Below are 144,179 nucleotides of genomic sequence, written 5' to 3' on the forward strand. Positions count from 1 at the left end.
CCCAAAAAGGTATTACAAATGACTGAAGTGGAAGCTTGTCTGATGCGCTTTGGTAACTCATCAACGCACTGTTTCTACTATATTAAAAAAAAAAAAAATCAAATTATTAAGTGTATTCTAAATTAGTCAGTCACTTCAAGGTACACGAATATCACAATTATTGAAAAAGGCCTTGATCCTGAAAACATTTATGTCTGTGAATTTTTAGACAAGTGAATAGTCTTTGTAGGACTGACCTCTTACTTTACGTTATTCACACATATGAACTTGCATGCACGATCAGAGACTAAGGCAGGAATACACATTTACAAGCTATCAACATTTTACCTAAAATGTCTCTTAAAACAGATTCAAAGTCATTACCAGCTGTTTCTTATTTAAAGCTTAAGAAATAAATGCCTGTTAATACAGTCTAATATTATAGTTTACACAGAAGGAATGTAGCTGAAGTCTTCATCCATTCTGCCTTTAATTTTGGAAAAAAAAAAAAAAAAAATCCCCTAAAAAAGTCAGCTTAGGACCAACAAGATCATTCGTACATGTATCAGCCCCTTAGTGTTAGAAACACAGCAACCCGGAGGAATTGCAGTGGTAACATGAATAAAACATCACAGATTTTATTGTGTAACATATTTTATCAGGCCAAAAGTTATACCTTATCAGGAACGGCAGCTTTGGATCTTTATGCATCAATGATTATTCTACCTTTATAAGAAGGACAATATTACCTATGATTAAAATTTCTAGATACAGAGATATATATGCTTTTCAAAGAGATATATATGTTTCAGATACACATATCTGAACAAATAGAAGGCTCTCAAGTGATCGTGGTCTTGAAATAAGAGGTGTTTTTGTTTGTGCATTCCCAAATTAATATGCATTCTGATAAATCCATGAAATGTTATCAGTAAGCTGCGTGGCTCTCTAGACCTGCTACAAACATATTAGCTGAAAAAAACAGGGTACTGAATGCGAACAGTCTGCTGCCTTCTATCTACTTATCACTCCGCTATTTCATTTTTTTTTTCCTTTGACTTTGTCCCTGTATCTTAGCTAGTCACACATTCCCCACTGGAGACCACATTCATGACAAGTTTTAATACTTAAAACGAAACCTTGTGTACAGTTTGCACAGAAGCAGTACCTGGAAAGCATACTTCCATGCAAAATCCTTTTTTCTGCTTTTCCCAATACACATGCGTTCTATTTTTGTGTCTGAGTGATTTTAAAATTCTCCTATGTAATTTAAATAAGACTTCCAAAAACAGTAACCTTTCACAGGGATAAAACACAGCATTTCCAGTTGACAAAATAATTTATGAGGGACATACAAAGCACCTGAAAACGCAGACTGCAAATAAAACCATTTTAACTATAGCAACAGAACTCACTGCATAATGTTATAAGTAAAATTATGCAATTAGGTCTCTTATCAGACTTATTCAGATTTATGCCAGTTGGGGGGGGGGGGGGGGGGGGGGGGGGAATCATTGTTCACCACAGTTCCCTCGAGCACTACCTAGGGGAGGGGAGTGATGACCAGACAGCGAAAATTAAGAAGAACGTGTCCCACCTTACGCCTATTCTGCCAATCTGTCGCGGTTGTTCTTCTAGCTCCATAGGTTTACATGATTTTTTAATTTTTTTTTTTTTTTTTTGCTGACAAGTAATACAAGACAGATTCTTGCCTTCTTAGGATCTTGCAATCTAGTTTAGACATAGCACGTCAAGTGGTGATGAAAGAAGGTTAGGGTGGGTTTGAAGAGATAAGGATTCCAACAGTAAACGATGCAGAGACATCAGTTTAGTAATGTACACATGTTTTGCATGATTCATTGGACCAAAATGGCCAAAGGAACTTAAAAAGCTGTCAAAGGCATCTTTACCTCTGACCTACCTAGTCATCCATCTGCTTCCTCATACTGTCAATCAAAACCCTCCCATCCTTATCACTATTCTATTACACACATTTTCCGCAACCATTTCTCCTCCAGCTCTTAAAAAATATCTTAGCAAACATTTCAATCAGTCATTAAAAACCTTGTTAAAATATGCAATGTGTCATCAAATATGCATAGAGTACTCGTGCAAAATCTGCAGAGCGTAACTCACCATATTACATGGGATATAGCATTAATGGGAAATATCGTGGAAAGTATTACCGATAGGAACTTTGAATTACTTTCTAGGGATCGTCTTGCTCGGAGCTTGATTTTGTGTAATTTCAGTAAGGCAAAGAAAGGGCAGTTGAGTAGATTATTTTCCCGAATAATTAAATTAAAAACCCGCTCAGCACGGCTAGAATAATAACACAAATTATACTTCATGTAAAATTCATGCAATTAGTTGCTGGTCTCACAAATTCAAACTCGGGGTTTTGCTTTAACTAAACTGCAAGTATATTATCACTTACATACCCTGGGTCAAAAACTGCAGCTTTGATTCTAGGTTTATGCAGGTATTTTAACGCGTTAGCAAACGCGTGTATGGCAGATACACTCCTGCATCTCCAATGGTGGCGATAATAATAAAAATAAGTAATAATAAACGGACCTACCGACAGGAAATAGCCTTTTTTACTTCTGCAGCCTTTACCTCTTCCACTCTCCCGCAGAAAGAGTTAGGGATTTATAGCGTCCTGTCGAGATAGTTACGGAACAGCGTTAACCACTGGCTCTCAGGCGGGGGTTTTGCTCAGCCCTTCCAGGCGCTCGGTGCTCGCCCTGGCCCCCCGGGCCGCAACCCGCCGGGCAGGAGGCAGCGAGCCCCCGCCTCAGGGGCTGAGGGGACGCGGCGGGGGGCTCCTGCGGGCCCGGCGGCGGCGGGCTCACGGCGGAGGCGCCCCTTAGGGCTGCGTGACGGGACGGAGGGGGCAGCGGTCGACGGCGGGGAAAGAGGGACGAGTTTTGTTCGTGTGTTACACCTCGACGGCCCCTCGCCGCGACGCCGAGGGGGCACCGGGACCCGGGAGCAGTTGCGGGGGGGGGTAAGTGGGGAGCGCTTCACCGCGGGCCCTCTCCTCCCTCACGGCCCGGCCGCTTCCCGCCCTGCCCGACGAGGCCGCCGCCGCCATCACTTCAGCCGCAGCCCAGCGCGGGCGGCCGGGCCGTGAGGGTCGATACCGGCACCAAAGGCCCCGGCGGCGGCTTCCCAAACTCGCCGTGTCACCCCTTACACCTGCCCTAACGTCCCGGCCCCCACAGACGAGGCGCCTCACCCGGCCCGTCTCCCCGCCTCTCCCTGAGGGGGCAGCGGCGGTCCTCACCCAGCCGCCCCCCTCACCTCTGCTCCGGGGAGCGGTCGGGGCAAGCAGGGAGACCCGCACCCCCCGAGCCGTCCCTCCTCCTCCTCCTCCTCCTCCTCTTCCTCCTCCTTGTCCTCCTCCGGCCGGCAGCGCCGGGCCGGGAGGGGGCGAGCCCCGGCGCCCTCGCTGCCAAGCGGCGTCCCGAGACGAGGTGAGCGTTTTGCCAGGTTTATTTTACTTGTTATACACAGACGATACAAACGGGCAAAAACCGAAACATTTCTCAATGGAGCAGGTACTTGTATAAATTATTCAGTTCCACGGACATAACAGAACAAATATAAAAATCACAACATTCGATTTACAGAAGAGTCAAAAATATACACACGTTTATGACCCTGAATTTCTATTAGGAAACTTCCCCGTCGAGTGTAACCTAGACTGAATATTTAGCCCGATGCATATTTCAGTTTGCAGTTGTGTTTCATATAAAAATGCGTTAATCGTATAGATTTGCTACTCAAAATTCGAAGACTTACTATTCTGCTTCGCCGGGGGGGAGACCTGGAGGGATATTACTTCTCCGTCACTGCCAGAATCAGAGGTTTACAGGAAAGAGCGCTCTTACTTTCGATGTGCACTTTATTCCCCAGGAAGTCAGATCTCGGTTAGCTACTTTATGAAAAAGTCAATTCCAAAACTAAATGCAGTAAAATATACAACTCACAATTCATCTTCACTGGACTACACTATGGTTACCAACAATTCAGTCGTCTATATCTTTTTTTTTTTCTTTTTTTTTTTCTTTTTTAGATTATTCATTACAAAGATTTACAGCAATATAAAGAAAGAGGGGAAAAACTGCAAAGAAATTTGAAAAGAGTTTGTCAGCATATTTGGCACCTGCAGGGACCAGTAATGGATTTGGCACTTGGGGGCGATGGGGTGGGGGGAGGAATACCACAAAAATAATAATATTGCTGATGTCGAGCTATTCCTTTTAAAGAAAAAAATACAGAGGCAGTTAATTTTGCTTTTGGAAGGCGTCATGCTACTTTAATCGACTTTCCTACGAGACGTATTTCTGGTCTTTTGAAGGGAAAGCTCAGCTATTCCGTAGCTGTGTTAGCCCAGGGCAGTGCGTAATTATTTCATGCGAGGAATTGCGGGGAAAGTGAGAAACCCATTACTCGCTGTACGGCTACGGGGCGCTCAGCATTTCCAGAGGCGTTTAGAAAGAGTGTTCACCTGGGGAGGGGAGGCGGGGGGAGAGTGAGGGGATTTAAACAAGATCTAAATTTTGCGACTTAACAGTGAAAACAAAAGTAAAGAGAAAGAAAAAAAAAATCCGAACAAATAGGAAACAAACCCAAAGGAAAGTAATAAATTAGAACCCTATGTACAGGCATTTCACAGGCTCTTTTTCCCCACTATTACTACCATCCCCTAGTATCCATCCGTGGTAAAAGGAAGGAAGCGCTGTACGGCTGGAGAGAGTCTACACATCCTACTGACCGGCGGGGCTCGGAGGCGCGGGGGGGGCGCCCGCGGCGGGGCCGTCCGCGCCCCCGGGGCTCCGCCGGGCCTCGCGGGGCGGGCGGGGAGGGCGGCTCGGCCTCCTGCCTGCCTCCCTGCCCGCCTCCCCGCCGGGCCGGGCCGTGCCGAGCCGGGCCGGGCCGGGGGAACGGATGGGGCAGCTAGGGGCGGGGGTCAGTGCGCTAACCGCGGAGGAGTTATTGTGCAAAAGGACGGCGGGGCCGGCGGCGGGCCGCGCCTAGCTGTGCGAGTAGAAGCCGTAGTAGCCGATGTCCTTGGCGCAGGTCTTTTCGCAGTCCCGCTGGGTGAGCACCTCGCTCTTGAGGGGCGAGGAGCTCTCGGACACCGGGGTGTCCGACGGGGAGATCCGCCGCCTTTTGGCCTGCTCGTAAATCCCAGAATCGGTGGAGTCGATGGACTTAATGGACGACGGCGTCTCGATCCAGCTGGAGTCGGACAAATCTTTGGGCTTGGAGTCCTCGGCGCCCGGCAAGGGGGACCGCTCGGGGGCCAGGCTCTCCGCCTCCTCCCCCAGGTAGGGGTTGCCGGCGGCCATGCGCGCCGCCGCCGCGCTGTTGGGCCAGCAGGAGAGCACCGAGCCCGACTTGCTGCAGTACTGCGGGGGGCTGCGCGCCCCCCAGCCCGACGGGTCGGCGTAGTAGCCCAGCGGCCGCCCCGCGCAGCCGGCCGCCTGCAGCGGCAGCGCCTTGACGCCGGCCGCCGCGTAGGAAAGCAGCGTGGCCGCGTTGCCGGCGAAGTCGGTGGCCGTGTCGTAGGCGGAGGCGGCGAAGTCGAGGCGGTTGTTGGCGGGGGCGACGAACCAGCGCTGCGGCGACGGGGCCCCCGGGTCCTCGGCTTGCTGTGGGGAGAGCAGCCCGTTGGTGTGGGGCACGCTGCGGTCGGCGCCGGGCCCCGGGCCGGCTCCTGCCCCGGGGTGGAAGCGGGACTTGGCGTAGTTACTCACGAACTGGTCCTGGAGGAAGGAGCCGGCCATGGCGTAGCGGGCCCCGGGCACGATCTGCGAGCGGGGCGAGTCGTTGGGAGACGGCGTCAGCCGGTCCATATCGCAGCCCGTGTAGATCCTGCCGGAGAGAAGGGGACAGGGCTGGGTGGGCGCCGCCGTCGGGGGCACGGGCGGGCGCCGCCGCCCTCGGTGGGGCCGGGAGACAGGGCCCTAGCCGGGGAGGGCACGGCAAGCTGCTCTTTGGGACCAGGGGGTGCTTGCTGTTAGCCCAGAGGCTTCCTGCTCTCAGCCCAGGGCTTGAAATCCCCGCTCCGTCACACGCTGACCGGTCCCGCCGTGTGCGCCACAGGCAACCCGGGCGTGTGCAGCGAGCAGCGGGAGCGGCGGGCTGCGGCGTTATAGCGCCTGTTTAACACTTATTATTGAGAGTCGCAGACGAACCGTCAACATTTTACTGGGTTTAAATTAGGCTAATCTTTAAACACCTACTGGAGGAAATGCAGAACCAGACGCATCTAGTGTTCCCTGCGTGGCCTATATATAATTCTCCCATGCTGGGCTGCAATTTGCGATTATAAAAACTTTAATGGATGAATAACTACTATCTGTATTTAATTCAGGCTAAAACTGTGCTTTAATTAACCCTCCACGCCTCCTGGAATTTCTTATCCAAAATAAACTTGGCCCTTAAACAAATCCAACGTGCTAGACAACATTGAAGCTTCCCCCTCCCCCCGTCTCCTGTAAAGTGACGCCCTATAAAGTTTTTCCCCTCTGAAAAAGGGAAAAGCACTTGAGGCTGGGGGCGAAGGCCACGAACCCTCTCTGAAGGCCGCGGGTCTTGCAGAGGCCGCACAAGAAGCGACATCATGGGGCTGCCCTCACGGCGCTCGGCCCCTCGCGGCTCGCAGCGGCCGCCCGACGGGGCGGTCCCCTCGGGGAGAGCCGCTGCTCGGCCCCGGGAGCCTCTGGAGCTGCTTCAGGCCTCGGCGTCGCTTCCCCCCTGAGAGCGAAATGCCGCTGCCGAGGGGAGCTGGAGCCCTGCGAGAGGCCTTAGCAGGCGCGGGTGCTACACGCGGCCTGGGGCGCTGGGTGGGAGGCTGCTCCCGGCTGCAGCCTCCAGAGGGAGGAGGAGGTTTCATCCTTCCCTCAGGGGCTCGGCCCCGTCCTGCGGCCCCGGGGCTTGCAGAGGGACCGAGCAGCTCCAGGGCCGCCCGCCCCCTCGGGGCTCTGAGCCGTCCTGCGCCCGCCCTAAGCTGGCTGTGGGGGTGTGTGGGCAGGAGGTGCCCGCCGGCCATGCCCTGGGCCGGGGCGAGCCGCAGCCGTCAGCGCTGCTGCAGCCGGGCCCGGCTGTCCCCGTTCGGCTCCCGGGGACCGGGGCGGCCTCCCCACAGCAGCCAGGCCCTGGCAGCAGCCCCCGGGCGGTTCTGCGAGCGGGGGAGGCAGCGCGGGGACAAACCGCGATTAAAACTTCGCAGCCTTTAGCTCCACCCAGATGCAAGGAAGGAGAAAAAATATATATACGGAACAAAAAAAAAAAAAAAAAAAAAAAAAACGCTCCAACCCCAGAGGGGAACAAAACGAGACGGAAAAGAAAATTTGCTCTGGACACAGGGATTGCGGAGCCCGGGCTTATTCAAACTCGGCGGGCGCACAGCGCGCCTTGCGCGGGGCCCTTGCGCGCAACTCAACGCGAACTTGGAAAGGGGCGCAAAGAAAGGGGCCGGGTGCGGGGGGCCCCCCAGCATGTGCTGAGCCCCAAATGGGGCAGCCCCTGTGTGCCCGCAGCCCTGAGGAGAGCACAGAAGCAGTGGGCTCCGGCGGGGCCTCGCCCGGGGCGGCGTGGTGGGGAGGCTGCCCGCGCCCCCCAGCCTCTCCCCTTGACGGGTGCCCGCAGCCGGCAGAAGGGAAAGAAAAATGCGGTTTTACTTACGTGTCATAATTGTCTCGGAAGCCCTTGGCGAAAGGGTTGTGGTCTATTTTCAGCTGTGTGATCTAGGGAAACAGAGGAGCAGAGCGCACAGTGTGAAAAGCACGAAGAATGCACTCTGCTGCAGCCACCGCGCTTTTAAAAGCACCGAGCTTCGCTCTAGTCGGTCAAATTGCCTTTGAAACACGAAAAACGAAGCTGCGGCATGCTACTAGATACCAAAAATCGAATTTTACGATTCGCTTTATTCTAAAAATCACGCTAAAAATTCGCGTTTAACCCCATGTTTTCAGAAGTGTAATTACGCGTAGCGCATGGCCGTGAATGTATTTAAACCCAGAAACGAGGCGAAACGCCCCGCAGAGCGGTAGCTGAGAGTTGAGGCTCGCGTCGAGCCAAATAATTAACCCGGGACCGCGGCCCGAACATATGTCACCGGGGAGAGGGGCACCGCCACCCGGCCATGCCGAAACGCGGCCAAGGCGGTAACGAGGGTTTAATTCGAGGGAGCTGCTCCTTCGCCCCGGTGCGATCGATGGCCTCGCCAATTGATCTCCGCCGAGCGGGAGCTTCCCGGCGGGATCCCCGCCCGGCCCCGGGGCACAACGCGGAGGCAAAATGGGAAGGGAGCGGGGGGAGGCCCCGGTCTCCCGGTGCCGAAGCCCCGGGGGAGCGGGAGCAGCGGCCGGGCCGTGCAGGGAGCGCGAAGGGGCCGGAGCGGGGAGCTCTTTACATCGGTGTTCTGGTAGGCGGTGACCGCTATGAACTGGGTCTCGGGGAAGGTGAAGGTCTGCACTCTGCCCGGCTGGTTGGTGTCCTCCGTCCCGTCTTCGTTCACCTCCACCACATGCAGGCGGGGCTGGTACTTGTGGAGGGACTGCAGAACCACCATCTGTCAGGCAGAGGAAGAGGAGGGAGGGGGCCGCGGGGTTAGAGCAGCAGGACGGGGCAGTGATGCCCGCGGCAAAGGACGCGAGGGCTCTCCCTCCCCGCCGCCCCTTTATCCTCGTTTGGGGACACGGTCTTTAAAAATAAGGACTATTATATATATTGCATATACACATCCGACTGGAGAGTGCAGGATTCTGCCTGAAGCAGCAAAGCAAAAAAAAAAAAAAAAAAAGAAAAAAAGCCTAACGGAGCGTTTGCGGTTCCCCCACTGACCTGCCCGTTGTTGTTTGATGCTCCTTTATTGTTTGTAAGTTTTAGTTTCCCAAAGGAGATTTCCTGGCGCATCCAGTGGGCTCCCGTGTTGGGGGAGTCGGGGTGCATGTACACCCGGTTTCCTAAGCGAAACAACAAAAAACACCACCACATCACGGGTCTCGCATGTAGCCTGGTTCTGCCTCTGCAGCAGCACGCGGGGTCGAAGGACCCCATTAAAGTTAGCGCTATTTTTCTGCCGAAACCGCCTTCATTTAACCGAGCGGGATTAAAGCAGCGTTTTCCGATCACCTCTTACTTTCTCCACCACCCTCCTTTTCTTTTTTCTAAAAAGCATCGTTGGCCCTTTCTCGTTTAAGAAGTCGCTAGAGCCAGTCCACAAAGGCTTTAATTAATCATTCTCACCTACATATGTGTCGGGAAAAGTGTTAATTGGAGGAACTTGCCTTGTACATTGGTGTCCGCCTTGCCGCAAGGAACCCATTTGCCTCCCTGAAATCTCCAGTGGTTGGGATCCGCCAAAATTACATCCACAAAAATATTGTAGTGAGCCGTGGGATCGAGACCAGAAATATTAAAACTTAGGAAAGGGAACATGCGCCTATAAAAAGGAAAGGAAAAAAAAAAAAAAAGAAAAAAAAGAGAGGAAAGAAGGAAAGCAAGCCAGCGGCAGCGATACGCACACGCAGAGGAGCCAGCCCGCTGTGCATTATCCTCCCGGCTCCCGGTAGCGACCGGGAACCAAAAATCCAAAGCAACTCCCTCCCGAAACGTCGAGCTTTCCGCGGGGAAGGGGCGCGGGGAGCCGGGGGGGGGCTGCCCCGGAGGGGACCGGCCCCGGCGACCACCGGCCCCGGCGGCGGGCGGCTCCCCCGGGGCGGCGGCGGCGGCAGCGGGCGGCTCCCCCGGCCGAGCAGCCCCGGCGCCCGGAGAGGGTCCGCGCGGCGGCTTACCTCCCCTGCTTCGTGATGATCATCTCCGTCTGGTGCCGGTGGAATTTCAGCCAGAGCGGCCTGTTGCACAGGTAGACCTGAGCCTTGCCGGGGACGAGCCCCGGCTGGGTGGAGGAGAACTGGTAGAAAGGCGCCCCTTGGTAGGAATGGCCGTACTGCTGGGGGTAAGGGTAGCCCGCCGTGGGGTAGCCTTGCGGCGAAGAGTTGGACAGGAGGCTGTTATAAGCTCCGTTGGTGATCACAGGATGGTGAGCCATGTAGCGGCTGGGGCTGGCGATGGAGAAGGCTGGGTGAGCAGGTCCATGCTGGCCGGGGTAAGGGAACATGGTACTAGGAGCAGAGGCAGCAGACTGGGGCTGGCTGGACTGAGAGAGCAGATAGCGATCTGCAGCAGATCCATCGAAACTGTGACGAAGCTCAGAGACCCCGTCCAAGACGGGAGAGAGTTTATTTCTCTGGACGTCCCCTGGTGTGTCCTTGGAGTCAGGAAAATTGTCTGTATCTGACTGATTCGTCATCCCCCTGGTAATTTTTTTCAAAGGTGAACTTCTCTCCAGGTTGTCAGTGGTCGAGATAATGGGATGATCATGCAAGGCAAGCTCAGATCCGCCTGCATGTGGGTAACTGCTGCTCACATTGAGAAATTTCTTGGAGAGCATGATAGAGGGAGAAAGACAATGCTCCAGCTGCATAGCTCTAGCACCACAGTAATAACCCTTCAGTCCCTGGATCTGAAAGGGCTCCTCAGTATCAGAAGCTAGACATCCTGGGACCCTCACTAGACAGAAAGCACTTCATCCACCAAATGCTTCCCAAACGTTTGATTTACTTTTTTTTTTTTTTTTTTTTTTTTTTTTTTTTTTCCTTCCCTGGGAGAAGAGATTGGCCAATTGACACTATGCAGCAATCAGGAAAGACTCACTTTTGATCTTGCTGCTTGCGGAGAGGATGAAACGGCTTCTGCCATTGGTTAACCGCTGACAGTAATTTAATTAGATAGACATTAATTAGGATAATCACCTGGCTCCTGGTCGCGACGATCATGGCAAATTGAAGGAGATGATTTTATTGTGAGATAGAAGGAAGGCGAAGGGGGAAGGGAAGAGTGTGTTTGCTGTAAGAGCTCATTATTATGTGACCTTTCCAGCATTTTTTTTTATAATTTTTATTTTTCATTTATTTTATTTATTTATTTATTTTTGACTACGGCTGCAAAATAAACCAAAAGCCCCGCGTTTCTCTAAATACTTGCGCGCCTGTCCCCCGCCTCTGGGTGCCGGGGGAGGGCCGGGCTGGGGGGGTCCGGGGGCCGCCGGCGGGGCCGGGCGCCGCTGCCCTCAGCTCACCCGGGCGGCGCCGCGCTCGCCCCGCTGCCGGGGGCGACCGGGGACCGGGAGCCCCTCACCGAGAGCCCGGAGCCCCTCGCCGGGAGCCCCCCGTCAGTGCGAGCGCCCCCCGCCCCTCCCGAGCCCCCAGCGCGGCGGCCGCGGGTCTCCCCTTGGAAGTTGCGCAGTCAGCAGCGGCCGCGCTGCCCTGGCGTGGTGTCTGCGGGTCCCCAGTAAATAAATATTTTAGCAGGGCGCTGTAATGCCGCAGATCGTCAGCAAAACAGCGGAGAAGGCGTCCCTCCGGCTCCGGATCGCTTTCCACTCGGTGTCTGTTTTCCCTCAGTGACTCAGTCCCACAGACAGCGCTGGGAGGGGAGAGCGCTTTTGTAATACATTTGTCACCCGCTGCCTCGCCTCGCCTCGCCTCGCGGCAGCGGCGCCGCCACGGCCCTCCCTCAGCGAGCGGATCGAGGCCGGCGGCGGGAGCAGCCCCGGGGCCCGCGGGCAGCCCCGTAAGGGCCGAGCCGAGCTCCCCGGGGCTTAGGGGCGGGGGCAAGGCCCCCGATCTCCGGGGGACGGCGAGCGCCGTCCCTCAGCGGGGGGAGCCCCGGCGCGGCCCGCAGCGAGCTCCGCGCCGGACACTCGGCCGCCCGCCTCCCCGCTGCGCGCCGTGCCCCTTCCCAGGCGAGCTGATGAGTTTCCAGAATCACCCTTTTTTTTTCTCTCTCTCTTTTTTTTTTTTTTCCTCTCCGGGAGGAGCTCTCCTGTTTCATTTTTCATAGTGTTTTCCCCTTAGCGATGTGGACCTGAGGTATGTCACGGAGCACACCTCTTTCCACTTGACACCAGCAGCCGGCTTCCAATTCCGCTCACTGTTACCGCGGCCCCGACCACCTCATAATAAAATCAAGCCCGACACGTAATCAGCTGAAGCCAGGCCGAAACTTCGCAAAGTCAAATCCAGAGAAGGCAGAAAGCAGGATGGCTTGTCAGAATGCGTATTTCAATGCTCCCAAATCTCACGGCCGTTTTGTAATTTTTCTGTTGCTTAAAACTGTGCGCTTGTTCAATGATGTGGTGTTTCAGGAAGGCTGGCATACACAGCCTCTGCATGGAAATTATTCTAATAAAATCCTTTGTTAGGCAAAACGCGAGGAAGTAATCATACTCGCAGGCTCATGGTACAGCACGGGCAACTTCCCATACTCTACCTTCTCCTTTCAGCGCTAAGAAAATAGTTTTATCAATATCAGCCCTAACTACTGTTTCTGACACTTGTTTCACCAGCATGCCCACCCTTGCATTTCTCTGCTTGAAACCGATAAAAAGGTAATGGATTTAGATACATGGGCGGGAGATGGGTCGAAACACAGCTAAACCCTGGGAAACGCTGCCCTGAATTATGTTGCTACACCCATATACATGCAGAGCTGCAATGAATTCAGTGGTGTACTGCCAATCACATGGAAGTGTTAATATATGCCAAAAATCTTCAGTGCACAACTCCTAAACTGGTATAATAGGGGGATATGCAATGGCAGGTGGTGTTACAGAATCGTCATGGAAAGAAGGAGAGGTTTGCTAATACAATATGCCCATCCTTCGCGCTGACAGGTGATGAGGGGTCAAGCTGCTAATGAAGGTCTGCTCCGCTGCGGCTGGAGGCTCAGAAGGTGGCTGCTTGAAAACCTTTCTTCCTCCAGGATGGTATATGGGCTGCTGCTTTTCAGCTTACAGCATGTGTGCACGCTTCCAAATCCCTCTGTGCAGCTCCTAAAGGACTGAACAAAAATAAGATGCCCCAAAACCCAGCCTTTTGATTATTCATGAAACATCTTAGTAAATGGAAAATTGTGCCTCCAAGTCAAACCAAGGACTGGATAGAAAGCAGGCTATTACAGCACAAGCTCATACTAAGGAGATCCACATCTCCAGCAGCTTTCCTTCAGCTATCCTCCATAAGATGTACATTTGTTAAAATAAATTTAGAAAAATGTGCAAGACTTACTGTTTTGGCTCCCAGCTTGCACTGGCCTTTCTCGCATGCATACACTGCAGCACTGCGATAGCTCCTTGCCAGTTCTGCAGTGCCACGTTACCTATGACCCCCCCCCAAATATCCATGTCTCTCCTGGTGATACAGGAGCACAGGGATGCAGAGCTCCGCTGCAGGCTCCCATCAGCTCCTGCCCTGTCTTTCTGCAAGGTGCAGCAGAGAAGCATATACTGGACAAATGGCAGGGCCCAAATACAACCTTCCTCAGTGATACGCTGGTTTTCAGCGCAAACAGCCAGAAACATTTCCACTTATTTTAACTGCAGGCAGATCAAACATGGTTTGGTACGTCTCCATTTTCCCAGTCTGATACTCTGCTGCCTACTGTGGGGGCAGAGGGAAGGCCATAAGGAGGGCAGCTGCAAAAATCTGCATGTTCCCCTCTGAAGTAAATGCACACTAAATATACTTTGAGAGAGAGTTATTTTAAAATGGTAGAAGGCCTAAATAAGAAATTCCAAACAAAAGAAAAATGTTTGAATGTTAATGAACAAATGAATAGGAAAGTACTGGGCACAATCTGGACAATAAGACATAAATTTATGGTCCATTTGTTTATGATGCAAATAAGTCAAATAAATTAAAATCTTTAACACAAAGATGAGTTCTAAACTATTTATCTGTCACAACTGTTGCAGTTTAAAAAAAAAATCCAGCAACTAAGATATTGTGAATGAGTGATACAGAAAGAGCACTTCCACCCAGACAAAAGAACCAAATCTGCCTAAGCACCTCCAATACTTAAAATGCACCCCCCCAACCCCTGCCCAAAACCCAGTCACTCCCCAACCACAGTTACTTGGCTTTGTCTGCTTAAAACCAAGCAGCCAACCCACCTGCCCTTCCATAAGCATTTCTAGTCCATGGAAAAGGTTTAAAATGTCACATTGCAGTTGGGACTCCTTCCATATATCTGTATCTTATGTACCTCCTCTTTCACAGGAGGGAGGGTTCATATAACCCTACAGCAGCCCCCATCACTTTAATGTTTATTCTCAGAATAGTGCTATTTATGACACCGCTGGTGAGAGTTGTGTGATTCAGTTATCAGCATAACTGAATTCATTTTCTTAAGGTCAATTGTCTTCTGTGGATATTACAGCTTGAATAATATTGAAAGGGAGCTGTCATCATAATTTTCAGCACTTGCTTTTTGTATATCCTTGGAATTCAGCGCTTTTATATATGTGTGTATATATGTATATATAAAATCTTAAAAAGAGTATTTGGCAATCAATGGAAGCCAAATTTCATTAGAGATTTTTTGCTGTCCTAGCAACTAACATCTCAGTAGTTCTACAGTGGATACAAATACGTTTTACCAGCACTTTTCCTACACCATTGATTCCCCTCTTCCCCCCGCTTTCACAAAAAAGGCCTTCCAGAACTTGACAGGCTTGTAAATGTACTTTTATTATGTTGCAACGATCAAAATATATATGTACTACTGATTTTTCTCCCAAAATATTAAATGAAAATGTAATACATTTTTGCACATGTGTTCTTGAATTACTTTGGAGTCTGTAAAGACCCTGACATAAAAAAAATGAAGCAACTGCACAATTAGAGACTGAAAGGTGTTATTGAGCTGCACTTAGACTGCAAATGAAGTCAGATGTCTCTGTTTAATCAAATATAGCCTCAGCAGTCTCTGTTTTGTGAGTATTAGAAACGATAAACAAATATACACAGAAAGCATCACAAACAGTAAATTGATTATTTAAATACAACTGTATCCAACATAGCAGCTAAACACTGGACAATGTTTGAAGTCATCAGCACATCCACATGTTCTTCTAAGTGACGTTTGGGGTCCTGAAATAAAAAGGATAGCATGCGAGAAATGAATAAAACGTATCTCTGTGAAGGATTTCAGTTACTTCATTTATATCTAAGAAGGCTGTGACTTAAGGAAGAGAGGCCAGTGAAGCTCTCAGATCTTCCTTTCTAACAACACCTAGCAAATGACTAAATTGCCAAACAATTAGTCCATACTATCGCTCAGAGAAGCAGAGGATAGGTTTAGGAAGGAAATTTTTATCCAGCATCTGAAGAGTAACCATGACAGCTGTGAGTTTTAAGGACAAAACACAACACGTGGAATTCATTATATATCTCACTAGGTCCAATATTTTAATCTCAGTTCTGGTACACTGCAATTTGTTTTCAGATCTTTGTACAAATATGTATTCTAATCCTGTAAAGCCTCAAGCACGATCTAACACAGTCTTTGAATAGTTGTGTCGACTGAGAAAATTAACATATTTATACCTATCAAGAAAATGCACAATGAGATGTTCAAATGTTCTGACAAACAGAATGCTAAACCTGAACAGCATTCTGAAAATACACATTCCCACACACTATTACTCAATTGAGTGCGCACTTGTGGGCATTCACATAGAATAATTACATTATTTCTGGTTGAAAACTTAACTATATTCATAAACCGTTAAAATAACTTTCAGAATCAAGATTAAGTAATTAATCTGAAAATACTGCAAAATTATCAGGCATGTTTAAAAAACATCTCTAAATTTTACTGCTGCATTGTTGTAGCATTCTTGCTTGTAAAGAAAACATGGAAGGCTATCATATGGGAATTTTATCTACTACTTTAAAAGAATTATTGTCAAAATCTAATGAACTCATTTGAGTTTACGTAAAAGTGAACTGGAAAATCAAAGTGTGAGGAATGCCATAAAATGTAAGCTTTCTTAAATAATTCATTTTCAAAGATCATGTAGTTCTCCAATATTCTGTTCTTAGCAAATGCATCCTAATTACATAATATACCTATTGCGAGCAGCTGTCTGTTTACAAAATTTTCTATATAAGTTGCAGAGAAAAAAAAATTTAGTAATTTTATCAGGAAAAAATGGCTTTTCTTTATAAAGAACTGCATCAAAATAGGTATTTTCCCCTACATATGTGTAATTATTTAAAAGACGAATGAAACTCCAGTTATGTTTGAGATGACATCAAAACTCTTAAAATACAATCCTTGTTGCAATGTTTAATTATATATATTTATGTATGTGTAGGTGTGCATAAACTTTATTGTTCTGAATGCTACAGAAATACACGAGTGACTGAACAATAGTGCAGATGTGTTATGACATAGCTGCTAGTAGCTGACACATAAGAGCAATCCAGAAGCCTTTACATTCTTCTACTGCCACTAACAATACAATATATACTGGTTCTTCAATGACATGCTTAGTATTTTTAAAGCCTTTTTTTTTGTTGTTGTTGTTTTTTGTTTGTTTTGTTTTCATTGCCCCTCTTGAATTTTGAACACAACCTTTTACCAAGCTGTTTTGTTCTCTCCTCCACCAAAGCACGTTTCCTCAACCTTTAGGTTAAAATGATATGTAGAAATGGTTTTCTGTCAAGTCCTCTACATCCTTACTTTGCAAAGGGATAGAATGAATTGAGTAGTTTCAGCTATGGTCCTAAACTGTTTTGCTTCAACAGCAATACAAAGCAATGCAGCTTACTTGCATATGTGCATACTGGAGCTACGCACTGACAGTGTCTTCATGAACCAAGGACAGGGGTGAGCTGGCTCTTTAGCCATGATAATGTATGAAACTACACCCCCATCTGTTTTCAGTAGTACTGTTTTTTAAAAGTCGTCATGGTTTTGGTCTCTCTGACAGTACAACAGACTAGGATATCTTTATGTATCTCCTTGGAAAGGGAAAAAAATTGGAAGAAATCTCAACACTATTCCTCTGTATCTAATATAAACACATGTAGAACATGACTTGCAGATACACTGCAGATTACCTAAGGTCAAAAGCCTTGTTCCTTACACAACAATCTTCAGCAAAAATAAATTCATTCTTTAAAGAGTTGAGAATATATTGCATGTAGAACTAAAATCACCTACAGACATATAAGAAAATTAATATTTAGAATGAACGAAGCGTATCGTTCCACCTCACTCTAATTCATCGCACCTCACCTGCTTGCCAACATTTTTTATTGCCAGCTGTTCAGGTGTCATCTTATCTTCTTCTTCAACAGCCTGTGAACGAAACACAGAAAAGGTCAGTGTTTCAGATTTCATTTACTTTTTCCCCCCAACCACAAGATTCTCAAATATAATTCTCTTTCACAAAAAAAAAAAGAAAAAAAAAAGAGAGAAAAAGGAAAAATCAAACAGCAACACATTTCAGAAGTCAAAAGGAAAGCTACTTCAGGTTTTCAGCAGACATGGTTTTAATTACTAAGTGTTAGCACAAAAGATGAAGGTAAATACTCATGAATGGTTTTATTGTCAGATAAGCAAGATGTATTCATAAAACTTTTAAGCAAAGTGAGGAGTATTGACAGTAAAGATAATTGAAGATAATTAAACTAGTAGAGCAAAAAAAAAAAGTCACCTACATTGTTTCAACTACTGGAAGTTTGATCACTAGTACATTTTATACTGTTTAGAGTCAATATATTTTTATAATGTCCTGTTGTTTTCAAACACACAGTCTGTATTATGTAAATCCAGTAACTTCACCTAATGGATGTAATACTGAATTTTATTTTTAAGGACTTCTTGGAAATTAAAAAAAAAATACCATTTATCAAGAATGACTGACAAGCTTATTATTTATTGAAAAGTTGCAGATATCTACGATTTATAAACAATATTTCTAAGTGTAAATGCCAGTATTAAAACACCACAAATAACTGTGATCCTTCTTTCTTACAACATCAATAATAATTTCTTTATTTAAAAAGAACATGAAATTAGGCATCAGAATGAGTTCTAAATATTTACTACCCACCTATCTACTGGAATAATACTGATAAACAACCTTATTCTGTTATACTGAAGTCTGGTCAAATAGTCCTTGACAGAAGAATGAACAATACAATCAGTTTTGAGCTACGGGAATCTGAAATTCTCTTCACCAAGCACAACTACAAAATCAATGTGATTACTCCAATTACTAAACAAAACACATAATTAAACATTTTGCTAGTTTGTGGCAAAACCTTGGTGAAAACGCCTGAAGAGCTATCATAGTATTTTTAAAAAAGTTAATAGGCAACTTCACATAGTTGATTAATAAATGGGGGAAGCAATCTTCATAAGGCCATTAAAGCCCTGCTTGTGCCTCATTTAAACAAATCCCAAGAAACTCTTTGCAGAAAGCAGATTATACAAATCAGATTAACCCCCAAGGTTAAAAAGAGTTCTGCAGTGATAGTTTTCTTCTTACCATCTAGTCTTTACAAGTCATTTTGAGTAAAGCTTGTGATAATTATCTTTGCTTCTGAAATCAAGTAATAACTTTCTTCATTTCATAAACAGTTACAGTTAGATCATTATGGGATAGGAATACCTTGTTATAATTCTTAGCTAATTCTAACATCTCCTTCACTACTGTTTCATTGAGTTTGCAGTGTTCACTGTAGTCCTGCAGTGTCAAACCTTCCATCCAACTCTTCTTATGCAAATTTAGCAACATCTGCAAAATAAAAACTGTTTAGAGCATGCATCATAAAATACATTCAAAATACTACACAGATGTCTAATTTATAGTAGTAAGAGTATAATAAAAATTATTGATCGTGCAATGTTTAAGTAACAACAGTAATCAAATATTCTGCTAAAGCAGACAATAGGCTTTCTTTAAGGTTTTAAAGACCAAACTTCTTGAACTCTAAACATGAAAATGTGGCATATACACCAGGGTCACATTTATTCTGACAGTAATGCTTTTCTTTTGTAATTCAGTATTTTTGCTGGAGGCTGAGAATGCACAATTGTATTGTTGAAGAGGTAGCAGGAAGGTGAATATTTTAGCTACCACATAAGGAATGGTTAAAGGATCTGACCTCTGATGAACTTGAAAAATATTTTAATGCTTTGATTAAATGTATGAGGTATTTATTTAGGCTTCACTGATTATCCTGAACTGTATGCAAGCAGCTGCCACAGTTGTGAAGAAGTGAACTTCAAAAGCAACCAAAGAATGACTTGTGTTTGTCCTCCTACAAAGTAAAGAGCCCTAAAAACCACATGATAAAATGAAACAGATTTTTGATGGTAATAAGTGCAGGGACTATTAGAAATATCTGAAATGTACTTGGCTCTCTGATGACATTCTGACAGTCTTGAAAAAGCGAAGAAATAACTACAAAGGTAATTTCCTGATTTTTATGCATAAGGAAAGCCTATTTTGCCTATTTTCCGCACACTCAAGCACTGTAGGGAAGATTCTTTCAGCAAACAGTTTCAGCTTGCCTTCAATTTGCAAACATTTACTACAGAAGTCTTTGAAACCTATAAACCCTGCAATTCCTACTACCTGAATGAAAGCAGGTATTTCATCCTATGTGCTGCTTCCAAAGAAAACTCCTTTCAGCTCCCTGATTTGCAATATTATTCTTCCATTATTCAAAATTGGTTTTATTTTTATTATTCTTAGCCCTATAAAAGTAAAAATTAAGTAAGAAAACCATTCTGACCATTGCATTATAAATTCCAACTCTGAGATCAACGTATAACTGTAACAAAGCCATGAACATGCATAGTCATAACTGAGGACATAACTGAGTATTTTTTGTCAGTTACTGAACAGTATTTTTTCTGTGCAATGTGTAAAGTTTGTGTAAAGTAAGAAATGTGTCCTGTGAGTTAAGCAGGACATCACTACTTCCTGATGCTCAGTGTAGTCTTCGCGAGCTCTATCCATACCAACCAGAAACACTGTTGAAGTGATTATAGCCAATAAAAAACCTGAGACTCCTTGGTTATACAAATCCATTCCAGAAAACACATTCTTCAGTATTCTGGAATTCCAGCCTGTGAGAACCTAATGGAGGTGGTACTTTTTCAGCCTAAATCACTGAAAATTAAACTTTGCACAAACCTGTTAAGTGTGGAGAACAGCATGAGAACTTCCCATAAGACATCTGGAGAAAAATGTTGTCAAACTACTTACACGAATATTAGAATGTGTTTTTGAAAGGTTTCATCATCATTCTACACATCTAAGTGCTTTCTTATGGAAGAAAAGCCACGAACTGCAGTAGAGTTAAAACAACTACTTAAAGTATCAGCAATTAAATTAGAATATTACCACAATTCTTAAGTAGTTTGAGCAGCATTCTTTGTCCTCTGAATAGAAGCTAAAACAATTACCTTCTGTTCTAGTTCATTCTTCCTGTAGTTGATAGTGATGGAGTAGTAATGTCTGTTTAGTCCATGAATTAGTGCCTGTAAAATTCAGAGAAAGTTTGTATAAAATCTACTCACCATTGAAACAAAAGGAAGAGTTCATTTAAATACAGCCACCTTCAGATCACTTAGGGAAAGAAAAAAAAAAAGCACAACACAGACTATAGGTACATATCAGGTAAATATACCTGTTCCTATTTCTATCTTTCAATGTCTGTCAACTGGTGGTTATACTTTCTGTTTCTAAAGCACGGACTCGTTCCACAAGTAACAACCATCATAGAAGAAAGTGATTAACCGCCTTCAAACTTTTGATAGATACATATGTGCAGGTATTTCTCTCAAATCTTACCTCTCTCAGTAAATTTGGCCATCTCATCTACTAAAATATAAGTCTCTCTGTTACAAATAAAAGAATGCTGAGTACTTATATTTACAACCACTGCCAACCTTTCCACATTTAATATTCTGAGCTACAGTAAAAAGAGAGTAGCTTCAGCCAATTTCAGCTTTGCAAATTTGTCCTTACTTTCTCCAACTGTCCTGTCTCTTTCCTCCCCTCTTCCCAAATCACTTTTTAAAGAGTTGACAAATGTAAAAGGTAAACAATCATTCCACTTCAACCCTGAACAGAAGTTTGTAGTTTGGCAATTGCAACAGAATAAATTGAAGCCCATAAAATAAACACTTGCTCTACATTTTAAAGTAAACCTTGCTCTTCATGCATTTTGTTCAAATGGAAACCGTCATTCCACATGACTTACAATTGTATGCACAGACAAAAAGCAAGTAAAAGCTGTTGATAAAGAAAACAAGAAAAAAAGACAAAAAAGGGATGAAGGGATACGAAGGGGGTATTTATTTCTAAGATATTAAGAAATACCTTAAAACTACTGGCAGAGAAAGAAACAGAAATTGTCGCCTAGTTGAAATCTCTGTTAAGTTTGCTGCTGAGCTCAACTGTGTCAGAACTGCACTCATGACCTCGGAACAAAAGCAAAACTAAACTGAGTCCTTAGAGGGGAAAAAAAAAAAAAAAAAAAGTGTGTGTGTGTGCTTAAGGACAGTCTCATTTTAAGCCATGATTTTAGCCTAACACTGACATTGCAACAGCTCACTACCAACTTGGAAATTAAAAAACCAACCAACCAACAACAACAAAAAAAACACTAACAAGAAAAACCCAAAACTCCTGTGACCAAAATATGCCATGCTATAGTGACAGTGATCTTAAAATAATGAAGCTGAACAATACTACAGGGGTTTACAAAAGGAGTCATTACACATGGTCCAGAAAAGCCCAGTTAGGATATTCTCCTGAAATATGCAAGCACAGGCTTGCCTACATCCAATCAAGAGTATTAACCGGTTATTTCATACTCATTACTGTTCATACTTTTTTACCATTCAAAATCAAAAGTAAAACAACAATCTTCTGAAGCAGAAACTGTTTATCTATTGTATTTTATTATCATTATTTTAAAAAAGGATTTCAATGTGTAAGTAATAAAAGGGAACTGATCTTTGAAGCTAGGGGTATGGTGGAGTCTCCCAGAGGACGTTTCTCTTACAGTAGAAGTTTAGCCCTTATGTCTGTCCTACCATGAGTAACGTACTGTCTTTTGCCTAGAATGTTTATCTAGCAGATATTGCTTTGATTGTTTAAGTAATAGATCAGAAAGACAAAAAACGATTCTCTGATTCTATGAATTTTGACTCTTGTGTGCCAGAACACATGCCTTTTAGGAATGCATGGGAATAGCAAGGGAAAAAAGTTTCTGGGGAGAAAAAAAGGATAAGACACTGAGGCAGAAGAATGACACAGATAAAAGCATAAATCACTCTTGAGAATACTTTTCTTCAGATCAGAAGCTTTTTCTTGAAACAAAAGTTTGCTTCACTGAAGACCAACATTTTTGTCTCACTAGTCAAAACCATCAACTTTAGAAACCAAACTTTGAATGCTGAATTTCACAAATGCTTGCAGAGAAATACAAGACAATATTCTCAGAGGAAGCATTATAGTTGAAACAACCGAACAATCCACTGAATCTCCTACTCCACCATTTTTTCTCCAAATTACTATATCATCTCAAAATGATTTTTTAAGACATAATACGATGTTAAATCTAGATTACATATTAAGCAAGAAACTTTATATGCATTAACAGCAGAAAGGCAACATCATTAATATATAATAAACTTTTTCCATAATTTGCTTCAGAATAATTTATATTTAAGAAAGCTCAGACATGCTAATAAGGAATGTTTTAAATTACATTACTGAAAATGGATAACCTTTTACCTATCTTGCCTCACACAGTATGGCATCAATTGTTACTTTAAAAGTTTGCATTTTGGTAAATCAGTACTTTAACCTTTGCAGTATTTAATTATACAGGCATTCACGCTCAGTTAATTTAGGGCCCAACTTTAAACTCTTCATATATATAACTCTATTGATGAATCACATCAACTTCAAATGCTTGCAGAAAAATGCTAAAGAGAGAACAATAAATTTACAGCTTACTGTTTTTAGGCACTTTCCCCCAAAATTGCTGGAAAGATCCTGCAATTCACAGGACTATCAACACTGAGTTTACCTGGATAGATGGCTTGTTTAAGTGACCCAGATTTGAAGTTGTTTGTCTTGGTTCATGTCCCAAGACCATCATATTAGCATTGATCAATCTGAAGGCATCAATAACAACCTGTAAAAACAAGATGTCAAGTCAATTCTTTTTAGAAAATGCAGCTAATAGTGCCAAGCAACAGTGGACAAGGCACAATCAACTCTCATCTGTTTTTGGCCTTTATCCAGAAAATCATTTAATTATAATATTAATAAAAAAGAGCCTCCTGCTGGCTATGCTATCAGCACACTATACTACCTTGTATTGTAGGTGACACCAATTACTACCTTTTCCATGGAGCTGTAAGTTTTATATACATGATATAATCAGATAATATTGAATTTTTATGTATGCTTACTCTAAGCTTCAAAGGTATGCATATGTTTGTCACCTAAATCTTATCCAATCAAAATGAATGACAGAGAGAGACTAAAACTGAAAGTGAGCACAAGCTAAGGGACCGAGTCTAAAGCCCAGTCCTGTCACATCAATTATACTACCACAATACTTGAAATGACAACAAAATTATAGCCAGCAAGGAACTTGCCCCATGTATTCCCTTCTAGTCAGATGCTTTTTGCTTCTTGTGACTACGAAAGGGTCTATAAACTGTCTGATGGATTAAAAAGTCCTTGTCAGTGTCATGCTCAAGAATAAAAAATAGAGTAAAAGAAAACCAAGGTCATTTATGATTTAAAGGTACACAGTAGGTAGCATTCAGTGCTATTTCTTTGCAAATAAATGAAAGCCATCACTGATTTTTATTCTGTCCTGTGCTGAATTTGTCTATTAAAATAGTTGGAAATGCATGGCCCATAGAATAAAACCCAATCACCTATCCAATGTCTATGTCAGGTGGAGCTGAGAACATACCAGCAACACACGCGAAGCTACTCTTGCTGGGTACTCGCCATTACAGATTAACCTCAAGCTGACCTTTCTTGTTTGGGCCCTGTTTTTTTAAGCCAGACTTGTGGTCAAACACAGCCGTATGCCACCCACAAATAGCTCTCACCATACTCGCAGACATCTTTTCTGTCTAGCTTCGAGGAGTTATCCCAGTTCTTTTAGCTAAATGGTTTAAATCTCATTTTAGTGCTTTTACTGCACTCATTTTTATTCTCTTCCTCTCCATACTATGACCAACAACAAATACATTTATATGACTAGTTTGATATTCTGAGGAATTAGAGCTGAATCAAATCTTTTGTCTTGAACAAGCAAAAAATCAAACACTGTTTGCTACCAGAAGTCTGCAGAGAAAGTGACATCAGGTCTCCTACATTATTCTAGCATTTTCTTCTTGATTTACAGCAATGTTAACTAAATACATATGCAATTTGATTAAGACTATAATAGAATTATTGAGGTCACTGAGGTTATTCACGTGTAAATAAAATTAATGCAAGTTAATTGTTTAGGCAGGTATTTAAATAAAATTAATATTTATCCAACTGTAAACTCAAAAAGACTAGTAACCCATCACTGTTATTTTTTTAGACCAAACTATTTCATCTGTGTTGAGTAACTCAGTACCACTATGGCCTACAGGGCAGACTCTCAGCTACCTTGCCAGCTGTGTCTGCCCAATATATGTAATGATATATATATTCTGCATATATCACGTCTTAAAAAAGCCTGCGGAAAGTGTACAAAACATGTTTTTATTAAAATATTAGATAGCGACCCGATTAATGTCAGTTAACAGTGGCAATCCCTTTTTGAAAAATAATAAAAACTAATTACTTTTAATATGCAGTAAAGAAAAAATGCCATCTATTAATGCTGATGAAGGGAATTATTTAAAAAAAATAATTCTCAAAATGATCTTAAATAGTTTCTATATACCTATACTTTCCTTGTTGAAAGATATAAAGTAATTGTATTTTTCCTTTTTTATTATTAACAGATTTTTCTCTATCTCAAAACGCCTGTGACAAGCTATTGTATTTATCTCTCCATGTTCCATTTTAACCAGATGCTCCAATTTATGAACACCTGGAAATGCCCAACCATAACAAACAGGCAGTATAAATTAAAAAGTCAAGCAAAAAAAAAAAAAAAATCCACACTGCAGGTCTCCAGGGACAAGCTAGACAAGGGGAAAAAAATCTAGCAAATAAAAATTTACCCTGAGGAGCAAGAAACATCTGCAGGGCACTATCCCAAAATTGTGAGGAGCTGCTTTATAACTTGAGTTCTTAGTGGCCGTGCTCCTTGATTGAGTTTAAATGAGAAATTCACTAAATACTGTTGAGTTTATCCAAAAATGAATAGCTTCATAAACCATGGATTTGGTTTGGTTCTAGAGCCACGTGAAACAAGCAGGAAAATATAATAATAATGACAACAACAGATTAAACTTTTTTTGATAATAAATTCAACATTTTACTCAAGTGTTCTCAAGGCTACATTCGGATATATTTCACAGAAAAATATGAGAACTAGCTGCTGAAATATTTGAGAATGACAGTGACTATCAAGCTAGTGTCTTCTCTCTGACCACAAGTGGTTTCTGGTAGGCCTTGGGTTCTGCCTGGGCGTGAGGCCTGAAGTACCACATCTCCTCAGCTGGGCAGGCCGCACTAACAGGAAGCGGTAGGAACTACTGAGGTAAAACTGTAATTCCTACAACCTCAGAAGGGCACCACGAGTACGCAGGTGGATGGTATTTCTCATCTTAGTTGCACGATGACGACCAATGATAACTAAATATTTTAACTACACTAAGATTAAAGGAATTTGCTGCTATCACTATAGCAACCATCCTAAAGAAACTAACATGCTCAACAACCTGGAGGCTAAATTTAGACCTAATACGCAATAAAAGCATAAATACAACAACAATTCCTACATATTGGCTTCTACCAAATATAATTGCTTTTTTCATGGTGAGAACAAACCAGTTTCTCTTTTAGAGGATTATACCAAAATAAATAGACTCATTAATGTCCAGTTTACTAATGAGCAATGGGTGAACTAGGTGTTAATTATGCCACAGTAAGATTCAAGAAAAAAGCCCCAGTAAGCGCTTGTAGGTGCACACAAGATGAAATCTGCCCTGTATCTTTGCATATCTTGAAGTAAAGCATGATGCAATCAGATGACAGCAACATGGTCATTCTGTATGTTATGATGGAAACTCTGGATATGGTATTTTGAACAAAGAACCTCTAAGGATTAATTAAAAGAAGAAAAAAAAAAAAAAAAAAAAACACTTAGTTACATGGATTTTTGATAAGAAGTTGGTATTTCTCATCCAAAAATTTTAAGTTGTCATTACACTTACATTATCTGATGCATCTTGTGATCTGTTAGTAAAAAGTACAGTTTCTAAGCTTCATGCTAAATTCTCTTTCTATAGACATAAAAGTTAAACAAAAGTCTGTGGCACTGGGATATTTTCCAGAAATAGGAAGGTAGGATTTTTTTCAAATGCACTTCTGCAGTGCAACTCTTTCACCACTCTGACCATTTAATTTCTCCGAGTACAAGAGTCTTCAGACTTTTCAGAGGTCATTTCAACAGCAGACAGCTTATAACAAAACCATTAGCAGTTTGGCTAGCTTAAGGAAACCTCTTACTTTCCTTTTTTGTTTATTATCACTGCATGAATCTGCAGCATATGAGAGTTTATAATTTCTCAGGCTTGTTAAATTCATGTTAAAGGTCTGTTTTCTTGTTGAATAAATTTTGTTCATATAATGCTGCCTATTTCATATACTGAGTCTTTAATAGCACCTTTGGTCTATGCGCAACTCACAGATCAAAACAGAGGACTAAAATAGGGGTTGATGATGCTATTTACATGTGTGATTCCTGCTGTCTTCTTGTTAGTAGCTTTAATATAATAGAAGACCTTGTCTGTTTTGTAATTAACACATCTTTACTGGAGAGATATTTGGAAGTGATTGCTGTGAATATACTGGTTAGTAAAATAAACACAATCACACACCACTTTCTGTTATCAGACAAATTTGTGAATTGTACACATTATACTCCAGATCAACAAACTGTGATATAACAGCCAAGTAGAAGACACATTTATATAACCCTTTATTTTTCTGAAAATATGTATTCAATCTGACCTTGCAAATATAATTAGCTTGTGGGATGTGTGGATTTCAGTACCATGGATGCTTTACTAATTGCAGCTCTTGGAAATAGATACTAAATATTTGGAAGCTGCCAATACAAAATAAAAACTGCATCTTTTTGTACATCTGTCTTAGCTTCAAAAAAGCATAATAATCTAAAAAACAATAACTATACTGCATTTTTCAAGCATTTCCCAGGGGTCACCAACCCAGAGTAGAACTTGCATAATGGATTTTTAGAAACAAAATTTACAATTATCTTTAGTTTATTTTATAAATTTGAGGATAGCTATAATTAATATGATTCATGGTTATTCACAAGTGCTGGATTCCTCGATTGGTAACTAGATAAAAATCTGGCCTTTTATAGTGAACATGGTTATTAAAAATAATGGTGTGATTAAAATTTAGAATGTTTAATAACCAGACTTATTTTAGCTTCTTCTGACAGTGTGCCATGTAGATTACCACTTTTTCTAAAACACTCTCCATAACTTTGTTTGAAAAAAATCAAGACAATTTCAAGAGTACTTTACATGCTTGATTCTATTAAATTAGTCCAATTGCAAATCTACAAATAATATTAAAAGAAACACTCTTGTTTTGCAAGGTCTACTATGTTTTAATGATAAGGTTGAGTTAGAAGTAAGCCATCCTTTTTATTGAAATTAAAAAAAAAATCTAGCATCAGTATTTTTTCCAGTGAAGAATGTATCACATATGGTGACTATCTTTAAAAATGTATTGTTTCCTTGGAATTCAAATAGCAATGTATTGTTTATGCCATATGTTTATGAACAAACATACTAGTGCTTAAAGAAAACTATGCAAAAGATATAACATGGTTATGCAAGGTGTGGAAAAAGAAGTAATGTCCCATCTAAAATATCTTTTATCACCTGCAACTGACCTGTTATCAACTGCTTAGTTTGTTTCTAGATTCTTTAAAAATGAAACGGAACATGTGACTTGAGAAGTGCAGCTCAGGTTTATGACCATTTCGTTATTTATGCTGCCATGCACTGTTAGACAGCTACAAGTGAAGAACATCTTCTGTCCCCTGTAAGCCCACAACATAAAAAATTCAAAGAAATCTTACTTTTTATGCCATTTCCAATGAAAAGCACTAAGAACTGAAACTGACTCATGCCAAATGCATATCACTGAATTGCTGTGATTGTGAGTTTGAAGTTTGCAACATGGAAATTATTTATAAAATGTCAATTTTAGCTCTGGAAAATATATTCCTAGGAGTATGTGCATTTTCCTTCTCTATCCTTAGAGAATTGCTTATTTGTGGTCAAATCTGCTGTACAACTTGAACATCCATACTGGGAGGGGAGAGAACTACAGTATAATACATTTATCTTGACAAGTGAGGGCATGCATCCATAACTCACAAGTAGCAAAGCCACAAGTTTTAAAGCTATATGCCTTAATGAAGATAAATGGACTATTCTACATCCACCATGGCAAAAGGAAATTAAACATTTAATACTTTTCAACAAAAAGTCTTCTTGGAACTTTTTTTTGTTTTAGGGAAGGGCATGAACTGAAGTAACCTATGTAAATGGTTTAGTAGGTAAGCATACGTTGCTAATTTAAACACAGCAAGTCCAAAGGATGTTGCACAACAAACACCAGCGTTTAGAACACCAGCACTGATATTAACAGTTTTAGCATCCCACTAAAAAAAAATTAGGAATTAACATATGCAAAACATGTTATTCTGAGTTCATGCAATTACAATTAAAACGCTGGCTTTCAAATAAAACAGTAGAAAACGAGTGGTATAGCAGCAGTAATACGGCAGTTCAATGCTTAGTCATTTATGCCTAGGTTTAGAAAACTCATATCCTGAACTGAAATGCACAGATGAACACCAAGTGTCCTACACAGTTGTGCAGATGCAACGCATCTCTTACAAATGATTCTTCAGGAAAAAAAGCGTCAGTCTTTATTGAATGAGTAGTAAATTAAAACCAACACAAATGTTGTCTACTTCCTTATTCTCCAAATCTGTCTCAGTTCTTGCCTACATCCAAGTAGGAAGTTTCAGTCCCTGTTATGGAGGCTACTACACCAAATGCACCAGTCCATGTTATGAAGTGCCATGGATGAGTTCTACAGTTATTTGGTGGTTACTTAGCTTTTTGTTACATGGAAGACGTAATCCTGCTCTTGCCAAGGATGATTGCCATTCATATCACAGGATGCTATATCAGTTGACGCTTTTGTTGACTGGGTTTAGTGACAAATGTAAATGGAAAAGTACACAAAGATGAAAGGTGGAAAGAACGGAAAACTGCACAAAGATGCAACATTGCCATAAAAGGTTTTTCTAAGAATTAATTGCAGACTTCGTTTTCGAGTTTTGGCAACTAAAAGGCTACAATCACATTACAAATGCATGATATTGTGTTCCTGTAATTATTTATGACAATAATTGTGACATTTCCTTTCTTTCCTTTGCATTATTACAATGCAAATTGTGATAATGAAAAGTATCAAAGCTTTGTGCTCCAGTGCTATTTCTCAGCTATGGTATTTATTCACTTTAATCTCCAAATTCACAAATTACTAATATATCAATATTAATGACCAGTAATGATACAATACTCAAGGATGAAAGTTTTTTATGCATACTGTAAGAGTATCTCAATGTACTACATGTTGTACAAAATGTACAGGACAATATAATCCCTGATCTCAAACAGCTGTAATCAAAATTACACAACATAAAGCTCCCTTCCGTATTTTAGAATTTTTCATTTACAACAGAAAATAACGTTAGCAAGTGCAATTCTGAAAATGGTCTGTTTCAGGCATAAAATATTCTGACATAAAATTGTAGGTATTACATGCTTTAGAAGATACTTTATTGAAAAATATTATCTGCATAATAATACAAAGCAACCATGTCTCAAAGCAGCAGTGACAATATAGTCGCTTTCATTTATTTTTTAACCAATAATTTCAAGCTGCTAATGACTTGAATTTGCCTTGTTTCTCAGAAAGATTTATTAAGATAATGACTACTAAGACAAATGCATCAACTAGGGAGGGAAAATTGTCCTTGTAAAAAAACAAACCAACCAAACAAACAAACAAAAAAACTTGATAGGTGGCTCCTATGTGTTTACTCAAAGTTCTCACAAGTTTAATTCTTAATGGGCCACTTTCAATGTCAAATTTCAGGTGTTATACTAGTCTCTCCACATATCTCATTTTACCAATTGTTTTTTTCTGCCTCCTTAAAAGCAGTCACTATCTCCTCTAAATAATCAAGGGAAAAGGAAAGGTACAAAAGGAAAATAATAGTAGTGGAGAAGAGTGGAGGTCTGAAAGCATACAAACTATTAGAAACTAGTGTAAGACTTATGTTCAGCTGAAGAAAATTCTTGAGGACAGATGGCAATTCCAGCATTCAGAAGAATCATCGTTAGTTCTCTGCTTGCTTTTGGCTTCTTCTTTTAGACTACTTTTTATCAAATCATAAACAAAACCACTATTCTTATGTTCAACATCAGACAAAAAGTCCCTCTATTCCTCCAAAGAGTTAAAAACTAAAATCAGGTATTGACAAAACCGTATCACTGATACACAAGTTGACACCTAGATCTAGAATTAACACAAGTACCAAGTTGGGGGTCTTTATGGAAGACAGCACCCAAACAGGTCATTCAGCAAATAGAACAAGCCTCTGTTCAACTGTATGATACATCAGTTTTGTAGTGGCATTCTAGTCTTTCATACTATGCCTATTTAAGTTTTGTCCATTTCAAAAAATGGAAAATAAAATTCAAAATATACTGGAACACTACAAAATTCTACAGTAACTAATTTGAGCCACCATACTTATTTAAAAGGCATTATTTTTCTCCATGACCAGTTCAAAAGGATTTTAAAGCCTTGCCCTTGCTCACGATGACCTTGACTTTGGACAAACTCGATTTTGCTCTAGATCTCCAGCAGCAGTTCAGCTAAGCTCTCCAGAAATTTGCTATTTCAGGACAAATCATACATGTATACATACAGTAAAATGGTACCTCTTTGGGACTTCTGGGAGCACAAAAAGGATATTTTTATTTCACATTTTAAAAACAAATAAGAGAATAAATGATAACTGTTCATCACATTTGTTAGACTCATTTTAGAATTAAATTAAAAAGATTTCATAAATTGAACCAAGGTAAGCAATTCAGAGGTCCCACTGGAAAAAAAAAAAAAATCAAACAAAATGGTTTTAGTCTAACGCTCACATTCTGGCTTCTGTTTGAAGCATCAGACCTTGCAATTGCAGAAAAGGAGGCTACTGAGATCACAGAACCAGGATCTTCACTGATGTGGAAGGAGAAAGAGACAGCAGTTATCAACTGAAATAGGGAGCTGCTGACTATATTCAGAGACAAAAATAACCACCGGAAAACATACGCACATACACAAAAAAGCCACTTGCAGACTAATAAAGCATTGGGACAGATATCCCCATAAGACTGTGGCATCACAAGACTCAAGTAGACAAAACCCTAAGTGATTTGGGTCTGAACTCAACGGAGCCTTTGTTGCACACAAAGCTGGACTAGATGATATTCTGAGTTTACTTCTGACCTGAATGATTTCTGTTACCTGGCTACCCAAATGTTATTTTTTTTTTCTTCTTGCATTCTCTGAATGAGATTAAGATACACCACAGCAAAAACCTCTTTTACGGAGGTGGCAGGATACAGTCCACACATAGGATTAAGATGCACAGCATGTTTGTTTTCATCTGTCAGGAGGTGACAAACATGCAAAGTACAATTTATAAAAATTTATCAAAGACAAGTCTCCCTCAGAAAACAAATATTTTTGAAAATAGATTTTTGCCATGAAACAACAGATCTTCCTACCAATATTTCTGACAGAGCTTTGCTGGGAAAAGTAACAGCGCAACAGACATGAAATTTGCTGTATGAACAAGAGATTTTGTTACACACCATACTAAACACCAACATGTGCCAACAAACTTCTCAGATGTAGAAAACAGACTCCTGACCATTTTAGATATTTCACAAAACTTCCTGTCAGCAATTATTAATCAAGGGAAACCAATGAACTACCTATCAGAAAAGCAAACCATTTTAAGTGGTGACTTTTTCTAAATAAAGGTTTCTAATATAGTTAAACAAGTAAACTAAAGACTAAATTTAAAATAGTTAAAAAAAGAAAACACCTCTATATTTAACATGAGTGTTAACATATAGATAATGTTTGTAGAGTGAAAGAAATTACATTACAGTGGATTTATAGAGTGAAAGAAATTACATTACAGTGGATTTAATGTACTTATATTTTCCTTAAGAGGTGAGGAACAGCTGCTAAGTTAAGGTCCAAAAAAATTTATTTTTAACATTTGGCAAAGGTATATAGTTCTCTGTACAGAGATTTCAAAATGTATGTTGGAAAGAAATATAAAATATCAATATTTAGCTTTAATCCAGATCTTTAATGAAATTACTTCTGTGGAATATTCTAAATATGTATTATAACTCCCATTTCACAGACTGGAAAACTGAAGATTTATTTATATATATATATATATATATTTTTTACTTTTTTTTTTACAAAAAGGGTTTTGTAAAAAGTACAAGATAAAGTGACAGCTAGACAGGTTGCTCCACTCTCCACATTTTACCATGCTTACTTTGAATTTATTCACAAAAATCAATTACAAAAAAAAAAAAAAAAAAAAAAAGATAAAACAATGCTTTTTCTCTCTGGGTTCTGCTAACACTGACCTGAGTTAAAATTTTATACAACATATGAGTTTTTACAAGCAACTGGAAATCTATTAGCCTAAATATTGAATATATGGTATGTAGTCATGGAAAAGAATACTGCTTGTGTAAAAATATATATGTGTAAAGTTACAAGACCAGTACTAGAGTTGCCTGTCTTTCTTGTGTCCTACAATATTTGGGAATTTAATTTTTATATGTGGATTTTATATTCTGTGCAAGGGCTTTAAGACGACAAAAAATGTCTTTTTTAAACAATGAGAATTATGTCTTCTTATCTTCGAATTGCAGTCCCAAACCACAGTCCTAGTAGATACTTGGAATCAGAAGATGTGTGCCCAGATCAGGAGAGCTAACAAAGAAGTTAACAAGTTTTAGCTTTCTACCAGTGACAGGGGCAAACCGCTTTCTAATGCTTTGGTTAGACGAGGTGAACCTGAGGCTCCTCACCAGAATTCATTTCAACTTCCTGACACATGAAAATAACCTGTGCCCTGCTTTATCCCTAACTAGCACCACTACTACTGCTTCACTGACTACAAGCCATAGCAATTTACCTGGGCATGGGCCTGCCCTCAGGCAGGTTTAAAATTAGCTAATGTGTTATTTTGGACTTTGTTTTTAAATACTTCTAATCTCAGTCAAAATACACCACATTAAAATCTTCTATGCCACATGTTCACTATAGTTTTTGCCAGACAGTTATGCTGGTAAAAGGTATAATGAGTAATGATCTTGGACTCATGCAGCTACATGCACTAGCAAAAGCCCACCAGTACAGTGGCTACTGCAGCAACAAAATTATCTCTACAAGCATTTCTTCTTTTGCTGGTGCTGAGAAAACACAGGTACTTCCCTGAAATAGGCTTTACTCAAATTGTCTGTGATACTAAGGGGCACTAGACAGCACGTTAAGGAAGCCACACAAATAAAACAATCAAAACTGACCTAAAAAATCTCCACAGCTCTTATAAATCTGTTCGTACAGTTCATCTAAAATCAAAATACATTTGAATGCAAGTGAACTTGCCAACCAAGCATATAAAGATTATATACATCCCGCAGCCCAATCTCAACCCCTAAAATCAAGAAATTAATCTGAAGTACTATTCATAATTTGGGGGATTCTTTCTATTTCTAAACTTTGGGGATGCACTTGCCAGAAACAATTTTATTATTATTTTTTTTTAAAGATGTGAAACCTGAGAAAGTAATTTAATCTTACTGTAGCATCTAGACACATTAGAAACAAACATCACAAGACTTCCAGTGATCTCAAGTACTGGCAGCAATGCCATAAGAAAAGTTGTAACTGAGAATAGCTTAGATGGACAAAAATTCAAAATAAAAATGCCAAGTATTATTTACATGAGGAGAACAAAGACCCTTATTTAAGATGACATCTGTATCAAACAACAGTGGGAAAAAAAAACCCACACCACTTAGTGAGGAAGCGTGGTATAACAGTACTGTGACTTACTGGGAGGCTTTTCCCCTTAATGGATTTAATAGGTAGAGGTCTAAATTTTTGGTATAGTACCCCCAATTATATTTTGACAAAATAATTTTGTTTCAACATTCATACTTGAGTGAGAAAATAAAAGCAAACATAAATCAAAACTTACAGAAAAAAGTCATCACTAATTAAATATTCTACTGCATTATTTTTTCCACAAGAACTACCAATATATTGTTCCACTCTTTATGCAATTTAAAAGACAGTAAGATTGATTCTGACATCTAATAGTTTCCAAACAATTTTTTTTCAATTTCCTGTATTTACATAAACAAATACGATAAAAGAATCAGAACTAAAAAACAAACAAACAACAACAACAAAAAAACTTTAAGTGAAACCACAGATTCACAATATTCTATTATGAAATTAAAGGAAACCTTAGTGGAATTGTTTGGTGGCTTCTGTATAATTTCTCACAGGAAACATACTACAGCTTTAGAGAAAATGAATACTTAGTTTTTAAATATTTATAAATTTACATTAATATCATCCATATATACCATGATGCATTTCAATAATTATTCTACAATACAATGGGAGTGCATGCTCAAACAAAACACCTCAGCAGTATTTTAAAGCAGTAAACCACCTAACCAATTTCTGTATGTTCTGTAGTTTTTCTAATCCACTCTCCCTGTGGTTGAGCAAAATCGAATTGCCTCTCACATTTGCAGACAGCTCTGTGAAGGTGATAATAGAGCTGCTCCCTGCTGTCATGAGGCAGGAAATAGGAAAATGGCATATGGGGCTAGAAAGAAATAAAAAGAGAACTAAACAAGAACAAAAGAGATTTCAACAAAGGACAACTATAACCCAATATGCTTTGCAAGTTAATCTCTTTTCATAATCATTTAACATACTTAATCGTTTATCTGCACACTTTCTGAAAATCTTGAACGCTTGATACGGAGTCTTCTGTAAAGTTTTATTGCCAAAAGCATTTTGAATATGAAGGCTATTAAGAGCCATCATATGTAATGCCTATAAATAAATGCCTTATTGGTACCTACATTAAGGGGCTAAATCTATTCTGATCTGCTAATAATTGATCTTAGATTTTGTAGCTAAAATGAAATCTCTGAAACAATGTACGCTTAGATTATTAGTTGCAAAAATGTTGAGTCACACCTGAAAAGCAAAATATGAAGTGAGGATTGTGACCAGTTATGTGCACTTACAATATCAGAGAGTTCCAGCTTGTTTAGGTCTACTAATGTAAGGTGCAAAATAAGTGGATAAGGATGTTTTTTCATTTACAGTGAGATTATTTATTTATTTTTAAGGGAGAACGGGCCTTCAAAAATCAATAACTTACATATATATACTGTGCCTCCATGCTAATTCTGACTGAAGTACCTTAAAAAAATAAAAAATAAAAAGGCTACTATACCTTTCCTTTTACACTTTGAATGGGATCCACCACCACAGCAACAGCTCTTTCCGATAAGGCTTCAAAGCTTTGCTGAGTATTGATATCTACACCAGACAACCAACAGCCAAAGCCAGGGTGACTATGATACCAACCAACTACCATCTCAGGTCTGAAACAAAGAGAACACCAAGATTCTTTAAAAATAAAACCATGCAACACAAGAAGAAATAATAAAACACCAGGGCATAAATTAAGACGATCTGTGAAGAAACACCATTGGAAATATTTAAATTACTCTCCATATTATGGTGAAAACATGGATATGAATAAATGCGACAAAAGAGGGCTATCATTAAGGGATGCACATTAGCAGTAGAAGATCATGCTTTCAGTTTTTCACTGTTACCACACCTTCCTTGAACCAGTTTTTACCCTTTCAGCACTTGAGTAAATATCTACTCTTTAACTCCTTGGCATCGAGGGTTGAATTTTCATGGCAGAAAGTCCATTTCAGACATGGACAACGGGAACTAACGGTGGGAAAGGATTAAATATCAATTAAACCAGCAGTAGAACTAGGAACTCAGTCAAAAAGCAATTTGCACTGTTCTGTTCAGCTGCTGAGCCTTTTGCTAACATTAATTTTGAAGTTTTTCCCACAGTAAAAGAATTTGAGCAAGCAGACGACAACTGTTGAGGTAGGAGTGAAATAAAAATTTGTTTAAATCCTAGAATCTTTTAGCAAATAATTTCTCCTTTCTTTTTATTCAAATTGCTCATAAATAAGCTAAAACTTTGTAATTTTTAAAAATCTTAATTGAAAAAAAAAAATCAATCTTTTACTAAACTGAGCAGCATTCTAATCTTTCAGTGCAATAATCAAAGATGTGGATTTAACATAACTGACAACCTCCTGACAATTGAAAGGCATGAGGTGGACTGAATTACATGCTACGTTACTCACCCATTTTCTGGACCAATTATTTCTTTTTAAAACTTAATAGCAGCTCCTACTTCACTAGTTTTGCAGAGAGCCAGCTGTTTCTTCTAAACAACATGCAGGGAGTATTTGTTATTCTCAGGTCTCCTCAGTGTGACTTACCTTCCTGTCTGTTTCAGCATATCCAACATTTTTGCTTGAAATACAGGATCAACTGCCTCCACACTGACACCCTGATGTAAAAAGAAACAAAAATCATGGTAATTGTACATGAAGTAATACTTCAAATCTTTTTACTTGTTACTTTTCACAAAAAAAAAAAAAATAAACACAATGTTACAAGCATCTGTTAAAAAAGGAAACCTTATCACTTTAGAACACCCTTAAATGTAAAAATACCTTTTATAAATGTATGTCAATGAACGTTTTAAAATTCTAAAAAAGATTTTGAACTGTCATTTAAGTAATTTCTGCTATGATTCCTCTTTTCTACCCCTTTTTTGTTCTGTAAACTCTGGCCTGTTGTTTCTCACAACTTCAGCTCGATGGATTTTTCTCAAGAGAACTAACAGCTTTTTGCTAATTCTACGTATACTGACTATGTATGAATACACACAAAATCAGGACAAAAGAATTTAAATACTTCATTGTTGTGGAGCTCTGAGTTACAAAGGGATCTGTACTTTTTTAAGAGCAGTATTTTATTTGTTAAACGAAAAAGCACCATCAATTCCAATTTTAAAGAGACGATGAACCAATATTTAAAATATCTTTTCATAGCATTAATATTCTTACTCAAAATTAAAATGCTTCATTTTTTCACACCATGAAAAATACCATTTAAGATATACCACTATATCAGATCTGTCAAAGAGAATTTGAAGTGTATCTATAGCATCATCACAATTAAGGACACGACACATTTCTAATCAAATCTTTACAGTTTTGAATCCTTCCCTTGGCTAGTATATGAGTTTTTAAAGTTATCAATTCATAAGCCTCGTAAGTGGTATTATACCAATATAATTTACACATAAGGACACAACTGATCTCCAGTGATATACACTCATGTATAGCACAGTATATGTACTAGTCTTTGCTTCAGAACATAAGTTTTCGCTTTTTTTTTTATTGAAACCCTTAAAATACAAACAATCAAATACTATCTAAGCATAAATTTATGGTATCAATATGTGAATTAGACATGTTCAGATTATATCCAATAGGTATAGACAGCTTAAATAAGATTGAATAAATAGGGAAGAAAGGAAAAGCTTTTAAAAATTATTTACTACGTGGAAAGAAAAAAAAGAAGTCTAGCTGCAAGAACTCACCGTTCCAGACTGTGGCATAGCAAAAACATCAATCACTCTCACAGTATAATCATCAACAAATTCCCCAAGCATCAGACCCATAACTTCCATAGGGACACCAGCACGACCATGTTTCAACATCTGGAATTCAGACCAAATGACATAGTTTAATTATATATGTTTAACAGGAGGTTCAAGTTTGACCTGGGATAGCTCTTCCAGCCTTTGCTTCTTTATCGATAATTTGCACTTTTGGAAACTGTAAGGCACTGTAAGACAGTAAAAATTAAGCCACAAAAAGAGAAATAACTTTCTTATTTTGAAAGGTCCACTCCATATTAAATGCATTGTAAAAATTAGTCTGAACAGCATCTAAAGAGCACAAGTCCATAAAGTCTGGGTAGGTGCCAGGTACTCAGCCTCAGCACCACACACAGCTGTAACACACACGAGACACTTACTTTCAGCAGCGCAAGGGAAGAGATATAAACCTGTTCCGCTGTATCGACCGCAGGAGCATCTGTTGGTGGCCCCTATGAAAAGAATAAATAATCAAGTATTTTCTTTACATTTATTACAGCCGTTTCTAAACATTTCCTTTAGTGTTCCACATTATGAAACTTAAAGAAAAATGCATATAAGATTGGGAATTTGTGTGCTGGATGCAGTTCTTACAAACAAACAAAAAAAAAAAGCACACGCAAGCCCCAAATGCTTCTTTACAGCACCTTCCTACACTAACCTATTTTGCAATAAAAAAAACACTTAGCCTCCATCCCGTCTCCCCCATCCCTAGAACAATACCAGCCTAAACAGCAATTTTATCAGAATCAGTCACATAAAAAACTGGCAAGTATTGCACTGGGTACAAACCTGTTACAAGACATACAGGCTAACAGTCGGATTAAGTTTCCATTAGTCAGCTTTGCCGCAAAGCTAACCTTCGTCAGCTGTAAAATATGGCCAGTTCTCCAATTAACTATGTGTTTCTTACAGTGGTGTGAATGTAAATGCTGCTGGGCTAGCATGATTAACTGGCACCAACACAAACAGCAATTTCCCTTTGCTTCATCAGCTTTCAGCTAAAGAGGACTTGCAGATAAAGGCTATGGGAGTACTTTGCAGATGCACTGGTACAGTGAGAGAAAAAACGGACCTCCGATCCCTAGGTGGAAAAGCTGTGAACAAAATACTTTGCTCTTTGCCTTACGAGTAGTTATTTAAAAATTAGCACAACTGTCCCAGGTGTGAATGATTGGTTGAAACAGGTTCTCTGTACTGCTGAAAATGAAAAACACAGGAGGCAGCAGTTTAACTGTCCCCTTCTTGAAGAGCACGAGACATATTGCTCTTACATACAGAATTCCGTATCAGCTTACCTCATTACAGCCAATTAGCAGTACATTCATTACTTTGTTAACAAATTGTGTACAGCAAATTTCCAATGAAAAGACAAAAGGTTATCTCTGCACTAAGTGATGCAGAACAAACTTGTAATGGCTACAAAGCAACCATGGAGTATGGGAAAGAAAGATGCTCCTCATTAAATTAAAGAAGGAAAAGAAATGGCACCATTATGCAAAGCTCAATTAGAACTTTGATTCCGCAGTTATACACTGTATAACTCTTACAGTGAAAAATTTACAAGCAGTTCATTAGAACATTGCACAGAACCAGACGCACGGGGCACCAAAACACTTAGTCCAAATCTACTACAACCAAAGTGCTTGGCTGGTGAAGCTTCAAACACCTAATTGTTTTCTGGTACTGTGTTTTTTTTCATCTAAAGATGTAATTTTACATTTTTAAGTGTATTTTTCCTGCTTCATGTAAAGTTTATCCTAAATTTTCTTCTTTTCCCTTAATACTTGGAAAGCATGAAGACTTGTATTTCCATTTAATCACAACAAAGAAGAAGACACAGAAAAGGGTACTTTTTTAATTAAAAAAAAAAAATAGTTCGATAACAACTTTCTACATGTATAAAGCTCTTTTCCAATTTTCTACCAGTTTTACAACAGAGAGAGTCTGAAGTGCTTGCAAAAGTACAAATTAAGTGACCTTGGCTCTGTATGAGGAAGAACTGTAACATTAACACTGTGATATGACCACATATATATTCTACATTATATACCATATATATGATATCACCATATAAATATTCTACATTTCTCCTAGATTTTCTCCTAGATTTCTTTTCTTCCTAGATTTTATCTGCAAGCAAGCAGTGCATTTCAACATTCACTTTTTTTTTTAAGCTGAAAAGCCGCGATTTCTGGAAATCTAATGTTCATGCTTAAGATTGGCTTCTCAAAACTCAGGAACTTAACTGAAGTTTATTCCACAGATTATGACATTTAAATTGGCTCTCCTGCATGTACTCTCTAATGTCTGTTAATACAGCAGATCACACTGACACCCTTCCTGCAGCTGAGGCATTAATCATGTCTCTGTCCCCTACACAGACACCTGTGTTCACAACTTGTAAGAGTTTAATTATTCTTCATAACTTTTCCCACTTTAAAATCTATTTAAAATCAGTCAGTAGAGTCAACACTTAGAGCGAGGAGACAAAGACAAATATTATTACATTTTGTTTCTGTAACAAGGCAGCTAAAATACTGTTAGCTTAAGCAAGGATAGGAAGAAAATCTGGGCATTAGCCTACCATGCTCCTTCCTAATCTCTCTCTCTCTCATTATTTCTGTACTTTAGTTAGAGAATTGAAATTTTGGCTTGCAGTAGTGACAGTCCAGAAGTATTTAATATTATACTTGCTATTGATCCTTTCAACATTCTAGAAAGTTTTAGACACAGGCACTGCTTTATGGTAAAGTTCTCCTGCCAGCACCCATAGCCAGCAACTCATTTTCAGCAAAGGCAATATTGCTTATGCATAAGGGAACACTCCACCGGTATAAATTAACTTTGCCTAGCGTGTGTGTGTGTTATTTTCTTGGTTTGTTTTTTGTTTTTTAAGACATAGCATTAATTTCTATGATTTTGCACATTACATGTAGTTTAAGTGTAACTACGCATGTAAAAATGTAGTTTTACACACTACATGTAGTTTAACTATATGCATACACAAATAAAATGACTACACCATTAGTAGACAGCAACTGAAAACTTTACTGTTGTACTTTAAGCACGTCTTAGTTCATAAAAATATTAAAGCTCCAGCTCTTCTCATCCAGTTCAATTAATAAACTTAAAAATTACCTAATTGTAATCGACAATGCAAAGATAGTGTTGATTTATTAGCTACCAGGCTCATATAATACAGCGTGTATTAACTAGTTGCTTGTTTGTGAAGACTTCGTGATTTCCCTTTCTGTCTACTCTGTTCTCCTTGTAGATTATAATTCCTAAGTAATTATTAGAAAAAATAACTTGTTGCAGCATACCAATCATATGTATTTATTCTCACATTAATATTCCATTCTTTGTTCTGGTTATAGGTTAAAATAACTTCTCAGACTTCTGCGCTGATGCAGATGTACTGATTCAGGAATTTTGAGGAAAACTCTATAGGTTCAAAACTTGTCCATGACCTAACTTCACAGTAGATTCAATTTCCTTTCATTTTCCTACCAAAGGTAAGCTGGCACACAAAATAGTTCAGGTAGACACTTATCCTTCTACAGAATATTATAAGGCCAAAGTTCTTTAAAGATTCTTAACATAAAACTTTTAAAGATCTAACTGACAAACCCAACAGAATGTATCTTGGGTCTTCTGAATAGTTTGCTTTAAGACATGCCATTTGAAAAAAAAAAAAAAAAAAAAGAAAAGGGCATTTGGAACAGGAAGCGGTTTCTTTCCACTCTGACCACCTCCTTCTCCACAAAGGGCCGAGGTTCTAAGATGGTTCTAAGATGGTGCTGGAGCAAGCACCACGGCTCCTGTAAGCATATGCACATGGCAGCCACTGACGTTACAGGTCTGGAGAGTTCTTGGGCCTGTTTCTGCTCGTCCTCCACAGACATTTATTCATTTCCTTCATCATGAAAAAAGAGGGGGGGGGGGAAAGACTATTAGCTAATCTCTACATGGAGGCAAAGTATTTTATGCTGACCCTCCACAGCATGTGCTATTATCACTGCTCATAAACTTCACTGCCTGCCAACTTTAACAAAGGAGCACCATCCTCATGAAGCAGAGTACTAAATTAAATTAACTGGTGTCAGAAACCTAAACAAGAAAGCGTTTGTATCTGTAGTGCAGAAGATCTGCTGGTATTTTTGGTTTCATTATGGTACTCAAAGGTCACGCATTTCTCCCACTACAGTTTCATAAGATTGTCCTTCTCACTGCAAAATAACATGCTGCCTTCTTTCTGCCTGCCCACACCTTTGAGCTAAATTTTGGGATTTGAGCTAAATTTTGGGATTTAGAAAGAGCAAGGAGAATAATCTTTTTCCTAGTCATTCCTGCATAAGCTGAAGAATACAGTAATTACTAACATTTAAAGACTGCTCTTAAAATAATCTCAAAGAACAATGTTGTAGTGCTACTTATTGAAAAAGGATTTTTATCCCAAATCAGCTATACACATCAGTCCAGTGAATGGCTGTCTGAAGGCCAGTCATTGTGTACAATCTAACCAAATTCTTGTGTTGTTTTAAAGTGGTTGAATCCCAATTTAATTAACAACCAGTAACATTAACACTATTACAATGCATTTTATTTTTGCTTAAAAGTGTTTCCAAGACTTGTAATGGAAAAGGAATTCCATTCAGATTAGAACAGAAGATTATGGTGAGGTATCAAAATTATTCACTATACAATTTTTGTTCCACAGTTAAAAAGATAACCCAATATAAAAAGCAGCCCTTTACTTGGGCAGGCCTTGTTGACGAAGTGTTAAAGGCATTTGCCATTCTAACAGGATAAAAACTAACGCCTTGAAGTGTTATCTACTCAGGCCTTTTAGCAAATTTGTTAACACTTTTAGGTATATTACTCCACCTTTCTCTTAGTGTGAACTGGTATCAATTATTTAGCCAATTTTATTATGTTATTAAAATACCTGCTGATTAAATGTGAACTAAAGTGTCATTTTAGAGCACTGCTCTTTATTTGTAGTATTTCACATTTATTCAAATTTGTAGAAGTAGTGGACTCGATTAATTACACTATCAATAGTGAGAAATACTCCACAAATAGAGACACTTTCTATTGTCTAAATGGATCTTAAATACTGTTCTAGTGTCACGCTAATAGAACAAAAGATGATGTTGAAATACAGCAGAGCAGTTTCAACAAAGAAACCCGGTTTTACAGGGGCAGCTATAATAAAAAAAAGCAGCAAAGTGTTGTAGAGCAAATCTTAGCTTTATTGCATCAAATAACATATTGCTATGTAAAATACAAGAACCATTGCTATCATGACTTTTTTGTCTTGCAATTGGACCAATTTGAACATGAACATAGGACACACAAGTGAATGCTGACCGCTGTAATGTTTATTTCTTTCCCAGTAAGGCAAGAAAGAACCTTTTAATAGTTTAATTCTGTGAGTATTAAACAACTAGTGTGAAAAACAAGCTGCATGTAAACTATTTCTACTGCCTCTGCTTCAATGACTAGCTGAGGCAACCTGTTATAGGAGGTGTTAATTGGCAATAGGAGTACAAGTCAGAAGCATGTTCCCCATCGTCCTAACCCAGCAAGGCTAGGTCATTAAAGTGGAAATGAATTCTTTCATGCCGACTTAACCCCTTCAGTACATATTTTCAGCTGTTATATCTGAAGACAATTGAGAAAGATTAACCAACAACAAAAAAAAAAAAAAAAAAACTTGCCGTACTTTTGAAATAAAAAAAGGTATTCACTACCCCCCTTTTCCCTTTACTCCCCTACTGAACCACCGCCATTGTAAGTGTTCCAGATAATCATCACATTTATTATGAAGTAAGGAGGAAAAGGGCATTGAGGGTATAAAAGCAATGACAGCCACAATAAAATAATTTAGCATGTTAAAATATATGTGGAAAGATCAGGTACTTAAAAGTGATCTTAAAGCTCCCATTTTTATAAAGGTAAATCCAGTAGCAAATAGTTTGGAAAGGGGAAGGAAAAAAAAACACAGAATATTACATGCAAAAATGACACAAATTCAAGCAAATATGCAAAGTAGACAGAAGTATGAGCAACGATAGACTTTATGAAGTCACCTAAGTACTCTTCTCTACTTACCCTTTGTAGAGAAGTGGTATAATGATGAATTCACAAGGATTTTCTTGGAAGAGCACAGTACTTTTTACCCATTGCTAAATCTAGAAACCTTATTTAAGTTGTGATTGTGGAGCAGTGTTTCTGTACTGAGACAATACCCTTGAAAATATTAAGTCAGTCAGTGGAAGTGCCAAAAGGGAGTAAGCCACATTCCCGTATCTCAACAGTTCTAACACTGTCATGATTAACACCAAAGCAAATGATCTAATTCATAAAGAGTGAAAAATTCGAAAAATTTCATAAAAATATATTAGTTTGCACTGTGAATCACATGCTAATTAGTAGAAATTTGAAATTTTATTGCAGTTCTCCAGCTAGCACACACACAATTTTACAGTTAGTTCCACATCAACAGGATTATATTTTGAAGCAAGCATTATGTCTAAACAGTTTGTATGTTTAGGCCCATTTTTATACCAATTATAATCAAGCATACATAACAGACCACAAAATACCATAAGCCTCAACAAACAGCCTAGATTTCTGAAAGGATCACATTGTCTTGTTACACCATATGTCAGATGAAATAAAAATTTCAGTAATATGTTTAGTCTCAGACAGACTCAGGCTCCAAAATGGAGTAGGGATACTAGGGAAATATTATGGCATCAATTGCTACTTTAAATTAAAAACATCTTTGTGAAAGCCTTCACAGGCTGTATCAAAGAAAAAACTGCCTCAGTATATTTTACTAAATCCTGCCTCCTAAAAAAAAGGAAAAAAGGTTTATCCAGGTTCATATTTACAGCAGAACTCAACAAAAGCAATATAGATGGACTTGAAACATACAACATTTTCCATCTCCCTCCTCTTCAAAAGCCAAAATTATAGAACACAGAACTTTGTATAGCTCTGAGCAGTTGGCTATATGGGTTGGGATCATCAGTTTACAAACACCTCTTCAGCAGAGCCAAAACTTTACTACCTATTTGACTTGTTTGTTTTAAATTAAACAGAACTTCAAACAAAAATATTCACTAGCTCATTGAGATATTCCAGAGAATCTGGTCAGAATTTTAGTTAAGAAAAAAAAAAATCACTAGAAACATCCATAAAATTTAGCTTACATTTCTAGCCTGTCCATTCAAAACTTTGAGAAGAAAAAAAAAAAAATCATCCTTCTGCCAGCACTCTCTCTTGCATTACTTTCATGGAAGAGGTACAATAATCCACCTGCATGGGCACACCCAATATTTCCCATATACCTTTAGTAAGCAATTTATTTTGCTTACCTAATTACCCAAAATGACAGGCATAAAATTTAAGTGTCTTCTACAAAAAAACAGCATTCCTGTTTTCCAATGTTCCCATAGAAAATATCATTTAAGACTACTAAGGCTTACAGCTTACTAAGAGAAAATGTAAGAGCATTTAGCAATGATTGCATGCTAGTTGAGTTTTGATATAAGCTTAGTTATGCTACATGGTACTTGAGAGACTCACTCTAAGTTAGTCTGACGTTTTGTCAGAAGCACATAATTATTAACCCAATGTTAAAATGTAGCCACAATATGAAGTGATTTGCATACACCACTGATACAATTTGCAATACTCAGAATTTTCTGTTACGTTCCCAACCCAACTGCTACACAAAGAGGCCACTTAAGTGTATCAATCAAATTTTATTGAGATAAAAGAAGCAAAAAAATCAAGAAAAGCAAGAAAAATTAAGGGAAGGCATGCATCAATGCAATTAACATTCCCTATTATCAGAGTTATTGTTAGCAAAAAAAGCAATAAAAACAGGGACAAAAAAAATAGTGCTGTATACTTCTTTGAGAGGTACTACTCTTCACAGCTTCAAACTACTGGGGAAAAAAATACTGAAGGTTAATTTCACTCCAGAATAGAACCAAAACTAATCTGTCATCTACTCCTATCATTATAGCACCTATTGAGGTTTAAAAACAAAAGCCTCATGGCAGATAACTAATTTTTGCCTGCCTTCAGAAAGTTGTGCTTCAATCTGGACTTTTCACTATCTTATTCTAAACAATTCCACAACGCAGCAAGTCAGCCCTCAGCGTGTGCTGTCTGAGGTCATCCTAAAGCACACTTTGTGGAGCACAGCAGTTAAACAGGGTTTACTTAGACTTCACTTAGGAAGTATTTGGTTCTACACATTTGGGCTTGCTGTTGTAAAGAGATGGTATTCTGGACACAAGCAGGTTAACTAAAACTCAGAAGGAAGGTTAGTTATTTGTAATACTTTAAAAAAAAAAAAAAAAAAAAACTAAAAGACCCACTGACATTAATACACAAAGAACACTAACATATGGTTCCAGGAAAACCTGAGGAGAAATCTTCTCTACCACAGGAGGAAAACAAGCCCTTGTTCAAAGGTGCTGCGATTTAGATCACTGTACAGGAGTTGTTCTCTGCTTCCAGAATGGAATGTTACAAGTGAACAGGTATAATGCAAGAGGCACAAGGATGACTGCTCTTGTTTAGTCTTTTTTGCTATTTTCTCATTATGACTACATTCATTTCCTTGCCCAAGTTCCTTTGTCTCTTCTGGGGAAAGTCAGCTGGACTGCACTGGCAATTAAGTTGAGGAAAGAGAAGCTAATTGCCTAATTATTAGAAATAAAGAAGTTTAAAATCTGAGGCCAAGAGCAGACAGCTAAAAATGGTCTCCAAAGTTTACAGGAAAATAGTAGATCACAGGAAGCTGATAATGCTCAAGCACAACCCACTAGCTTTGTTATTTTTAGTAAGGCATGACTGTAGCATGGCCCATCACACTTTAAGGCATCTTTTACACCATGAAAAAAGTACACACTGTGTGTAAGTACCCATCAGCTCAGACAATTGTATGACAGTTCCTAATGCAATTCTAGCATGTCCCCATACTCCTGCCCCCATTAGCACTGTTGGATATAAATAACATTACAATTACTGAACCATATTTCAAATGTGGCAAAAATATACCCAGCCTTTAGCAATGCCCAACAACTTTCAGATTAAGCCTACACTATGCACAGAGCTGTCACCTCCAGTGTAAGCAGACCTGGGCCACACTGGTCCCCTAAATTTGATATGCAAGTTTTAGCGTTTTAATACAAGGCTGTTCAACCAACTGATGCAATAAGCTACTCATCTCAGTCAAAGTAAAAGAGAACAATTTACTATATCTTACTATATCCTAGGCGCTTTTTCCACTCCCTGAAAACATAATCATATACATAAAACAAGTATCAAGCAAGGATACCTGCTTGAGCAGGGGATGGACCATACAGCCTCCACAGACCTCTTCCAACCCAATTCAGTGATTTAACTGAGACCTTCTATAGGAGATCACACAGGCGATTAAGATCTTTGAACTTTTTGTGGGAGTTGATGTTGGATGGTTTCCAGTGGGCGACTGTTTGTCACTGAGAAAGTTTTTTTTAAAACTTCTTACTCTTTAAATGGGTCAATAGCTTCTGAGGAAAAAGGTAGAACCGGGGTCAGCCACCCACATTATATACCTAGCTTCTTCAACTGGGATGTACACGGGATATTTCAGCAATACCAGCAGCATTCTGAGCACTTAGAATTTGTGGTGGAAAACAAAGTGATGGCACAGCAACGATGCAGAATTTTAAGACCTATAATTCAGACTTACTGCTCTTGCAGAGTATTCTCAAAAGGAGTATCTGAAGCTGGAAACACATGGGAAGCAGAGAGCTGTGTATCCTCACAATTCAGGCCACATGAAGTGTACACACCAAGGAGACACAGGAGTAATCAAGTCATGCAGGTGCAACAGATACGAAGAACTACAAGAAGCACTCCGTATCTTTCCAAAGAAAAACACAGTTCCTGATGTTAAAGACAACAGTATTCTATGAACACACCTGTATTCTCCAAGCTGAGAACAAGCTGTTTCAAGAAGCAATTAACCAAAACAAATTTCAATAAGGTGCTTTATTACACAAGGGAGTTTTAGCATGAAGATTAGCCAACTAGAACATACCATTTATTTCAATATACATCAGTTTACTCCCATGACATAACGCAAGAAAACCTGCATTTAATTGATAATTGGGAATGAGCTACTGACCCACCTTTGCCTGCCAGATCATAAACTCTTATTCTGAAGCCTCTCAGAAAACCAGACCAGTAGTAGTGCACTTTTCTAATAACCATCCTGGCTAGATTAGCAGATGAAACAGAACTTTAAATCAGTGGCAGGTCTCCCAAGTTCCCACGGTGCCATAGATTTAGTAAATGGGATCAGTATGTTCTAAAAAACCATGATAATATGAGGGAAAAGGTTCCACAGCATCAAACAGTGCAATGCTTGAAACCTCATAATCAAAGTGACAGTTTTCAAGTGCCATTTACAATGCCCTAATCTGGAAACATCCCAGCTAACCCATCTGATCAACTATTTCACAGATGGAAGCACTTGATGGCTAATTGGCAAGTCCATTATTCAAATAAAATAGCTATCTGCACTTCTATTTTCTATATTCCAAGTCAAGGTGTAAACACTCCTTGTAAGACACAGGTCACTTCTCTCCCTTCCTTCCCATTTGGATATTTTCCCCTTCCCCTGCCATCAAATATGTTAATACAGAAGTAGAGGAACAATTTTATTTCCATATATTGCAGTAGAACGTCTGCACTGACAGAGCAATGTAAGCTATTTTCAAAAAATCATTTGAGAAATCAAAATTAAATTTAAAAATATCATTATTTCACTGCTTCCTCTCACACCTGGACTGAGAGAAAGAGACAGGATGCATTTGCATGGACAAGAACTTGTATAGCTTGGGTTATTGTTCTCAACATGTCAGGGAAAAAGCTCTGCTCTCAATTTACTCACACTCTGAAACAGTATCCAGTAGGATTGCCTAATAGAGGCATATGTGGAACTGATTTCACTAGCAAACAATAGTTCAGCATACAAAATGAAGAGGAGTGTTGCTCCAAATTCATGCCGGCTGCACAAGAAGAATGCTTTTACGTACCCCACAAAGCCTGTTAATTTGTCTACAGCAAATCTACAATGCAAAACCAAGTACTAAATCAGCGGTGAAATTCTGTGGTGAGCAGTGTTTCATGGGGATATGAATGTGATATAATACAGAAAAGAATAAAACAGGAAAGGGGAGATAACTAAAAAGCCCAACATGACAAGAAGCAGAGTCAGGAAGAGAAGAGACCAAACAAGAGGCCAACACAAGGAGGTACCTTCAAAATCTAAACTTCCATGAACAGAAGGGACGTGAAAGGACTGATAGATGTTTAGTTTAGGACATCACATCACTGTGTGTTCCCTAACTCTTTTTTCCCTTGCCTTTTCCCCACCCCAAGATGGCAGTGCTTCATCCATCTAAGACTGATAAAGAGGATATGGTCCACAAAGTTTCTAAGCCACAAGTCACTGGATGGAAAACTTATCGTTCCTAAAGTGCTATTTCAACAATAGCATGCATATTGCCTTCATCAGACTTTTATTAGCCATATGAAGATAGTCAGTGCTAAATTCCATCGACCACTAAGCATATCTCTGGACGGTTTCCAATAGTACGTTGATAGAACAAACAGTAAAAAGAAAAAATTGATTTACTTAAAGCGGTTCCCAAGTAGAATACAAGACACCAAAAGACTTTTGAAAATAAATTCGTAACAACAAATCCAACTAGCTGCAGGAACAGCATATTGTAGTTCAGAAATAATAGGAAAAAAAGAAAAATCACAGAATAATAAATAGAACAGGTTGCGTTAGGAAGGGGAAAGAGACAAGCACTGTTGAAGAACCTAAAGTAAGTCAATGAGAAACAAGTCCATGGTCAAGATCGAACTGTGCTTACCAAGCATTTGCTGTTACTCAAACATTAGTTACAAAGCAAATCAAATGGACTACTATCCAACATGATGTGATAGACCTCTTACCAATCAAACCCCTAGCTAAAAATAAAAGTCTCTGAATTGCATTACATAATATTCATTTGAAAGTGTTTCTTTTCCTACAAGTTGCTACATATAAACAAATCTTAGGTCTTTCCAACAGGTGTTTATCACTATGCTCAGCCTTAAATGAAGAACCTTCAAAGGCAACTGTGACACAGCTATAAGAAAAACAAAGTTACATACAATTATTTAGAACACTCCAGGGCAACCAAAGGGTAGTAACTTTGTTTATTTTACAGCAGGACAAAGCATTTCCAATAAATTTCCCAATTTCTCTCTTCCACCTCAGTTATCTGATTCACTCTAAATTATCTCTCAATCAATCAACATTCAAAACAGAAGTGATCTCTGAAGGTCCAATGAACAATGTATCTTAAGGATGCAGGATTATTGGTTTTGAATAGCCTTCCTGCTGTTTGAGTAAACCAAAAGACTACAACAGTAGCAGAGATTCAGTGCAAGCAGCAACTTGCATAAAGAGCAATTCACTTTTCCACTTTTTTTTTAATGCAAGACATACTCATCAATTCATTTAAGAGACAACTCCATATTTAAACAAACAGAGCAGTTTTGCAGGCCAAAGCTGCCAGAGGAGTTCATCAAGCTTGAGTATCATATTCTATTGTCTGCCTCAATTTTCTATCAAGCCTTAAGTTAAAGCTGAGAAATTCAGAACGCAGCCGAGAGAGTTAACTGTAAATTTGAAAAACAGCTTTGATATGCGTCAAGTTCAGAGAGGACCAAGAAGTGAAAGCTTGAGTGATTAGACTGCGCAGATGTTAAAAAAATGAAGAGTCATGAAGCAGGCTGGCAGCTCAGAGGAACAAGAGAAATAAATGTTTAAGAAAGTTAAACTAAAAATAACCAAGAGCTGCTTGAAGATTCACTAAGAGAGCGTGAATAGAATTTTAGCTATAAAAAGGAAAAAAAATTATGCACAAGAAGTTACAGCTTATTTGGCAAAACACCTAGAGGCTGGAAATCAGTTTAGAATATACCACCAAATGCTTCAGTATTAAACCACTCATTTCCTAGTTACACCGGACACAAACACAACACAGAATCCAAAGAAGCTGTGGGTTTCACAATTTTAGTCATTCCAGAAAAAAACGAACACACACATCACAAAGTCCAAGATAAGCAGAACTGATTCCTCCAGAAGAATGACAGCCTGGATTCCGGACTTAGAACCCAGCTCCTGAGGCAGATCAGGAGAAAAGAAAGAGGCCAGCTACCGTGTCCAGCTGAGACCAAAAGGACTAAAAGGAAATTCCACTGAAGACCTGTCTTTTCCTTAAAGAAATAATTCTTCCTAGAAGCTTTGGACAGAGGTTTTTGTTTGTTTGCTTTTGTTTTGTTGTTGTGTTTTTTTTTTTTTTTTTAAATTACCCCCTGTATTGACAGTAGCCAGGAATAAATCTCGCACCACAATGTAATAACTTCAGCTTGGTTTTATTTTTGAAGACTGCTGGCCACACCAACCAGCCCAGAAAAAAAAAGCAAGGAAGTCTTGCGCTAGAGGTAGGAGAGGCCACACAATGTGTGTGGGCTTTGCACTGGAACAGAACAGCTGCCACAGGGGTCTTTTTGCTGTGAGCAGCATTACAGCAGCAAGGACAATAGCAAACAACATAAAACAGTAAAACACACACAAGTGGCTACAGCTACCCAAAAGTGATGAAATCATCATGCTGACATTTACATACACCTCAGTATCTTAAGAACTGTTGTGATGGGCATTATAGGTACTGAAATATATCTTAAAAGCTATAAAATAAGATTAAGAGATATATCGAAATAGCAAATGAGTATGCTCAGCCATTTTGAACAATACTGTTCGGAAAAAACACTATTATAGGAAAATGATTTTTGAATTTTATTCTCCTTTTTCACTGCTTTTGAATCCAAACTTAAACCGTTCAGACACCAAATTAAAGGTTTATAAACATTCTGTAAAATCGCAGTGCCAACACAAGTGTTCATACTGACAAGAAAAACAGTCAGGCTGTAACAATGATTTGCATACATTTATATAGCATCTCTAGAGTCAGATTATTATTATGAATTCTGTGGTTGGATTTTTTTTTGTGTGGGGTGGTGGTGTTTTAAACATAATTAAACACATATTCCAGTAATTGATTAATATTAAGAAGAGAAGATATTGACAAGCTGTATACTAACCTGTCCCAGCCCGGGCATACCTCCTCCAAGTCGTAGAAGTCTATCCATATTTCTAAAAAAAACAGAAACAAAGGAAAAAATGTCCCCAGGCTCTGAAGTGTTTACTAAATTGCTATCTATATAATTCACCTTCAGTCACTCAGTATGTCAAAAATATTGGTGGTAATTACAACACAACATCAGACTTCCTGTTAATTAACACCACATATTAATTCAAGAAGCTGTCTTCCATACTAATTAACAGACCTTGTTTTATTGCTTTGGTTTTGGGTTATCCCCATTTCTGAAGATGAGTTCTCTTGTCAAACTTTTCAAAACTTCCCTATCATTCAATTAATTGGGGGAGGTTTTTTTTGCTTGAGAACAGCACCTACATCCAGGAAGTGCTTAAAACTTATTAGATATACAGTCAAGTTTACTCCAATTTGTTCAAAAAGCATCAATAAAAATGTGAAAGTAAGGATTTTAGCATCCTCATTAGTAAGTTCTGCGCTAATTAACTTACAGCTTGTCAGTTATCATCAAAACTACATGTGAAAGACACTGAGCAGATTATGGATCTCTGAATTAGCATCAAAAGCTTTTTTTTTTAATGAACTCATTATACTAAAAGAAATACTGTAAAGTAAACATTTAATGTGTATATAGTTAGAACGCTAGTGATAGTACAGTCATTTAATACATTTCCAGTGTTGCATGAGGCACTGCTTTAGTGCAAGATTATTCCAATCAACACAGCTAACTCGTTACTTTCTTGGAGAGAAAAATTGAGGTTTTCTATCTTATACTTTTTAAAGTATAGATCTCCAGGAATAAATCATGTTAAGGTACCCAACTGAAAAATTAAACAAATGTTCATTAGTCTTCAGTTTATTCACTTTATATTGTTGAAAAACAATACTTAATTCTAGCTACCTAAGTAAGGGCTTTGTCCCAGGTGTAACAGTTCTTTTACTTGCTTACTTGACTTTACACAATAAAATCTGGTAATAAAACAGACAAAAGTTACTGAAAATTCTTATACAGCTGCTTTCAGCAAATCAAGCCTTTCTATTTCCACATCTTACAGAAATTAGTAAATTTTATTAGCTTATTTTAATTATGAAATAGAAAGGACATAGTGAAATACCAGAAACTATCATCTTAACTCTACAAGTCCCAATACAATACAATAAAGCCTGTTCAAGCAATGTAAGAGTGATTAAGAACAGCAAGTAATGGTATTTCCAAAATACACTCATCCTCAAACCAGATGTTACATTACGCATAACAGAATTATACATAATCTCAGGCTGCCATAATGATATCAGATCAAGAACCTAAGTTTAAATTCGCAAAAAATAGCTTATCTTAAAAAATTGGCTTTGCATATGAAAGATGAAGTTCTTGTGTTGAAGGAATGATGATATTCATTTTGTGAAATTAGTTAGTGGTTTTACTGACTAAATACTAGCCGGATTTATATCAGCTTAAGTTTAAAACAAATATATTAAGCTTCTCAGTAACAAATAAAAAGGAACCATTACAATCTACAACAAAACATGATTATTTAACTCTTCAATGATACATAAATATCATCCATTTCAAGCAACATTATCTATGACATATGGATCAATAACACATGCACTATTTGCAAATTTCACTCTACATTTTTAATTGGTGAATTTCACTCACAATTTTAATGCACTACCAAGCTACTAGCTTCATTTGATTCACTTCTTTTATTTTGTAAAACATGTTTCTAACACATGCAAACCTTACAACTGCAGCCTCAGCTACCGGTAAGTAACAAACTTGAAATCATGTTGTAAAATTTCCATGGAAAGGTAAAGCTGTTGTGTAAGCACAGGGTAAATCACTTAGGTGAAACAGCCATGAGCACAAATTAAAGCCATGTATGTCTCATTTTCCAGAGTAGACAACCCTCCATTGAAAGGCAAGATGATTCATCTTTCATGACACTAACAAGGGCTGAGGAGTAGGTAGCTGAGAAGTAGGCTTAAGATACTAAACCTACAATTTTAACCACTCATGACTGTATGCTTATTTTGGGAAATTCTTAGTCCCCACAATGGGTTACCATAAAACACATTGGTAGTTTTTCCTACACTACTGCAACTTCCATAAGCCAATGAGGTGTCTTACTTACCTTCATTTAAGAAATATCAAAAAAAAATATGCCTTTTCACATTTCAGTTTAGCAAGGGATAAGCAATATTTATTATTAGCTCATTAGTATTTTATTTACATCATTTATTCTAGTCTAACCCAAGACTGTAAATATTTAAGTAGAAATTATGCAAGTACATCATTTATTAATCACTAAAATTGGATTAGACTCATTAGTTACAGAAACTTTTTTATTTGTCAGCTTATCTTCCCAGATTTCAGAAGAACAAGAGTCTCATTTTCTTTCAGAACTGGAGGGATATAACATTTCCAATGTTGCTATCACAGACTAATCACTGAAGGTGTTTAGATTCTCAAGGCAACACCAGAGAGACAATCTCCACAAACCAGTTCTAGATGGAATGCAAATTATTTCGCTAGCTCCACAGCTTGACTCTGGTTAGTTTTGGCAACTAGTATTTTACATTCTTATTTGTAGCTGAAGTTGTTTTAGTAGGTTAGAGTATATTTAGACTTTCATACATATATTTAAACATATTTGTTTACTCTGTGTAAACATCTGAAGATTTTAGGTTAGCCATCCAAATTAAAAACAATTTTATTTTTTGTCAACCCACTGTGCCCAAATATTATCTCAGCAATAGCTTCAGTTTAAGAAACAATGTTTGTGAAAACAACTTCAGCAAAATTTTAGACCATAACTACAATTAATTTATCAATTAAAACCAAAGCATCTCTGCATTTCTAACCTGGTACTCAGCAAGAGGTGATCGCAGAACAAACTCAGCAGCAACTCCCACTTTCAGGCTATAAAGATGCAATCAGGCTATAAAGATGCAGTCTTTCCTAGAGAAGGAAAAATGAAGGAGACGGAGGGGAAGAAAATAAAATTTAGAAACAGCAACATGTATAATAAGAAATTTTACATTGATTGTGTAAACCCAAGTATCTGTAACACAGATAGAACTTTAAGTTTCTCAAAAGTAAAAGAAAGCGTAAAGCATTTTAATAACCCCCTTTTTAAGCATAGTAACTTAGTCTTGGACCTATTCCTGCTTTAGCACTAGACATTCTTCAGATAGGAAGTAGAATTTCTGCTCTTTCATTGGTCAGCTAGGATTTTTCAGAAGCCCCAGATTACATACAGATTAAGGCAGGACTTAATTACCTCATGAATAAAATTTTCCTTGAGTATCATCACATCATTCAGGGTCTACCTGAAATGTATTTCTAGTGATTAAGGCATCTTCTAGATAGAAATGGCCTTTCACAGATAGAAGCAGAACAAGAGATCCAGTGGTCAAGCTTTCTGCAACTCACTGCAGTTACACCAATCCAGACTATGCCGTCCAGAAAAAGTATGAACACAGTTTAAATGAACATTTAAATACACAAAAAATTTTAAGTACTCTTGGTATTAAAAGCAGTTTTCCTCACCAATAAAACAATTCTTACTTTTAATACAAAAACAGACAAAATAACCCACAGGAACAAGAGGTTATGTGTAACATCATTAACTTCCTGAAAGTGAAGCCACACTGCATTTTAGGAGTGAAAAAAAAATGACTTCCAACTGCATTTTCATATCACCTTAAGAACTCCACAAACCCTACCATGTGTGTTTCATCAATTTAAACCCAATCAATAATTTCTAGTGTCACTAGACTGAAACTGTGGTCTGTTGTTACTATTTTAGGAGAATTCTGCCACAGCTGAGATGACCTAAGCACAAAGGTAAACAGCGGCCTGTAGGCACGGGGAGTGTTTTTTACTGTTGTTTCTAGCAGCGTGACTAAATAATCACTGAGGGCGGCAGGTTTGCCTGAATTCAAGTTGAGAAAGGCTGCTTTACATTCAGCTCAGGAGTTAAAAGTTGCATTCTCGTTTCCACAGAGAACACTGCCCACTAATTGCCTCCGCTCAATCACTTACAGTGCAGCGTTTACAACAGATCTGTGAAGTGATCTGCGGCCATGATTTGATAGACATTTTTTTCAATGTCACTGTTAACATAAGGAGCAGTGGGGAAGCTGCTGCTGCTGCTTACCAACTTGATGCTGCTTTCTCAGTACTGCCAGGACAGCCATTTGTGCAGCCTTGCAGTAAACTGATAGGCTAACAAAAATGTTGTTTTTAACCCTGTTCATTTCCCTGATAGGATTCACACTACATCCCAGAAACAGTTGTCTTGGCATAACAGAAAAAGAGGTCTTGGAAGAGCTGACTGCTCTAAAGCTAACCCAGACTACGGAAGAAATTTATGTCGAACCGTTCTTGAAGCTAAAACTGTCCAAAGACGTCTCTGGCTGTCTTCTACTCCTCCCCAAAGTAAATGAGGTCACTTAATGGAGTCCATTCTGAACCTCATCTGAAAGAGGCACCAGGACAAAGGAGGAGGTGTTAACCTTTCTGGGAAGTCAGAGCAGAAAGAACAAGCCGGAGTTTCTCAGTGCTGACAGGCTAGGGTGCAATTCCACTGACAAGTCACAGGAAGAGGCATTAGGTTTCTGCCAGCTTTGCACAAGGAAGGGATCCAGGAGAGCTCCGAAGAGCCAGGCCCACAAGAGGCAGCAGTTGCACCGGCACAGGCTGCAAGAGAACTGCAACCAGCCCAGAAGCCAGCTTCAGTTACAACCCAACCCACTTTTACCCGGCTGCCCACCCAGGGGTCTCACACTCCCTTCGCCACTCCCTATATCAGAGACACAGTTCACCCAGAGCTTGATTTAATGTCAGACTGAAGTGCAACAATACAGCCACTGTTACCAACAGCCAACCCTGCTGTTGGGTCAGGGGAGGCAACAGTCCTGAGGGGCCGGAGTGGAGGACAAACCTGCGGTCACAGCAAGCTCAGCACTGACAGAAGAGTGACATGGAACCACGGCTTGGTAAGCCTCGAACCATCAAATGTAATTACCAAAGACTGTTTTAGAAAAGCAAGCCAAAAAAACTACATTCTTGTATGTAAATCAGGAGCATTTTGGTTCACTGCAGGATTTAAACGACATACATTAATCACTGAAGCTATCAGCAACAACACTGATCTCAAAAAAAAAAAAAAAGTTAAATAGTTTCTCAGCTTATATAAGTCCATGACTGAAACAACTCAGCTAAAAGATCTTGGTCATTGTCTGGTATTTAAAAAGCAAAACAGAACAACAACAAAACAGACCTCTACTATTGCAGTCTTCTCTTTCAATTGTCCTGGCCTGTAAGGGAAAAGTCTGTGGATATTAAGAGTGCACTGGGAGTATACACAAAGCATATTTGAATTGACATAAAAACAGAAATTTTAAAACACCTATGCTTAAGGCTTGTTCATAGCACTATTATTAGATAACTAAGTCACAAAAATTGTCAGATTGGAGTGCTTTGGCTCACCATTTAGTTGTTGAGTATGGTTTTTCTGGTCACTTCATATATGTTGACTTATACACCAACTTTCAATAATGAAAGTATTTTTCCCTAGGCAACGTAGGGCAGAAGTAACATAATGCATTATGCACAATATGTATGCACACATTAGGTATAAACCCACAGTTGCTGTGTATGTGCATGGCATGTTCCAGCCCATATTCTGAAATCAATTTGAACGTCTCAAATTATTGCATCTCTGCATGAGTTTCATGCTACAGCACACTATTTTTTCATCTGTTACTAACAAACCATGGTGTAACCCCCCAGCGTACGAGAATTCTACTGGGCTGACAGCTCAAGTTATAGTCAAAAAAAATAGTATCAAAATCAGCTTCCACAGACATAGATGAAAACTGGCTACCAGGCTGCCCTAATAATGGGAAGAGCACCAGGCTAGGCTCAAGTGACAGGAACTTACTCCACAGTTTGTGCAATCTGTACTCTGTGTGACTTCATGCAAGTCATTTCACCTCCAGTAACTCAGTTTCTCTACCTGTTGCATGGGGACTACAATACTGGAAGTGCATAGACAAAGCTTAAATCTCCTGGTGAGAAGCTCAATATCGCAGACTAACTTTTTTTTTTTTTTTTAATTTAAATTTGCTGCTAATTAAGTAGTTTAAGATTTCCAGTGCAAGTGTAACACAAATCCAAGAAACTGCTATGAAGGTAAAATAGTTAATGAACTGTATCTTGCAGAGGAGCACCATTTCACCTAAAAAAGATCAAATAATGCAAATAAAGTCATCAAATATGGACTGAAAGCAAAACTTGAACCAGATCTCATGTGACAGCAGGGGGAGAAAAAAAACTTCCTATGTATTTTGTATGAAAAGTGGAAAAAGAAATCCAAAGAATCTATTACAGATAATCCTCAGCTATTTGTTCATTAAAGCTAAAGCTTAACCATATAATGAACAAGTGGAGTCTCAGTAGTGCAAGTCCAGAGCTACGTGACTATTTAAGTTCCAAGAAGTGCTCAGCTTTGGAGGCTGGTCATTTCTGGACCATATAGACCTGGACCTCACTAAACCTAAGCTGGACTAGAAGGCATGCAGGTTAGGTCCTGTTTTTGCTTTCTGATTTTCAGAAGTACAGCAAACAAATGCATCTAATTCAACTACAATCATTGCTGAGCTGGAGTTACTTAAGTAACCCAGACCCAGACTGACTTCTCTAATGCACCCAAACCAAACTACCAGGTAAGAGAAGATTCCTTAACAAGTCACACCACCACACAAAGCCCCAGAATGAGCTTTTTAACTTTATGCTGCATGTACATCGTGAGCTCCCCTGAACTCCACCACAGGGACAGCAGACACACCACTGCTCTGGTGCACTTCCTCCCTACCACGCAGTTTTTCTATCATTCAAGGTATCCAAACTGCCAGTCCTTTCCCACCAGCCTAGATGCTGTGTTACCCCAGATGAGAGGAAGTAATTGCAGCTTCTACAGACCTTTTCCTTGCTTCCTAACAGCCGCTCACCGACCGCGCTCCTCTCAGGAGAAGCTTCTTACCAGTGCGCTCCCTGCTTTGTGGCAGGCGGCTCGTCTTGCACTCATGGGGGGGGGGGGGGGGGGTGTAAGAGCAATACAAACCTTTAAGACTTTTCAGCTCATCTAGTACCCTTTCAGCTATATATAACTTTCGAATACAATTCCGTAAAAAAATAAAAAAGAAAAGGAAACCGAGCGTCTCCGCCGGGCGCTGTTGTTCCCGGGGCCGCCCAGGCCGTGCCGGAAGCAAGCAGCCGCCTGGGTGCCGACATCTGCGCACTGCCGGGGCCGCCAGCTGTTTACAGCCTGGCTCCGCCGCCCAACTTGGTTCCCTCTCCGCCGGGCCTGCCGCTCACGGCCCCTTTCCCCCTGCAGCCCCCTTCCCTTTCTCCCCCCCCCCCCCCCAGCTGGCCGCCCCCTGCCCCCCACCCCGTCCAAGCCCCGCCGAGGCGGCGCCGCGCGGCCGTGAGCCCCGAGGCCCGGCTCGGCCTCGCCACCGCGCCGCGGCCCCTCCCGGGCCCCGCTCGCTCGCCAAGGCCCGGCCTTCCCCCCACGGACCCCTCCCCGGTCCGCAGAGCCCCCCCCGGTCCGCCGATGCCGGCCTCGGCGCGGGGGCGGCCCCGCCGGGCCCTCACCTGTGCGCGGGGCCGGGCCGGGCGGCGGTGAATCAGCCGGATCTCATTCAAAGCCCGGCCGCCCAGGCCTGCCGCCGAGCGCTTCCCGGTTCAAAGGGCACACGGCGGGGCCTTCCGGGCCCGGAACCGGGCGGGCGGGGAGGGGAAAACATTAAAAAAAGAAAAAAAAAGGAGGAAGGGGAGGCGGTTGCCATGGCAACGCGGCCCGCCTGGCAACGGCGCGTGCCGCCGGCGGGGCCGCGCGCAGTGCACGTGCCCACGGGCGGGTGCGACCGTTACAGCCGTTAGGGCCGTTAGGGCGTGCCGCCGGCTCGCGGCCCCGGCCGTCGGGAGTGAGGGCGAGCTTCGAGGCTACGGGGCAGCGAGGGAGGGCCCGGGGGGCCCCTCAGGCAGCAGGGAGCCGCAGCGGCACCCGCGGTGCTCGTGCTCCCACACGCCCCCGCCTGTCACAAGGGCACCTGGAGCCCGTGAGGAACGCGGCCTTTAAGTGGCGCTGACTGGAATCTGATCTGAAACTGACTGGAATCTGGTCTGAAACCGACTGGAATCTGGTCTGAGGTGCTGAAACTGCTTTGTTGTGAAGTCCCGCGCCTTCAGTTTGGCCGTAGCGCAGGGTCACGTCGTGGCTGCATGACCCCTGTGCTTCATAACTACCCAGTATAATGGCCGAGGAACTAAAGGGTGTGTCAAGTTGATAAAAGAATGATGAATTGCAACAGTACCACATGTAATCACCTCAAAAGTGGTGTTAAAGGAATTAAGAGGATTTAGAGAAGAGTAATATGCTGGTCAAATGTATGAAAAACCACAGCAGCAGAAATGGGAAAGAGTGGTAATTTTTACCACACAAAGAAGACAAATAGGACATAAGATAAAAGCATGCGTAGTGATGAATAATGCAGAGAAAGCCAACTGGATTTTTCTATTACACTTATGTTACACAGCACCAAAAATAAATAAAATAAAAGAGGAGAACATGAGACTGAGGAAATAATTTTTCAAACGCTATGTGACTGTTCTGGAACTGAGTGCCTCAAGAACTTTTTATGGCAGAAACAATAGAGGTATATATATATAGTGCATATATATCTAGTTACCAAAAAGGTTTCCATAATGAATGTCCAAGACCGGCATTACAATTTGATTTTGAGAGCTCCTTCAAGGTCTGACAATGTGACATTAGAAGATGATCACCTATGCTCACAAACAACTACTTGAAGTAAGTGGAAATATATAGTGTTGTAAATTGCACTGACATGACCATAGCCACATACAATCACCCCTTCCAGGACACACTAGCAATCTTGGAAGTCGTCGTTTTTTTATACTGTGATGAGTAAAATGAATCAAAAAAAGAGGGAAACTCAACGTGATACATACTGCATTTTAAGAGGGGTAACTTCTGAAAAACCGTATTCCCATAATTGTCTCCCCTATGTCTTTTCAGATCTTTACTAGGCTGAGAGAACTGCTAGAGCTAATTCTCAGAAGATTCTTAAAATGATAAAGAATTGAAATTTAGTTTATATGATGACTGTCATTTCTATTTCATATTATTAAGGCAAAACCTATTAGTGCATTTTATCACTGGAACAGCCATATTATTCAGAAAAAAAAAAAAAAAAGTGTGTGTGTATATATCAGTGTATGTTTGTCTCATACAAAAGAAAATTTGAACCCTGCTTCAAAGTGGCAGTTATATTCTATCTTATTTAACCTGGCTAAACTTGAGCTGTGATAGTCTTGTTGATAATATTGTGAGACATTTGAGTATTTTAATGTTCTCTGTTCTAAAAAAAAATAATACATTAATAAGGTAAAGTACGAATTAATTGAACTGAAATGCATTATAAATTTTCTTATTTTGTACTGTGTTTTTGAGAGTAATTCTTTTATTCCTTTCTGGTCACTGGAATTCTGATGCCTTAATGAGAAATACTCATTTTTAATTTTTACTCTTCAATCTTATGTCTTTTTGGAACTCATCAGTTCTGGAGAAAAAAAAAAAAAGTCTTTATGAAAATGTAGCATTCTCCTGAGATAATGTGTATGACAAGAAAAAGCAACATAGGTAGATTTTTGTAATTTATCTGTATCCACTGACTTTGACAAGCTGTGTCATTTAAGACCATCTGAAGATTCGGGCCTTCTAAATACAAAGTGAAACAGACTTTCATTGTTATTCCTAATTACATTTCAAGTCATACTATTGACTTTTTTAATATATACATTTATTGAAATTTTATAAATAATATAGTTACAGAAGAAGAAAAAAGAAGAAAATAGGAGAAATATTTACATTAGAAAGTATAGTGAATTAATTGGATACATAGAGCAAGTATCATAGTTGGTACTTACAACAGATGGTATTTTATATTTTGATATAAAAAAGATATATTCTTAATCGTATATGTCAAAGAAAAGAGACCATATGTTGTTAAACACTTCCAAATTGTTATTTAATCTGAAGGGCACTCTCTTGCATGCTACTAAATCCCTCATTGTTTTTGTCTACCCAGCATTAATCCACAGAATATTTTTATTTATTATTTTGCTGTAATGAAGCGCTGAATTAAAATGTTCAAGATTTGTTCTTTTTTATTATTATTATTACTTAAATGGCTTTTGAAAATCATGAAAACATATTTTGATTGAACCCTTACATTCTTCCAGTTTTCTTCATACTGAATTTTCCTTGTTTGTAGCAAAGTGATCAACAGGAATCAGGCTTGCTAAGGGATCAAACTATTTTTTCCTAACTTCCTGTTTAGCTTAAATGTGATTTTCCCACAAGTCTGTTTATGATTTACTTAAAGCAGCAATAATTATGCAGCTCTGTAATTAATGAGCTTAATTTTACAGATCTGAGTGATGAAATTGAAGAGTTGTCTACAGAACGTAAGGAATACACTGAGAGATTGGCCGCTGTTTTCTTGCAAATCATGTACATAAACAAACAGAACACTACTTGTGCTAGGACAGGAGGAAGTGTCCAGGACTTTATTATGATAATATATATATATTTTTTTTTTTAAATGTGGAAGTCTGGGATTAGAATATAATGTGTATGGTAGGATCAGATGCCATGTTAGAGTTGTGGACAACCACATCTACATTTAAGCGTATAAACCAGCACAGGGAATGCATGTACACTGAGGTGTACAAGAGCTGACTTCATCCTTGTAAGGGAATAACAGAGTCGGAAGCAGCACACTTGTCTGTATGGTTTGTTTGTTTAGCTTTGAACTATGTTTGGTAGTCAAACATTGAAAAAATAATAGAGGAATGGTAGTTTTTTAAACTGCAGCCTTTTACCCTGGACTGAAGCTCTGTATGTAAGGACTTGGCAGACCTGTATACAGGGAAATGGTTTCTTCTGTCATACTTGGCGAGCACTCAAAGTGCTTAGGATGACCTCTGTGACATCCACAACAGCTTGTGAAATGCCTGCACAATTCTTTGCTGCATACAGACTAATAAGTGGCCTTGTCACAATTAACAAAATTTTACAAGAATATGGGTTAAAGACAGTAAATAAGAGTGAGATTACTTTTTTCAGCATTCTCAGCATTTCACAATCAGCTGCAGAAGGCTTTTAGAGGTTTGAAAGAGGATTCATTAATCATGAAGCATATGATTAATGAAAACCTGCAATCAAAACTATTTTCATCTCTCCCAGAACATAGACCTGCCCATTAAATCATGACAAGTATAAACCCAGCATCATTTGGGGTGAGAAGAATGGTAGCAAGGTATTTGGATATAATCCATCCCAATTTAGAAGGTAAGGAATATTAAGAAAGCAAACATTTCCTACTGTGTGCCATAAATCCCCCCCAAAAATGGAGCCAAAGGGTGCTGTTTATATTGAAAGTTTCAGTATTCACCAGTCAGTACATATTTCATATGCAGTCCTACAGGAAACTGGACTTTTGTTTTTTTATGTCTATTTAAAGTGATGGCTGAGTTGTGAGAACTATCTACAAACCATCTGGAGAAGATAAGGCCAAGAAAAAATCAGTCTTGCTGGAAATGCTTGTGTTGGGGGTGTCTATGGAAAATTTTTATGAGGCAACAGAGGAGTGGGTTTGTGTCCCTGGCAATTGCAAAGGTGCTACTCTGTGAGAGACAGATTATTTAAATAACTGTAGAAGACTGTAAATTGAAGACTGAAAATTAAGAGAAAGGTGGTATGTAAAGTGGACATACTGTGTTGTTTTTCTGGATTGCTGTGGGATGGAACAATGTTCAACCCATTTCTTATTTTTTTTTCTTTATTCAGTGGGAGTTTTTCCACTTGTTTGTGACACAATAAAAATACATTTTATATTTCCTTTAGTACTTAAGACATCCTTGTAGTTGAACTGAAACATTCCTTTACAAAATGCTATGTAACTGGCACAATGCTTTTTACCAGTTGCAGGTAGCAAGAGCTCAGAAATTGACTATTTCTGTCACTTTGGTGGCTATGTCTGTGTTAGGAAGTAGCACAGACTGGTAGGAACAAATTGGGAGGCCTAAACAGGCAACACAATGTTTTTGTCAGATCCCCCACCCCTTTGGATAGCTCCAGTATAGGCAATGAATTGAATGAGTATTTGCAGCTGAAGCATGTTAGGCATGTTCCTGCTCTGCATTTTGTCATATAAAAGAATTCAGTTCCAGTGAGCTAAAAGCATGGGGCAAACCAAAGCCCCCAAGTGGGGGTAACAGAGAGTTTTGCTTTAAAAGCATGCTCCTTATCTAAACTTAAACATGCATCATTGAGATGCATGTCATCTTTTTTTTTTTTATCTTTTTTTTTTTTTTTCTTTGTGGCAAAACTTAACCCACAGTATGAAAAGAAAACGTCAGAAAGCTGGAGAAGAGTGAAATGAGATTGAAGAAGGTGAGGTCCTCCACATTACTACTCATGGCATGCCCAAAGCACTGCGTATATACAATATGTTCTATGGAGAGCCTGAGGGACCTGTAAACTGCTAGATAAAACCCATTCAGTGAATATTTTGATCCTCACAAGAATGTCACTTGGGAAAGGCACATTTTTTACAAGGAACCAGCTGCCAGATGAGACCATTGACCATTGTTAAGATCTTTAAAATAAAGCCAAGTAATGTGAATTGGAGCAGTTAACAGATGGATGAATTACTTGTGATATAAGTGATAACCAAGTCAAAGCAAGGTGAGAAAAGGACTTGACATTGCAAAGAACAGCGGATATTTGCAGGGCTAGTAAAGACTGCTTCCCAAATAAAAGTGTTAGCTAGTGGTGAAGGAACCGGAGTGCATCTAATTAAAAATGCATACCAAAGCATAAAGAGAAAATACAAGGGTAAACAAATGGCAGAGACCAGACTTGTTTTCAATAAATGTAAAATCAATCACAACATGGTGAAAAGGTCCCGCACAAGAGGTTCAGTGTCCTGTATACAATGAAAGCAGCCATTTTGCAGAAAATAGATTGCTCTCAACTCAACTTGTGAAGATACGCTACGGAAAAGCTGTTCAAGATTGTGCTGCTGGAAAACATAACAATGGTGACACCAGTGAAAGTAGCTATAATGCTTTTTAAAGGGATGGTAGGGATGGTACTGTTCTATAAAAATAGATTTTCTACTCAGCCAGAACTTTTTCCTTTGAAACTGCATCACAAACAGGGATGCAATTTATAGATTTTGGAAATTATCTGATGACAAAAAAGTAATAAAGAATTTTTACATAGATTCACTCCAGAGTGCTCTCTGTAAATTAATTAAATCTGTGGAGATTGCACTAATAATCACAGTGATACAGCAGAGAATGAGGTAGTTGCGGAGTCTTAATGCCTGAGGTTTTGTTTGTGATTTACATTTTTATTTAGGAAGTGAATGAACACGTGCTTTTTATTTAAATATTAATTGGATCAAAATAAACTAACTTATACATGAAACTCTTGATTCCCTAATAGTTTTAATCTTCAGAGTTATGCAAGTTATTGATGAGATGATGTTAATCTTTTCTCTTTAGGATGGTTTCAGTTAACTTGCAGTACACTGAGATATACCCAATGGCATTTTTCCTCATTTGTTGCCCTGGCTCTTTCTTCTTTGTCCTCTTTATGGGACCTCTTTATTGTGTTTGGAAATTTTCTGAGAAAATGAAAATTATGAATAGCTAGCTAGATAAATACCAGTATTTTTCCTTCTTATTTCATTTAGCAAATTGTGATTTTATTGATTAAACGTATACATCACACCTCAGCCAGTTCATCTTTTTGTAGTTTCAGTCACCCGCAGAAGGAAAAGGTAAATAACACTATCGTTTCTTGACTAAGCACAATTTGTACTGTTGTCATCATGTCTTTGATGTGTCAATCATAATAAATACACTAGAAGTATGTAGAAAGGGCTTGTTTCATTCTTTCTTGTCATACCTGAATTGGCAGAAATAATATTTTTAGGATTTTATTTTGCCGATTAGGCAAACTCCTTACAAGCATTGTTAGAAATGTAATTAGGATAGGCAGATTACTTTACAACTGACAATAAACTATTCAGGTAAGACAAGATGTTTATTTTAGTTATACTGGCTGTCTGCCATAAGTAAATACAGTAGCAATTTATCTCATCTCACTAGCTATCTTGATTCTGTTGATTAAAGGCTGTAAACTGACTTTAATTATAAGTTGTAACAGTTGGTATTTGGAGACCTAAATATTTGGGACCATGTGGTGGAAGTTTGAATCTCCATTGTAGAAATGATCTGAAGAAACTCTCTTATTATTGCCTAGATTCCTAATTTTGACCTTTTTTTTTTTTTTTTTTCTTTCTTTTTTAATTCACATGCCTCCAGATTTTCTTCTGCTTTTAGGAAGCACTTTTTGTTTGTTTATTTTATGTTTGTTTTTCTTTTTTTTTTTCTTTTTTTTTTCTTTTTTTTTTTTTAGATTGAATTACTAAACACATTTTTGTAATATCTTATTCCAGGTCTGGAGCGCAGTCCAAGCACCAATTGAACCTAAGCTTTTTCTCTCCAAAGGTAGGACATGTAATTCTTTATCTATTTCAAATATTTACTGCTAAGATAAACAAACTGTAAGATATTTTTATACTCTGCAAAGAAGGTAGATGCAAATATTATATTTGTACATAGTAAATTTTTACACAAAAATTTGCATATCTGTCTTTTGGATTCCTAAGGACTAATGATACAACTCTCAGTATCAGGTATTTCAGGCATCTTTGTTCTGTTTGGTGATAGTTTATGTTGAAAAAAAAAGTTAATTTAAATTCAGTTTCAATTGTTTTTTATTTCAAATTTAGTTACTCTTCTAAACAGAGTAAACACGACTCCCTTGTTTATGCTTTCTGTTGAGGTGTTAACCATGACAGTACTGCCTAGATTATTTTATTTTGTTTAACTGATAAAAGTGAGACTAAATCCAGATAAGTGCAATATCACACAGATAAGCAGAATGTTTGAAGTGAAAGTAAATATAAAAGCTTTGTTCTAATTAAATAAAGATACTGAAACCAAATTGTTAAATACCAAGATTCGTTACATTTTTTAAATTATTGTATTGCTGGTATCTGACGTACATGGTTGTAAAAATGTACTGCAATATAAAGCACAGTCTAAAGTGTAATGAAGACAGTTTACATACTTGTAAATATGTTAAATATATTTTTGAGACTTTTTAAGACAATATATTTGAATTAACATTGTACGAAAATGTCTTAAATTTTATTGCGATTACCAGCTTCTCTATCTGCCTGGTTAAACCAATGTAATTCGTGGAGTAGCCCAGAGAACTTCATGGTTAGCTGTAAGAGACTAGTTACTGAAGTTCAGGAAAAGACTTCTGTATCTCCTGTCTGGTTTTGTTAATATTCAAATTGGTTTGATACTCACTAAAACCTTAAAATTCATCTTTGGCTCTTGTTTTAGTTCAGCAACCTATTTATATCAGTTTAAGGCAGTACCTTTTAACCTGTTTTGACTTGTAGAGTCTTGAAAAAATGCAATGGACTCCTTGATATATGTTGTTGCCTGACTGACATATTGATACTGACATCTATGAACTTGCTGTTCTTAATTGCCTTCCTTATACAGACTGCTTCAGAAGTCCTATCTGAGGACTGAGAATTAGTATTACAGGCAGTTCTATGCTTAGCCCGCAGATCGCAAATTTGGATCGGTGATTTTAAAATGCTTTGGAGTCTTTGAGTAGTTTTCATGTACAGGTCATGAAATTGCAATGTTCAAAGTAATTGATATATAGCATGATAATCCATATGGCCTGTGTGCAACAGGGAATTTTGGTGGTATAAATGCAATAGTTAGTCTGAAAAATATTTTCCTTACAGTAATTATACTCCTTAGAAACTGTCCTATGGCATCAGAGCCTTATAATTGTATTTTCATGTATTTTAGGAACTTTGGGGTTTTGAGTAGTGTTTGCATATTTAAAACTCCCACTGCTTTGGCCTTTTTTTAGTACCCTTCGCAGCATTTTTCCAGCAAGCTAATATAATTATTTTCTCATTTCATTTTAGTTTTATACTCAATATTGAGAAGTTTCCCTTCTCCACACACCAAGGATATAGAAATAAATTAAATGACAGATTTCCAAGTTGAAAAATAAATTCAAGCAAGAGCAATAATCTCATCTAGCTAACAATTACCCTTTGTGTTCAATACCCTTCTCTCACTGTTTTCAGCGATTGTGGATAGCCTCTAAGTAATCACCAATCCATTGTCGCATGTTTCTTTATGGGCACAGATGCTTACAGCTTCTATTGACTGGCTGTAAATAACATCATTTTTAATTAGAAATGCACTGATGTAAAATTACCTGCTCATCTTAGCTCCATCTTTCAGGTAACTGGAGCTGCTAATTACTTTCAAAAACCCAGGTCAAATGCTCACTATCTGAATTCACTAACTCAGCAAAATATGGCTATCTCTGTGAAAAATAGGGAAACTTTACAAATATTTTTAGAGGTCAAATTTTGCACTCTACTATACATATTGACTTTGTTTATTCCTGGTCATCTAGGATTTTATGATAGAAGTAATACAGAAATAGCTGTTACTCTTCAAATGAATGGTTGTTAAATTAGCTCTTTTTTTTTTTTTTTTTTTTTTTTTTTTTTTTTTTTTTTTATGAAAGACACCAACATGTATTCTTAATGGTACAAGAAATGTCAAAGCCAGCTCATTCAGATTTTCTCCATACATTCTTTTGGGTTTGTTTCTCAAGTGTGTAAGAGAAAAATGATCCCTAGTACCAACCATCACATGTAAACTACTAAAAAAACCTTTTTAAACAATTATCAAAATGGAGTATAGAGACCAAGTCTTCTGACCCTCTGCAGGAGAGACATTTTTAAATAAATGTTTTCATGTTTCAGTTATTGAAAAAGCTATTTGAAGCTGTCATAAGTTTGCATCTAGCTGACAGTAAGCATGTTGTCTAATCTAGATCTATATGTTATGTAAAAGATATTGTTATATACACAAATACTTGAGTAACAAAGAATTTTATAAATGCAGACTGTCTTTACTGTCTTGAAAGATAATATTAGACTGCCTGCCGTGTGAGAACTAATCATGCTTCCAATTATTTGAACGTACACTTGATATTGCAGTTAGTTTTCAAATTGCCGCTGCATGTATAGTTGGTGAGCTATTTACAATATTAATGTGGTTTAGGTCATTTGGTTTGGATAGGAGTTGTTTCAGCTCCTTCTGATCTCTTCCAGCTCTTTCTTTCATTTCCTGAACATTTGTTAAGTTTTCTTCATTGCTTACCAGTAAAATTCTAGCTAATCTTGATACTAATTTAAAATTAGCTCCATATATGTATATTAGTTTTTTCTTGTTTATGCTATGTTATAATATAGGTAGGTTTTGTTCCCTGTTGCTTCTGGAATTATATTTTACTATACAAAGTGGAAAAAAACACTAATAATATCAAGTCTTTCTTATGACAGAGGAAGCAGCTATCCCTCACATATTTTGAATGAAGTGGTATTTTTAAGGAGGAAGAATCCACGCTGCCTAAATTTGGTCATACAGTATCTATTGCCTTTTGAGGTATTTGTCATTTTGCCAGTTGAATAAGAAGGGTGTTGGGCTTTTTTTTTTTCCTTTTTTTTTTTCCTTTTTTTTTTTTCTGTAGAAGAAGCTAGGAATGCTAAATATGCTATTTCATGAGGCTTACCAAGGAACACTGGTTTTATTTAATTTTACAGTGACTGATGCCAGTAGGAGGGGAAGGCATGTATTATTATGTAGCGTTGCATAAATTTATTTCATCTTTGCATAGAGTATATATTTATATTTCTTTAGAAAAAAAAATGGTTAAGGTAGGTCATCAAACACAGGGAAATACTGTGAATATACTGTCATTCCCTTGTAAGAATTACAAACATATTCTATATGACTCAAGCCATGCTGTCATAAACTCTTCTAAAATGTCCACAGACTAAGACCAGTATTTGGCTATATAATGGCTATATTTATTCTATATTGGTCTTTAAAGCTCAGAAATTAGAGTGACATTATCAGCTCAGTTGACAGTCCTCTTATTTCAGACCTTTAAGAACAGCTTATAGCAGAGGTCTTGGCTACAAATGATCATCAAAACTCAATGGTATTCTGTATAATAGCTGAATGATAAATTCTCCTTTACTTAATTCTTTACCTAATTCATGATATGGCATTCAGTGAGAACCCCAGTATTATGATCTACTAACACCAATAAGATCTTTTTGGATACAATATTTTACATTTTGTATAGTAAACTATCACAGGTAATGGCTATTGAACAGCTGTATCTCAGACAGATAAAAGAATTCCTCTGTAGTGTAGTAGGTAAAAAGAGTGATGAAATTAATAGTTGATTCAAATGAAAAAAAGTTAGATTGCAAAATCATTGTTTATTATCATTGATATTAAATATCTATCCAAGTTGCATGCATTTATTCTGCAAATGTTGGTGGAAAATAAGGCCATGCATATTCCTACAACAAAGCTGTTCATTGTATAATTTAGTTTTCAGCTGAGTCTGAACTTACTGCAGGTGAAAATAAGATGATCCAGATCTGTCAGCACTGATATACATGTAGGTGGTTCCATTATTATAATTTGTGAAATGCTCACAAGCTGTCTTTGTGAGGGTGCTTATATAGAGTAATGTATTAAAAAGAAGCAAGATGTTCTACCTTATGATGGCATTGCAGTTGTGCAGTTTGTGTAAAGCAATCAAATGTTTCTAAAATACATATGGAAACTTTTTTTGAGCAGGAAAATTGAATGTTATTATTATGTGATTTTGTGTGTAAGGTAATATAGCATACTTTAAGAAGGAATTTCCTGCTTTTTGTGTGACAGATATGCCTCCACTAAATGGGAACGATAAGTATTTATCAAGTGGATGCTCTTTTCATGAGCTGCGAGTTACTATAAGAATAACACTGTTGTTCTTACGTGGAAAGTTAGTGTTGCAGAACTGTCCCTCTTTCTTGACTATAGAGTTGTGCTAGTATCAATAAGTCTTCTGGACTTTTTTTCGCTGTTTCAAGAAGATCACTCTCCTTCTTCCAATCTTTTCTTAAATTATACTTGTAGCTCTTGTTTAAATTAAATTTTCAGTGATAAGAATGAACAGTAGGTTTAGTCTTTTTTAGAAATGTTCTGCAACTCTCATTAAAATAAATGGTCAAACAAAATAAAACACATACTTTAAATATCTACCTTTGATAAGCTTATTTAAAAAAAAAAAAAAGAAAAAAAAAGCTTTTAATTATAATATGACAGATAACCAGATACAATCCATTACTTTACAAGCTGGATTTCAGTTTCCCCCTCACCCCTTCCCTTCACTCCCTCTCTGTTACAGTAGTTAAAGAAAGTTTATATGAAGAGGTCATTCATGTTATTAAGGCTGGCTAATATATCCAGAAAATTAAGGACAAGGTATTGGAGTCATGGTCTTTTAATTGAGTCATTCTGTCTCATTTACTTTCAGTGAAGCAAAAAGAAATAAAATGTTTCTGAAATTACAAGGATTTAAGCTTGCACCCTTGTAACTGCATGGATATGCCATTTTGGAGCTCTGCTTGGGGTATTTGGTCCACATGTGAATCCATGCTTGGGTATCCATGCTTTTGAATACAGAAACTAGACAGCTACATAAGCCAGTAAATTCTTTATGAAAATAGGATGAGTTGATAGTCACCTAAAATGAGATAATCCCATGAGAGCTTAACAATATTCAGTACTTTAGTCACATGATTACAGATGCCTTTGGGTGAATAAGGCTTTCCTAATCTGTAATAAGTTGCTTGATGAGCACCTAAATGAGCAAGAAATTCTTCATTATGTGGGATTAAAGGCAAAGTATAGATGACCTATCCTTGAAAACAAAATTTCTGCACTGAAGTGTAGTTGACAATGTAAAAAAAAAAAAAAAGTATTGATAAACAGCTTCTAATTCTGTCACTATTTTTTATCTACCTGAAATGTGAATATTGGATCCATCGAAGTTTCAAATAAATAGTAGCTCTGCTTTTCTCCTTTTTAGTTCTGGCCAGTGTGCCATTTTTGAAATATTCAAACAAAGAAACCACAAACCGCTAGTCACACCACAATACCAGCTTGTGTTTACATTTTCAGCTCTCCAGATCATGATCCTATTGAGCGCACATAGAGCGAGTGCGTGTACACGCGCCCATCCACCATCAGGAGAAACGAAACTGTAAACACAAGCTGGTATTTTGGTGGGGGCACACTAATATGGCGGTTGGTGGGGTCGGAAGGTGGAGGGTGAATTATGGATCCAGAATTTCCTTGTATTTTTCTCTTTAAGTCAGGCTGCTTGCACAGTAACTGCTTTTCAAACTGAAATGTTCAGTTGTTTTAGAACAGTAGGGCCTAGTTTTGTTAATTTTAAACTGTATATTCAGACTTGAATGGAGATGGATGAAAGCACTGATACTTGACTTACTTAAACTCGACAATGAAATACAAACTATACTATGGGACATTCTACTTGCATGAGTGTGTGGTAGGCAGGAATGATCTCACAGTCTTTACCATTTTTGGATTCTTTGGTTAACTGACTAGCAAATCATCTTGTTTAGTATTAAACCAAACGCTAAAGAAATCATAAAAAAAAATAATATGGTGAGATAAAAATGTCTCTCTTTAAACTTGGTGAATCTGAGATTTATATTTGCATGTTAACTGTTCAGGTATGAATCACCTGATGGGCAGACTGAAGAGAGGAGATGTATTTAATTAGGTATCTCAAAGATCTTCTCAATGTCATCTGTTGCTTAATTTAAATATGTCTGCAAGTCTCTAGTCTTTTTTTTTTTTTCCTTAATCAATGAAATTGTATTCTTGAGCTAAAGTTAGAGTGCCTGAACAAAGCTTTTATCAGAAGACTTGGTTTTGCTGCTTACAGGTAAGATGTTGCCATGAATCTTTATGGGAATCTCATCAAGAAGATCCTTTTCCTACTGTCCGATGTTGATAAGGTCTTCTTCTGGCCATTTGTAACCATTTTATCCTGCCTTCTCCAAGAAGGAGGAAAAAGAGCAATATTGTGGAAAGAATATTGCTGCTTTGAGAGGACACAATGTTTTAATGCATAATAAAGCCATGGCTTTAAGAAACAAAACAGAGATATGTGACAAAAGGAAGGCTGTTGTCTTCAGAAGGAAAATATAGTTTTCCTCCAAAATCTAACTAGTCTGGTAGCTTCTCCTATGGTGAGAGCAGCATGGCCTAATTTTCCGTCCTGCTATCATATTGCCATGTTCTGTTAACTATGGCATTTCTGAGCTCACTCGTCTAAAAGCTATATGCTGTTCTTAATTCCTTAGTATATATTTTAAAGGACTACAAAAGAAATCAGATTACACATAGTAAAACAGCTACTTTAAAAACTAATTTAAAAATTTCAAAAATAGTAAAGTATAACCACTCTTTTCCTCAAAAACAGTAAACACGCATTATTATTGACAAGTTTGATTACTTAGCACATAATGCCTGCATTTATGTTTTTTATTTTTTATTTTTAACTTTTGTATGTTAAAGGTAGCATGGAACTCAAAAAATCACAGGCGTTGTTGTAAACTCTCTATACATAACATCTTAATTCCTAGTATATGTCTGATTAAATGGAGTGAAGAAGGCTATTTACCTGCTCTTAAAGGACTTGTGAAATTCAGCAGGTGTATATTTTGAATATTTGGGATTACTAACAAGAAGAGATTAAATATAATAAAAGCTTATCCTTATAATTATAGTGATCCTTTTGGACCACTAATATCCTGTTAATTCAGCAACTAGATCTGAAAAGTACCACAAGGCTTTAAAAAATTAAGAATAGCCTGGTTAGCGTAATTAAGTATAAAACAAAGATATTATCATCTACATCTTTAGATAGTCAGTAGATTTTACCAGAGAGATTACAGAGAGTGCCCCAAAGGGATATATTTTTCTTATTATTACTGTCATATTTGTGCTGCTAAATTACTGAGTTTTTTACAGGTAAGCCTTAAGTTATTTCTAGGAAAGTCATGTTTGACTTGGTTTAGCAGAAGTTGAGATTCTCAGTATAATCCATCACATGCTACTGGGACATTGTAACATTTAGCAAACTACTGAAAGCTTAGTGAAATAAAACTATTACAGAACGAATTGGTTTGGGGTCATGGGAAGTCCCATTTCATGCTCTTATCTAAATAAATGGCTGATAATATTTTGTTTTAGCGAGTCACTCCGCATTTTAGGGGTGATTTCAGCATTCTATCTATCAAGACTTGCTACTTATTTCTCTGGACCTTTCTTCTCATTCTGATCTCTCTATTCATGGTCAAGGATCCCACTGAACAGCAGGAAGGAGCTAACCTTTTGAAGAATTACCTAGTCTAAAGACATAAAGTTTCTGCTCTGGTAGGGCAGAGCAATAACGATCCACCTAGCAAACCATCAGTACTACAAGGAGATGGAGTTGTAAGAGAGACCTGTTCAGGGCTTTTCCCAGACCTTAAGGAAAGAGTAGTTAGCAAGAAATGATGACCACAAATCTTAATGTTTTTGTTGTGTGTGTGTTCTCTACTAGTAGCTTTAAAGTGCCATTTTTCTATGAGATCGTGTCCATCCAAGCCATAATCTTCTCATTTGTGGCTTCAGAATTTTTTTCTTACATGTTTCTCGTGGAGTTATTATAGTATCATACAAATGTATGTTACACAAACCAGTGAAAATTAGTTTAGCTACAGTAGTAGCTCCAGCAGCATAGCTATTAGTCATATAAAGCTGCAACCCTGTTTTTAATACAAATTCCTACTTACATACAGAGCAGAACAAAATAAAATTGGGAATATTGTACATCTAAATGCTACAGCTGATGGAACTGGCAGAGGTTAGTCACTCTTTAATTCCAGTTAAAAATGCCTTGACAATACAAGCCAAAAAAACAACAACGACAAAAACTAATATGAACAAAATTCCTAGTCTGCTGTGCAAGTGAATGATTGGTGTGAAGAAGAACAATGTAGCCAAATTGGCAAATACAAGCCAAAGTGTATCCCACCTTTATACACTTTTGCCTTCTGCCTACTTTTGCCTGATATGATAATTTTGTTTTGTTTATTAATAGAAATAATTATTAGTGTAACACTTAATAATTGAGAAACTGTGTGGATTGTCTCATATTTACTGTGTATTTAATGCATATGTTTTTATGCAGTATATACAAAAATATGTTCTGAAGTCACATGTCCTTACATAATTTCAGATTCTACATTCAAATTTAGAAGTAGTAGTTCAAATATTCACAGACTATATAGCAAATAGTTTCATCATCTATAGACTCCTGTTTTTAACATGTAGTAGAAACCCAACAGAAGATGGTATTCAGAATTATTTAAATGGAAAATTTCTTCCATGAGATATTATTTTAAAAGGCATTTCAAATATTTCAAAGTAGTGTGATGCATATTTGCATATAGTAAACAGCAGAGTACTTTCAAAAATACATTGCATTGAATTTGCAATTAAATATTAAAAAAATAAAATAAAAATCAAGGACCAAATTAAATCTTACGTTGGTAGAAGTCAGTTCAGCATTAAGTATGGTTAACTGGTAGACTCACATTGTATGCCAAGTGGCTGAAAACACGTTAGGTGTAATAAGTTACTATTATTATTACTGTAATTGATTTTGTATCATTTTTCTTGGGGGAGGAGTATGGAATGACTTGCCTTATGTTTGTTTTGAGGAAGTTCCTTCAGAATTAGATCTTATTTACAGTAAATCTAAGGCTGTGGTTCCACTGAAGCCGAAGCCAATCTAAATGTTGATTGCTGCAAACCCTACTTTTGGCCATATGTTACCACGGCTTTCCCTTGAGCTTTCTTTGCTGTGCTCTTCTCCAGCATTTGTACTGGCACCTTCATTCATCTGACTTTAAAGTAAATATCTTGCAACTCAGTGGCCTGCTACTAACCCAGAAAAGTACATTTTGTAAGACTGGTTTTCTCTCCTATGGGGTCAGCTCAATACCTGTGATGGGGAGGCATGCAACCAGTTTGGGGAACAAAAAAGAAGCAGGATAATCTCTTTGAATATGGGCCTGTTTTTAGACCAGCCTAGCCTAGCTATATTGTCAGGCTGCAGCTATGCCATGAAACAGCTCACCTCTGTGGGAAGGTGCGGGGTGGCATCATCCAAACACTACTGCTGATGCAAGGGAGTAGGCAGAAACACTTGGCTGTGAGCACACTAGCAGCTCTGATGTGGAGCAGTTCACAGTGTCATGGAACTGCAGCTGTAACTAATGAAATTAGAGACATGGCTATATGTTGCTCAGGAATTGTTAGAAAATGTTAGCTTTTTAATTTAAAACCATTTCACATTTATATTTAAGCAGAAATAGTGTAGGAAGGGGTTAAATGACTACTTGTGTTGTTTTAGGGTGGCATACTGGAACGCTTTGAAATTAGTCTTCTAACATCATTTAGTTATTCAATTATTGTACAATAATTGTTGTATAATTGTTATGGTTAATATTTTTTAAATAGTAAGAATGGGAATTTGAACCTGATTTCTTTGCCATCCATGGAAATTCTGTTTCTTAGTGCAGGATTTGACACTCTGTCAAGTTCCCTAAAATTCACGAGTAACAGCATCTTAGTGCTAAATTGGTCACTCAGCTATGTGTTATAGCAGTAGACCCCAGCAGATTTTAAACATTTAGATCTCTCTGTTATCAAGGCTTTCTTCTCATGTAAGAATGTACTATTACTGCACCCATTATTCCAAGACTACCAGTACTTCCAGATTTATGTACAAAGCTCCTTTTAAAATATAATAAAGCATTATTTCCAAAGTATTTACAAAAAGAGACTCAGTGTCTTAAATTATGTCATACTAATGTGCAGTATTGCATCATCTTAATTATCTTGAAGCATTCTTTCTAAATAGTATTAATGAGGTTAATATCCATAAGAAGACAGATTTAGAATCTCATTGCTAAAACTGGTCAAATAATTCATAATGAATTATTCACCTTGTTTTTTTCATGAACTCTTAGTGAACAGATTGCAATTTTCTCAGAAGAATTAATTATTCAAAGTTATTCACCAAAAAACTTAATAATTCTTGGGCTCAGTTTCTTGGTGAGCAATATATTGTGAACATCTGACTGGCCCCAGCGCTGCAGAACATACAAGAGTGTTTTTTTTGTTGTATGTTTTTTTTTTTTGGTATTTTTTTTTCCTATTTTGACCTTTCCCTATAAGTTCAGGTCTCTGAGATGAAATGTTTCTAAGACTTCTTTTTTTCTTATATCATCTGGGAAACTGTCCCTTTAAATCTGACAGAGATACACAGTAGCAGGCCTGAAACGTATAGCATACTGTCTCTGCCTTTCTGTTACTAGGTATTGTGTGCTGTACTGTGCTTTTACTTAGTTTTCTATTTCTTACTGTTCAATAGATGACTCATTGTCAATGGATGATGTGCTTTTGTATGTTGAGTTATACATTCAAAATTTTCCTAGAACTATTACTGAAAATGTTCTGTGTAGGCGAATAATATTTTAGATTACTTATCTAAATCAAGTGATTTCATTTTAATGTGTATTAGTTATCTGTGTAATATTCAGAACAAGATTTTTTTTTTTTTTTCCCGCTGTAGTAATGTATATCTATAGGCACATTGCTTTCTCCAGCTCTCAGATATGGAAGACACCCATGTTCACTGCAATCTCTTCACTTTCTGCTAAAAATTATCCAGTGGGACAGCTACAGTTGCTGCAAGCCATAGAGTAGCTAGAGTTACTATGGTTTTGCAAAGTTTTTCGGTTCCAGTTTATACTACTTTCCTGTACAACTCTTGTTCTTTCTCGAGAAAGATCCAGTCCTGGAGCTAATTCCTTCTTGCTGAGGGGCAGCTCTGTCTTCCAAGGAGGCAGCATTTTGGGCAATCTCGTGGTTCTTTATTATTATTTCCAGAATTCTCTCTCTCTCTCTCTCTCTCTCTCTCTTTTTTTTTTTTTTTTTTTTTTTTTTTAATTTTATAGCACTTTGATCTGCAATTTTCAAATCTTGTCTTTCAAATACAACAATGTAGTATCACCTTGTAGCATTGGAAGACTCCATAGTATTAAAATGCTTAAATTTTGTAATGAAAATGAAAGCAAGGAAGAAAAATCTTTTACTTCTGTTTCCATAAATCAAATGGAAATATCCTACTCAGGTAGCCTGTTGGCACTGTAACTCTTCTGTTACCATCGTGCTTAACTGACCTGTTTTCCACTTCGACCTTTGCTGTTCACGGTTTCTCTTTAGTAACAACTCAGGAGAACATACTTGTAAAAGTGCACCCAATTATCTTCTGCCCCCGTGCCTTGGTGTAAAAGTTGAAGGATTGCTTTCTACAACACAAAAATTGAGATTGGGTTGGTGGTCAAAGTTCTGAAATTCACCACAAGTGATTTGTCATTCTTATCTGTTGTCTTAGGACCATAGAAATATGTTGAGTAATGAAATAGTATGATACTCCAAGTGTAAAGCTGTTCAATGAGCGGTAAAATCAATTTATTATATTTTCTGTATCTCACTATGTCCTTTACTTGTTCTTACTCCCATCCCCTCTGTATCCCAAGTAAATCTTACATCAGATCTACATCTTTTAAAACTTCCAGGACATCCTTTGTCCCTTTAAATGAGACACCTCCAGAATATTTCTGTCTTTGCCTGAAGGCTGTGGTTTGGGGTTCTGGCCTGCCAGCTAGATTAGAGATGTCACATGGTCAGACTGCCTCAGGAGCACATGGGGTTTTTTTTGGTCTACCAGATGCTGCCAAATAGAACAAATAATGGTTGCATTCTTTTTGCTTTTTCCTTAGAATTTACAGGCTTGTTCTTACACACATAAATTGGAAAATAATAATAAAAAAGGCAGCAATATCTGTTTCTCAAACTTGGTTGAAACTTGACAATAGATTTAAAAATTATCAGGAGACAGGACATAACCTAAACCCCTTTTTTTCCTTATTATCTTTGGGGACAAGGGTTTTTTAAAAAATCACCTTTTTTCCTAAATGAGTATAAACCATCCATTACAAATATCTAAGTAGTGTAGTACTCAGCAAATAAAGAGAATATTTATACTGTTTGCAGTTATATGTGTACCTATATCTGATGCATGTGTTCCTCGGTAACACTTAGGTGGACACCATGCCCAAAGCAGAGCGTGAGGTGAGGCCCTAAAACTCCAGGTGCTGCAGAGTTCTCAGCACCCTGAGTGTTGCAGCGCGTACTTCTAACCAAGTGGTGATGAAGGCCCAAAGCCTTTTCTCCTGGATCACGAAAATAGTCCTGGTGGTTTTGTTCTGAATTTTCCAGACACACCTGATTTACATTGAACTGTAAACATCAAGGTTGTTTTTGTAAGGTTGTTTGAGACTTTGCAGTCAATGTCATTTAAGCCCATTCTTTAAACTGAGCTGCTGACCAAGATTTGTGTCATCATTAAGACAGCAGAAGCAAAGGAGTTGTGTGAATGCATTAAATTCTTTAATGGGAAACAAAACAGATCCTATGATAGTTAATGTAAACAGTGGGAAGCTGGTGCGGGTCAATGATACACAACTTTTACACCATCCTTTTAACCAACTGTAAGAACCCATATATGCTTGTGACACACTGGGGAAAATAAATTTAAAAAAAAATGCTGGAGGAGTGTTTTCAGTCTGAAAGAAGGCACCACAAATAATAACCAGACGAGTGCGGCTTTAACTCCAGCTGACAATCAGACCGTGGGGGATCTGTTTAGATCCCGCTGGCTCCAAGTCGCCCGCGGTGCAAAGGTGCGGCGCTGGAAGCGAGCCCCGAGGAGCTGCGAGCTGCGGCCGAACGCCCTGCCCTGCCTTTGTCCGGCTGAGCCGCGGGGCGCCGGCTGCGGGGCCGGTTTTGAGGCCGGGGCCAGGCTCTGGGGCGCTGGGCTGGGTGCCGCCGCCTGGGGTGACGCGAGTCGGGCTCCCGGGCTGCGAGCCGAGGCGCCGAGCCCGCGCTGCTCGGAGCCGCGACGCGAGCGGGGCGCGGGGGCCGGGGCGCCACGGCCCAGGGCGCCGGCAGCGAGAGGGAACGAGGCCGGGGAGAACGAGGGAGCGAGCGGGAGCGGGGAAGGCGGCCCTGGCCAGAGAGGCGCCCCCGGCGAGCGGCAGCGCGGACAGCGGCCGGCCTGAGGGCCGCCGCTGAGGGAAGGAGCCGCCCGGAGAGAGAGACGCCCGCTGCTCGTCCTAACCCCAGCCGGGCGGGGATTTTCCTCCTGAAAAGAGGAGTGTCGACAGTTCGCAGATTATCGAAAACATTAGCTAATCACCCCACGCCTGTCCTAGAGGAGGCAGACAGACAGACACTGGAGAAAGCGCAGGGGACGGGCTGGTGTGAAACGCAGTAGCCCTGGAAAGCCTTTCCAGCTCCAGCCTGCTAGTAAAGAAAAGGATCATGTGAGGCTCCTTTGAAAGCAAATGTTCTGACTAAAGCAAGCAACTGCATTAATTGGGAGGCTTGTATTCATACATGCTGGGCTAAATAAAGCAAGCTGGTTTGCTGCAGCAGGCTGGGGAAAATTTATAAAACTAATCCTTTCAATTACTTTGTCGTTGATTAGGGTATCCACAACAAATGCACGGTCCGAAGAGTTTTTGCACGGAACATTTTTTTTTTTTTTTCAGGAACAGGACAAGCATCGTAAGCAAAAGAAAATAAACAAATCGGGGGGAGCGGGGAAGGAATGGCCACGTTTGCCAAGCCTGGAAAGCCGAAGCTACAAGGTATCCCCTTTATATGGCATTAAGTTAACTTTCCTCCTGGAGAGAAACTCGGCAGGACAACAAAGCTTTGATCTTTGTGTGAAGGAAGAAAGTAATGGAGTGATAGGCTCTCCAGAGGGTAATTATTCCTTGGCCGCTCAGACAAGAAGTTCCCTGTCACTGTTAAGGTTAATATTAAGGTAGCTCCGCTATACTTTCCCATATTAAAAAAAAAAAAAATCCTCCCCAGAATGTTATACTATTAATTGCCAATTTGCATATGTGTGCAGCTGCTGTTTTGGCTCCGATCTTCCATCCGATAAGCTTGCTGGAGGTATCACAGAGCACTTGGCAGCTTTCCTATTTGAAAAGAAAGCCTTCCTAACTACAGAACAGCTGATAGTCTATCAGTGATAGACCCTGATGGCGTGAATTACAATTACACTACTTTTCACACTAAATCTGGGTGATAGCTACTTGGAAAGAAGTTTCATCATTTTTTACCACAAACTGGAAAAAGAATTACATGGTCATGCTGTGCTTTTAAAGGCAGTTTGGTTCACTTTTGTCTATTTAACACCTAATTCCGAGGAGTCCATAGGCATCTGGAGATCTGAACGTCGCGTAATGAATTCACTGTTTAGATGGGAGATTTTTTAAATCTACCTCAAATTACATTTATTAACAAGGCGAGCAGGAAGTGTTAGAGTTGTTAGACGCTTCATTTATTAAATAATTTGTGGGTATTTTCAGTTGTCATATCCAGAGTCATGGGGGTTTACTTATTTTTTAATTAGCAATTCCAAAACAATGCTACTGCAATTTAACAATTCATCACGTAATCTGGGGCTGTTCAGTTCAGCCACTAATGCTAGATAATTCAGATTGTTATTTTGATCTGTTTATAACTCATTTTGTTGTGATAAGAGAACTGCAGCCTTGAAATTAAGTGGCACGATTTTGTATGGACCTTGTTGCGACCTGGAAGCTCACTATATAGTCTTTGTCTACCTATTTCTTAACATTAAACCTGGTATTCCAAAGCAATAGTAATTTTTTAAAAAATCACTTTTTTATTCTCTCACTTGACGATCGGTCTATATTTCGCCTTAGTATGTTTTCATATACCAGTGCGGAGGAGGAGGTGGGGGAAATGCAAGTGTCGAAGTAAATTTAATTGTAAGAGTAAGTCACCCACGTTGCTGCCAAGGTCACGACGTCTAAACTTTTTCCTTTATATGTCAGCAAGTTAATTTAGCGAGGTGTTGCCCTGGTAGTTAAATGTGGCTGTTTAAATGTATTAAAAGGTATGGTGGAAAGCCTGACTCCTGACGTAGCTAACCTAACAGAAAATAGACTTTGTTTTCCTTTTTTAGTTGCTTGCTTTATTAGATTTCTCACTCTCGCAGATTATCCAAAAACTACCCATTGATTGATCGCCCGTAGAGCTGCATTTGGTGTAAAGAAAAACTTCACAGCTTTATTGGCTCCCAGGAGACAAAACAAACATAACAAGATATTCGTATTAATACAAACAATGCAACAAATGAGAAAAATCATCACATTTAAATAAGACGGTAAAGTCAGTCCAGTGTACATCCCATCCTCTGATATACCATACATGGCAGATCAACTAATCACCAGTGCTCTCAGGCATGAGTCCCTATGGGAGATGCGGTATTGCTCACAGCATCTCAGCAGAGTGAACGCAGGCAACCGAAGAAAATGCCACCGAATAAACTTTAAGAACCCAGTTTAGCGGTATTTCACTGCAGATTTGCGACTCTAAACAAGGAGGTTGCGATTAGTCTGTTTCTTCTAAAACGTTTTGAATTGTAATTCGTGGAGGCTTGGACCTGGAAGGTGTTACTTTTTTTTTTTTTTTTTGAGGGGCACCACATAACTAATCATAACAAGGCATTTATTTTGGGAAGCGAAAGCGAGAAGATTCGAACTTTCTGCCATTTATTCTGCAGACAAAGAAAGGGACGTGCTCCTTTAGCCTTACTAAAAGAGTCCAAGGAACAGGTTTTATTTTTAAAGAAATAAACTTCCCTTCCAAACACAAAGGTGCCCCCATATACGTGCCACGAACCTTCTCTTTAAAAGAAAGCTAAAACCCTCTTAGCTTCATCTCTAAATAAATAAATAAATAAATAAATAAATAAATAAATAAATAAATAAAATCTTACTTGATATATGATTGGAAGGAAAAGGGAAAGGAACCGTTTTTGAGGACAGTAAGTCAAGTCGGTGTTCTTTCCTACAAACTCTTTATCAAAAGGCGCAAACGGTCTGTTATATAGTAACATTTTCCTCACCGGCATTTTCTTATAATAGCCATTTTCTTCACCCTATAATGGAAAAGTCACTTAGGCCCAGTGGGAAATATAGACCTTCAGAAATGCTGTGGGAGTCTTATCATCCTCGTAGTCTTGTTACCCTCACGCAAAGAGCCGGGTAATTGCTGTTCTGCCATTCTAGTCATCTCTTCTCTTTGATAAACTGACTAAAACCAGAGTGAAGCTGGATTTGTTGGCCACACAATTCCCTTGAAACCCATAAGAGGTCTGGCACTTCTGAGATTCTCATCACGTTCCAGGTCTTGCATCCATTTTCTACCGTATGGTGGGCTCGAAAAAAGCGGAAGGGACTGCCTTTTATTTTTGTGTTTGCGGTGTGTTTGGGCCGGCTGGGCATTTCTTGGCATTCCTGGTATTCTATATGGAATAAAAAGCCAGGCAAACTTATAAATGCTTACCGCAGTTCCGCCCATTGACGTTACCATGGTCTTGTGAACTTGAATGCATGACCACATTCTCTCTGCTAATAACATTCATGTTGGTCTTCTTTCACACTTCGCCGTCTATAGGGGTACACACTCGCCACGCCAGAGCATTGCCCAGAACGTGGGAGCATAAGGCATCCAGCAGCGGGGTCATCATTGCCTCTTTCCCTTGTAGGTCAGTAAGTTTCACCGAGGAGCTGCACTCGGTCAAACAACACAACAAGCATGTAAACTTAGTTTACTTTAGAATCATTTGCAAAGCATTCAGCATTTTGTCCTCTTCTTAGAAGAGGCATTCACAGATCACTACACATGTATCTTCAAATAGTTGCAGTTGCAATCGTGACCTATAATGCCGAGCTATCATAACACGAAGTAAATTCTAAAATGACGACTCTTAAAACTTTGTTAAAGCGTATGAAGCTATTTCATGACTAACTGGTATATTATCTTGTACTGCTTTCCAGCTACATATTCCGCTCAGATTTATGTTGCCTGGAATATGCGTGTTCTTGCATATAGACATGAAATTGTATATATATATGCATTTAAAAGTTCGGAGAAATGCAGGGAGCAGTGTGCTGAAGGAAATTTGAGAAATGATACGAAAGACTGAAAGGAAGTTTGAGTGGTAGAAGAAAACCTGCTATTCCCATTCTGCGGGCAGAAGAAGGGCTAGACCTGGCAGGCTGACGCTGGAAGAGTTTTATCATTCCTGGAATACTTAGGGGCACTAAACTCCCTGAATAAGAAAATCAGATGAATCCGTTTTAATTAGGGATCTTGCTGTTGCTACTGTCTTGTATCACTTGAGGCAACTGGGAATCTAAAAGTAACAAGCTTATTTGATCCGTATCAACTGCAGTTAAATGGACACATGGATGAGAACTCTATTAAAAAATCAGTGTATGCGATTTTGGCTGCTGAGCCTCCGTGGGCTTTCACATCTCGGATGGCATGGAGCCCGAGGTTTCTCTCCAGTGCTCCTATTGAGCTTGGACGTGGCTTTTTTACGCCCCCACCCTTATGTCCAGAGTTATGTACATGTTTCCACATATTAAAAATGCAGTCTCCACCGCTCGGATTGACAACACTAGCGGAGCCTCTGCAGACGTTGCCGTCCCCAGGTCTGTATGCGCCGCACCGTCTGGCCGCAGCCAGCTCCTCCGAGCTGGTGCCGTGCTGGGAGGTCACCCGCGTCCGGCTGCAAGGATATTTTTCTCCCACTCACTTCACCTTCTGGACCTCCTCCTCCAACTGCTGCAATCCCTTTAACCCAGCAAACCCCTCCAACGCTCGGCTGTTGATGAATTGGTGGGTCGGGTGCCCTTTCACCTGGTTGTCACCTCTGGAAAAAGTGCTAATGGACATTTGGAGATAGGATTCTCGCCCGACCGCAGACTCACTTTGTGCTGTGCAAGCACGGTCTTGTCGCACAAAGGCTCGGCTCCGCACACCGCCTGCACGCACACCCTTTCTCACGCACGCTGACCCTAGCAGTACTTTGTGAGGTTTCTTGGGGCACCTGTAGCAAGCAGATGTGGTGCCACACACAGCTCGCCATCTCAGCGGCTCCTTCACTCCGGTGCCCCGCTTAGCAGCCTTGGGACGGCGAGAAGGGCAGTTAATCACTACAAAACCAAACAAGACATTATTTGTCACTCCTTTGCTCACGGTCAATTATAAAGAAGAAGCTTCCCATGGCAGCGTGTCGGCAATGGCAGGAGGGGTGGCGGTGCCGCTGCCCGGGCTGCCTTCCTTCACCCATCATTACCTAGCAAATGAGCCGGCTAGCTGGTGGGCAGGTACAGAAGCCCTGGCAGGAAAGCAGGAGAAGAGATTATTTTTGCATATCTTCTGTGAATCTCCTGGGAATTCAGTGGCGTTCCTGATCTCCAATGCTTGTAATTAAGAGGATGGCATCTTTGGGCTGGAGAATTCCGGAGAAAATCATTTTCACGGCACCTAGAGGGCTTGATGTCGCACTTGATGACAGATGGGAAACCTTTATGAAGGCTCCGTAACCTTTTGCCCTGAGAGACTATACTTTTTGACACTGCCGGATTGAGGGGATATAGATGTTTTTACTCGGGTGATAGTGTGGTGATTTTTTAAAACAATGAGTCATTTAATAAAGTATTTTAATGAACTGTGCAAACGGCGAAAACCTGACAAAGCTTGTGTCACTGCTGAGAGCGAAAACATAACTATTAACCATAGAGTGTTTTGCCTATGGAGACTTTTATACTACACAGAAATAAGACATAGAAAAAACTAGCACACAGGATTTCACATTTCATCTTTTCAGATCATGACCTCAGGAATGCCATGCCACTCCACTTCTATTAATCCTTTTATTGACTTAAGGCTCTCTGAATACGAGTAAAGTTGTATTTTAAAAGCGATAGAAAGAAAGAGAGAAAGAGAAAACAAGACTCATTCACATTCCGAGTCTGCTTTCTGTCTCACACGTATTACATTTCACAAAACAGATAGAAACAATAGAGCTTATTAAGAAAAACTTGTTTTGAATGGCAAATTAAGCATAATGAAAATACACACGTTTTTACAAGTAGTTATTTTTTCACCAATTGAATATTTTAAACCTTTTGAAAGTATATACTTGTCTCTGCGAAATGTTTTTCTTTTAGCTCATTTTCACCATATCACCCTGCTATATATATCTATTTATATTTTTTAATTCGGTCAGCGCAGAAATCCTAATAAGCACAACACCTTGTCCGCAGCCAGGCGTTAACCAACAGGGGTGCTCTGCCCCAGCTACTCCTGAGCAGTATCAGTGCTGGCCCCCAGGCTGACGCACGGCTCAGTCACACTAAGGCTTCTTAGGCAAGAAAAAAAAACATCTTTATATTCGAGAAAATATCTCAGCCTTCGTCTTTGACGCAAATACCTTTTCTGTGCAGCACAGATCATCACAATAGAAATAACTATGTGTTACCACGATGTGAAATCACCTGAAATCAAGAAACAATGCAACAGTCTTGCCAGGAAAAGTAAACCTGACCTAATGAAAAGTCCCCCTTTCATCCTTATGTACAAAGTCAAAAAAAAAAAAAAAAAAAGTCTTTACAGATAATAGCAAAGAAATTCAAGTTTTTATCTCCATCATTCATAACGCTAAATTCAGAAACATAGGGGAAAAATCATCTGCTTAAAAAAGGACACAAAGCTTAACTTAAATTTTGCTTTATAGTGTAAATGCATTAAATCACTATTCGTATTTGCACCAACTTGTGTATCAGGTGTTACAATCTCTTAAACGTGAAGCACCCTGGTGTTGACTATTAAGGTGGACTGGATTTTTCTACTTCGTAGGTACTACAGCGATCTGGGAATTTATTTTTACAGCCTGAGATGTCAGTATGCCACAGAAGCATGAAAATCTCACCATCTGTATGCTCATGGACAGTTCATCAAGAACATTCAACGACAGCCTCGGAATAACAAAATTTAAACGTTATTAGTACCTCCTAACCACACATACGCTCGAATCTAATTTAAATAGTATTTAACCTGAGTTATCGTGCTGCTTACCTCAGGCCCAAAACAGTTTCATCCCTTTCAGTTTTTGCTTACCCGCAGGAATCCTGTCACAAACCAGGCACATGCTATTGGAAATAACACTCGTGAAATTAAACGGGAAGTTACACAGAGACGGCCGTGATTTAATTTTGCCGAGTGCTGTTCCACAACCCGGGGAAGGTTCAGGAGGCGAGCAATGGCTTCACCTGGCGGCTTACCTAACGTGCCGGGCAGTGGCCTTCTGGGCGTGGGCCTTGCCAGTGCCAGGAGACAGGGATGTGTTTTAGTTGGAACTCTTCTAGCAGACACTACATAGTTTAGATTAACTCCTTTCAGTAGTACAGCATCAATGTGTTATTCCCTTAACATAAAACATACAGATTATGTAAATCTGTAATAAATACTATTTTGAAGTGTATAGTAATCAGAAATCTTTCAGGGCAGGATGGAATGGAAACTGAGAACTATCGGAGAGTAAACATTCCAACGCTCATTCCGCCGCTTCTCCCTGGCAGAGCCGAGCGCTGGCTGCCGCCGGGCTGCCGCCGCCGCCGCGCTGGGCTTGGCCGCGCCGATCGGGGACCGGCCGGGGCGGCCCGGCCGGGGCTGGGGCTGCGCCAGGAGCCCCCTCGGCAGCCCCGCCGCACCGGGCGCGGACGGCGCCCCCCCCTCCCCGGCCTCAGGGGGCACGCAGGAAGGTGCGGGGTCCGGGCTCGCCAGGCCAAGAGCTCCGGGAGGCAGCCGCGGGAGAGGCCGCGGAGTTTGCTTGCAGCGCGTTAGCGCTCAGGACCCCGGTCCCTGCGCGGAGCTGGGAGGGCAGCGGGGCCCCGCAGCCCGTCAGCGCTGGCGCAGCTCGGCAGTGCCCGCACCTTGGCGGCCTGGCCCGGCTTGCAGCTCCTTACTGGGCAGCCCCGCTGGGAAGCGCCGCCGCCCGCCGGGGACAGGGAGCCGGCCTGAGCCGCCACAGCTCTTGTAAGAAGCGTTCCTCGCCTCTGCCCCTGGCGGGGACGCGGGCCGGGGGGCTCCGGGAATCCCGGGCACGGCGGACGAGGTGTGAAGCCTACCCCCGCTACCCCGGAGCCCGCCGGGTCCCCCCGGGCGCTGCCCGCCCCGTCGGGGGGGCTCCCCCCGCTTAGCGCGCTGCCGGCTGGGCGCTGCCCGCTGCCGAGGGGCCTGGCCGCGCAGGGCTCGCCATGCGGCCGGCGGGAAGGAGGGATCGCGGAGAGAAGGAGGGAGGGAGGGCTGAAGGGAGGGAGGGAGGGAAGGAAGGAAGGAGGCCGGGCTGATTAGCATGCAGCAGCGCTCGCAAGCCCGGCTCCATTGTTTTAACACCTCCCCTCTCCTCCGCGCCAATCTGTCACCGTTCAGCAGGCGAACGCTGCTGCCTCGAATGCTGCTCTTCTCAAATGAGACGGATAATTAGCTGCCCCGCACGAATGGCGCACTCTTCTCACCCCTGATTGCTATCACCTTCTTGCTCCTGGCAGTTTTGACACCTCGTAATCAGCCTGCTGCTTTTTCTCTTTTCTTTCCCTATTTCTGATTTTTTTTTTCTCCCCCTTCAGTTTTTTTTTTTTTTTTTTTTTTTTTTTTTAAATGCAATCCCAGTTGCCATTTGGATTGAGACTCCTCTGTTGAGTTAACCTTGTATGATTGCGGGGGAAAGGGGAATGTACGGTAGGGAGGAAAAGAAATCGCCTCCTCTGAGCCTCATCTGCCGGGTGGGGGTAGGAGCATCTCGGCTTGTTCTTCCAGCGCTTTTGTTCGGGAGGGGAACAACCTCCCCTGAGCGTCCTCTGCATTAACGTTATCTCGGATGGGGAAGGATAGTTGAGGCGCGACTCCTCCGCTCAGTTAATGGAGAAAGGGCTGCATTTCTATGGAGTTCTTTGATAAGTTAAATATAGCAATGCGAGGAGGAGATTTTAAAAGTAAGTTGACACGGCCAGGAAGCTCTGTCTTCCTCCCGGGTAGGCAGGGAAGGAAGAGAACTTCTCCTGAGCCTCTGAGACTGAATTCACTGCGTTTCATGGGAGGCGGAAGAGGGCTCTGATTGGAGTGCGGAGCAGCAGAGGGAACTTCTTCCCTCCTGATTCTAGAGAAATAAGAGATCTCAATTAATGCTCTGGTGATTTCCGCGAGATCTTAAAAAACAGAGGACTCGTGGAATCTGTCATAGGAGCGTTTCCCTCTCCTCTAACAAGCACTGACAGTCTAATTACTGGAGCTACGAGCAGCTGTCGAGTTAGCCGGGGAGACAGGGGAGCTACATGTGTTACCCCCGGGCGCCAGCTCGGAGCCCTCGCACAGGCTGCGGCAGGCGGAACGCCGCAGAGCCCTCGGAAAGCGCCCAGCCCCGAGCAGGGGGCGGCTGCACGGCCTGCCGAGCCTGGGGCCCGTCAGCACGGGCAACGAGGGGACCCCCAGGGGGCCTCCAAAGCACCTTCGGCCCCGGGTCCCCGTGGGGGCACTCCGCAACCCCGAGCGGGGACAGACACGGGGAGGCAGTCGGTAGCAACCTTGGCTCACGAGGCTGCTGCTCTTTCACTCCTCTCCGGTTCCACTTTCTTCCTCCAGATTTTTTTTTTTTCTTTTAATGAAATCCCACTTCCCATTTGGACTCAACCTCCTCTGCTGAGCTGGGCTCGTTGGAAGGGGGAGAGGAGGGGAGGAATACTGAACCTCCTCTGGAGAGTGTAATAAAGCAGATGTCCCTGCTGGCAGCAGCAGCCTCCAGGAAAGCTGTACGAGCGGGGCCCACTCAGGGACCGCGCTCACCTCCCACCTCAAGTCCCTCACAACTGCTTAGCGCCAGTTTTTTTTGTCGCTTTTCAGCCCCAGGCTGCCGCCCCTCGCAGCGGACTAATCGGGAGCCGCCGTGGACGCCCTGAGGCAGGACCACTCCTCATCACCCAGGCTAAGCCAGGGCCCTCGGTAGGCGCTCTCCTAGCGGCAGGGGAGCCGCTAGGGCTCCCCGAGGCCGGGGAGCGCCAGGTCCCCCCCCCCAGCCGCACGCTGGGCTGCAGGGGGCCGCAGCTCCACCGAGTGCCCCCCTGCCCCCCGCCCGGGGACTGGGGCTCGGCGCGGGGCTCCCGGGGAAAACGCGTCCGGGCACGGGGAGACATTATTTTACTTTCTGGATAGGTGATTCGCACTCTGGTCAGCTCTTAATAATGTGAGCTCCCGAGCTCGAGTTTCACGGCTGAGAGGATAAGGCGGTTTCGTATCGGGGCTGTCTTGAGAGGTGCGAATCCTCATCTCTCTTCCCAGTCCTGGAAGTCCTGGGAGTCCTGCTGCCCCGGGACCCTCCCGCAGAGGGACTTTCGCTTGGCTCCACAGGGGGCTTGCAGCTGGTGACAGTGACAGAGTCTTTCTCCAGGCCACTTTGCAGACACGCACTGTACACTGCTGTTTATTACACTCTGTTGACAGCCAGTCACAAACATGAGATGTTTAAAATACAGCAAATAACTGCAGAAAAATCCATTTCTAAAAAAGATGCAGGTGTATTTTTTTCCAGAAATAAGTCACCTGTGAACAAATCTTTAAAAAGTGGTATGCTTTGCTGCTATAAAAATATTAATGCTAATTATCAAAAATCAGGACAAAACCCTATACTCAGTTCATATGCAAAAAGCTCCAGGTCACCTTTTATCATTAATTTAAATTGCTTAGTAAAAAACATTGTTTTTTAATTTGAACCCTATAATTCCATAAAATGTGCAAACTTTATCAAAATGCAATGTTTCACCTAAACACAAATTCATATTGCATTGAGAAAGCCACTCTTGCATATTCACGTTAAAACTGAAGTCACTGAGATTTCCATTTTTAGGTTTTCCCCTCACCCGTCTAGGCCATAACTGACTTGAACAGTCCTTCATAACAGACCAGAAGGAAAGGTAAATAATCTTTGGTATTCTTAGTTTTAGGGACAGTTCAGCCTTTTCTCATTCCATCCTTCATAGTAATATACCCTTTTCTATGGCAGTATTTTACTAATGATTAATGCTAGAACAGTATGTTAACAAAATAGTTTTTTTTTTTTTTTTTTTTAAACAAGATTTATCAGACATACAGAAAACTGCTACCAGTCCATTTTAGCAAAAGGGTCATTTATGTGCTGTGTTAGATTAATCTCTCTAGAAAACAATTCAGAAAGAAAGTCAACCATTGATTTATATTAAAGAGTCTATCCTAATTTTGGCACACTAGGCAATCAGTTACTCTGATGATTTTGCAAGAATCTGAATTAAGAGGTTCACTACTATAAGTCAAATTTGGAAATTTCGTAATAGAAATTAAAAATTAGAGCCTACTTCTCCTTTCTGTTTACTTCAAGGAGAAGAGAATCATAACTGGATATTGAGAAAAAATGCTAGTGTTACACCAATTTCCCCACCCAGATTAAGGAATTAATCCTGCAAATCTGTACTCATAAATATAATCATGACTTTGAGCCTATTCAGACAAAGATTAATTGGAAAAAAAAGGCATTTAACAACAATCCCAACGGTAATATTGAAGCATAACAAGCAATAATGTATTACAGTACTGACTTACAGTTCCATTTTACCTTGTCAAATGACAATTAAGAATGTGCTTATCTGACAATTTCAGTTATGAGTTCTTGTTACAAGTCTTAATTCTTAAATTCTTAGCATATCTATTGAATAAAAAAATCAAATGTATGCAAAAACAGTGATCCATTGAATCCTCATACATTAAGACTGTACTTTAAAGTGGGAATTCAGATGCCGAAGAAAATCTTCCTTAGATGTTATAGATGGTGGGAAAACTTCTCGACAGAATTCACATACTCCACACTGATTCAGTTCAGAGTCTGTATATGCTTGTGCCAGCAAATCATTGTCTTGAGGCTGCCAAATGAGCTAAAAGAAACAGAAAATGATTATTGCTGTGGTTTATGATATGATTTCCATGATACTGTGGTTTATATTTATGTTAAAAATACCTGCCTCTTTAGAGTAGGTGTACTTAACACATGCCTTGCCAGAGACATTAACTACTACCTAATTTTAAATAATTAAGAAAGACAGGATTTTTTAAAGTTTTGGTTTTGAGTTCCATAAACATAACATTCTTGCAAATGCTTAAAACGCCTTGATATCTATTAATGATAAATACTACTAAGAACAGAATTCCGTAGTATCAGTACAATAAATATTAAGGCTTTTAACATTGTATTTCAATACTTTACTGTAGAAGCTGCAGGACATCGTAGCAATTTAAACTGAAATAACAAATTTTTGCCTCAGGATAAAATACGTACTTCTTGTACAGAGCTAGTATGAAACATTTGATTTCTATTCTTATTGGTACACACCTAATTTTCAGTTAACTTACAAAATGACTAGAGCAATGTTGTATGGCTTAAGTTATTTATTTAATCTGACTGCCTTTTAGTGTAAACGTGTCTAAGATAATCTCAGTTTTGGGATTCCTTCTGCCATGACAGCATCAATAGTGCCATCTGAATATCTATCTACATTCAGGCAATTCTGTAAACTATGCTACATTTGGTTCAGCAGCTGTTACTGCTCTTGGTACCTGAGCTAGCTAGTTGAAAGCCAACAAGTCTGTTTACCTGACAATAGGGACTTGAGTCCGATACATGCTCTTAGTTAGAGGGTAGACTATATAGCTTGCTGGCAACTAGGACTCAGAAAGCCTTCTATTAGTTTTCAGGTAGTTAAAAATTAAGTTCTATTACTTTGGTATTAGCAACAAACACAAGATAAAATACATAGTTACATGGCCAAGATGATAAGGTTTTGAGTAAATTGCAAACTACTGCTGTGACTGCAAAGTAGACAGAATGGCGGTGAGTTGGTATCAGCTTTATGTGGGGCTGGAACCTAGAAAAGGAGAGCGCCCTACAGGTTTTTTTTTTTGGCTCATCTTTCTTCTATATTGCTTCAATCACACATGGAAAGGCAAGCAAGAACACTTTAGAGAGTAGTTTCTCTTGAAGTTTTAAATTCCTTGCTATTCATACTTAACAGAGAGTTTTAATTTTCAACTCTTCTTCAAATTTATCATGCCAAATAGTTAGAATCTAATGTTTATTCCTGCTACGATAATTTACTGTACAACTAACCTGGCTTTCATAGTGGTTAATCCTTGTATTTAAACCAGCTACAACTTGGAGACAATTTCCTGTCCATTCCCCATTTAAACAGTGTTTAGCTTATCAGATAGTGGGAGCAGATTTACTGTCTTTCATTATGGTCAGCAATCCATATAATTAAATTGACTAATTAGTAATTAAGTGCAATCACACCACTTCTTTTCAGCTAAAAGAGCCTACTTATTGTATGTTGATGGTGTAAATTGCATATTAGATTTATCTAGACACTGACACACTTAAATATCCCTAATGAAATGTGTTTAGAATTACTTGTTTTTAATATCCTATTATGTAAAGCACCATTAAAAAAAAAAAAAAGATAAAATATTATTGTAAAAATCCCACTAAAGACATAGTTAGATTTTCAGTCTTGGAAGCATGACAAGGGAAGATACTCATCTAGCAACACACTGAAGCAAACACTTAACTTCCATTTCTTTCTTTGAGTGTTAAGAATATGTTTAAAATGCTTTTCAGAATAGGGATGTATTTAAGTGGGTGTTTCATTTCAAAACAATATTCAGATTAAGATCAATAGACTAATGACTTGCTTTTAAAATCGTGAACATTCTTAGAAATGTTTTTGGTAGAAACAACCCCCTCAAACTGTGAATACTGATAAACATATGCATCTATATGCAAGTCTCAATTAACAGTAGTCTGTAAAATCCTAGGTCCACTAATATCCATGCTTATTTTAATCTGCTGCTCTTTTCAGTCACATGTTTTTTTTTTAAAAGTTATATCCTAAGAAAACAGTACTGAGTTTTCACATTTAGTATCCACAAAGAAGGAAAGAGCTAAATTTATTACAGCAACTGAGAGCAGTTCCAAGAACTTACTGTTGCCAAATCTACTGCATTTATGGGGTTTTCCATTTTATAAGTTAACATATGTAGTAAATACTTGAAAGTTTTATCTACACTAGGGAAAAAAAAAATCAGGTATCTCATTCCTCTGTACTGGAGCTTCACCAGTGGCAGGGATGATGGTAACATAACTACTCCCTAGAAAGGTGGAAAAATACTAAGAACAAGTATTATTAATAGCTTTTGCTAAGGTTAATACAGTAAAAAGGGCATGTATGCAAGTAACACTTTAAAATATTATTTTAATCTACATGTATAATTATCTGTGAATCAAATCTTCAGCAGAATTAATAGTCAGAAAGAAACTCCAAAGCTGAGTCCAATTCACTAGGAAAAATACTAAAAAAAGCAACCAACGAAACAAACAAAAACAAACAAAAAACAGCTTTTGAAGGCAGCTTCACAAAAGTGATGGATGTTGAGAGAGACAGAAAGACTAATAGATGTTAAAGTAATATTGGCTTGGTTCAAACAAGTCTCTGGATAAGATGCATTTTAAGCTGTCTTACATGTTCTACAGTACTATGTAGATACGATTTATAAATACTGAAACAGTATTTGCCTTTTTTCCCCAGCTGTTAGCATTATTACATTTTCTCCACAAAGTAAATCATTTACATTTCAAGTGATGCCACCAAATTAATATCCTTTTTTTTAAAAAAAAAAAAACAGAAATACCAATGATAAAACCAATAGCTGACAATAAGCTGAATAGCTTATTGCTATTCAACTGCAATTCTTGTCTACTTTTTAAGCAGCATACTCCCCTATCAATTTATAATCACATACCAGCTGTTTCACTTGCTGTAATATACAATGCAGGGTGCCATCTATTGAAAAACGGATACACAGACTAACTAGTAAAAGAACAAGCTGGAGAGAAAATACAAAAAAAAAAAGAGAAGAGTAACAAGCAGTGGAGCGAATACTTCACAGCTCCACAGGAATTCTACCAGTGACAAAATAAGTGGTTTAATTTGTTTAACTCAGTCACAATTTTAACGGAAGATCCAATGAAAAATAAAGCATAATAAAACCTGTAATTAGTAAATTAATATAGAATTGAGATCTCCTACATAACAGAGAGGTATTTAAAATACATTTTGAAAAATCAGGCATATAATTTAAAATAAAAATAATGGAGAAAAGCAAACTTTCTATGCTTTAAACTTTTCATCCCAAACTGGTTTGCAGTGGAAAATTAAACTAGAATTGGTGCTAGTAGAAGAAATCATAAAAGCTAGGATGTCCTACAAATGCTTCCCAAATGCCAGTTTTGCATGTCATACAGTAACAAAATCGAGAGGTAAAGCTCTTTTATCTCCACGTATGTTATCATTAGCAAAGAACATAAAAAACACATAAATGCAAATAGGAAAAATATTCCAAATCCACCTTCAGAGAATTCTAAATATCACTATTTGTATATTCTCAAAAAGTTCTCCTTTCAGGAGGTGTGAGAAAAGCCACAGAAATGTAGGAAAAAAAAAAAAAAAAGGAAAAAGAAATCAAAGTCTATAAATTCTGAGCAATTTCATTTGAAAGAAAATGGCACACAAAGGAAGCAAAATATTCAGAGATATGATGATACAACCTGCTGAAACCTTAGCCTGCACTAGAGCAATTGGGCCTTGCTTTCAGAATGCCCGCGGACTTCAAGTAGCTACGACTGAAATTCAAGCTCAAAGTACTTATATAAACATGATTTAGGTATCTTAGTGTACTTCCACTCATTTATAAAAATAAATAATTATGTTCTCCTAATGATTGCTTAAACTATGAAGAACATATTTTAAGTTTTCTTAGTGGGGAGGAATGAGATGCTGTTTATACCAGATAAAAAGTAGATTGTTTTTTCCACAGTGAAGTATTTATCTGTTTATTTTTTTTAATTAGTTCATTTGTCATATTCTCTGCTGTACATTAAAAACAATTAAAACAATTACGTGCCCTATTCATCTGAGATCAAGGGTAGAAGGAAAGCAATCTAGGGGGCAACTTATGATTAATGACAGCTTTGAAACAGATATTGAAGCAATTAACATCTACATGAACTGAAATTTGTGCAAGTATATACAGTGCTTACAGCTACTTAAAGTCTTGCCCTATTTCCCTGGAAAAGTTCCTTGTATACATACCTCAGTATCAGGGAGAAGAACTGACAAAATATATTGGCTTAAAAAAAGACTGGTGAGATACCTCATAGAATATATTATTCCTGTCTCAGAGACCTTAGCAATGCGTTTGTCTGCATCACTTCCTTTTTTTTTTTTTTTTTTTTGAATGTACAGTATTTATAGAAAGATACCTGGTGAGGACCTCTGACGGTTGTCCCAGCAGCTTCTAAAGGAAAAATTGCTTCAGGTGATCCCTGGTTCGTGTGCTTAGGTATAAACGTGAAACCAGTGTCTGCTGCTTTTAAGCACGTTTTGTCACGGGTATTTTCTACGGGCATGTTTGCATGATTTGGGGGGTTTGTTTTGTCAACAGTAGTTAAGCTTTGTAAAGCTGAGGTCATGAGATCAACTCCACGAGCTTCAAATGAGTTAGGTTCCAATTTACTGAGGTTAACAGCACGGTCTCTGTGCTCCAGGTTAAAATGATGATCTTGAAGCATGTTTTCAGCTATACCAGTACAAGGAACCGTTGGTTTCTCCTGAGTGCTCTGCAAGAAAGCAGAGTCATTGTCTGTAGGTGGAAACTTGACATTAAATTTAGAAAGTGATTCTACAGAGTTGTTGTCCTCATCTTGGCCCACTCCTCTTGGTGTGATAGATGTGATGCATGATGCACCTCTATTTATATCCTGTATAACCCGAGGCTTAAAAAGCTCTTCTGCTTGTTCATCAGTTTTATCAGTACACTGTATCGGCATGGAAAACTGTATTTCTGTGAAGAAAGATTAAAGAAAACATTAAGCAATATATTGTTATTCAAGGTGTGATGTTGGGGTATTTTTCCTGTGAAGGTTTTGATTTTCCTTCTTGGCTTCTTAACCTTAATTTTGTCTCTTTAATATCAGTTCAAGATGTATTTTTTTCCACAAGCATTAGCTCTGACTCAAAAATTATCGGAAGAGAAATAAAAGGAAACAATTCTGTTCTAATAATTCTATTTCTCTTTGATTTATGGCTATAAACATTTCCATTTTATTGAAACTTATGTTGTCCCATACTCTTAACACATACTTGCATATATTTACTGAAGTGTTCTGGCAGAAATAGAAGCTGGAACCAAAACTATTACATGCAGTGCCAAGAACATGCTAGGCACCATGAACAAGATTTGAGAAGGTATTCAGGTACCAAACTCCCATCAACTTTCAAATTAGGTAAATATTTAAACTGAACAATTATTCAGAAGATGGACCATATTTCCCCTGTGTTTTGAGTATTCCCCATTTATTCTGGGGGCTCTGTACATTTACTATGCAAAGGTCTTCTGATATCACTCAGATATTGTTACAATGTGGGCCACAGAATTAATACAAATTCAACAGATCCATATGATGTACAGCTTTTCACATAGTTAGTTAAGTTAGGAACATATTTAAAGAAAAATAATTAATTCTGGAATAAATTGTGAAGCACCCATATCCCAGACAATGAAGTTTAGTAGTGTACACTAGAATACAACATTACAGTTCGGATGTAGCCTTTTGAAGCCACGAGTTACACATTAGCACATCTACAAAACTTGGGCAAAGGCGAAACTTTAATTAGAAACAAGTGTTGGTATCAGTGTAAATTTGGCAAGTATTTTTTGAAATCATTTTTTGTTGTTTTGTTTTTAAATAATTTGACCCTACTATCAAGCAAAGCTGGTAGGAATAACCTTAATAGCTTCAATTATATTTTAATACAAGCATTAGCAGAACTGGACATTCCAGACCTCTTCCAGTGGCCACAAAAATCAAGTCTGCCTTTTGTTTTTAGGAAATATTGGGTTAAGCTCTTGTTCCGTATAACAAAAACGGTATTTAAAAGTCTGCACAAGGAAGTCTAGGCAATCAGTCCTCTGACTCTCCTCAGTCCAGCAGTTTTCCTCTAACAGATATGGGGCTAGAGACATTCATAACAGACATCTTTTGAACTGACAGCTAAATTAAAAGCAAGCAAGCGCTGTCATTCACACAGTATGATAGGATCTCACATGTAGTAAGTGCCTGCCTCTCACTCCAAGGGACAAAACAATTATGAGAGCCATTGATGTGACGACTGTCTTTTATAGCATGTGATTTGGAGCATTCGTCATGGAATGCCAAAACTGGCGGTGCGTTTTCTTGGTGAAATACTGAGCACCATGTGAACAGACTTGAAAAAGGCAGATGGTAAACAGTGGAAGTACTTCTATGTATGTGTAATTTACAGTATTTTCAAATATAAAGCAAAGCTTTCAAACAGTTGAATCACAATAAGAGCTTAAGTATGATATTACCAGTTTCAGGTTCTGGCTTTATCTTAAATTTACTCAGTTGGTCTGTTTGTTCTCTGGCTAGCATACATATTCGATGACACTCTTCTTTCATCTCCTGGAAAATAGTCTCCAGATTCTCCCTAGAAGATCAAATTACAAATTAAAGCATCAGCCACTTCAGCTCATTATGACCTTTAATCTAGTCACACTCACAAACCAGAGAAAAACAATAGTGTAAGCTACTTTTCTTGGAGAGCTTGTTCCTCAACATATGTATATACATTTTTGTTCTCCTCTGTAAAAGCAAGCAGAAAATAGAAAAAAAATGTAGTCAAATACCTATTTAGTTATATCATACACACAAACATTCAAGCTTAGGGCCTGACTCTGCAAGGACCCAAAGAAAAATCCTTTATTTTTTTTTCCTTCAATTCTCTCAGGTATCAGTGGAAAAGCTTTTACTCCACAAGTGTGAAAGATACTGTTTGCATCCCATTCTAGGCAAAATAGGATCCCACTGTTGTGGGCATTAACTGTTTTCTACTGTTTCCTGTGGACTTCAGACTTTGCAGGAGAAGGAACACACAAGCATTTGTTATTATTCCTTCCTTCTTTATCTACCTGATATTTTTGAGAGGCATCAGTAAACTCATTCCTCTCTTTTATACAACATCATATGACTTCTCCTTTTATTCTGAGGGGTCTTTTCAGTATATCATCTCTAGAATATCATATGGCCATCTGATACTTAGTTATCTGCATTAAAACTAGTAGACATAGTTCTCCGTGCTGGTTTGAATTTTATTTGCCCAAAGGCACCACGCATCACGTTGTTCAGTTATTGATGCATCAATAAAATTCCCTCATGAAATTTAGATAAACCTGCTGAGCAGTTTATATGTCTAAGCACATAATGGATTTTATAAAATGAACTATAAAGATGAAAAAATTAAGTTTGCAACAAACTGGACTTGTGTTCTCTTTTGCATCTTGGCATCAAAAGAGGTCAAAAGGGGTTTTTCTTTAATCTGATGAATGGTTTTCCTTTTTACTGCTTATTTGTCCAGAAATCAGGAGTATCATGAGCTATACTCCTACTTCTGTTGCACTTCTTTTTTTTGAAAACAAATGTCTTTCTGGATCTTACTTCAAGAAAGAAACATCTACAGAAGGAGTTAAAGTTCAGGTATTTCAATAAATAAGAAGTGAGAAAAGACTTAACTCAAATCTTTAATTGGAGGTTTAAAATATACATATGATTAGATAATCCATTCTTCATTTGCTAGGCATTTGTGATACCATAACAAACGTAGATATATCATAACCATTTAGATATACATCAGTAAAGACAAAAAAAAGAGTCTTTATCAGAGTCTTATTTCCCCCCTTTCTTATCCTATAGCAGTAATGATCCAGACTAAAGATTCACACTGTTTACCTAGTCTATGTGAGAGAGTGGCCAAAACCAGTTGCCTTGGCAAGAATGTAAGAAGACAGGAAGAATTCACAATACTTTTCCCTAATACTCTCCTAAGTCCCACCTTTAAGAACCTTCTATTTGACCCCAGCAAAGGTTGTTAAGTAGTATTATTGCCTATCCTGTGAAAAATGCAAACCTAAGTTTGGTCAATATTTTTCCCAAAACACTGGCAGAAGGGGGAACGCTTGCTTGGGAAATACACTGCTTTTGGTTCCTTGGTTGTTGCCAGGGCTGGCTGGCCTCAGTTTACAGATAAACCTGGTTTCAAACTCTCATTTAGGATGGATCAGGCCAAGAATTATTTCTTCATGCTGACTATCAGACCTCCTCCTGGCAGCGCAGCAGGCTCCTCTGCTGTGCTGCCATCAGTTAATCCATTATGGTAGTACATTCCTGCTCTGAAGGGATTTAATGCAAGGGAATTAATACTTATCCAAAACCCAGCATTAATATCTGCAGTTATTTTCCACAGAGTTTAACCTCCTGCTGAACCAAGTGGCTATTTTTCTTCCTTCCAACTTAACTCTATATACGTGCAAAGCCCTGTTATGATTCCACATGGTCACTGGCTTTATTTCCTTCCCACGCTAACTCTTTGATCTCTGCTGCTCTCCCACCCTGCTGCTGCCCAATTTTTAAGATACTATGTGGAAATGATGGAGATAGCAGGTCTTAGTATCAGAAAAGACAACTAAAAGTAAGTTGACAAAATGTTGCTAAAGTATTTACCTTGCATGCCCTGGTGAAATAGGAGAGAATCCTAGAGATAATTCAGGCTTATCTGGAACAACTTTCTTACTTTTCACCTTGAAGTAAAAAATTAAAAGTATGAATCACAGGTTAGCATATTCATTTTGCTCTTCACCCTGACATGAATAAAAATGGCACAGTATCCTTCAGCTAGTCGTTCTGTAAGCTCTCAAAACATTCACAAAATGACAAAACCCTTTATTTATTTATTTTACCTCGTGTGTGAAGTCTTATTTTTAGTTTAGCTTTTAACAACTCAGTGTGGCATTCCTCTGCTCATACTTTCTTGAAAGAAAACTCATTCTAAGAATATTGCTTCACTGCAAGTCTGTTTTAAACATGTACAAGTTAATGTTATATATTGCATATAAGCTTGTTACTGAGGTATCCAGCAATTTCAGCTCTTAAAAAAATCAATATATTCACAAAAATTTTCAATGAACACATCAAAAGCTAATGTGTCAAGAGTCCGCTCAGGTTTTTGGATGTTATTAACTTTGACTACCACCTTGTGGTTCACTCTAGTATTACATAGTTTTAAGGCAGTGCCAGGTATTAAAAGTTTTTACGAGAATCAGTCATTAAGCTGTAGTTCCCCTAGATCTACATTACCAAATGGTCCGGTTATGTTCATATGAGCTCCACATCAGACTCAGAACTTGATCATATGTCTGCCAAATTATCTGGTTTCAATATATTGCTTATAACCACTGACCCATAGTCTACCTGGTAATAGAGTGCAACTGCAGCTCCCGTTGGCACATTTGAGTTGCTTTAAATGTCCCTACATTGGTTACAAATAGCTGCTGTAAAAAGTCAAGCAAATGCTTGCTTGGTAAGTCTGAGGGCAACGAATTGTGTTGCTTTGTCCTTTTAGTTACAGTCACTTTGAATTAGCTAGCTAAAATACATTTATAAGATTGCGTTCAGCCTGCAGTACAGCTATCCCACAGCTATATTTCACACCGGATGCTATTTTATCACAAAAATAGGGTGGGGTTAAAGAGAAAAAAAATCAACTCAATTATGGTGAAAAATCCCAACTGAAAATTATAAAACTGAAACGCTGATCTCGGGTTTTCACAAATATAGCACTATAATGACAACGTAAAAATAACACACAAACCAATCAATGAATTAAATAGTTCGGTTACCTATGTTCTTTATATAAATTAGTAATTTCCTACTAACTATTTAATGTTGACATTTAAAATAATTTTCTTAGAACAATTAGTATAAACACGTTTGAAAAAACTAATAATTTTCAAAAGTTTGGTTTCTCATTTTATCTCCACTTGTTTTAATCTTATCTTACCTCCATTTTGTATATTGGCATCTGCATACTCTTTTGTGCTTCATTTAATTCTTTCAATTTAATTTTCAGAGATCGTATTTTATCTTCTTGGTTGGAAATAATAGACATAAGCTTTCTTTCCTTTTGACTGCTTTTGTCCTCAAGTTGCTTCAACTTCATGCTCTCATTTTCTAACTGTTCCTAAAAAAACAATTTTAGAAATGCCAGTACAATTAATAGAACTGAGCTTTGTGGAATATCATTATTCAGCAGTCCAGAAAGAGCTAAATAAAGATTCTGCAACATAAATAAAAGCCATCATTATTAGCTAAAATATTAATTTTGAATTGATAGTAAAGACCTTTTACTGCTACACATAGATGTATCTGATCATAGATGATTACTCAAAACAACTGTATGTTCTGAATTTGAGTCATATTGGTGAATATAGAAAAAATACCATCTTGATTCACTTACTGTGCCATACACATTAGCATCTTATTTACAACATAGTGTATGTTTAATATATAAAATAATAATTAATTAACATTGTTTAAGATGGATTGAAATTAAAGGTGATATTCTGCAGCTACCTTGTTTTTTGAACAAGCCCACGAATACTGCAATGCTAGCAAGATTTACAAAATAAAAAGCAGTGGCTGGTCCCACTTTAACTACAGATCTGGTAATTTGGGGAATTTTTATGTAAGTGAGCTTTTTGGTGGAATGAAGAATTCTATAAGGAATGATTATTATTTTATATACACAGAAGTAGTCCTTGAATAATTTTCAAGAAAAAAAAAATCAATGGAAATAAATAAAAAAAACAAACAACATGGCTATGAAAACCTTATAGTTGTCAATTTATGAAATATCTAGAAACACTGATATTGAACTGCATCAAGTGTTGCATAGCGTTCCCTGAAGCCCGTCTGTTTCTGCAAGAGCCCAAAGGGGTTTACTCTGCAAGATGGAATGTAAGTGGAATGCAGTATGATAGTCTGTAGGCAGGTAGAGCAAGGTAAAGAGGAAAACAGCAAATAAACGCTTTTCTGAGAAGAATATTTGTTTTATTTACAAATGTGACCTAAATAGATTGAGGTTGTGTGTTTGGAGATTAGGTAGGTAAATGCTAATGTAAATTATAAGATACGAAGCTATTATCAGTGAGATAACCCAAACTAGACAATGACAGCCATACGGGGATAGATTTAGAGCTGGTCTACAGAGACACCAGGTGGTTAAGCATGGATGTGTGCATGTGCAGCTAACACAACGTTTTAGTGCCAAGAAGTTATCCTATCTGGATAAACAAACTCAGAAAAAGGGCCTTGAAGGCATTGTTTTTTCCCCAGCATCAATTGTGACTTTATAAAGTAAACCTAAGCTCAGAGCTTCAGTGCCGCTCTGGACTTGGGTGGGATCCCAGGGATCCAGATTAAACATCAACTGCTTTCTAGGTTCAAAACACTGTCTAAAAATGCAAAACTCCCCTCTCAGCACAATGTGCAGATATAACATACCCAGTCATTCAAACACCTTTGAACTGGCAAGGCATTTCTGCTTTAGGTATTGCAAACTTCTTAATTCCTATGGCTGGAGGACTCTTGGGCTGACAGGTATTGTGGGAAGTATATAGAACTCATAGGACAGATCATGAAACCATTTCTATAGTCTTCTAGTGTGGAATCTGTACACTGCATCATAGTAGATAAGAATCTAGGGAAGCGTATGAAAAAAAAAAGACAACAGCAACATAGGAAAAAAAGAAGAAAGGTTTTCAGATGCAGTTCTGGAAAAAGCAAAACATTTGAAGATTTTAGGCCAAAGAACCCTGAAGACCATCAACTTCATTAACATGCTACAGCAACTAGGTTGGATTTTCTCAAAAGGCACAACAAGAACACTAAAGCACTATGAGGCACAGAAAGTTTAGAGCAACTTCAGGAAATATCTGATGATTGAGAAAAGAATCATACAGAGCAATGTGCAAAAAACCACAACTATGTTAAGAGGAGATGGAGGCATGCATAAAAGTATTTTTAACAGATCTGAGAATACTTGGAAGAATGTTATAGCCAGGCTGAAGCTGGACGTAGTTTTTAAACTATATACCTTTTCCACGTAACTCTAAGACTACAAAGGTCTGAAAAACGTGATGCAGCATAAGAATAATAACAAATTCATAGTATCTATGAAGAAGGCTTCAGTATTGTTTTGTGTACAACATGGAAAGCATACAGCAACATGGCTCATGACCAGTTTAGTTCATACATCAAGCCACAGTTAAATATGAAAAGTGCTAAGCTGTTACTTCTCCACCTGGGTCACGCAGAGCAAACCAAACATAGCTACCAGGGAGCGTTCCAGTCATCTAAGCACAAAAATACAGTACCTATGATATGGGGAACGACATTTTGCCATTCCAGGAACATGAAATCAGTAATATTTCATTCTGTGGGTTCACAGGCTCCAAGCCACAACAGAGCTATTTGGTAACAGGGTTCCCAAACACTCCTTGGTCAAATTCCATTTCCCTTTTAAAAAGCAAATGAGACACAGCTTCTCCTGTATTTTCCTTTTAAAATGGGATGCTTGGAAATCCAAACACCCACAAAAAAGCTTATGTCAACCACAGCACTTGCCCTTGAAGAACAACTTTAACTTAAGTACAGTGAATTAACTCAGTGAGCCTGTGATACAGCGTTGATCTGCACATACCATTTATCCATTCAGAACTACTACAGCTCCAAAAAACAAGGACTTTGAAAAGCTTCCAGACAACTGGGAGCAATGCAGTAACAGCCAGTAGCTCTCTCCAATTTTTCCTATCTTTTCCAATGGGAAGTGAGGACAAGATTTTAGAAAACAATGAGAAAACCCACGTGGGAACCAATGTGAGAAGAGCCATTCAACATGTTGCAGTGAAGATGTATCAGTGCATACTAGTGTAAGTCATCAGGTCTTGTGCACTGTCAGCCTGTCACACCAGGAAAAACACTTGCAAAACTATTACATCTTTGGGGATCTTTCAGTAATATAAGCTCTCACATGTTGATCCTCTTACAGTTTCTAATACTGACTGAATTTGGGTGTTTGCAAACAATGTGGTAACATTTGTAAATTGCGTTAAGTTTTAGCTTAATGCAATCAAGTATGTCACACAGGTGATACCTACTCAGTCAAGGACTTGGCCACATAATGGATCTTTTAAGAATGCTGGTATTAGCAACCAACAGAGAGGTTACATCTGTATTATGAACAGATCAGTATCTTTTCTTTTGGAGAGGCCTTAACTTCATAGGATACTCAAGTTGGAAGGGACCTCAAAGGTTCTTCAGATCAGCCTTCTAATCAAAGCAGCGGTAACCTTTTCTGATGCCTGTCTTTCCTCCTATTGAAATGTTTTCCCTTATGTCCAGTCTGGACCTTTCGTGTTTGTCTCTCACCTTCTTGCCATGCACCACTGTGAAGAGCCTGGGTCTGCCTGCCTGATAACTTCCCTGAACGTATTAGAGAGCTATTAGTTTCCCCTGAAGTCATCTATTCTACAGGCTGAACAAGTCCAGTTTCTTCATCTTCTTCTCATAGGGTACATGATCAAGATCTCAGATCCTTTCCAGCAGAGTCGCTGCACGGCCAGTCAGTCCCCAGAATGTGCTGCTGCAAATGCAGGTCCCTTTATTTTTTCCCTGAAGTGTGCTATAATGGCCTGTTTCAGTGGCTTCCTAGGATAAATAAACTTGCAGATGGTTTTTAAGGAAAAATACTATTCAACTTACAAACTACTCTAAGTGGTTTCAAGGAATATTAACTGTAATGACTTTTAACAGCTTAAGCAAAAACTTTTTATTATTTTTGGGCAGAGATAGCCTAAACAGATGAAGCAATAAGGAAAAGGCTACCAATACCAAAATTTCCTAGAACACGTAGCAGGGCCTAACTAATCCTAGTGCATACATAGTATCCGTAGCAAAGGATAGCTAAATACATAGACTTGTCAGCATAAAATCATAAAGCACAGCTTTGTGTCAAAAACAGAAAAGCTAACACCAGTGAAGTTGATATTGACTGCAATACAACTGTACGAGACTGCTGCAGTAGCTGCTTTTAGTCACTTAAGTCATTTTAAGCACAAAGATGACTAACATGTATTTGCCATTCCTTTGCTTATAGTCTGCATGAGGAAAACCTAAACATTTATTGTAGAATGAACAATTTTGTATGCCATATGCATTATTCATTCCTGACACAGTTTCTTCACCTTTTTTGTGGTACAAGAAATTCTGATTGACAAACTCCACACAGTGTTTTATACTGAGGTTCCTGACCAAGGAAAATATGAACATGATCTTATTTTCTTCACAGGTATTGACTTAGCTTCCTGTTTTATGGACACTGCAACAATTCCGATACATAACTCTGTACTAGAAATAACACAGAAGAAGCTTTGTGGGACATTGTTTGCTGGACAGCTTTGGCTATGAAACAGCTACAGGATCCACATTCTTCCTAGTTAATAAAGTTAAACCAGGCAGTTCTGAAAAACAGCACCTGAAAAGGCAGCAATTTAGGTCTCTTTGGTCTCCTCAAATAGAGGACTGAAAATATCCAGTAATTTTGTATATGGTTTGGTACTGACCAGGCCACTGCCTGATAAACACTTTATGGCACGCTGGCAACGAAAATAGGCAACAGCAGACAAAATAAACAAGTATGGCCAAGTTTTTGAAGTTGGAAAACAGGAAAGCTAATCCCTACCTCATTTTAAACCTCTGAAATTTAAGGTCTAACCATGCGCCTATTACAAGCAATCCAGCATTTCTATTAACTTTACTGGAGAACAGAATATAGTTCTCCAGTCTTCCAAAGAAATGCTATTTGACTTAGCAAAAGACAGTTTCAATAGGTATCGGTAAACCTACACAATGCCAGACATGGGAGAAACTCTGAGTTTCAAGGAAGGACAGACAGCAACATTTTAACTTGTACAATTAGTCTTTAATTATTTATTATCCAGAATTGTACATTTTGCAAGCCTGATTTTTTTTTTCCTGGAGAAGTAGAATAATGGAGTTAATGAGATAGAGGACAGCGGCTACAGAAAGTTGTCTAACTTTCATTTTGTTTAATGCAGAATGTGGATAGAATGTGGTTAGAAAAATATATGCTTTCAAATAAAATACGTGAGCTTTCAAATTTGAACAGCCAAAAAAGCCAACACTTTATTGAATTAGATACACTGGATCAGTGGCAGGTTGATGACTTTTTGGTCTAAAAGAAGTTAAAAGATGATGTCTAGGGAAGAGCTCAAGAAAAAAGGAGGTATTTGTGATACAAACTTCAATAAATTGCCAGACCTTCTTAGCCATAGCTTCTGCATTTCTATTAACTCAATATATTTATCTTCCATGAAGTTGTCCAATTTACTCCTGGATTAGGAAGCTCTACTAGTAGACTACCTGTCATGTGAAGAATCAGCTCAATTATTGCTATTATTTTTACTTTTACCCTGTCTTCATTTATTCAGGAAGACAGGGACTGTACCTGGGCTTAAGTGCACATATTCTATATAGTTGATTCTGCATGGAGTTATTATCAAAAATCTTCCCATTTACAGCACAGATGAAACAAAATCCAGATGAATTTGCTGAGAGGCAGCTGTAATAACTGACTAAATCAAAATGCAGATAAAGACAAATAACATATTCCATTAAGAAAATTGCCTCTAAAATAATGATTCCTGCCTCTCATGCATTGCCTGTAATGTACTGTATAGACCACATAATTTCTCAGTGTTTCATGTGAGAAGAGCAGATAACACAGTTCCCTTTTGCATTATATGACTAAGTTACATAAAACTATTGTCCTCAAACAATCTGAAACAAGAATATGGAATATTAGGCTTGGTCACATCTCCACATGCAACTGTAAGATATGATTATTATCCAATTCAAGATAGAGAAATGCAAAAATACACAAAGATGTTCCATCACAGAGTGAACCCTGTGTTGTACTGCAAATAAAATGCGAAGGTCAGGAAAAAAATAACATTTAGTGATTACAGATTTTAGTGTAGAAAAATTATGTAAAGACTACTTTTTAAATAAAAAATGAGTGTATATAAATCTTTGAGAACAGTACGTTTAAAATGTTTGGAAAGGCTTAGTGTTAAGTAAGATTTCTTCAAGATAATTAAATAAGCATCAGTAATCCAATATGGTTATTTTAAAATTAACATTTCTGTTTAAAAACTGCATTTCCATGAATTTAGTATAACTCGTTTGTTCATAGCTCAGGCTTAGGAAACAAATTCTGAAGCTAACTATTTTTAAATCACATGTCTGATTTCATATACATCTTTTTAACATTGACTTACAAAGTCCCTGTTATGGAGACTCATATTCAAAAATAAGAGATGCCTGCATTACATGACATCTCCCCAAAACAGAATAAGATGATTTAGGATAAGAACAATGCAACTTTGTGCATCTTTGCTCAACATGTGAAATCCATTCACGGTATTTCCTGTCTATTCTACACTACCATTTCATTCTTGTTCCTGTTGCTCTCAACAGGCTGTAGTGAAAATTTAAGTGTTACTTCAGTGAATAGGTGAAGAGGGAAGAGAAATTGTATTAAAATTAGCTATTTAAAAAAAATCAAACATATCACCAGCATCTCCAGAGCAATGGATAGTTTATTTATCACTCCTCAAGTGCAGATTTTTCATTTCTTCTTGCAAAAATATGCAGGCTGGCTGTGATGTGAATAGCTCTTGTGAAAGAAAGAGGGAACCCCTTCTTGACCACTGTTTTTGGCAGGTTAAGAAATAAATGAGTTCCTATTTTCTGATGAAAATTATTCTAGGGAGCTGGAGCAAACAAAAACTGCACTAAGAAGGACCAAAGACAGATGCTTAGTTCAACTAATCAGACTACAGGGCACCACACTCGTGCACTTCAGGTGAAGATCTCGTATTGTAAGAAGAACAGTTCAACCACAAAAAATCTCAGTTCTCTCTTTAGGTTCTCATAGTATCATCACAGCACAAATATGATCTTATGCTGAACATGTTGCAGATGACCATACCTTTAAGAGTCTCTCTCTTCGTTTTGCTATGTTCAGTTTTTCAGAGAGCTGGCTACATGATAAGTTGGAGGTTTCAATGTCTTCATGCATCAGAATGTAGGGATGCACATTACCTTAAAATAAAAAGATTGTCACTGCATCTTTCCCCATCAAGCTTCTAAGTACAAGCAAAATCAAAATATGCTAGGCTGACATTAAATTCTCTATTTTCCTTGAGCAAGCCCTCACACTAAACAAGCAAGAGAAACCAAATTCTGCGCTTAGAGACAATGCAAGACTCATCTAGCAATAATGAATGTACATGTATTCTTAAAAGTAAAAGCCAACTACTTTGCTATTATTTATGAAAATCAGGAGTGTTAGGCTAGTGTGAATAAATATTTAATGAGCATGGCAGAGTAACCATGTGTTAATCTGACTCTTCTCTTATTTGTGTACTACAGTCAAACAGTAGAAAATTATCCGTCAATGACTATTTGATTTGAAAGAATTACCTGCTATAAAGTTTCAGTTATCCACTAGATCAGCATCACAAGACTTGTCTAATGTAAAAGACATAACCATAGCATTCACATCTAGAGCAACCTATGAGTTAAACTTATTAACAGATAATTGTAAAAGTAATTACGTGACGTGCTTAATGTAGTGATTGATTTGAATCCATATTTTCATAACTTTTATTGACTTCAGTGTGAGCAGGTTCTACATTTAAAGAAAATCTCACAATTTCTTGAAGAGGATACAGAGAGACCTCAGAAGTGTTGCATTTTATAAATAGATTTTGAAACAGCACATTTGTGTTAACTCTCACGTTCGCAGAAAAGTATGATAGTGCTCTGAGAGATGTATATTGTAAAAGCTGAAGCAACAAAGTCAAAACTATTCATCAATGCAACACAGCATAAAAAGAAATAATGCACAGACTGGAGTACATACCTCTATTAGCATTCAGAGCAGCTAACTGTGAATTCAGTTTTGCAATAATGCTGTTTTGAAGCTCTATCTGTTCCTGCTGTTCACGTATTTGCTGCATGTAGTTCTCTGTCTGCAAATATAATTTAATTAGCATTAGTCTTATTTTGTTTTGACTAGGGGTCTCCTATTTAGCATATAAAAAACATCTCTGATTTTTAAAGATGACTGTAGTTGTGGACCTCTGCATGAAAACCCAACTACAGTCATCTTTGGCAAGTCTGTAATTTTGAGACTGCACTGATTATAAAAGGTATAAAAAATAAATTCTGATTTTAAGTAACTGTTTCAACTGTAGCAGTTATAAAGGATAGGATAAATTAAGTATAGGAATCTTCTTACATAGCCATAGAACACATAGGGTTTAAAATGAGAACTACAGCATTTACTTCTTCAGAATGCTGGTCAGTTAGTTTATCCATAGAAAGATATAACTTTCTTCCCCTGTATTTTCTAACAAATAAATTATATAGAAATTGGCTTTCAGAAAGATAGGTTTTTAAATTAAATCAACATTGCTTATTCCCTACAACCTTGTAAGTAACTAGTTGTCTACGTACAGAGATTTTGCCTGTTTCTTTGAGTGCAGTAGACTTGGTATTCTAACCTAGAAAACTGGGGGGGGGGGGAGGAGAAGCAAACAAGCAGAAAGTAAGAGTAGCCAATCAGCCCCATTTTTCATCTAGTTACGCTCTATTTTGTGCTATAACCAGGCCATACAGAGCCTAATAAGGCTGCTCACATTTCACCAAAGAGTATAAATGTTATTAGACAGTCAGTTAATTGAACACATGGTCAGGTGGCAGGAAGATGCTAATATTCAAGAACTATTATTTCATTAGCACATCCCTAATGTTGCAGTTACAGTAGCACTAAAAACAAGCAAGAAAACTTGTGAAATCCCAGCAAGGAAACTTACAGAAATGCACTGAATTTGTCTGGAATTAAGAATATGCCTATTATTGAACAGGTCAATACCTGGGACAAGACAGGTATGTCTTCTCTTCTATTTATAATTTATCCATACTGCTTTCTAATTCCCTGATCTCAGTCATGTTTAAATTCCACACACCCCTACTGCCCAATATGCTTGTCTGTGAAGTAGGCAGGAATAAACCTAGAAACAAAATTTATTTTAAAAGGCCAGGTAGTAGTTGTACTATGAGAGTTTAAAAAAAAAAGTGATCAAAGAGCAGTACACTCCAGCAGCTACCAAGAGACCTCATGAAGCAGAAAAATCACTGAGAACCAAATTGAAAATGTACAACAGCAATGTCTTGTCAACACTTCTGTACAGAGCACAGACATGACAGCTAAAACAGACAGAAGAGAAGATGCTTTTGACAGCCAGTGTGCACAAATTATTCCTTGAGTCAGATGGCAGCAACAAGTTACCAACTAGAAGATCTGCATGACAACCAACCATCCATCTGTATCAAACACCATCTGGCCGAGATGACTCTGGCTTCTGTGTGCTTGACATGGCTCCCAGCTCTAGAGACTGGCAAAACAAGTGGCCTATCGGTAACTTAAGTAGTAAACTGTTAACAACAGAATGGTGGACAATCCAACAAATCCACACAATGAACAGAGGAATTTACTATAGCAAGGCACCATACAAAGGTCAAACCAAACTCGTGTTTTTTGAATAAAAAGACTGAAATACAACACAAACAAAAATACCCCAACTAGTTATAGTATCAACTCTTCCTAAAAAAATACTTCCATTCTCTTCTGAAGCCATGGAATCAACTACTGAAAGTTTGATTAGGGCAACAATTTGAACAAATGGCAATCCTTTATGAAAGGTTTTTGCCTTTGATTTCTGTACCTGAGAAAATGCAGAGGGAAATACTGCAAGCATTTAGTTCACTTAACATTAATGATCTCACAATTTTATGATTTTCTTTCATGGACTTGAAGAGAGCTATCTCCTGACCTTGTATTTGATGTCTTCTTTCTATGGCAGAAATTTCTTTCAGGTAGTTAGATGCCCCAGAAGTATTAACTTGACTGTTTTTCCTTCAAATAATTTTTCATCACAAGAGAGGGAATTCAAAAGATTCTCAAACATTCTGAAGTACGTTGCCTTTTGTTAAGTTAGTTGCAATTTCAGCACAAAATATATCTGACTTGCTTCCTCTGCTTGTTAAGCGCAGAAAACTCTACAGATTTGCATCGGCACTGCTGCAACAGACTAGGCACGTAGTTAGGCTGAACAGTGGATGAATGACTTGATACTTGTTCTGTAGGGCCTTGGCTAGTTTATTTTGACATGAGCATGGATGGTAAGATCGTACCCAGCTATCAGAATGCTCTCTAGTAGGCATTTCCTTACTCCCAATGGCACTACTGCTTATATAACTTGACATTGAATATGGTTCACCTGCCCCCAAATAAAGCCCCAACCTACCCGTTCTACTGAAGTAAAAGTCCTGTCTAAAACACTCAAGCCTTGCAGTTAGCTAACAGAGTTTTCCTTGCTGTGAAGTATATGCACAATAAAATTTGTATCACAAACTCCCAAACTGATAGCTTTGCAATATGCTGGCACATATGATAAGTCCTAGAAGAATTTTGGCTTAAGCAATGTTTTTTACAACAGCAAACTAGATAAGAATTCAAAGGTGCTCCTTACTGGTCAGGATGCCTCCAAAATCTGTTTCTGTTGCTTCATAATTAAAGAAAAATTGTGTAGATTTATTATTATTTTTTTTAAATCAATAAATATTCTAATCATTTTAAGATACATTTGCTGTAACTGTTTCAAGCAATATTGTCCTAAGAGCTTGCACAGTGCTTAACACACTAAGGCCTTTGGCTTTTACATTGTGTAAGTTAATAATTTATGTGGCATATTCTCCCATTAACACAAAATTATTTAATTTAAGCTATTTAATAACTTAATTTGATTACGCTATTTACAGTAATAACTTAAAATTTGGTCACTTCTGAATAAACCAAATTAAATTTCAAGATGTCCTTCATAAAGCTGGGTAACTTGCATATACATCTTTACTGCTTACATTAAAAGACTTGATTAATCCTTCAAAACAGAAAACACTTTTCTTCTGTTTAAAATAAGAAAAGTAATAATAAATTAAAGGTTGAAAACCAGAAAGCCACCTACTACATTCACACCTTAATGAATTACTCTGCAGTTTACTGGCCTGGTCGTATAACTGTAATTTTCAACTTTAACAGATGTACTCAAGTGTGCCTAGCCAAAGTGAAACCGAAATCTACATGTACCACAATCCTTCACAGAAGGGGTGGCTTTACAAATACAGTGCAGAACCCAACACATACTTTTTGCTGTAGCTCTTTCACAGCATGGTCCCTATCCATGCATGCTTGCCGATAGGCTTCATAAGCTTTATTAAGCTGCTCTCCGATGTTCTTGTCCATAATTCCCAGTGTTGTTTCATCACTGAAAGGATGATCAAGTTAAAAGACCTGAAAAGTAATCAGAAGGAAAAAGAAAGCTAAGAAAAAGAAGTGTATAACTAAAAATAAATATAATATCACTTGTATTATTATCAGATTCAAGCAATTACCTAAATTTATGATATTTCCAACAGTTTAATGTTTATACAATTATGAAGTAACAGACATTATTAAAACAAAGCAAAACCTAGCTTTTGGCATTAAACAATACAAAGGGAAAAAGCTAATAACATTAGGTCACATCACAACCTATTCTATGCCATATTTGAAAATAAAAACACATGCAGCACCAAAAGATGAATTAAAACATCTTTTATCTAAAAAATTAGTAATATCAACCAGTAAGACTCAGACCTTTTCACACATTACAATCAACTTTTTACTCTTTGTGATCAATTTCAGTATCAGCTCCTGAAAATAAAGCTCGTGAATCATGAGGCATAAGACTACAATATTAACTGGTTACAGACTTCAATTTCAAGAGAGATTGAACTTTGAAGACACAGTTGCTTTACTTCTATAACAATAGATGACAAAAAATATAGAATTAAAATTTATTGTAATGTAATAGGGGACAGGTAGCGAATTCTCAAAAACAGCAAAAATGGGCCAGCACTATGGAAAAACAAAAGAAAACAAAACAACAACAAAAAATCAGCAGTAATTCATATCTCCTCTCCTAATTCAATATTAGCATGGTCACCTCACAGTACAAAGTGTGAACAGCCACTGTCACCTATCACTGTCTTCTGGGATCGTGCATAAACCACAGACACTACTAAGGAAACATGCAGTCAAGAGAGGATAAGCCACAGAAAGATGGGGATGAGGATAACCTGTCCTGGACCCTGGCAAAAATCCTAACGACTGCAGCTTGAAGCTTTTGTTATTTTTTTCTTGCTCTTGAATATCTTCTACATCACTGATGCTTAATTCAAAAAAGTGGTTTGACTTTCCTAGAAAGTGCAATGTAGTACTGTATGGATGTTGCATTTTTTTGTCCTGTTTCAATTGTCTCAACTCCAGCATGACAGTACTTTATTAGTAACATTTACTACTTTAATTTTTTACTTTAAAGTAAATTCTTTGACAGATTGGAAACATTTAGGGACCCTTTGATACAACAAGTATTATTGAAATTCACAAAGTTTTGTGTAACATCTACACTATTTCATGTAAAATGTTTTTGTTTTCTAAACACCAGTTCCTTAGATTATGATCTCAGTTACATGTTTACTGTCTCAAAAAACAGTAACACAAACTACTTCATCCACCCTCCCCATCCCTCAAAGAGTAACCCTCCACTAACTGGAACATTCCCTGTAATACCTGGGACACATCTTGAAACAGATAAATAGACTTTCTTTCAGCTTCAAATGAAGGACCGTTTTATGTAATTCAACGAATAAAATCAGATACTACATTTGTCTGCAGGGGCAGGTACTAAACTGAGGAAGGGTGTTGTTATAGCTGAAAGTGATTGAAAATGTGCTCTCACATTCCTTAAAAACTTGCAGAGTTTGCACTGGTGTTGATTTTGTTCTTCTCTGAAATTCTCCAGAAGACACTTAGCTTGTTACAGTTTACTTAATCAACTGTAGTGTCCTGTACCTATAAAATGTAACTTCAAAAATAGACTGCAGCAGATTTAAAAGACTAAGTTCAGCTTCCAATAGAAGGAATGGGGTTCAGCTCTGGACAGCTCACTGTTTGTAGAAAATGAAGGTGTGCAAATTCAATCTCAGTTTGATAAAAACAGCACTCTAAATTTATGCCTGACTTCAAGTCCTCTACTGACTGATTGATTCAGACTGCGAACTTCAAAATTGTCGTGTGACGTCTTGGTTACGTAATGGTGATAGAAGTCTACACTGCCACAGGATAAGATATTCCTGCCTTCCCCAATCTCAGGCCATGTATTTTTGCCACCTATTTGTACCAATGTCAGTGTTTTTATGCTACACAGTTGAGTTGTGCCAGAGAAATAGCTGCCTACTTCCTCAAAAAAATTCAACAGGAGCTAGTTCAGTGCAAGGCTGCTGGAGCACTACTACCAACACAGGGAGGCAGTGGGAACATGAGACTAGCCGTGGGCAGGACTGCAGCAGTCTAGATTTAGATTGGATTAAACTGCTCTGTAGTCACACCCTGAGTTGCCTGTTGCTGGAATAAATAGATAATATAAGAAGCAGTTATCTCATATCCAGAACTCCTTGCAATTAGAAAAAACTGGCTCCTTTTCCTGCTTCTCCTCCATAGGCATCAATATTTAACAGGGAAATTGCCAACTGTTCCTTGTCATTTTCTCTGCTCCCTTCATCCAGTTAGGAGGAAAAAAAAACAAATACCCCCACTATTTTAACCAAGCCTTGCTGCATCAATATAGCTACTGGAACGTATTCAGCCCAAAGCTGACAACCCTGATCTTTAGCAACTGACATGCTAGATGTTCATTAGATCCTAAAGACTCTTTCACAACTATTAACAGCAATATGGAGTCAGAACAGATGCAGCAATACAAAATGCTATATTCAGTCTAACAAGGACAGAATTAGACAGAGATTAACTCCGGAGTTTGCCTGATAAGGGAGTCCTGTAGATGTGAGTAGCTTTGAGTGTTGTGCTGCCTGACCAGCGGCAGTGGGACCTTGAATTTCATCTTTGAGTACTGACTTGAACACTGGAAAACAACTGGATACAGCCAATACTGTAAGACAAACCTTAAAGTAAACTAACTCAAGGAAACCTGCAGATGCTCTTAAAATATTTGCTTCAAGTGGAAAACATTTCACTGGCACAGGTGGGAAAAAAAACAGCAGCAGTAATATGAATTTTCTGCGAGTCAAATGCCAAAAAAGCCCCGATAGAAAAATCAGCAACCTTCTGCTGCACACATCATGAAGTCCCAGCACCATGGATCACCAGAGTCACAGTCGGAGTTTTCATAGTGCCTCAGAAACGCCTTTAATACCAAAGAAGTAAGGCTTTAGCTAATCATGTGTATACAAACACCCATTCATAATACACGTGCCTACCTCTCATAGATTCATACGAGCACATAGATGCCATCCAGCAGCAAGCACTCCTCTACATATTTCTGCTTTCAAAACAGTTTCTCCAATGGAAATACTTTGTAAGTTACACTGCCATCATCATAGGGGCTGGAAACCTGTTGAGGCAATCACTTGTGAGAGGGAGACCGAGCATTCCCTGCACTTGCAGTGGGGAGCCGGCTCTGGGTGACAGAAGCCCTGCCTCGCACGGGTGCACCGCGCCGGCAGCCCGGGAAGAGCCCCGGTGGCCCCGGTAGCGCCCCAGCCCTCCGAGCTCAGGGCAAGGCTGCGGCTTCCCGGGCGCTGGGGCGGCACACCCACCCCGGCCGGCGCTGCCAGCGCGCCGCTTTCTGCGCCCCCGCTCGCCGGAGCTGCCCCCCGCTGCCCTCGCTCCCGCAGCCCCGGCCCCTTCCGCGGCACCCAGAGCCCCGGGCGCTGCCCGGAGCCCCGCGGGGGAAGCGGCTGCCCCGGAGAGGCCGGCGGAAGCGCGGAGGGGCGAAGGCACGGCAGGGCAGGGCAGGGCAGGGCAGAGAGCAGAGCAGGGCAGCCGGGGCAGGCCGGCACCGCAGCCCGCCCGGCAGCCCCGAGGCCGAGCGCCCGGCGCTCCCCGCGGGAGGCAGCGGAGCGGCGTTAGCAGCGACTCAGACTTACGAGCGCCTCACGGAGCCCGCGGCCGCTCCTGGCACAGGGCGCTCGCTCCTGCGAGCACCTTAACCCAGGAACCAGAACTCACTTCCTGCCGGGCCTCTCCCCGCCCGCCCGCCCGCCATGTGACGGGCGCCGCCGTCGCGCTCCCCGGGCGGCTCGGGCCGGGCCGGGCCGGGCCTGCGGCCGCAGCAGGCGCTCGGCGTCGCGGCCAGGCGGGGGCAGCGCCGGGCCTGAGCGCGGCGACCGGCGGCTTTCGGCTGCCCCCCGGGCTTGCGGTGCCTCTTCCTCATGGCTGCTGCCCTCCCGTCCCGAGCAGGGGCCGTGCTGCTGCGGTGCAGGGCTCCTGGAGTCCCTTGCTGTGAATGGGTGCGGTGTTTGTAAATCGCAGTGCTTCCATTCGTAGCAGGAGTGCACTTGTTCATGTTCACTGTATAAAGGCCCTTTTGCTTCTGTAGGTGACAAAGGTGGCATTTTTTCTGTGCATTTAATGCATGCAGGCAGCAGGTTTAGCACGTGAGAGTACATTGAAAATACATTCAGCATTTTTAATTTTGCTGCTGCTACAAGCCCTTATTTCTCTAGGTCGCACGTAGGAGTACATTTTTCTTGGAGGTGTGTAAAAGGGTGAGAGTTGGTGGCAGAAAATGCAGGATTCCTTACATACTTGCACAAGGTACGCTCACAAAGCCAGCATTAGAGTAGCATTACAGACTGTGTGAATGAGCCTCAACTGTCCCTGAGCCCCACCAAATGTACACACCCCATCAGACTGGGCTCTTCTCCTGGGTTAGAACTTCTCTCTTTGCCTGCTTGCGAAACAGAACCTGCGTTAGTGCCTCCTGCATCTCAGCTCAGGGGGCCTCGCACACCTCACCTGGTGTGTGCCCTTGGAAGCCTGGGGACTGAGCTCAGACACAGTCATAGGCATTGCTCTCTCTATTTTTAAGATGATTTCTATTATATTTACTTTTCCTGCTGCCTTTAACAACTTGTTTGGGCTGTTTTGACCTTGTTTTAAGACTAAAGAGACTTATAGGCAGATAGGTTATTGAGCCAATAACTGCACTTCCTGCTTAGCCACTTTTAAGAACTTTGGGTGATTCTGATGAACTACTGAGGTTCAGCGAGGTATTGCTCAGTTAGTGTGTTTCCAAGAAAGGGGGAAAGGGGGATTCAATTTCTTCTTTCAGATGCCTTTAGCTTAACAAAGTGTTTGAGATGCACAAGTTCAGATTTCATTTAACCAGGTGTTTGAAAGGAAAGGAAAGGAAAGGAAAGGAAAGGAAAGGAAAGGAAAGGAAAGGAAAGGAAAGGAAAGGAAAGGAAAGGAAAGGAAAGGAAAGGAAAGCTACTGCTTTTTAATTTCTACATTTTTAATTTTTTTTCAGTCTTCCCAAGTAGTTCTGCACTTGAAAGGATAATGGATAACAGAAAATAACAATTCTTGAATTCAGATCACTGTATGTAAATATAATTTAACTGAAGCTATATTTAGAAAGGGATAATATGTAGAAAAATACAAGTAGGTTATCTGATGATAAAAAAGTATTAACTATGATTATGGGTGCATGAATTTGAATAGAGACTTAACATATATACCATCTGTGAAACACTGTCATTGCACATGTTAGTAGGAAGCAAAAGTTTGTTTATTAAATTCTGGAAATGTACTTAATGTAAATTTTCTGCAAAGGTCTCAAACCTGACAGCAAAACTGACAGCCATCTACAAACATAACTTTGCTTTTTGAAGTCATATGCATTATTCTTGGTACTTTATCAGTAATATTCTTTCACAATAAAGCACAAGAGAAGCAAGTCTTTCCTCTATCTTCATTATTTAGTGCTGTTTTTCCCCCTTTAATAAATTTTCCCCAGTGCAATAAAATATGTTGGAAGCTTTACTGTAGCCCATGCTAATATTCCTAGCTATTTCCAACCCCTTTAATAAATTGTTAAGTAGAAGAATAGAAAGAATACCTATTAAAATAAAACAAAATGTATTTTGTGTAGCTAACTTGATGTCTAACTTTGATCTTTTAAAGGAAGAGTGTTTTTTGCTTTACAACTATTTTTTTTTGTCCTTTTCTTCCTCATCTTGCTTTCTTTTTCTTCCTCATCTTGCTTTCTTTTTCTGTTTTCCTGCTTCCTCTTTATTCTCTGTATTTCCTTCCCTACAGCCATTCCAATAGTGACTTTCTGTATTTCAGTCTCACATCAACATTTTACATTTTTATGTCATTATTAAGGCAAAATTGCTTTCCTATATGTAGTCTTTAATACAGAAGTGGGAAGAACAAAGGATATTTCGGTATAATTAAAAACAGTTTAAGATTTTAATGATCTGTTAATCACAAAAACTATTGCAAGCCACTTATCTAGAGTTTGGGAGTGGTGATAAAGAAGTTCATGTCTGTGTTATTTTGTTTCACTTTGTCTTTAGACTTGGAGTCTTATTTTGACAAATATATTAGAAACATTTTTTATTATTTTTTAATTAGGAATTATCAAGTTGATTTTTTTTTATTTATTTTTTTTTCCTGAGTGAAAATTCAAAAGCTTGCTCTGAGTGGTAAAGCAGTCCATATAAATATTTCACATCATCAGTATTCGGTTTAGAGGTTGACATTAGTCTTGAAATTAAATTTTACATAGTTCATACTCTGAGTACAGCATGAAATCACTGATGTATTAACTTACTGGTTGAAGCCATGTTACAGAACTGAGAGGAGCTGCTTGCTGAAGGTAGGCTTGCAGTGCAGCAGTTTGTATTTCAGGGAAGTTTAAATCTGGTTCCTTTATACAATTACAAACTTTTAAATACAAATCGCCTTCCATCAGCTGTCAGAAAGAGGTTAATATGTTTCCTGAAGCGTAATGTAGCCATTCGTTCAGACACTAGGTGGCTCACGTCAGATGTTTAAACCTTTCCCAGAACTGTTGAGCTGTGGCTCCCCGGCCTGTATTGCACGGTGCTGGGTGCTGAGAGCCTGTGCCACTGGTCGTTACTCCATTCCTTCAGTAGCTTTGTTGCTGTTTTAACAAAATAAGCAGCTTATTTTGCTATTGAAATGGGCATTTCAATGGGTCAGAAAAGGAGAATTGAAGAAGAATTGTGGATTAATTTAGAATGAATGTTGTATTTCCATAGTAGGAAGGTGAGGCTGTTTTTTTTTTTTTTTCTTTTCCCCAACTGCTTAAATAGTCAGCTAATGAGCCTGTGGAAACCTAAGTACACACAATGCAAACAAGGTATGTATTTTGCCTAGAGGTAGCAACAGACAAAACCTGGCTTCCAGAAATTAACTAAAGACTATTTAATCAAGGTGTAGACAAACAGACTAGTTGCAATATAAAAGTAGTGTTAGTGCAGTTATAAAGTTTGTAGCTATATTTTTTCTATATATCGGTATAATGAAGTTGATAAATATGGTTTACTTGTTGTTTTCCCAAACTATTGAAACTAGATTTGGATCACCTTATAAGTAACATCTTCAAGAGTACTTTCTTCTCTCAGTTCTTTAGTAACAGTAAAGGCAATTTTTATGTTATTGGGGAGGAGCATCAACAGGATTATGAAATGCGGTTCTGAGTTTCAGTGCTGGTTATGACTAATATTAGCTGGGAACTTCCACTGAGAAATACCCAACTGAGCAACTTCCTTATATGCAACTGCAAGCAGACAGCCATCCTCTGTGACAGAGACCTCAGCTGAACCAGCCTGCAGTCTGCCTTTGGACTCAGTGCAATGTGCTTTACTTCCATGAGCTACTCCAATGGTTTCTGGAGGCTTGCTGTCCTGAGAAAATGTTACCTTGCATGTGAAGGGAGCAGTGCAAACCTGCAAGCTTGGAAACTGTTGACATATACAGTAACTATTGTACCTAATGCAATACATTTAAACTGGCTTTTAAAAGTCACTAATGATAATGGCATCAGTAGAAAGTAGCAACAGCTTTGTGAAACCAACGCTAGTCATCTGTATAGAATGCAACCTGTGTTATGTTCAGAGAGAGTGCAACAAAATGGAGTCTTAAATACATCTTCAAGAAGAATAGCACAAAGCCAATCCACCAATTCACAATTAAGCTCCAAAGGAACTTGATTATACAGAGCCTTGAGATCCAGTGAGGTTTTATTCCTGTTGTGTCTTTTTTTTTTTTTTTTCTTTTTTTCTTCATAGAGGCAAGTACTCAGGAGTTTTTACACCTAAACATTATTTTTTCAGGCCTGCCAATGTAAAGAAGTGAGATGTTTTGATGTCAACTACAGGACATAGATGCTCTCCCTCAGTTACTCGTTAAAATTCAGTGAATCTTGGTAGATAATTTAGACAGAACTACATTATATTCAGCACCTAATTTGAGAAAAGAAGCTTTTGCACTTTTGGGTGAAGGTTTGATTACAAGCCATTTATCAGGCTATCAAGCTGTCAGTGTACAGTAAGAATGGAGGATGGAAAAAAAAAAAAAGAGAGAGAGAGAGAAGTCATTTAATTTCTGAGATCTCATGACCTCTTTCCTTCTATAAAAAGGGGAGCTGTGTTCTGCAGCAATATCAGTGGTTCCATGGTATTATTTTTGTTTTTGTAGTCTCACAGAATTCCAGAGTTTGGGGAAAAGGAAGAGACAGGTGCTGATACAAAGTCAAGTTAATGGACTTGTGTTAGTATACCTGTGGAATGTCATGTCAAAGCTGTTCGGGATGTGAAAATTTTGGATGCGTTCAAAGGGAGATTGGACAAGCAGATACTGGAGAGATTCACTGAGGAAAACTAAAGAGACAGGCAGCATCAATCTCAGGAAGTTCTCTGACCTGAAAATAGCTGGCAGCTGGGAGAAGACTCTGAGGAAGCATTACATATGCTTGGCCTGTTCTTATTCTTCCCAGGGCATTGATTTCTAGCCACTGCTGAAGAGAAGATGGGTCTGAACCAATGTGGCATATGTTCTTATGTAAATGACTTCATGCTGATACAAATGTGTAGGAATTTCTCTGCATTAAATGATCTCCTGTAAAAGACAGGATATTGTAGAAGGATAGGGAACATTACTACTGCAAAAGCTCCAAAAGATTTTGCAACATCCAGTTAGAATCATTTTTGATTATTTCAGAATATCCATTTGAACAATAAAACCTTTTAGCAGGTGTGTAGAAGGTGATCAGTGAATTTTAACTGGTTTCTGAAAAGACACTGTGTAGTTGATCTTTGGTTATGTTTGCAGTTGCACTGTGATGACCAGTACATCGGTTGCATAATTTCATGGCTCTCGTTGTTAGTATTCATCCTAACTGCACAACAGTCTTAACAGAAGGAAGGTCTATATCTTCACAGCGAGGCAGCCTTCTTCTTGTTCACTGGATTGTAAACATCTCAGTAAAAAGGTCTCAAAAAGGAGTGGTGGTTAGAGATTTTTTTGCCCCATTATTTAGCTGGTGATGGCATCTGACAGTTTAATATGATATATTTAGTGCAGGAGCTTTCACCTGGGTCTCCAAATATACAAGTTAATGTTTCCTAGTTTTTTTCAGTTAAGAATGAAATCAACTATATGTAAAATCTGTACAATGGCATAAATTTTCCAAGCTTCTTCCTAAAGACGAATTTGTTAAGAAAACTAGTAAAATGCTTTGATTCTCTTTTATTTTTTAAGGAAAACACACAGTCACTTTAATTATTTTGCAGGATGATAGGACAATTGAAAATGCATCTCTAACTTCCCTGACACATTGAGTCAGTTTACTTCTTGTCAGCATTATTTGATTTTGTAATATAGTAGGATTTGAAAATAAATAGTTCTGTTTCTCTGCACACTAAAAAAAATATTTTGAAATGATTCATCTCTTCAGTCTTTTTCTTGTTGATGTAGTTGTTCCAGCTCCTCATGTTGTTTTTTAAATTGTTTTATAAATGAAACGATAGCTTTGTGACTTCAACAGAGTGCTTTTCTTGGTTGTTACTCACAGCCATTCTCTGAGAGTTCAGTGGTTCTGAGCTTGACTAATTAGGGTGTGCAAGGCAAAATAAGATGCTTACATGAGTGTATCTGTAAATCTTACCAGGTACCATTTCAGTGAAGTTCTATAGCCAAGTAAATAAAAAAAGATATGAGCAATCATTGAGCAGTGATTCTGCTCAAATTTTAACAATCTTTTTTTGATACCTGCATACACCAGAGATAAATCAGCCTGTGGATTTTTTTCTGGTGAATCTTTCCCAACTTTAAGCTAAGAAAGCTTGAAGCTCTGTGCTGTTCACAGCGTGCTGACACTGTGCTTGCTTGAATACAGCCTCATTGTCTGTGAAGCTAAGCAGGCTAAATGACAAACAAAAATGCAGACCAGCGTCCTGCAGATGATATTTGTTCTTACCATGCTGTAAACAGGAATATGTGTATGAAAAGAAGAAGAAAAGGATGATTAAGGTGTATTCTCAGTTACATTACAGAAAATGCAGCTCTAGTGATAACTGACTTTCTGAGAGAGTTGTGACACTTCAGTATTTATTCCTGATGAAGCAGGGAGAGGACCACATGATCAATGAATTTGGGCCTTTTTGCATAATTAGTGGCAAAGCGCTCACACACACACACACTCAGTTACTTTGCCTGGCACAGCTTCAGTCTTCTTATTCACCAGCTGCTAAGTCATTTTCATATCCGTCGCTGCTTCCTCCGAGTGAAAACACACCTGCTCTTCTTGCATTGTATCCATTTATTGTTGGCTTCCTGGAAGCAAAAGATGTAAGAGAATTTTGGCTTGTATCAGAGGTCTGGATAATCATGGGGTAACTCAGGACTGCCACACTCTTAAAAAGTGATTATATGTTAATTTATCTATATTAATTAACAATTCCCATCCATACATGTACACTGAAGGCTTAGAATTACATGTAAGTGGCATTTTTGGTAACATTATTTCTCGTCTCTACCATTTGGAAATACACTTTTTTGATTAGGATTTGACCATTCCTACAGTGTTATCACATACCAGTGCCCTTAAATTGCAATCAGCTTATTGTGTATTAAATCACATCAGAGAATTTTACACAGAACTGAAACATCCTTACCTGCACCAGTGACTAAAAACTGCAGCTTTGATCACAAAAGGGAGATTAGGCAAAAATAACACTGAGGAAAGACAACTTTAATATGGGGAATAAAACCAGGAAAGATAGATATAATGATAAATATCAGGTTAGTTGCTAATAAGAAAATAAAGTACCAGAGACCTCTTTCCTGGTGCTTGTCTTTACATTTCCATGTATTCTCTGAAGTGGAGCCATATGGACAGCTGTCCCTAGAGCCCTCCTTTAGAAGGCACTGTAGCCTGGAACTTATGGAAGTGAGCTTTAATTTCTTCTCCAATTCTTCAGAGACAATGGAAAATTGTATCATGTATCCTATCCACCAGTTACTAATCAGTTGTTGCCTGTTACTGGGTACTGTGACAAACACAGTAACCAACTGGTTACTGCACCAGCCATGAAACTGGCAGCATAACATCCGAGTCCTGAGTGCTAATCATTTTCTAACACAGAGAGTCTTTTATATAGACATTAATTCATCTTCACAAGACTCTAGAAATCTACTTCTTCCTTGGCACATAGTGGAGTAGCTAAAGACAAGAATCACAAAAGGAGTTTAGGGCTATGGTACCAGCTGCTGCAGCCTTCAGTATATATCTGCCTTCCTACACAGTGTATGGGGCTAGCTGAAAAGCGATGCTTTAAGTAGAGCTGCTGTCTCTGTAGTCCTGAGTCCTTTCTAGTCATGTCTCTTGGAGATGAAAATTCATTTTTACATGGAGTAATTATGGCAGATCATAGAGATTATAATTCTTTACTCTCGTGGCTACAGCGATCTTTGGGTTCCAGCCTCCATTCTAACAATGTTTGCATGTTTTATGGCATGGTAGGCAGTAGGGTATTCCCACTTTGCTGCTTTTGACGATCAGTTTTACTGACTGATTTTCTATTTTACTGGTGCCTAGAACCAGCCCTCTGAAGACACCATCCTTGCCAAAGGCAGAATCAGCTTTACCTAAACCATTTCTAACATATGTTTGCCTGTTTTGAAGATCTATATTGGTGATAAAGATTTCACAGCCTCCCAAGGGACCTTCTGTTCTTCCTTACAGATTTTTTTTCTAAATCTCTAATTATTCTTCAGTTGAACCACACTTTCCACAAGGCACAATGCACAAACTGGACAATATGCTCCAGCTGAGACTTTCCACGATAGCTTTCAACAAATACATGCTGGCTGTTTTGTGTCCTTAAAACAGGACAAAAGCCTAAGCTTTTATACAAACTCGTTCAATTATTTGTTCCAGTATTTTTCTGAGAATGGAAGTCAAGCAGAACAGTATGTAATTCTCTTGTTTCTTCTGTTCTTCTCTCAGAGATAAATAAACATGATGTCTGTCCTTTTTCATTCTTTCAGAAGCTCATCTGTTCTCCACAAGTTCTCAAAGATAATTGCTAATGGCCCTGAAATGTCTTTATTCTGTTATCTCTGAGTATCCGAAGAGGAATTTCCTCAAGCCCAGCTGGTTTGAAAATATTCACAGAAGTTATAATTCTAACCTGAATTATTTTGCCTTTGTCACTGGTACTAATTCTTTTATCCATCTGATTGAGGTTGACCCTTCTACTGAAGAAAGAGGTAAAAAAGTTTTCAGCCTTTTCAATATAATCTCTAATAGTTTCCTCTAATTCCACTGAGTAGTAGATCACTCAGTCACTCTTTCACTCTTTCCTTTGTCTTTGTTTTGGCGTAGAGACATAAACAGAACTTTTTTCTTCTTTTTATCCTACCTTACTACTTATCCCATTCTGTGCCTTGACTTTTCTGATTTTGCCATCTTTTTACATCACTGCATTATTCTTATATACTCCCCAGTAATTTGACTTAGAGCACAGAATGTAGAAGCTTCCTTGACCTTAAAGTAGTTAAAAACCTTACTGTTTCTTTAGCTTTGGGGGATTTTTAAAAGTACATTTCTTGTTTTATCCCTTGCATTGGAGTGATTTGTGTTATTTTCTCCTTTTCTAAAGGAGACAGAAATTCTTTTGAGCTCCTTGTTTTATTTTTTTCAAGGATCACAATGGTGTCTGCATACTGGGTTCAGACACTGAAGTGTCTGTATAGATCTAATCCCGACTGCTTTGCCAGAAGTCACACTGTACATTATGCTAGAGCTGGGTCTGAAGCACAGAAGTGCCTTGCTTGCATCAGTTGCTTCTGATTCCTGCCTCATTTATGATCTGATTAAAGCAGGATTGTTTGGTTACTATCTGAATTGTGTAGGTTTATTTTATGCTAGCAAATTGCCTTGCTTACTAGTTTTTCTTTGCGTGCCCTTCATTGTCCTTGTTTATTTCTACATTGTCTTGAAAAAAAAAGAAAGAAAGAATGAAAAAAAAGTTTCAGTATGTATTTTTCCCATCTGGTTAGTCCAGCACTCTTCTTAATTAGTAAAATGCCATCCTGTCAGATTCTCTCCTGCCAGGAAGTCATTCAGCTACCAAATCACTTCTTCACCTCCATCATATATTTTAACATTTGAAAACAGCAAAACTGTAAGATATCACATTCTTCCTTACAACAGAAAAAGCAAGACCAACTACAGCAATGCTAATTAAGTGTAGGTTAGGATTCATTTGAATTTAAACCGGGCCTCATGGGACTTCAGAGCATGTACCCAGAGAGTCACAAAATATGCAACAACACTTCTCAATTAACATTAATTTATTTGGGAACAATAAAAAGCTGCAGAAATAGGCACAACCTCTTCCTCAGTCTACCCGCACCGGTTTGTGCTCTGCCCAGACTGCTTTCCTAACTTTGTGTTCCAAAGGCCGGCTCCTTCTTATGTCTGGGAACTACCAGACTGCATCAAGTATCATACTATTCTCTTTCTGGAGACTTAAACCAATTTTTCCATTATAAAGCCACTTGAAAACACTGCATTGTCAATTAAATCATAAGCTTTATGTCTGAATACATCAATTTTGTTACAGAAGCATAATCATTCTGTTTCTCTTCCATTGTTCTTAATGGAATGCCACCCATTTTAAGCTTTCTGCATGGTTTAGTTAATTTTCAAAAAACCCTTGTCATATCAGTAGAAATATTTAAATCATTCAATGCCAGCATACTGATTATAAATAACAAAGTTAATAAGTGTTAAAAATAAGCGCTCTTTCAAGAAAAAGGGACAGTCTTGAGAAATCTAAGCTACATCTATATTTGAAATATGTAACATATGAATAGTTCCTAGACAGTTAACAAGCACAAAAGAAAATACAATTTTTCAAAACTTCATTAACTTTTTTTAGAATTTGCTAAAAAGAAATTCAGTAGGAGAGCATTCTTTATGTTAATATAATTTAACAGCAGTTATAGCATTTTCCCCTTTTGTTTTTACTTTTGTAATCACTATAGAATGTGTAATAAAAATAATTTTCTCTCAAATTCTGTAGGAATTTTTGCTTTTGCATGGAAGTAGTTTGAAAAAAAAAATACACTAATGAGGTGTTTCTTTCAAGATTATGACCTGCTATATTCTGACTCCTCTGTGTTGTGGACTTTTCAATATTTTCTGGCAGGTTTGTTCATCTGAGCTTTAATGAAAAGGAAGCAGAGATAAGAGTCTCCTGTGCATAGAACTCACCCCTAGGCACCCACTTCCAGTTGCTGTTGGAGATTAAATCTCTGAATTAAAAAGGACATTCTTGTCTTGCAAGGCAAGTAGAAGTGAGCAGAGAGAAACCTGTGACTATGGCTGAGCACGGGGACCATCGGCTCTGCAGGGGTGACTGTTCCAAGGTGTGAGAAAGCTGGCTAAACTTGCTGTATGAACATAATGTGTTGTAGGTTTTAGCATTAGTAGACCAGCAGAAGATGAAAAATATATATATTATTTTCTTCTCTACTCTAGCTTGTGAAAACATTTTTGTGTTAATTAAATGATATGAATTCTGTTTGAGTCAATGATGTATCCATAGTGTGCAGCTAGGCTAAAATGCTACACAAACATGATATGAAATGTAATGATAGTTCCCCACAATACTTATTTATACTTCAACCCCAGCTAAAGAACCTGAAGATGCGCAGGCATCGTGTTGGTAACAGAGAAAATCTTGCTGCTTGCTTCCTGTAACAGCCATGTAAGGTGTCAGCATCTCAGCCAGTAGGCAGAGACCCTGCATGCATTTCTAGGTTCCCTGAAGCTCTCCCTGGCATACTTGCACTGTTCTCTCAGACTGGATCCACTCCAAGAAATGAGTATAGCAAAGCCAGTATTTTAGAACATGGAAACCACCTCCTCCCCTCCCCTCCCCCCCACTGGTCTTTATTAATCACTGTCTATTTGGACAGCATTTTGCTTCCCAAAGTGTTTGTCAGATTTGTGCCCCAGGCATGCATACTTGAGAAATACAGTTTTATTTGGGTATTGAATAACATAATGCATCTCATTAGTAATAAGCTGATTTTTTTCTGACAGAACACAAGACTTATTAAATATGACTGTTGTGTTCATTCAATGTCTAAACAGGACCTCACTGCAAATCCCAATCTACTTGAGCAGACATACAGTAAAATGCCATAGGCAATACCTCATTATATCATTAGGAATAATGATAATAAACAGCGATAATGAATCTCTTGGCCTCTTTTATATTAAGAGAAATGAGAGCATAATGTCTCACACTGCAGAAAAAAATCAGTAGTTGACAAGAGGTTAAGACTGGTGTACAGTACAATGAAAAAGGTTAATTATGGAGAGATGTCAGACACCATTTATTTCATCTGTAATAGCAGTGTTCTGTTACATGATAAATACAGCTTTCACTCCTAGTCCTATCTTTGGCAGCCAATACTAACGTATAAAGCATTCTAGGAGTGGGCCTGTATATTGGGAATTTTTTGCCAACAAAGCTGAGGAACTCTAGGTAAATCTTCCTTTGTCTCAACCATTGTCTGTCTTTCAGCATGCATTGGTCTTTCTGTTTGTTCTTTCTCCCCCAGGATTGTTTCAGCTCCTTTTGGATGCTCTCGTCTTCATCCTCTGCTGCTCCTGTCTGGCTTCTAAGAGTTTCTCAGTTTTTGCTCTCCCTTTTCCCCTGCTCTATCAATTCCCTCCAACTCCTTCCTAGTCTGCTTCTTACATCCCAGAAGCCTTCCAGCCTTTGAATGCTGTGGCCACCACCTCTTTTCATTCCCAGATAGTTGCTTATTTGCAGCGGCTTGCCTGTGCTTCTAATATAAGTATTCTGGCTTGACAAACACCAGCCCCAAAGACTGGCAGCATCACAAAGCTTCCCCAGTGCTTGAGATAAGCAAGAAGGTTTTCTTCTTTTGCTGCCTTAATACGTCAGTAGAAAAAAATACAAGTGGAAAATGGAAAATGCGATAAACATTGCTGTAACAAGGGATTCACACGTGCACACCAAGGCAATACCTGTGGCAATATCATCTGTACCTAGAAGATGAATCTGATTTTACAGCTAGTGACATGGAAGGAGCCTCTCTTATTCCCGTTGTTAACTTTGTGTTATTTCTAAGGAGCAGCTGCAGTTGTAAAAAGACAACAGTTTGCCAGGATGCAGACTTCCTCATGACTGTAAGAAAAATAAAGTACATTGAATTATAGAAAATTGAAAGAGAAGGGCCTGGAAAAGTAAAAGAACAACCTGGGTTCTGGTCTGTGTGGTGCTAGGTACCTCTCCAGCTGCCCTTACCTTTTTCCTTTCAGGTGAATTTCCTTCTGTTCCATCTCACCCCTCCACAACATTCAGGGTAATGTTCAGATTGAATCCACTCAGCACCCAGAATATGTTAGATCGGGTTTTTAACCAAATTGGTGTTCTTGTTGTTTAAACCTGTAAGTTTTCAAAACCAGTAGACTTGAAAGCAAACATCTATCTACATTCTTTGGATGTCTGAAGGCCTTACAAATGTCGGCCTGGCAATAAGTGTAATGAATGTGCAGTGATTATACTACCAGATTTATTAATTTTATCAGATTTATTTTTCTTCCTTATCTCCACCACTATTCCACTTTGATGTCTGAATGTGTTTGGCATTAGGCTAATGTTAAAAAAATCCACAAAACCAACAAACAAAGCAGCTTGGCTAAGATTGATCGAGCTGCTTCTGGGAAAACAAGAACTGACTTGAACTTTTTTTTTCTTTGTTTTTAATTTAAAAACATGGCATTTACCTGAAGCTTATCCAGCTCTTTTGGGATTTTTCCCATCTGTGCTGCAGTTACCATTTTCCTATTATTTTTTCCTTTTCTGTTGCTCTTGCTTGAAGATGAGTATGTGTACATTGCTAGTAAGCATTTCTCAGCTAGCACGAAAAGATTTGAAATGCTGTCAAATACAAAAGGTGTTTTGGGAAATCTATTAAAAATGCTGTCCTTTTATGACCTTCATTTTCATATTTTTTATATGTGCATGTAATAAAACAGCATGATTCATTAAATACATAGCTTGGCATTTGGGTTCACCGTATGTTTTTGAATGTCGAAGCTATAGAGATTCTACCTCAACAGTTTTTTCCTATAATGTACTTTGAACGGAACATTACAGATGGTGCTCCTTGATTGCTCACAAAATTGCAGGTCTGTAGTTGCCGAACAATTCTCTTCAGCAATCTAATGGACTTCAAGGCTTAGTGTCAGACATTGAAGCAAAGGTGAACTTCCAGGTGAAAGCCAGAGTTATTTAATTATAAAAAATAATAAGATAGAGCCCTGTGAGTTTTATCTGTGGAAAATATTCTCAAATTAATCAGGTTTTACATCAATACAGTCTTGTAATTTACATTTTTTCTCCTCCATTCATAATTTCACAGATCAAACCCTTCCCATTCACAATCCTTTAACTTCCTTTTGGCACTTCAAGCACAAAAAAGAAGTGTACAGGAGGTGTAAGCATGAATAGGCGATCAAAGAGGAATATTGAAACATTGCCTGGGTGTGCAAGGTTAGAATTAGGAAGACCAAAACTTAGCTACAGCTGAAACTGAAAGGGATGAGAACAGAAAACAAAGCAAAACAAACAAACAAATAAAACTGTGTGGGTGCATTGACAGCATAAGGAAGACCTAGGAAAATGTTGCTCCTTGATGAAAGCGATATGCAATCCAATAATGAATGAGATGGAAAAAGGACGAGGGCTGAAAGCAATGCTATCTTTGTTTCCGTCTGTAGTAGCAAGGTCTGCTCTCAAGCCTTGCAGGTCTCTGTTCCTGCAAGCAAAGTTTGGAGGAGAAAGTTACCAACCTCAACATGCAGTTGAGTCAGAATCAGTCTGAGTAAACTGGACATGTGTAAGTCTCTAGGACAGATGGAAGTCTTGTGCTGGTGCTAGAGGAGCTGGTTGGAGTCAGTGTAAGACCAGTCTTTAACTTTGAGACGTTGTGATTATTTGGGAAAGTCACAGAATCACAGAATTTCTAGGTTGGAAGAGACCTCAAGGTCATCGAGTCCAACCTCCAACCTAACGCTAACAGCCCTCCACTAAACCATATCCCTAAGCTCTACATCTAAACGTCTTTTGAAGACTTCCAGGGATGGTGACTCCACCACTTCCCTGGGCAGCCTGTTCCAGTGCCTCACAACCCTTTCAGTGAAGAAGTTCTTCCTAACATCTAGCCTAAAACTCCCCTGGCTCAACTTAAACCCATTCCCCCTCGTCCTGTCACCAGGCACGTGGGAGAACAGGCCAACCCCCACCTCGCTACAGCCTCCCTTGAGGTACCTATAAAGAGCGATAAGGTCGCCCCTGAGCCTCCTCTTCTCCAGGCTGAACAAGCCCAGCTCCCTCAGCCGCTCCTCGTAGGACTTGTTCTCCAGGCCCCTCACCAGCTTCGTCGCCCTTCTCTGCACCCGCTCAAGCACCTCGATGTCCTTCTTGTAGCGAGGGGCCCAAAACTGAACACAGTACTCGAGGTGCGGCGTCACCAGAGCTGAGTACAGGGGGACGATCACCTCCCTAGCCCTGCTGGTCACGCTGTTCCTGATACAAGCCAGGATGCCGTTGGCTTTCTTGGCCACCTGAGCACACTGCTGGCTCATATTCAGCCGACTGTCCACCATCACTCCCAGGTCCTTCTCTGCCTGGCAGCTTTCCAACCATTCCTCTCCCAGTCTGTAGCTCTGCTTGGGGTTATTGCGCCCCAGGTGCAGGACCCGGCACTTGGCCTTGTTGAACTTCATGCAGTTGACCTCAGCCCATCGGTGCAGCCTATCCAGATCCTCCTGCAGAGCCTTCCTACCCTCAAGCAGATCGACACACGCACCTAACTTGGTGTCATCTGCGAACTTACTGAGGGTGCACTCAATGCCCTTATCCAGATGAAGATATTAAAGAGGACCGGCCCCAGCACCGAGCCCTGGGGGACGCCACTAGTGACTGGCCTCCAACTGGACTTGGCTCCATTCACCACGACTCTTTGGGCCCGGCTATCCAGCCAGTTTCTAACCCAACGAAGCGTGCGCCAGTCCAAGCCAAGAGCAGCCAGTTTCTTGAGGAGAATGCTGTGGGAGACGGTGTCAAAAGCCTTGCTGAAGTCAAGGTAGACCACATCCACAGCCTTTCCCTCATCCACCCAGCGCGTCACTCTGTCATAGAAGGAGATCAGGTTCGTCAGGCATGACCTGCCTTTCATAAAGCCATGCTGACTGGGCCTGATCGCCTGCTTCCCCTTCAAGTGCTGCATGATGACTCTCAGGAGGATCTGCTCCATGAGCTTCCCTGACACTGAGGTCAAACTGACAGGCCTGTAGTTTCCCGGGTCTGCCCTCCGGCCCTTCTTGTAGATGGGCGTCACGTTTGCTAGCCGCCAGTCGATTGGGACCTCCCCCGATAGCCAGGACTGTTGATAAATGATGGACAGTGGCTTGGCCAGCTCCTCTGCGAGTTCCCTCAGTACCCTTGGGTGGATCCCATCCGGCCCCATCGACTTGTGCACATCTAAGTGCCGTAGCAGGTCACCAACCAGTTCTTCATGGATAATGAGGGCCACTTCCTGCTCCCCATCCCCTTCCACCAGCTCAGGGTACTGAGTATCCAGAGAACATCCGGTATTGCCGCTAAAGACTGAGGCAAAGAAGGCATTGAGCACCTCCGCCTTATCCTCATCTCTTGTAACTAAGTTTCCCCCCGCATCCAGTAAAGGATGGAGATTCTCCTTAGTCCTCTTTTTTGTGTTGATGTATTTATAGAAACGTTTTTTTGTTATCTTTAACGGCAGTAGCCAGATTGAGCTCCAGATGAGCTTTGGCCTTCCTAATTTTGTCCCTGCACAGCCTCGCTACTTCTTTAAAGTCCTCCTTAGTGGCCTGCCCACTTTTCCAAAGCTTATAAACCCTCTTTTTCCTCCTAAGATCAAGCCACAATTCTCTGTTGAGCCAGGCCGGTCTTCTTCCCCGCCAGCTCGTCTTTGGGCACGTGGGAACAGACCGTTCCTGCGCCATTAAGACTTCCCTCTTGAAGAGCGCCCAGCCTTCCTGGACCCCTCTGCCCTTCAGAACCGCCTCCCAAGGGACTCCACCAACCAGTGTCCTGAGCAGTTCAAAGTCAGCCCTCCGAAAGTCCAATACAGCGGTCCCTCATAACCAGGAAAAAGAAAAATATTTCATCTATCTTCAGGAAAGGGAAGAAGGAGGATGTGGTGAACTACAGGCCTGTAATCCTATCTGAAGGATAAAAACAGGTATATATAAACATTTATTTTCTAAGGAGATGGGATTGTTTATTCTAAACCATAGATTTTGATAAGTCTTTATTATTACCTTTGAGGAAATAGGGTTGGTCTCTTGATTTTCTTTCTATCCTGACTGACTTTGAGTCCGTTCCACAGAATATCGATGGCCAGTGACTACAAACTAAGGGCTATTTATGTGGGCATTGGGTTGGGTATAACTCTTCCCTGAAACCACGGCAACTCCTAGCATTGCCTAGCATTGTTCAGTAAACAATTTGCATGGCCTAGAAGAAAGTTAAACATTTTAATTTCGTAATTTGTCTTAATATTTATGAAACAGAGCTATCTAGCAAGGAGAGTGAGTAGGTTTTATTTCAGTTTCAAAAGTGTTATATTTTTTCCTTCTGCTTAAGAGGTGCTTGACTCTACTTTGTCTCCTTTTCTGTGTTCCTCTTTTTCACCAGCTACTGATGGCTACAGCAGCATCTGCAGCCTCAGTTTAGCTTCCCTTTCTTTGGGCAACGGTCAGTGTGGTTTTTCTTCAGAGCTAAGACAGCCTTGGGCTTTCTAAGGTGCTTTATAGTGAGCTTCATATTATTCCGAGCTTGATGACATCTTAAATTAATTTGCTTTCTTTTGAGATTGTGGACTGGTGTTCTGGTCTTCTCAAAGCTAGGAAAGTCTTACCAAAACCCTTTTACTATTATTCTGGCCCAAGTGGTGAGCCAGCATTTGAGGCCTTGAATGACTGATTGATATATAGATGAGTTAAGGCTTTAAAATGTTTGGTGGTGGTGGATTTGTTTGTTTGTTTTAATTTTATTTTGGTTTGGTTTTGTTTCATTATGTTTTGTTTTCTGGTCAGGTAATGTAAAGTCTGTTTTTTTCAGTGACCACTGTGTGAAAGAACAACAGGCAGTTCTTTGTTAACAGTTCCTGTCCAACTTCTCAGTTATTACTGCTTCCCAAAGGAGCTGCCTTGACTCCCTGCTAAGGTGTAGCACTGACTGTCCCACTTTTGCTGGCCCTTGTTTGCTTTTTCTAGAATTTGCAGCCACTCCAGAGAGGAACGTGGGCTCATAGCATCGCTGTTTAACAGATCTGTGTACAGGCTATCAGCATTTGTTTCCAGTTTCTGTTATAGTTTGTAGCTGTCTCATTAAAATGCTTCTTTCTATTAGGATAACCAAGAATTACCTGACTTTAATGAGGTTTCTGATTGTTTGCAGGTCAAACACAGGCTTGATGGCTTTATGCTTTCCATTATAAATATATCCTAAACATTTCTAGTGCACAGATGTGCATAGATTCTACTTCCCCACAATTAACAAGGAAGTTCTCTATTTCTGCTACTCTTGTAATTTCACTTTCAACTGTAGACTGGTACAATCTCTGCTTTGTACCATATTCTTTCTCGATGCATACTGTATTCCCTGCTCTCCATGCATAAGCCTGGAGTCCTAATATTGATGAAGATAACTTCTTCTCCTGGTCACACTGTGAAAAAAAGGTCTATGGTTTAATCGCAGCAAAATAAAAACATTCTGAACATTCTGTTCACTATTTCTCACTGACTTTTTAGACTTCTCAAAAATAGACAGTTCCCCCATCATCACTATCATCTGACCTGTACCTTTGTTACTAACAGGGAAACCCTCATGCAGATGGCTTTCTGACTTGCTCAGGTGTTTCCCACTGTACCACTGAAGCCTACTCAAAAAAATACTGATCAAAATAGTACCGTAAGTGTCCAAGCTGGAATTATTGTCTTCACAAGGTAGGCGGGAATGGTGTTATAAGTTTATGGTAAGATAGGTTTCCCTGCTATGTGCAATCTCTTACTGGCTAATTAAGGTGCTTTTGAAAACATTTCCTTCATGCTCATCAAGCCCCAGATTCATCAGTTAAATATGAATTATACTGTAAGAAGAATTCTACATGTCAAGTTGTAATTTCTCCACAATATACCAATTCATCTTATCAATTTTTATTTTGACATTTAGACAACTTTTCTCTTATTTGCAAATACATTTGTGTGCAAATTATAATGCAGGCTCTTGCTGATTATTCCTGACATACCCTTGGATACTGCTGTCATTTCATCTATTTACTCCTGAAGTCAAAGCAGTTATTTAGAAGGCACAGGGACTGTGATAATAACTGAAATATGAAATAGTTGTATCCAAGTGTTTGATACAGTGATCCTTTTCAGGTGAGTATTTTTATTTATGTGGTTACACTAAATGTAAAGAAATCATTTTTTCCTCAGCCTAAATGAACTAGAGATTTTTGTGTCCTCTGTACTAGAATAAGCACAACGGAAGCTTTACAAATATGTTTGGGTGTTCTATCTTAAGGAACCTTGGCCTACCAATATTTCAGAGAGAGAACACTTCTTTTTGTATTTCTTTTTATACTGCTCCTGTGGATGTTACTTCTCTGGAGCTTCTGTCCAGATGTAGCAATATCTGTTTTTTCAGATAAAAAATTAGTATTAGGAAAACTACTTAGAGATTTGAGTTGTCTTTGTAAATGATTTCTGGAACTTGGAATAGGAAGAGCCATTCACTGTACACTGCATTATGATAAACTTGGAATGAAACAGCTAATAGGTGATTTGTTGGTCTTAAGTCTGAAAGTTTGGTGGAAGGGGTAAAGAGAGTTTACAGTTTTGAGTTTAGTAAATATGGCCAATAGACTTCTGCAGTTGAAAATTCCTAACTGATACAATATAGTAAAACCTACTTTGTCTTTTAACTTTTTTTTCCCCCTTGGTCTAATGATGTAGTTTAGGGTCTGTGAATATTTGAAAAAAAAATGTTACTGGCATCCCAAAGATACTTGTTTAAGCACAGTTAAAGCAGAAGTTGGATGACTGCAGAGGGAAGTCATGGTTGTATGGATATATGCTGAAAGGAAATTCTGTAGGAAGAGGTGCAATGGAAGCAAAACCTATAATCCAAACCTAGTTGCACAAAGGGAAGAATTACTATAGAAAGGGTCCATTTTAGATGACAAGTTTGGGGTTGTTTTGAGTTAAACAAACAGAAGTGTCTTTGCAACAGTACACTGCAGTTTAAGAAGATGTCATTATCTGACCTCCTGTGAGAGAGGAGGAAAATTTTCTATCTATCCCAGAGCATTCATTTGAGGCAACTCACTAAGGGATGTTTCTCAAATACTGATTGAAGACATACCAAGTTCAGAAAAAGGTAGCTGACTGTATTGGCAGAAGCTGAGGAGACTGGTTACTGTTTGCAAAATGCTTTCAAGGCAGTTAGCCATTGAAGATTTGACATTCCTGCAAGTTTTTGCTGTTTCTTACTAATGATTTTTCTCAGATTTTTTTTTCAGTGACGACCATCCACAGAGTTACTCAGAAGCCTATTATGACTTCTAGAACATATCTAACACAATGAGTAACACTAATATCTGTATACAACTTATTGCAGACATAAAGTGTAAAGCTTTGTGATCTTTGGTACTGTGATGCTATCATTTGTACTATATAAAATTCTCATTTACATTTCCTGTGCAGAAGCCGTTTAAAGTTTCAGAATGGTAGATGGGTGTTTTTCAAGCTTTACAGTGAAAAGTAATAAGCAGCAGTACAACTCACTGACAGGTTTTTGTTTTTTATTTAATTAATTAATTTATTTTTAAACTGAAATAACAACTATTGAAATATCAGTATCTATTCATTGGATTTGTTCATCTGCATCTCCACAGGCCATAAATGTCCTTGGCCTCTTTATTATTTTTTATTATTATTATTATTTTTTACCATATGGCCATCAGAACTGCTTTTTTGTTCTGTATTCAAGTATTTGAAACAGATTTTTAGCGGATCTCAAGGCATACTGCGATTGTTTAAAATGTATCAAAAACATTTTCCCCATAGAAATAAAATATTTGTACTTAGTTAATACATTTTTTTTCCTCTGTAATCCTGTGGGATAGATTTTGCACGTAATTATCCTCTGCACTTCAGATCTTTAGAGATACGTGGTCTGGAAATGAGGAACAGAAGTCTCTCAACAGAAATTGAACAGAAGTCAACTCTCAGGTTCATATTTTCTCCCCTTGAGAGTGAATAGTCAAAAAGGTGAGATACAATAAAGAAAGAGGATGTATTTCTATAACATTATATTTTATATTTTGAATCTCAGAGTAATTTAGAGGCCTCTGGAGATCATTTAGCTCAATGTCATTCTCAAAGGTGGGTCATCTAAGGTAAACCAGGTTCCTGAGGAACTCATTCATCTGAGTTTCAAAAATTTCCAGAAAAGGAAATTCCACTACTTCTCTGGGCAGCCTGTTCCAGTTATAAATGCCTTTTCTACACCTACTGGCTGCTAACACAGCCTTCATTACCACAAATGCACAGCTGCTAACCCATGGTCAACTTGTTCACCAGGATGGCAGATCCTTTACTGCATAGCTGCTATGCAGCCAGTTGGTCTGCTGTTCTTCCCCTCTACTCCAAATTCTCCCTTCTTTTCCCCATAACACTTTATCAAGTCCTTTTTTTTTTCTTTTTTTTTTTCTTTGTTTCTTGTTTGTTTGATTGTTTGTTTTTGCAAGGGTCTCTCTTCTGATCCTGTAAATACAAACTTATCATGTATGTGCTATAAGACTTCCTGTACAGTCAATGGGGTAGTAAAGGACTGCAAGACCCATGAATCTTATTTTTTCCTGGTGAATCCTCCAAAAGCTGCTGATCTGAGGGAGTTCAACTGCCTCCCTGAAGAAGAAATGGGAGCCTCCATGTCTTCATGAAAAAAAACACATAAAGTTCTGCAAGTGTAAAATTTATTTTTAATTTGGGGTATAAGATCTAGTTTGTCAGATTCTAGAAAAAGTCCTTGGTTTCACCTCTCATGTTGTGTATATTTTGTATGTGTAACCTTTGAAAACATTTAGGAGATTCATCTTTGAAATTGTATGGGAAATATAATTAGCATACCACTAAAGCTTTCAAAATGGATTTACTTATGGATAGTAAGAAAGGGACAGTAGAAAACATTATAGGAATAAGAGAGCTCCATGTTGCAGTGGTAGAAAAGGAGCAGGAAGGCTATTGAACTAATTGTATAATAAGTTATTAAAAGAACTGCTATGGTGACAGATGGAAATAAACACTGCTGCATGAATAATAATCATGTTTTTCCCTACCCAAAGATCAACTCTAGACATTCTGTCTGAATTAATTTTCCTTTAAATTAAGAGAAAGAAACTAAACAGAAAACAAAAGAATTAATGAAAGCCTTGCATATGTCCCCTCTGTAATATGCTGTACTAACTCTCCCTCAAAAATGGAAGCTAAAAATTGAAGCTACCTTTGAGCACAGAACATTTAGAGATGTACATGCATGTGATGCAAACAGCAGCGATGAATAACATGCATCATTTCATCCAAAAAATAATTGCAGCTAAAAAAAAAAAGTTATTAAAACCAGTCCAAAAACGGATGCTAACAATAAATTAAATAAAAGAAATAGAAGTGAATTCTGTATAGAAATTGTGGTCATATGAAAATAGAAGCCAGGTACTGATATATTTAGGTATCAGTATTGCTGCCCTTCTGTCTGTATAAATACATGGTCCTAGTTTCTTATTCTTTTCCTCTTTTTGTAGTCCTGTGGAATCATATTATGTTTTTCAGGGCAGCCAGTATGGTTCTGTATGTGTTTGTACAGCATAAGAGCTCTCAGACTGTCCGGGACCTCTAATGTGTTCTCATAACAGAAATAAGAGCAGAATTAGTTGAATCATATGAACAAATTAGAGGGGTGATTCTGTAATTTTTATGTTGGCGTAATTCACATTGAATCTGAAGTAAGTTCTGTGAAAGTGATGATTACAGGATTAGGTGGGTGGTTCTTCAGATCTTCTCTGTGTTGGCCCTTTTGTTTTCCAGCTGCTGAGGTTTATGTGTTGCTCCTCTTAAGCTATTAGGCTGTAAACTCTTTGAAATTGGAACCTTTTAAAGTTGCATTTTGTAAAGCACTAAGCATATTCTTTGGCCTAAATAAATAATGAGCTCTAAAATAGAAACATGTCCTTCAGACTCTGGCTACCAGAGACACACACTGATCTTGTTTGCATTGCTAGATGGTTCAACTCTGATTTGTTGTATTGTTATGTCTTCAAACCTGCAAGGTTAAACACCTAAACTATTTTAGTTTCTGAATCAAGCAAAGTTAGTCCTGTTGCGAAAAGCAGGTATTTTGTGTACCCAGAGGTCTGAAACAATTCTGTGTCTTTGCTAAGTAATTAGCATGCTTTTTCCTAAGTGTAGCATATGGCAGGCTTACTTGTAAACATACCCCAAGATGCCCTTTTTATTGCTGAGTTCTGAACCAAAATGCAATTTTATATACATATATTATTTTTATAATAGCCATTACAATGACATTGATATTTTAATATTACCTGTGATGATACCAATGATTTGAATTTGCTCTGAAATGTTGTCAGTAGTAATCAGTTACACCTTGTGTTCAGCTGTAGGCATGTACTCAGACAAGTTCAAGTCAGGCAAAGGAGTGCTTGGGAAGCACAACCAATATAAAGGCTTCCCTCATCAGTCTGGCATGGGATGGAGATTCACACAGGCTCCTCTTCCAGTTTCAGCATGGCAACTGAAGGTGTGGTTTAGAAGTATGGCTGAAGAACAGTCACATGTGAGAAATCAAGGTGGGGATACTTCTGGCGACAGGCTTAAGTGAGAACTGAAATCAGTTTGTGTAACTGACCCTCAGAAGTTTACCACTGCCACTGGGACTTGGGCCCTAAACTGTGAGAATCAGATGTTGAACAGATTGAAGTTGCTTCTTCATCTTGCACAGCTCTTCTCCTGTAATGCAAGTTTCATTCAGAAAGCAGTGTGGAAGTCTCACCTTGCTTTTGTGCATTGGGAGGTTCAAATACTGAGTCTGTTACTGTGTAACTCTTACTTTGTGAGCTTTTCTGAAGAATAAAGCAAGCTATTTTGCAGCAAGGTAGCAAGGTTCATTCAGTTAGGCACTCCAGTAGAGTTTGAAACAGTCACACAGTCACCACTGGCTACAGATAAATGCAAATAATTTTTTATTTTTTTTTTTAAATAGGGAAAGCATTACTGTCAAGCACGAGAATTAGCTTCCCATGTGACTCTGTAAAAATTCTTTTTTCTTCCTCATCTTCCCTTTCTGCTTTTCCTTTGACTGATGTTTCCTGCTTAAGATTTCAATTTAATTTAGGTACATAATTCTTCAGTACCAGACAATTCTTTCTGCCTGTTCTGCAGTGTTCTTTACACATTTACAGCATGCACAAATGATGAATAATGTCATCATCTTTCAGTGAAGACCAGACTTCTATTTTGCATGCACAATATAAATCAAACACTTATCTAGATTTTATATTAAAATAAAAGAGGAAAAATATACCTCTAAATAGCCACTTTATGATGTAGCATGAGAAACCTGCACCTGTGATAACTCCAGAGCATAAAATGTTATTGCTTGGCTCCAACCACATCCTTGACTATAGATTTTACAGGGGGGAGATCAGTATGCTTCTCAAGAAGGGATTTCCCCCCACACTGGAAAATCCAAAATTACAATCTTCCATCACCACATAACATACATTTCAGAGGTAGTTCAGATGACATAACAAGAGAAGTTTAAACTGTAAATAATAAATCAAGTTGTTGGAGTTATTTTGTTCATTTTAGTTTCTGTGTCTGCGAGAGGAAATTCAAGGAAGGAAAAAAAAAAAAAAAACCAGCAGATCAGACCAGGTTGGTGACCACCATGATCTCTGTTAAAAAATTATAATCCCTTGACATCATGCAGATATCCTTGACACCCACCCATTTTAGGATAGCCAACATTTCTTCAGTACATGAAGCCTTCTGTTGCTATTTTCTGCACAATATAAAATTGCATGTCAGTAAAGATACCATGACTTGAGTGATCCATTTGTAATTAAAGTATAACTATAATGCATTTTCCCCACCTCCCACATACTTATTTTTACCACTTGCCTTGTTCTGACTCACAGAAGATGTGAAGGGAAGTGCTGAGGCCTCGTTTAATATGCTGTGTCCCCAGAAGCCACCGCCGTCCCACTCAGTGTGCCTCTGCACAGGAAGTACTGGGCAAGCAAGCTACTGCAATTGCTGCACAGGGGAGTGTGTCTTTGTCCAGGATCCAGCTCCTAATAGTCATAATCCTCAGGACTCTGCATATTACTACTGATTCTGGTGTTTATGCTAATGTACTGTACCTACGAGCTGACTACCATACACAGATTCCACAATGGCAAGCACAGTAGTTGTCACCTAATACATCTGGAGAGTAAAAAGAAGGGAACAGCACATCTGTATAAGCACATCTATATAAGGGGAAAATAGTTCATGTCTAAAGAAATATTTCTGAAAGTGAAGGGACTGTAGCAAGCAAACTAATTCTTATAGTTGTACTTGACCATTCTTTTTTTTTTGAACCACTGCTTCCCTTGTTCTCTCCAGTTCTTGGCTTTGGTTCACCCTGACTGTTGTACATGGAATGTGTTTGCATATCAAATCCAGCCTAGGCCTACCCATGGCTATACTCTGCAATTCCACAGCCGTAACAGCTAAGTAGATTGGCTATATAGTGCTGAAGTCATTCTGTGGACCCCCACAAAGAGGCTTCTGTATTCATTTGACTAAGACAGCTAAAAAATATGTTCAGGTGTATCTCCTTATAAAGTTCTTTTTGAGTCTGATGAATAAATAAGATATCCTTATCAAGCCAACGTATAATCACAATACAACTGTTTTGAGCACCTCAAAAACCATATGACAAAATATTGGCTACTTCAAGCTAATAACACTTTTGAAGTCCAACTGCATGAAAAAGGGGTGAATTATATTTCAAAACATGAGGTAAATTGAACAATGAAATAAAAATTGCCATGTCGTTATTTTAATGCCTAATTAACTCATCTTTCTTTTTTTGATGTAACTTTAACTCTTATAAAGATTTTTTTTCTCATTGACTGATATCCATTTGTATCTCATGACTATTCACAGGACTTGTGAAAAGAATATTTAATTTATTTTCAGATATGGTGCAGGAGACCACAGCATTGCATTCATTCTACATGTAATTAATGCAAAATACAAACCCCATCAACTAAGAATAACCTGTATTTCAGGGTGATATAGAACAGATAAAAAAATAAAAAAAATAAGCATAATTGAAATTGAAATTTATTTGCCAATGTGTTGCATAAATACTGAACTTAATGGATTTTTTTAGCTCTTAATTTTACAAAGAAGTCTCTTTGATGGAATGTCCAGTTTCTGGACTCAAAGCATAAAATGTACCGAGTATGGAACATTATTATCTCATGGATTAAAAAACGCTACCACCTACATTAAGGTGCACATCTGTTCTGCTACTTTACAGAGTAAATCAGGATCACTGCATGTGAATAGTTTTACTTGAAGGACTGGGAAAGTTCAATTTTGTTTTTTGAAAATGAAGCTGGGGAACTGTGTGCACATTTTGGAAGACCAGGAAAGTATCCTAGGAATAGTTGGTGCAATAGAGCGCTATGTCAG

At 39.0% G+C, this 144,179-nt stretch overlaps 3 protein-coding genes across 6 annotated transcripts; all 3 read right to left on the minus strand.

The window, feature by feature from the left end:
* Positions 1-5,021: 5,021 nt before the first annotated feature.
* On the minus strand, positions 5,022-10,486 carry TBR1 (T-box brain transcription factor 1). The gene is made up of 6 exons (XM_032190580.1): positions 9,795-10,486; positions 9,288-9,442; positions 8,842-8,963; positions 8,411-8,569; positions 7,681-7,742; positions 5,022-5,865 (listed from the first exon to the last, which is right to left on the minus strand). Exons 1-6 carry the CDS (start codon positions 10,484-10,486, stop codon positions 5,022-5,024), a joined length of 2,034 nt encoding a protein of 677 aa, XP_032046471.1.
* Positions 10,487-14,566: 4,080 nt separating this feature from the next.
* Positions 14,567-60,146, minus strand: PSMD14 (proteasome 26S subunit, non-ATPase 14). Of its 3 annotated transcripts, none has more exons than XM_032189937.1 (13): positions 60,030-60,146; positions 57,652-57,688; positions 55,229-55,325; positions 52,350-52,401; positions 38,486-38,557; positions 38,046-38,165; positions 36,874-36,944; positions 35,790-35,940; positions 22,974-23,081; positions 20,335-20,409; positions 18,530-18,655; positions 17,149-17,211; positions 14,567-14,993 (listed from the first exon to the last, which is right to left on the minus strand). In XM_032189937.1, the coding sequence occupies exons 4-13, from the start codon at positions 52,395-52,397 to the stop codon at positions 14,895-14,897; spliced, it is 933 nt and encodes a 310-aa protein (XP_032045828.1). In that variant the 5' UTR covers positions 52,398-52,401; positions 55,229-55,325; positions 57,652-57,688; positions 60,030-60,146; the 3' UTR covers positions 14,567-14,894. The 3 variants fall into 3 exon arrangements, with proteins under 3 accessions (XP_032045828.1, XP_032045829.1, XP_032045826.1); XM_032189938.1 differs by lacking the exon at positions 60,030-60,146 and adding an exon at positions 59,497-59,613; XM_032189935.1 differs by lacking the exon at positions 57,652-57,688.
* A 30,936-nt stretch (positions 60,147-91,082) lies between these two features.
* Positions 91,083-117,922, minus strand: TANK (TRAF family member associated NFKB activator). 2 transcript variants are annotated; one of them, XM_032190513.1, is made up of 10 exons: positions 117,862-117,922; positions 117,193-117,326; positions 114,020-114,166; positions 110,675-110,783; positions 109,739-109,851; positions 102,668-102,847; positions 101,332-101,408; positions 99,144-99,262; positions 97,015-97,595; positions 91,083-92,578 (listed from the first exon to the last, which is right to left on the minus strand). In XM_032190513.1, the coding sequence occupies exons 3-10, from the start codon at positions 114,116-114,118 to the stop codon at positions 92,411-92,413; spliced, it is 1,446 nt and encodes a 481-aa protein (XP_032046404.1). In that variant the 5' UTR covers positions 114,119-114,166; positions 117,193-117,326; positions 117,862-117,922; the 3' UTR covers positions 91,083-92,410. The 2 variants fall into 2 exon arrangements, with proteins under 2 accessions (XP_032046404.1, XP_032046405.1); XM_032190514.1 differs by lacking the exon at positions 117,193-117,326 and having other exon boundaries at positions 117,862-117,881.
* Positions 117,923-144,179: the final 26,257 nt, after the last annotated feature.

This window comes from Aythya fuligula, chromosome 6, assembly GCF_009819795.1.
Source record: "Aythya fuligula isolate bAytFul2 chromosome 6, bAytFul2.pri, whole genome shotgun sequence".
In the NCBI taxonomy this organism is placed as follows: Eukaryota; Metazoa; Chordata; class Aves; order Anseriformes; family Anatidae; genus Aythya; species Aythya fuligula.

Coding starts and splice junctions, on each gene's coding strand:
- TBR1 (XM_032190580.1), bottom strand. CDS start 10,486: ATGCAGCTGGAGCATTGTCTTTCTCCCTCTATCATGCTCTCCAAGAAA. Junction 9,443..9,794: donor ATCATCACGAAGCAGGGGAG/GTAAGCCGCCGC, acceptor TCCTTTTTATAG/GCGCATGTTCCCTTTCCTAA. Junction 5,866..7,680: donor TTCCGAGACAATTATGACAC/GTAAGTAAAACC, acceptor TCTCTCCGGCAG/GATCTACACGGGCTGCGATA.
- PSMD14 (XM_032189935.1), bottom strand. CDS start 52,397: ATGGATAGACTTCTACGACTTGGAGGAGGTATGCCCGGGCTGGGACAG. Junction 38,166..38,485: donor CTTCCCTTGCGCTGCTGAAA/GTAAGTGTCTCG, acceptor TCTGAATTCCAG/ATGTTGAAACATGGTCGTGC. Junction 35,941..36,873: donor ATGCTGAAACAGACAGGAAG/GTAAGTCACACT, acceptor TCTTTGTTTCAG/ACCTGAGATGGTAGTTGGTT.
- TANK (XM_032190513.1), bottom strand. CDS start 114,118: ATGGACAAGAACATCGGAGAGCAGCTTAATAAAGCTTATGAAGCCTAT. Junction 102,848..109,738: donor GAAGAGAGAGACTCTTAAAG/GTATGGTCATCT, acceptor TTGTTTTTTTAG/GAACAGTTAGAAAATGAGAG. Junction 101,409..102,667: donor TGCCAATATACAAAATGGAG/GTAAGATAAGAT, acceptor TTTTACTTCAAG/GTGAAAAGTAAGAAAGTTGT.